We start from the raw sequence: 144179 nt of genomic DNA, 5'->3' as shown, positions 1-144179 counted from the left end.
CCATCTCCAAATCCAAAACGGGGGTGACCTTTACCTCTGCCACCTTGGCAGCAGCAGGGGTGCTGTTGGCTTTGGGGTTTTTCTGGGCATTACTTTTGCTATCTACCGGTTTCTGCACCTCTTAGATCCGGGTAGCCTGTTCAATGACCCAGTCTAAAGATCTTTTCTCGTGAAAATCCCTCATGAGCTGGGTCATGATATATTTGGGCAAGGCATGGAAAAACGTATTAATAAATTCTCTGCTATCCGTGCGCACCCTTCTTGTGGTCTGTGCAAAAGCACGCTTTAACTCCTGCACAAATTCTTGTGGGGCCTGATCCTCCCCACATTGCAAATTGTAGGCTGCCTTGCGAGCCTCTTGAGGATTTCTGTGAACAGAAAAATGTTTCAAAATGGCCGCCTTATAGGTGGACCATCTTAAATGATTTTGGTCCTCCAGCCCCGCAAAGAAACTGGAGTATTCCGGGGAGAAGGTCCACTTTACATATTGAATGCAGCTTTGGCCGTCCTTCAAATGGAAAGTCTCCATCATTTGCTCAAACAGCTCTAAGTGCTCCCAAACAGAATACTTAGCGTTCTTATGGTAAGGCGTGATGACGCTCCTGATTGCCTTAATCTGTTTTAAGGGGTCCTTACGCAAGGCCCTTTTTGCCTTATTGGCCTTTTTGGTTCGGGTAACCCTTGTCCATTCGTCCTCGGACTCAGAGGCACTGCTCCCAGAGGTTCCCGTCTGTTCTTCCAGGTTTTCCCGGATTCTGCGAGCCTGGAATGGCTGGCAGAATGTGGGGACCTGGTCTCCTGTGTCCTGCGCAGTTCAGAGGAGTCTTCAGATTCCTCCTTGCTGCCAGGATTTGATGGGTACCCCCTCCACTGACCTAACTGGGCAGAGGTTTTCAGGATGCCCTTAATGGGCCTACTCTCCTGGGGTTCCCCATTGAACTGTACTGTACTTGGGTGCCCATACCCGGATGCCCACCCCTCCATTCCTGAGTGGTACTGGCCTATGAGCCCCATACTTTTAGCTGGATAGTAATCTGCCATCCCTGTGGCCCTGTGCTCATGTGCACCAGGGGACATGGGGGTGGCAGAGTCCAGGGACTGATAGGTATGAGGGCCTCTGGTACTGGGGCTCCTGAGGTTATGCTCCTGAGTTTCCATTTCCCAGCGAACCTCATCTCTATCCGCCCCTGCTCCCTGTTGCAATGCAAGAGCCTGCATTTGTGCCTTCAGTTCCTCAGTTAAGGCCTTACTAGACTCTATCAGTCTCTCCTGCATCGCTACCTGTTGTTGGAGTCTATCATTGCGCTGGCAGAGAGCCTCATTCTCTCTCTGTGTTTCCAGATTGGTCCTGGAGCACTGGGCCAGTCTTTGCTGCAGGAGGGTTACCTCCTGAGCTGTGTCCCTATTGGCCTGCTCCTTTCTTGCTAGAGCATCCTCCACCCTCCTGGTGTGCTCAAACAAGTTCTGGTGTTCTTTTGGGAGGTCACCCAGTCCCTGGTGGGCCAGGTGATTTTCTTCCATTTTCCTTTTTAAATGGCAGACTTCCTGGCCTAAGGCGTCTCTTTCCTGACTAAGAGCCTGCATTTGTGCCGCCAGGTCATCCCTCTGCCTTTGAAAGGCACCAGCTTTCTGGCGTTCTTCATCAAACTCTGCCTGGGTATCCAGGTCTTTCAAAATCAGCTTGTTGCTCTCTACCTTCACTCTATCTAGATGACTTTGCAGGGTGGCTACCTGCTCCGTGCATGCCCTGTTAAAGTCTAATTGTTGCTCCAGCTTTTTCTGGCTCTGCAGTAAGGAGTCCAAACTGTCTTGGTGCTCCTTCTGCAGGGACAGAAATCTAGTATCCTGGTCAGCCTTTTCCTGTTGCAGTATATCCATGTCCTCTTTTATTTTAATGATATACTGCCTACTATCATTTTCTGACTCCTGGCTCCTCTGCAGCCTCTGCTCAGAAGAGTCCAGATCAGATTGGGCCTTCTGTAATGCCATCTGTTGCCTATTTGCCAGATTTTGGCTTTCAGCACATCTATCCTGCATGTCTCCCATGTATAGGTACAGGTATGCTGCTATCCTGGCAATCTTATTGTGTTCCTCTTTGGCTTTAGGAGCCATATATAGTTCACTCAGGGCCACATGTAAGGGACCCTGATCTCTATATATATCTGACCCTGTTTCAGTGACCTGTTGTGTGATGGCCTGCAACCACGCATCCTGGCCCTGTTCGGTCCCTTCACCTCTCACAAATAGCTTATGCAAGAGGTGCTCTCTGGCTATTTTCATGTCTACTAAGGTCGTCATTCTAGAGATTGGTCTCTGTCCTGACTTACAGAAGTTTGTATTTTATTTTTGCAGAACAGAACTTTTCTTGGAGTGTCCCTTTTGAGGAGTGCTTTACAGCGTAACACAGCGTGGTGATCCGACCGGATATGTGTATCTGGTCAGCTGGCACGCTGTATTAATCTGCACAAATGGTAAATCTAACCCAAACGTCCGGCCCAAGCCCCCAATTTGTAAGAGGATTCAATTCAACACTACAGCTAAGTCAACGCCTAGTCTAGAATACTGAATGAAAACCCTTATTGATATACCTTTATGTCCAGTTCATGCGTTCTGGATGACTACCCCTATATAACACCCCTCTCTTGGAATCCTCCTGACCCCACTGAGCCAAGAAGTAGTTCTGTTTTGCAAGTTAAAAGTTTTATTTGATAATTTAAACAATAGATATATATATCACACTTTATAATAAATTAATAATTGAATAGCACACTTAATCTGATATGATAAAGATTAACAACGGAGAATCTGGCACCAACACGCTTCTCTATAATCAATAAGGAGTTGACATGAAATGGATAAGGTAGCACACAGGTGAATAGGAACAAAAGAAGAAGGTGGTACAGAATGCTTTATGTAAGCTCAGGTGGATGCAATATTCAATGAATGCAGTACAGAAAATACTCAATATGATTTCAACCAAACAATGTAATCACTTTTCTCTGGCTATTCACTCCCCCCCTCTTTATGCAATGCAAGGAAATGGGAGGAAAGCACACAGTTCTCAGAAATGCAATCAATGTAATTCAGTTCAATCCCCCCCAAGCACGCTTAAAGAAAACAGATAGGAGTTTTGAAAACACAGGCCCAAATGCTTTTATATGTGCTAGCAATTGATGAGAAATATGCTGGAAATGCTTTTAATTCCCTTTCAGAGGTTCAGGGTGAGTGGTATCTAGTTAATATTAGTCCAGGCTCACTCTTGATATGATTCAGGAATGATTAGCAGGTTAAACGAATTTCTGGCAAATGGAAGGCAAGCAGCAGCAGATTTTTTTACACGTGGAGAAATTTGCAAATCGCGGTAAAATTCACGAATGCGTCTGGTGCGATTACAGAGGAACTACAAGGACTATCACTATCGTAGGAAAGCCTAGGATCTCAGCTTCCAAATGAAAGTTACTGCAAGTCTCTTGCACAAACGGTTGCAGAGATATGAGCGATTGAATAAAGGTCGTTTTTCAGATTGAAATTTTAAAGTTCAAAAAGACAAGTGCAGCTTGCAACTAGAAAATGACAGGTGACAGCTTTGCAAATGACAGGTGACAGTTAGGAGGCAGTTCTACTTAGATTAAAATAGATTGAATTATATTATTTTAACTAGGAGATTGGTTCTGCACAGTTTTCTAGGTACTCACACTATATTCTTGAGTGAAATGGGCCTCGCCATGGATCTGGTCAGGTTTTAGACGGGACTCTGGTCTCTGCACTTCACAGTGATCTGGGTCTGCTCTCTCTCTGGATTCTGAAGATTGAGGGACTTAAAATCTGGATCTTTCTGCACAGCTTTCTCTGGAGATTGATGGAGGTAAAGTATGGATTTTCCCGGCAGAGCTTCCAGCTGCAAATGGATTTGAAGGTCTCCATCTGTCCTGTCTCTCTGCTTTTATGTGTTTTCAAAATGGGTGTGTGTGAGCAGCATCACTAGCCCCTACCCCTCTCCACTTGCCATTGGTCAAATTTCCATTTCTCACTTGATTGGGGAAGGAACTGTGAGTCAGAGCGATGTCATTTTATGGCTTGCAGAGAGGACACTCCCCTGCCAAATTGCACACAATCTATATATGATAAAAAGAGACATATTTGCACAGGTAAACATTTGTTTGAAATTACATGCACACATGAGGCATTACTGATGTTAGCCCCTGTTCTGACTCTGGCGTTTCTAGGAGCTTGCATCCAGAAATGGCAATATTTGCACCTTTTTAGTGGTTTTGCAACATCAGATATTACCCCAAATGTACACACATGTGCGCAAGGAGTATGGACATTAGTTGATGAAGTGTCAGATTTTTCACATGCACACATTTTGAGTAATATTCTCTTTTCCGCTAAAACCCCCCTGAACATTCCACCGGTTCGAAAACCTCTTAAAATGTGGGCAGAAAAATCACAAGAATTATGGTATCATTTAAATAATTTTCACAAGTCCGTACTATGAGTTATTCATCTTTTTCTAAAACCATATTCTGGCTATAGAGGTGTGTCTTTTCAGGTCACATGGTACAGAAACCAGTCTTTCCAGTTTCTGCCAAGCTCAGAGACCCTGCCACTCCCAGCTTCTGCCAAGAGGAAGCTGTTTTACGACATCTGCAATAAAACATTTGCCTGAGTCAGGACAGGGCTTTGTTCAGAGCTCCTGTATTCTGTGGGGCTCCCCTTAATTCAATTATCAGAGAGATGGCATATCCTTAGTGTGGCCAGCAAAAGGCAGATAGGCCTGGGAACACAACTGTGACTCAAGTTTCACTCCTGATGGGGGTAGTTGGTGGGCAGAATCCAATTCCTTAAGCCAGGTTTCAGATAAAATGTCACTTTTTGTTCCCCAGTTCCTGCATTCAAATAAAACTAAACATTTTTACATATGCAGCTAGAATGCTGATTCTAAGTTTAAAACTATGACATTTAAACAATTTCAACCTATGTGACACTCAAAAGTAGGTCACTCAGTCAATTTGAACATTTAGATTTGTAGTGTCTTTCAGTCCAAATTTACTTAAACTGCTGAAATCCACAGGTCAGCCAGTCTTGTTATACACCTTCAAGTCACTTCAGAATATAACTTTACATTGGATCCACCTCTCAGTAAGTCTTTCTTTGGCTTGCTTTGGGTTCATTTACTCAGTTTTCTACAAAATCTGGTGGTTTTAAAACGCCGGCTTTTGGATAGTGGTGAGTACTGGTACTGCACCCCTTTTTGGGATTTAAGAAAATGAATTCCCAACAGTTATGGGTTTGCTTTTGGCAATCAGCATTGCCATTCCCAATGGTTTCAGACTACTGTGTGGGTAGTCCAATGGTGGTTTTAGGCAGTGTCCTTCTGTGCCCCTAACATCGGCAAAAATGAGTGGCAGCCTATTCTTCATGCATTTCCCTGTGTATTTTCTGGGAAGCTCTGGCCATCATGATGTTTTCCATGTCAGTACTGCACAGTTTTGAGGTAGGGCTCGGATGCATGGGTAAATACATCCCACACAATAGAACTCCAGTGGCTATGTAATGCTGCAATAACAGATCTTTACAATTTCAGATCTTCATGGATAGTACTGCACAGCTTTAACAAGCTATTTACAGCAAAGTTCAATTTTCTGTTATTTTGAGCGATACTAGATGTCTCATGTGTACTGGAGTCTGCCTGGAGCGACTCACTGATGGGCCTTACCGAGTCCGGCAAGAGGTTAGGGCTTGCTGAAAGTCTGGTGTCCCCCAGTGAGGCAGTCATAGCTGGGCCCCCTAGTTCAATTTTTGATGCATCTAGAGCCAATGACAGCACCGTTTTAATTTGAGGCCCCTGGTTGGCGAGGCACGCAATAGTAGATGACTCCATCACCACATTTGCCTCTTGTTACCCAAGAATTGATGGTGCAGGGAAATCTTTACCAGAAGATGTTTCATGCCCTCCTCTATCCACAAGAGCTGAAGAATGATCCTGTAAGGCGTAACACAATTGTAAAATGGAATCATTATCAAGATCCAATGGACGGTAGCTAGTATTTACCTCCAGATTTTGCACAGGCAATTCCACAGGTTGTATGCCTGTATCTTGGTGCACTGATTTGGCTCTAGAAAATGCATCAAGGGGGCCTGTGGAAAGGTTTGCACTCCCATAGAGCTCACCCCCATTCTGGAGCTAGCGTCCTTATTTAGGGATGACACCTCTGGAGCAGAGTGCAAATTTGCTGATCAAAGCCCACATGGTTTCTTTCCATGGGTCACCCATTTACTACGATTTGCCGCTTTCCCCGGCATCAGGGTAAAGTAAGCCCAGGTTCCTGGAGGTGTAGTGAGCACTTCAAACACTGCTCAAAATTTGCACACATTGTTCAGATGCGAAGGCTGGTGGAGAGTTCAAAGGCTATAGCCCACAGTCACTCTCCAACGCAATATAAGTTAACTGAGCAGGTAAGTGAAATTTCTAATTATGTTTCAGACAGCCGGCTGATAGCAAAGTATCAGGAGCTCAATTTTAAGTTTCAGTTGGGCCAATACTATTAACACCAGACACCACCTGCAGATGCCAACTGGTAAAAGAAGTATGTTAACTATAAACTGTTAACTGTACAAGTCCTGCACCGCTTACCCCTTGCTTCAGGCGGAGGAGGTAAAATGCCAAAGGCGCCAGAGGCAAGGAGAAACAAATGAACTAAGCAGGCAGATAAATGAAGATAATGGAATCACTCACCCCCGTTCGGAGTTAGATGCCACCCGCAATTAAATCAATTCAGGCGGAACAGGCACAGCAGGTCCGGCCGGCAGGTAACAAACAGCTGGGCCTGCGGGTTCGGTCAATGCAACGAGTCAGATCACCGTGTTTGCTGAGGCTGCCAAATTTGCCGAGATCCTCTGCGCCACCGCACCTCCTGCGAGCACTCCTCGTGACCTCGCAGCAGAGGGAAGAACCTGGGGGCGTTGCACGTAACGCGCTTACAAAACAGGCTTGTCAAGCCGCACTGTGGGCGGTATGCTCACTAACGCACAGCCACTACCAAAAGCCGCTTCCGACAGATAGTATAGAATAATTATTATTAGCTCACAGTTTTAATTCACCAAACAGAAGGCACATACTAAGTCCATCAAGGTTAGGTGTGTCCTAATTGGCCCAGATTCATCCGCAGACACCGAACTAGGAAGTTAGTCTTGAACCAGACCGAGATATCAGTAATTTTGTTTGGCCTACTTTTTCATCATTTCTAAACAATCTACCAGAGAGATTAAGACCAAATTTGCAACAGCACAATTTCAGGACCAAGCCACCACTCCTCACATAAGTTTTGAGCAAATCCATCCAGCAGTTTGGGCTGTAGGCGTGAGCAAAACTCTTTTCCATTCATGTCTATCCGGATTTCAAATGTTTTGGGCATGCCCTATAATTGTTTCCCCCCTTGAGGAAATTGCATGAAACTTCGGAAGATAATTCTGAGGTGGATATATACTTTTTCATGCACATTGTTCAAACATCAACAAAGTTATAAGCCACCCAAAAACTGCTCTTCGTATGAGTTGGACAACTTAATCATGATTACAGAAACGCTGCTGCCGAACCTGTAATTACATCTCTACAAAACAATCTTTCATTTTCGTTTTTACTCTGTGTTTTTTCTACACTGTTTACAATCCTAATACAGGGCTGCCATGAGTCCACACCTAGCTCAGCACCCATCACTGTAACCCACCCCCCTAGGGGAAATCACAGAGTAAGTTAATGCCATTTCTAGCACTTCCAGCAACCATAGGGATGCAGGGAAAGCTACATCAGGAAAACATCTCTTTCGGAATCAGAAAACCGCATTATGTATATATCTGACCAGACAGTCTATAAAACATAATAGTAAAACATGATTTTAGATTGTTTCCCCCATTCTGAATGTAACTCTGCAATTACCAGCATGCAAAGTAAATAAATAATAAATAAATACAATCTAGGTTTTAAACGTACCATTATCACTGAATCAATCGTCATGTAATATAATAAAAGGCCAGATATATGTTTGTCCAATGCAGTCATGTGCAGTAGAGACGGCCCGCTTCGCCTTGGTTCCCTCTAGTCAACACTAGAGGGAACTGTAGCCTTAGAAAAATGTCAGGACAAAGACTGATATGCAAATGGATATTTCCCATCTGTGAAAGGCACAGTGAGTAAAAGCAGTGGCTGCAAACTCTCAAGTGGTTAATAACCACTGAACAGGTTATCATGTCTGTTCTTGCGAGAGAGGGGCGCCCGCTACCTTTGTAAAACTATTTTTTAAGGAACCTGGGATTGGTAACCCTAGGTCTCCTGGGGGCAACCAGACGTGGTCTCCCTCTCACTGTGCTTAGAGAGGCATCAGCTTCACCTCACTGATGATCCCCAACAAGGGTGAAACACGTGTATGGGGTTGCTGGTGGTACTCTCGTTCAGATTGGAGTTGCCATTGTATTTCGGTGCTGGACTGCCCCTGGGCAGGACAAAGACTGATATGCAAATGGATATTTCCCATCTGTGAAAGGCACAGTGAGTAAAAGCAGTGGCTGCGAACTCTCAAGTGGTTAATAACCACTGAACAGGTTATCATGTCTGTTCTTGCGAGAGAGGGGCGCCCGCTACCTTTGTAAAAATAGAAAAATGTAAGGCTGAAAATGTCTCCCCTCACGCACATTGGTCTGTGAACATGATTCAACTTGTTAATTTCTCTCTAGCAACAGAATCTATTCCTTGGCAAGGAGGCCTTATCAAAATCCTGGTTCTGTTTGAGACGCTGAAAGCTGGCAGAGTGACATAATATTTCAACATCAGTTATGGAAGAGTTCAATTATTCGCAGGCCTACATTCCATATACTGGAGGAGTTGTTCACCCAGTGAACAAATTAAATTATGTTTTAATGCAAAGACTGGTCATAGTTTGTATGCTAGTCTGTCGAGCATTGTGCGCCATGCAGCGCATGTAGCTCAAAAACCACCTCTCTGGGTCGCCTATGCTCTGCTGTAGTACGGTATATTTTTCCAAAATTGAATTTCCTCCTTTGGACCCAAAATAAGGGGGTTTGTCTGTGTGACCCTTTCAGAGTTAGTGGTTATGTTAACAATGGGGATGTCAATGTCAGACTAAGAGAGCACTGTAGAGGCATTGTACGAATGCAGTGGTGAGATGTGGCCTCACTTTTCCTGTTTTATGTGGACCAAGATAAATGTAGCCATTTTGAATTCTCCAGCTCAAAGTCCTTCATTAGTTCAGCAAATGAAGAACTGCAAATCCCAGAATGCCACGCGCTGTGAGCTTAAAGAAACAGGATCATTTGAATATATTCTCCCATCTGTCATTGGTCTGCTCCTGGGGTCAGGTGCACCTTGTTCAGCCTAGTTAGGGAAAAGCAGAGGAAGGGGATAGTGTATACTTGTTCTCACCCAATGACTTCTTGTTTAATCTCGCTTCCTCAAAACCTGTTTACAGTGTGGTCCCAGGGGTTGCAAACTTTGGCCGAATTAAGACAAATATATGCATTCATCCTAAACAAATTTCACATTTCTTGCAATTCACCTTATTCCACTATTGTCATAAGGAAACATCTGAAAGCAAATGGAGTGCACAGTTATTAAAGAAACTGATGATTAACATCTTCACCACCTTATTCCACTATTGTCATAAGGAAACATCTGAAAGCTGATAGAGTGCACAGTTATTAAGGAAACTAATGATTAACATCTTCACCACTGCACCAGGTGGATTAAATGTACTGTAATTTAGCATGAGAGGGTTTAGACGTGGCAGCAATGTCATTCGGGTCTAGCCAAATCACTGGCTCCGAATTGGCTTTTGCAACTCTCTGGCTGTCCCAAAAGGGGCTTGGTGGCCAAAGGGGTGCGCCAAAACGGCCGGCGCCAAAAGGCTTGTGCCTAAACGTGGCATACCTGCTTTCACACTAGTAGTGAAATGACGAAATGCACAATGTCATTTCCCACCATTCCCAAATCCTAGGGGAAAATAGCACTCCCAGTCACCCACTGTATTGTCAACCATCTCCTATTCATATGAACTTAGTGTGCATGATTCAAAACAAAGACGGAGCAGAGCTCTTCCAAAATCAGAAGTTCATCTACGGGGTTGATGACAGATAATCATTGTTGGTGCACTGTGTCATGGCTAAGGCGTGAAATGCTTGTTACCCTGGATTTGGAATCTAGGGAGAACATGTTTCCAGGGTCCTGAATTCAAGGACATCCAGCTCAAATTTAGCACTGGGGGATAGTGCAATCAAAAGTGACTTCACCGACATTGCATAACCCGGATAGGAACACTGATGCTTTGCCTCTGCATTACCATCTCATTTTACATTTCAAAACCGGAATCAGGAGTTGGGGGATTGAGTCAAGATGGTTGCTTTCAGTGATGGGCATATTTACCTTCCTACCCCTGACGCATCTTGCACCCTTGTGATTGGGAACAGGTCTCTCCATTCCTCTTACAACGGTGTAGACAACACACATATATGGAAGTGTGTGGAATGCATGTGCGCGTAAAGATGCCATGAAGGAGTGACATGAGTTACTTTGACAGCCCCTCTTGCAGTATCGAAGTGAAAAGTGGACTCAGGAGTCTTGCAAGCAGTTTTCATGTCACAACTTTGTGAATTGGCCCTTATATGTTTTGATAGCTTTTTGAAGCTTCTTGATATAGCGTTGTCTTTATGTACTGCACATTGTATTGCATTGCAATGATTGTTTTGTCTGGGTTTCTGCATTACACGTGCAACAATTGTTGTGAATGAGATTTTACTTTTAATTTAGAGTACACTTTCTTTGTGTGGGAATGCCTGTCATCCATTTGCTAGTTTTGCCCCATCAATTCATATTAGAATGATCACTAAGTACCGTTTTTCCACAACATCGTGCTAGCAGTGAGCAGCTTGCCTCTCCTGGGACAACATTACTGGCAATTGCAGTTTCTTCCTCGTGAAATACTTTTACAAGGAGACAGTGGGTCTGAAATAGGCATGCTCACCCATCTCCGCTCATTACACATGTAAAGTGTGCTTTTAAACATCGTTTCAAGTTTATTTGTTGTTTGTTTAACATTTCAGTACTTTACGATGTGCTAATTGGAGCATATATTGTTAAGGTTTAGGGAGACCTTTTTTACAAGTACTCTGGTCACTCAAAACACGTGGCTGAAAAAGAGACACGATTTGTATATAATGGAACACTCATTTATGGAAATAATTATTAATAGAACGTTTCCACTAATGCAATGATAACCAAATAAGGAGAAAAAAAAAGCTGAGGGCATTTCCAGATTTATTTTTTGTATGAAACATTGCTGGCGTTCATAGAGAAAAGACCATATTTCAGAGCGATTTTTGGAGGATCCATGAATATATTTCTAGGCATAAGTGTGCTTGAAAAACGATGTGATTTACAAATTATCGAGATAAGTTAAATCCTGTTTGTGTGTGCGTGCTTAATTGATATGTGGGCAATGTATTCATACATATGCCCATTGCGCACAGCAAGAATGTGGCCATCTTTGCTTAAGTGGACATTCTCACAGGAATGCTAAACAAACTAACACGCGAATAATCTCGTTTGAAGCGCAGCAGGAAACTGAGCAAACTGCAAAACAATTGAATATTTGGCAGAATGTGTACAGAATGTTGGATTCCATTAGTACATCTTTTTCAGACATCTACAGCTGTCCCTCATATGAACCTGCATTCCATCACACCCATATGTTCAAATGCCTGCTGATGGTTGAGACATTTACTTCCTTGCTCCAGGAGAATCGATGAGGGGATAGTTCATGACACGTTGTGCATATCATAATCCCTGACACAACTTCACTATCTCCTGGCCTGTGGCTGTGTGTCCTGGGTGGAAAGGAGTTGGAGGCATGTCGGAGAGGTTTGGCAGGTGAGAAGTATTCAATCTTGGCCTGTGTCTAGGTGCCTGTGTGAGAAGACTTTGACGCACGTGGGAGACACCAGGTTCGATTCCTTGAAAAAAAAAAAGACTTCTGTTCCCTGTCCTCTTCTCCTGACAAATGGCCACCCTATATACCAAAGGTCAACGGTCCTAGCCAGTGGTCGAAGTGTACGAAAAGAAGTAGTGGAGCTATGTTCCCTGCTGGTCTGCCCCAGCTCCCCACAAACTCCATCGCCACGTCCCCTCCCACACACAATACATCCGCCCAAACACTTGCACCTGCTGTTTAAGGGAATGTTCCATGCAGTGCACTGAAAGTGCAAGTTTCAACTTCTTCCTACACTTTTATTTTAAAACGAAACAATTCCGGAACGGTTTCTTTTTAAAATAAAAGTATAGGAGCTGTACAAGGTAATTAAAGAAAGTAGAGGAGCACCGCTCCCGCTCACTTTCACCACTGGTCCTAGCTGGCCACTGAGCATAGCGTGTGAGCAAGATGCAGTGAGGGTTCAGATGGCACACAGCCTGCCAACGTACACACACAGACAGTTGAAAGGAGTGCCCAGTGTCTTCATATCTCAAATAGCTGTTTCCCTGAACCAGTGGGTATTGCATCCTATAACACATAGCACCTAGTTAATGGTAATACGTGGAGTCTGAAAACTGCCCTATTCACAACTCTGCCATTTCCCAGGCATATAGGGAAAAAGTCATCTGCATGAAAGTGAAAGAGCAAAAGAGAGAGAGAGAAAGAGACAGGCAGGCAGACAGATGGACATACCGTTTCTGACAGTGATAATGTGAGAAGGTGAAATGGCACACTTACGCAAGAGATTAGAGGACAGAGCAGGAGGAGGAATCTAGCTTTTGCTACCGTTTCCAGAGGTTTCTATACCTTCTAATGCATTGTCATGATGCCCATGCCTTTTTTGCATGTTTTAATAAAGGACAACCCTTAACCAGACACATTGCTAGTCACCTTTCCATTAGTGCCATGTTATGATATATGTGGTTTAAGGTTTGTATACCCATTGAGGTATCTGCTTGCTTCATGCACTATATTCTATGTGCCAAAACCAATTATGCAACCCAACTTAGCCACCCACACATTGGCAATTGAACTATCACACAAAATACATTCAACATCAGAACACTATAACTGTATAACAACACGTACATATAACAAACCAACCTAATTCGTTTAGAACCATGGGCCCACAAGGCTCCCCTTCAGACACAAATGCCTCTATTCTTTTGAGACAGAGCACCTACACACCTGCCCTCACGCAGAGTTCAGATTACTTCCTGGCTGCATGCATCAACATAACAGAAAAGCATTCATGCATTTCCCCTCTCACCCCATTAACCTCATCTACCCCAATCTCGTTCAAATCTGCCAGAGTACCTGGAGAACAGGCATATGGTAGCAAAGCCTGGTAAAAGTCCCAATAACATAACATAATACTAATATTTGAGTGAGATATATTTGAGTGAGATATAAATATGTATGTTGACTTTGGTGGCTGACTGTTATCCTGTGCAGATAATGATACCAGATCAAATTCCATCCAAATTCATAACTTTGACCCTCTAGAAAGCTCAACATTATGTTCCAACAATAAAGGTAGTAGCTATTTTATTTTATTGTTTTTTTAATTTTTTTATTTGTGTTTTATTTGTGTTTGGTTGAAACAACCTTTCATACATAAATCACATATTACAAAGCGTCTTCTATTACAAAAAACACTTAAAAACGAAAAACAAAAAGAATAAAGAGAAATGAAAACAATCTAAAAATCTAAAATTCTATAAAATGTCCATATCAGATTGTCAAATAACATAAAAAAGTAAGACACCACTCTTTCTGACTCTCGCAAAAACACCAACAACAGTAAATGCAAAAATAATAAAAACCCAACACAGCCTGAAAAGAAAAGGGTCAATCAACAATATTACAACTAGCAAGCACCTGTACCTATGTGATTGTTAGGGATTTAGAGTCACCAGCAATTAATATCAGTCCCAGAACATCTATGGTAAAAGGTTCTCTCTACTCAGACGGAATCTTGCAAACAATCGGGATGTGGACTTCCAGGTTCCTTGAAATTCCTTTAAGAGGTGTCTCAACGTTTGATCCTTTGGATTAGAGCACCTACCACACGGGCTTATCGCTAGGTCACCCTTATTTCTCTGAGCCAAGACCTCACCCGTTCTTGCTATATTGAGCCTGAGTCTAAGGAAATTGTTCCTCATTTTCCAATCAGGGAATTTTACTAAGTATCTTGGGATATAGCCTAGTTTATCCCCCTCTACAATTAATTGGTTTGTGCTTCCTCTAGCTCGCATCCTTTCTATTGTTTCAATCCTATCCATTTCTTCCAGAGCTTTTTTGGCCTTACATGGGTTATGAATTAAAGTTTCCAGGTCTAGATAATTCGCTCAGAGCCCACCCTTCTAACTTTCCTAATATCTCAGAACCACCCATCCCGAGATGCGTTCTGATGTCGCCATACAGAGAATCTTCGTGTGCGCCAGTAATAAGTCTGAATAGGGAGCACAATTTCCAGCCCGCTGGGGCTTTTAAAGAGCTTAATAATAGTTTGAATCTAAGGGACCCCATCGATAGGCTCATGGGGAGATTGAGGACTTTCTTCCAGACCAATCCCTCCCATTGCTGCCAATCTGTGTGCCATAAATGAGCTTTTTTTCTCCAATCCGTAGAGTATTACCGGGATAACCTTTGCCTTGTAAAATCGAATCAGTGGTAGGATTGAAAACCTGCACTATTTTAATTACTTTTTTTTCAAATGTGCTGATAATTGTAGAATTTTGTTTTTCAGATCTTTCTCAACCCTGCACATAGCAGGGGAAGCAAAGATTTTAAAACCTCGATATATCAACTCCTCCACCCTCTGGATTTGCTGCCCCCCCATCTCCCAGTGAGGATATGGCACTATTTTGAGACTATGGGGTCATTCTGAGTTGGGCGGTAAGGGTTACCGGGCACAAATAAGGAGACCAGTGCCGGTAAACCCTTACCGCCCAATTCCTAGGTCCCATAGCAGGAACCACAAAGAATGTGTGGTCTGACCACACGTCCTTTACGGGTACTGCTAAGGGACCAGGGTGCTAATTACGGGCCTGCTATTCACGGGCCCATAATTAGCGCCTTCCCCATTCCCATTGAGCACTATGGGGGCTCAAATGGGAATGGGGAATGGTTGGTTGAATGGGGACCTACCAGGTCCGCACAGGTTGGAATGTCCCGGTATGTCCCCATTGAACCAGACCGGTGCCGGACCCGGTTTTGGAGGCAGCCATGGTGCAAATAGCGCCATGGCTACCTCCAAACTTGGAATGAGTCCCAATGTCTAAATAAAAGTATCTTTGATTTTTTTGGATTGAGAGCTAAGCCATTTTCTTTGGCATAACAATCCAACCTATTAAGCAATCTCACCAATCCTACAAGTGTACAATCTAACAGAACCACATCATCGGCGTAGGCCAGCCTTTGAATCCTAGATCCACTGATCACCGGACTGGCCAATGCAGAGGGTTTTAGATATTCTCCTGCATCCTCCAAGTACAAGTTAAAGAACAGAGGTGCACTCAGGCAACCCTGCCACACACCCTTTTGTACTCTGATAGTTTCTGACAGGTTCCCATCCTCATCGAGGCAAACTCTTATTGTATTGTCTTTGTGGAACTCAATCAACATGGCAAGCAAGTCCTCGGGTATACCCCAAGCTCTTAGCTTTGACCACAGTCGACTCCTGTCGACCTGGTCAAAAGCTCAGGAGAAATCCACCCAAGCCCCATACAGCGAATTTCCACCCTGCTTTCTAGTCTTCTCCGTCATGATGTTGAGGGCTACACTATTTAGGGCTGTTGAAAGACCCTTCCGGAAACCTGTTTGGTATTTGAAGAGAATCTTGGCCTCCTTTGCCCATTTTTCAACTTCCCACAAAAGAATTTTCATGAAGATCTTTCCATCATGTCCAGGAAGGCAATCGGCCGGTAATTTATTGGTACCAACCAATCACCCCCTTTGAAAAGAGGGATAATTATAGCAGACTTCCAGGAGGGTGGCAGCATTTTCCTAAGTAGAATCTCCCCAAATAACCAGAATAGCAATTTGGCCCATAATGTGGGATTGTTTTTTAACACTAGATACATTAACCCATTCGGGCACGCCGCTTTAGAGGATGAGCTCGTCCTAATCAGATCTTCCAAGATCTGCACATCTAGCGGGAGGTCCCACTTTACACTCTCCATAACTAAATGCGGAGATGTTGTGTGAGTACCGAAAGATAGTGAAACATATTACACCCAAACCTTGTCAGGAACCAGGTTACAAAGCACACTTTTTGAGCTTACCTCTAGTTGATTAATCACCTTCCAAAAATTGCCTGAGCCCTTATTTGCCACCAACTTCAGCATGAATTCACTATCCTGCTGAAGACATATGGCCTTCTTACCCACCGACCATTGTTTATACATCAAGCATAGGGCTTTGGATTTCATTCACAATTCATCCTTTCCAATTTTCAATTTCTTCAACAGCCTCAGCTTTTGATTTAGTTGTTTTTTCCTCAGTATGGATTCTTCATCAAAAGCATGATGATGTACTTTTGCCCCTACCCCCAAACTTGGTGGACAGGATGACCAGATAAATTTGGAAAAATTGTCCGGATTACAATTAATTTTTAATATGTAATCTGGGTTTTCGCTGAAGAAGTTATTCAGGGCCTTCCCATCCCGTTTATATTTTTGTAGGCGTACTCTGCCCTTTCTACTTTCTAACAGCTGCCTCTGTCTACATTGCCCATCAAAAACCATATCTAAGAAAGTGAGTATCAGCCTGGGTTGATCACCCCACCCCCATTTCGATATTTACATTTCATACGTATGGTTCAGATGAAAGGTTGCAATGCTGAATAAAAATATGTATGGTGATCTTCAACACATATACTTTTAAATGTGGTAGGAAGGAACAAGGGGGCAAAGGCACACACATTCCTGCAATTGAAATGCTGCATAGAGACACTTGAACTGGATACCCGAGCCCCTTTGATGAGTAGCAGTTACCCTGGAGATGAATGGAGATGCACATTTTATTCATACATCAATAATCAAAATGACTCAAGCAGTTTGACAAAAAGGAAAGCTGCTTAAATGTAAATTATCTACAACAGGAAGTACAACGAACATCAGATCTTGCTCGATCCTCTTACTCTAAGAATCTTACACAAAACTGAGGTTATATTTAGAAAAATCATCATCAGTGACATCTTGACCTGCGTCATTACCAACGTCATCCTCCGTGGCAAACTACAAAAACCTATTGAAGGAAGTGATAGGCGCTAAGTGAATTTCTAAGTATAAGTTCCATATCAGCATGGGACAGTGAATGAAAGTGATAGGGTACTTAACATCAGGTGGGGCAACTAAGCCCTCTCCTTAAATGGCCACTATGAATGTCACTAAATGTACGACGTCCCTTTGGCCCCACAAACAATAGGACCATTAATTATGCAGTCCTCTATAATTGGTTGGCTTCTAACCCCTGTCAGTACTTTTCCACCTATGTCTAGCAGCAGGCAGGCTGAACATCCAGGTGCTGGGAAGCTCATCTTAACACTAGCTTCCCACCAATTAGCAAATAAATCCATCATCACCTCACTCCATCATCACCTCAATGGTCTAGTGTCAATTAGTAGCTCGGCCTTGAGTTTGTACTATGCTCTGAGAAATTTAAGGAGTTTGGGCACACTCTGCTTTCGTGTGTAGGTGTGACCACCTCAATCTTCCAACTTCATTATTCCGCATGACTGGAGACCATGGAATCAAGCCTTTTGGTGCATTTAAAATACTATTTTCTAACAATCCTCTGAAGTCTTTTGTTTTGATCATGCCCTCTGTTCTTTCATACGATTTGCATCCAATTTCAGTTCACTCCAGTTTGATAAGACCTTGGCTTCTTGGCTCATCCAGACCACACATACTTTGCGGTTCCTGCTATGGGACCTAGGAATTGGGCATACCGGTGTAGGAAGGAAAATCCTTTAACAAGATGGCCACCATGGAAAGGGAAGGCGGGGCACCATACAGGGCCCCTCTTCACTTCACAACACATGTGGGCGGTCTTCGCAGCTACGTGTTTTCTACAGCATGTGTGCATGTTCAGATGAGGCGCGTGTGAGCTTGGATTCATGTAATTTCTGCGTGTTATTCTTCAATTCGTGTGCGTGGTCTTCTCAGCTATTTGTTATGTACAGTGCGTGTGCATGGTCTTCGAAGCTTCGTGTTATGTACAGCGTGTGTGCGTGGTCTTCGCAGCTACGTGTTATCTACACTGCCAGTGCGTGTGCGTGGTCTTTGCAGCTATGTGTTTTCTACAGCGGTGTCTTCACTAGTATGTGTTTTCCGTTAACTCCTGTACGCGGTTTTGTTCAACACGTGTGCATGTTCGGATAAGGTGCGTGTGAGCTCGGAAACACGTGTGCGTGGTCTTTGGAGCTGCGTGTTTTCTACAGCGTGTCTGCGCGGTCTTCACTGGTACGTGTTTTCCGTTAACTCCTGTGCGCGGATTTGTTCAACGCATGTGCGTGTCTTCTCAGCTACGTGTTATCTAGAGCGTGTGTGCGTATTCGGATAAGGCGCATGTGAGCTCGGAAACGCGTGTGCATGGTCTTTGTAGCTACTTGTTTTGTACAACGCGTGTGCATGCTCTCCGCAGCTACATGTTATCTACGGCGCCAGCGCATGTGCTTAGTCTTCGCAGCTACGTGTTGTCTACAGCGCATGTGGTGGTCTTCGTAGCTACATGTTATGTACATCGCGTGTGTGCAGTCTTTGCTGGTATGTGTTTTCTACAGCGCGTGTGTGCGGTTTTGACTGCTACGTGTTTTCCGTTAACTCCTGTGTGCGGTCATCATTTCTGCATGTTTTCTTCAAACATGTTCGGATGAGGTGCACATGCGAGTTTGAAAAAGAAAGTGTGCGCGCATTTTGACTGGCGCATTATATGTCAAGAGCGGGTGAAGTAGTTCTGCGCATGCGCTTTACTGCGTGAGCGTGGTCTACCCCGCTGCGTGCTTTCTTCGCGTTCAGATGTTGTTTAGTTAACACGTTTTTGTGCTTCTTGCAGCCATATTCCATCCCATCCTCATCACCCCTCACCTTCCCAAACATTATTTGATCAATTTGACGAGTGCAATGTTGTTTTTTTTAATAGGTTTTGCCGCGATGTCCGTGGACACCGGATGAGAATCCAAGATGGCGGGCGTCTCCAAAAATCTGACGCACTTCACGCTTCACCCAAGCCAATCAGTAAGCACGTCAAATGTCCGCGGACATCACACAAGCCGCTTGGCCAATCCGTGTCCTGTTCGCGAAGCGAACAGGGAAGTATGTCCGCGGAGCGGACATAGATATCACTAATTTTTGCGCCTTAGGTTTTGGTCATTTTAAAGAAAACTACTGGACGGATTTACACCATTATGTCTATGGGAAAAAAAGACGTTTTGGGACCCCCCTATAACTTTCCCCCCCCTGGACCAAACCCCACCAAACTTGGCAAAAAAATTCAGAGTGGCCCATATACTTTTTTGACGAATCGTCCAGGGGGAGCAGAGTTATAGGCTGCCCAAAAAGTGCTCTTCCTATGGAAACAGCAACTTAACCATAACTACACGGCCACTGCCGTGGCCGTGTAATATATTTATATATACATACATATATATATATTGGCACATGCCACAATCTATTCACTGTAAAGCTAGCATCATGATTACTTTGTCTGCTTGTGTTTCTCTTGCATCTGTACATGTATAAACTAACTCAATATCTTCCTCTGTTTCTATGGCATACGCTTCTTCACCTTGATCCCAATATGTCACTTATCCTTGGTACTTTCTTGATGCTTTATAGAATGTCTGTATTCTCTGGTCTCTGTATCTCTTTTGTACATGTCAGCTCAATTCTGTGTGATGTCACCATTCGTCTTTGCCATTTATCTTCTCTACTTCGTCTGGAATCTCATTCAAATGGCCATCATTTTTTCTTGTATGAAGGTACGGTTTTCTCAATGGGTATCTTGCCTCCCAGATTCTCTAAGTTATTGGTACTTTCCCTGGCACTGCACAGAGTCCATAATCTGCTCTTTGTCTGTTCACCTGCTCTGTGTATATCTCATACCCTAGTTTCCAACAGACAGGTAATATGGGCGTGGCAGTTGGAGTAGGGGTACTTGGCTCCTCCTGTACACTCCCCCCTCTGGGCGATTAATTGACCACCCTCTCATCATCCTTCACATCCAGGCATCCTTTTCTGAAAAAGAGCTTTTTAGGAACTCATATCTTTATGACTCCCTTCAGGCATCCTGCTGACTTCACATGTTTATCGTTGTTCCATGTCATGACCATGCATTGTCCACTTGGACTGCAATAGATCCATCTTCCCACATACTTCTTATGGTTCTTTGGAAAGAGGAACTTTGTTACCTCAGGTGCATGGATACTAGCCTTCACAAAACCTCTGATTTCTTCATTTGTCAGGTCTTTGGGCTTCCATCCTGTTTCGACATCAATCATGATCTTCCTCCCTATGGCTTCCTTTGCTGTCTTCTTACACTGCAACTTTATTATCTTGATTACATTGAATCCAAGCAATATCATCACTATCAGGGCTCCAAGAAACTTGAACATGTCTGCCATCCATTGTGGAACCCAAGAGAAGAGTGATCCAAACCAGCAATCATCAGTAATGTCTTCAACTTCGTCTATCATCTGGCCTGGAGTTTCATCAGCATGTCTATGGCCTCTGTCAAGGTTCCATTCTCATCATCATCAGAAGGTGTAAATGTGCAATATGATTCTCCAATTTGTTTGTGCACAAACACCTCCATCCATAGCTGTGATCATGTCCAAGATGTATCTGTTCTGGTGAGTCATAAATCTTATGGCTCTCATCTCTTCTCTGTTTGCATTGAATCCCTTTATGGTAGTGTTAATTGTCTACAGCAATTCCCACCTGGTTATCTGTAACCACTTGGTGTTTGCTCCAACCTGGATTCTTGACATGAAGACCAACGTGAATACTTAAGAAGTCTGACTGAACAGTCTGTGCTCATACAGAATAGAGTCAAAATATTCTATTGACTTGGCTGAGAAATAGTTCTCTCACTTCATTCTCTTTATCAGCTCGACAGATCTCTTCTTCCTCAGGTGAGCATCTGCTTTTGGAAAACTGTTGAGATTCAGATTACTCCTTGGAATCACTACTGCTGGAACATGGACATTCACCAGTGTGCATATTCCTCCCCAGTCTTCAGGTAACTTCATGTATGCCTTGGATCCACAAGCCCAATAATGATCCATGATCACTGCTGTTCCAATGTTCATTCCTGGTGCTTCAAATATTCGACCACATTTCTGGTTCCCTCCCATTTGTCGTGTGCCATTGTTAGGCACTATCTGCAAGGGTCCTTCTCTGTCTTCGACCTGTGTCAGTAGCCTAGCAAGTTTTGACCATAAAGGCTTACACAACAATAGTGCATTTTCATTCATGGGCTGTTAGTGACCCTTTATTACCCAGTCTCTGCAGATCACTGACCCTTCATCCCAGCCATCTGGTGATAGGACAGTTACCCAAATCTGCATCTGGCCTCTGTTCTTCCATCTACAAATGTCTTCTGCAGACTTCCCTGTAACTTGCAGTTTATTATTTACTTCCCATCTGATTCCAGCTCCTTTTACTCCAGGCATCTCATATCTGATCACATCATTCTTAGTATGAACTCTGTTTCTTGTCTTTGTGTCTTGAATACAGTTGTCTTCATCTGGATCTGTCCATTCAGTTGCCCATTTGCGGTAGGCTGTTCGACCCATGAACTGGCCTCTAGAATGCTAGATGCAATATGCAGTGTGCAGTCGGGACATCTATTTCAATAGCTATAAAGATTTTAGACTTCCCCATGCTGTATGGCAGGAGTGCACATACACAACATTCCTCCTTTGAAGTTCTTCTTCAAACTTCCTTCATGTGTTGATACCAGATGTTATTTCTCAAGTGAGCTGTGCTTTCCAGGTAATCATTTAATTAATAATTATCATCCTGGGTGCTTCTTTTAGGCCTCATTCTTTTCATCTGAGCTTCTATGACCATGTGCCTCATTACAAGCATGGCGGTCCGGGGACTATGGTACCGGTAAACATGCTGATACCGTAGTTCCCGGACCACCATACTACGTGCTCTGCTCACGGTGCCATTTCACCTGCCAGGTCTTTCCTGGCGGGTGTAACGGCACCCGCGAGCAGAGCACGTCAGATGCACCGGCACAACTCTGCATGTGCCGGTGCATCCGACCTCCCCATTCCCATTCAGCCCTATGGGGCAGAGTGGGGATTGGGAGCCCCTTGATTCCAGCACCCGCAAGTGGGCAATTACCGGGTCCGCCGAGCTCGGCATGACCCGGTTCTTGCCCATTTGCAGGTGCCAGAAAAAATGCAACGCTGGTGGCAGCTGTGCCCTTAATAAGGACACGGCTACCGCCAGAGTTGTAATGAGGCCCCATGTCATGAACGGTACCAGCATAGCCTCTTCCAGCTGGCCTAATTACAGGAACATCTATCAGTGCTCCCTGTGTAGGAGATGTTTCAGCAAGTTTAATTCTCTCAGCATATCTTTTAGGCATAAAAATGTCTCCCAAAATCTCCATTTCTGACTGTCTTTTAGGGATCATCTTTGAATCATTTATCACAGGACCAGGTGTGTTTGCATGCATTACTTGTGTAGGCTCACCATCTAACAACCTCTTGTCCTGTCTGTCTTGCCAATCCTGTTTGTCTAAACAGAATTTCTACAAAACTGTTTGCATGCAAATGATTGTTAATGGCACTTATCTCAGGCAATTTGTCATCTTTCATTGGGACAGGAATGACAACATAGGGTCTGGGCTGCCTAGCAGCTGGCTTAGCTCCATCTGCACCAATGTAGTAGGATGTGTGTACAGTCAGTGAAAGCAGTATGATGATGAACACAATGCAAGCATAAATAACACAGAGGTATGTTACTTTACATCTACTTTGTCGACATCATGGACGTCTCTCTACATTTGGCATTATTATGCTACTATTGATGCTACCCATCTTTATTGCCTAAGGAAGGAAAAACTCAAACTTTAATGTTGCAACATTATGTACTACTTTTTGAAACTGTAGACTTGAATAAGCAATTCATCCTAGCTTATCGATTTTCTTGCATCAGTCTTTTATCGGATAAAATACAAATGTCTCCTCTTAAGAAAGAAAATCACTTCACCAAATGTTCTCTAGAAGTTCTTCTCCAGAAAGTCTCCTTTTATAATGTTCTCATCTACTTCAACTGTCTAGACAATTTCGATGACATATATCAGCTCCCAGGCTATGCCTCGAATCTGCTTCAGCCCTGATGACATGTCCAATTTCTTTCTGCATGAAACAAGAGTCTTTCCTTATCAGCAACCTCTCAATCTGTCCCTCGAAGGAAATACTATTTTCTAATAGTCCTCTGATGTCTTTTGTTGGGGGTAAAAACAGCCAATAAATGCCAATTTCTGGCACAATCAATGCACAATGAATGCATGGTCATACCGCCGATGGTAATTGCAGTGAAAATTCCACATTGATGGACCCAATGAGGAATGGGGCATAACAGCTAGCACACAACCTGTGATCCGGAGGTAATACCGCCTGACAGGTGGGCACTAACACAAATAAAGTTGGCCGGTATCCGAGCCGGGTTACCGCCTAACTCGTGATGAGGCCCACTGTCTATTTCTTGCTTTTTCTTTTTCTGCCTGTTCATTTAGGTCATCGCTCTCATCTGAGGTTTCTTTACATCTTCTTCTTCTTGCTCTATATCTTCTGACAGCTGGATCTCACCACAGTACCATTTCACATCACTAAGGTGTATCCATTCACTTTTTACCTTAACATTCACTGCTGAGGGCACTGCTGCTTCTACTGTATATAGCCCATCAAATCCCAGCTTTTGCCACTTTCTAGTAAAGTTATGACAAAAAACCTGGTCTCCAAGGTATAAAGGGGGAGGTTGTAATAAGCTAGCTGGATCAAAATGTCCATTAACATTTTTGGTGATTCTTGGTGGCCCCCGCTGTCTTGTCTGTACTTGTTGGGAGAGACATTTCAGAGATTTACTCATAGCCATCAAATATTCATGCATCTCATTACCATGCACTGTTGCTGAACTCTCAGCATCCGTTCAAACACATGTGAGAGGAGCAATTGGGGCATTCATCCATCGGTTTGTCACCAGCTCATGGGGTGACAGGTGATGGTGAGAGCCTGGCTGATTGCATCAGGCAAAAAGAGCCAAGGGAGGTAATGCAATCATTTTGTATGCAACATCTTGTTTATTTTTGCAATGCATTCCTTCAAGATGCCAATTAGGCACTAGCAAATTTCATTTGCTTGAGGATGATAAGCTGATGAAAATGCTTATCATCGCTATTAAAAATGTAATCTGCTCAAACACTTCCTTTACAAAATGGGCTCCATCAGACTCCCCATCTGGGAAATACCTCTCGTACAAGGAATTTTGCTGTTGATATGGCATGCGGATGTGTGCATTGTCCTGCTACTATCCAATGGGAAAAAGGACAGACTACCACAATCATATATTGGTAGCCATTACAATTTTGGCCAATACAAATGCAAAAATGGTCAAATTGGACGGGGTATTGCACCTCTCACCATTTTTAATGTATGAAAGGTAGTAAACCTTTGGCACATCATGTAATTGACAATGGAATTGGCCACATGCTCCTAGAAATTTGAAAAGAACCAATTATCCTAAAGTGTTGCTACAAGACACTCCCTTGTGGTGTGTGCTGGATAATGTAACTGGTTCAGAGCTACTGTGAGCAACTCAATATGCATGACAGCTTTCCCTGTGTTAGCATGTCACCAAATCAATTCTGTGGGATAATGAGCACCCCCTTTTCTTCCACAAATCCTGGTTTCTGACAGTGTATCAAAACATTCTTTCATCACCATATTATTTGTGTATTTATTTTTGGCAAATGCAATGTGTGATGTCTTAGGTAAATATACTGCCCTTTTCACTTGCCACTGTCACAAGAAATCATGTCTGCACCTCTTGTGTGCGCTGGGCACTTCTCAATGGCAACTGCTGAGGGACATTCAAGTACTTCTAGCAATCTCTCTAACAATGGTGCATGCTGTACTGGTATGTCATTTGCACACTAGAAGCCCCTCCATCTCCATTGTGATAGGCCTGAATATACTGTTGTCGTCACCTAGGCAGAGTCGCAATACTTTGTTTCCGCCTCATCCTGATGCGCTTCAAGTGCTAAAATCATGGCAACCAATTCTGCTGCTTGCGCTGAAAAATGTGCGGCAATCTTGCACTTTCCACCACCTCAAACCCTCCATCTTATTTTGCCTTTACTACTCCTGTCCCACTATTTCATAATCCAGAGCTTTGATCTATCATCAAAGAACCATCAATGAAAACAAATACACCCTCTCCTCTGGCATTTAACTTTACATGGGGTACATTGTCATAATAATCAGTGTAGGTAGTTGTTTTGCTTTTCAGAAAGTGCACAGATGTATTTCTATACTCTCCTCAGTACACTGAATGAACGCTTTGAATACTGGGATGCAATTATATGTGTATGTGGTGTTGCCACATGGAAGAAGCCATCCTGTCAGAAGTCTAACATGGTTTAAATGACTAGCTGCTACAACTGTATGATTACAAATCATAGGGCCTCATTACGAGGTTGGCGGTAAGTACCAGTCATTACCGGCATGGAGCAACTACCATGTCCGTGCTGGTAATAGACCGCTAAAAGCGGTCTATTACGACTTCGCGGGCGCAAGCTTTGCGCCATGCCGGTAATGACCCCACGCCATGCCATAAAAGGGTGAAAAACCTCCCTTACCGGCATAGAATGAAGCGCAAATAGCTCCACCGCCATCGGCATTAGCGCTGTCCGCTATTAGCGGTCACTGCTAATAAGCGGAACCGGAAATAGCGTCATCGCACAGGAACAGGAAAGAGCACGGCGGCCATCTTTAAAAACACATTATCCTCCACAACCAGGAGCCATCTGACCACCACACCTCTACCACACCTCCACCACTACCTGCTGCATTGTACCATGCCCAAAGCACTCAAAAAAAAGCAAAGAGTGCTTGCACAAGGAGCGCTTTTCCCAAGAGGAGTTGACCATGCTGGCCGAGACGCTGCAAGAACATGCGGATGTTGTCTTCTCCTCCGACATGTCCCGCCCTGTAGTGCAGCGGAAGAAGTAGATATGGGCGGAGGTTGCGCAGAAAGTAAGTGCCGTTGGCACCACACCCCGCACTCCTAAAGATGTCCGGAAGCGCTGGGACGATCTGCGTTTACGCGTGCATAGCATCCTCTCTGCCAACCACAAGCTGGGGATGGTGACAGGCGGAGGTGAGGACTCCCCCATCAAGTTGCAGCCCTGGGAGGAGATCTGCGCAAGCACCATAGGGATGGAGGCAATTGAGGGAGTGGGGGACATGGAGCGAGGAGCCCCGTCATCGGCTGATGCAGGTAGGTGTCCCAAATGAAACAATGCAAATACCAACACGATGATGTCCATCTGAACTGACAGTGCAATGAAGTAGAGCAGGGTCCACCAGACACATATATACAAGACTGCCTACAGGCAGTGCACAGCACCATCATGTACACATGCATGATGCACCCCATTTATGTTTCAACCCAGACGCTTCCATGCATCACCCACCCAAAAGCCAAGCAACCCGTATGTCACTACCCCAATGTCAATCAACTGCTATTCCATATGAATGCAGCTACCCCAATGCATGCCTGATGCCTATAGACCCATCACTAACCCTCTCCCTCTATTGGTCCCCAACAGGGATGCATTCAGACATCCATGACCATGACACTAGGGAGGATGATGCGACACCACAAAAGAAGGCCAGGGGCATGGAGGGAGAACACCGCCCCTCAACATCAAGGGGAAGAGGCGAACCTGCACTACTGCGGAAGGGCAAGAAAACCCCAGAGGCCACAGCACCAATGTGCACTATGGCCCCCACCACAGCACCCACACCAGCCACCAGCACACAGGAGCCAGTGGCAGAAGGCACTGCATCGGCTGCCAGCAGCACAGTGGTGGAGACAGCTGCTACAGCAGCCGTGTCGGACAATGAGGCAGATGTTCTGCCGCATGGCGCAACTACTGCCACAGGCCCCTTGCATTCATCACAACTCTCCCCATGCAGCTTGCACAACAGCTGCATGCATGGTCTGTCTCCTGGGGATTCAAGGCCCGGCAGTTTCACCCCCACGCCAAGTGTGCATGAGGAAGAAGCCATGTTGGAAACCCCTCACACATCCATCACTGTCCCGACCAGCCAAGAGGGGATCAGGGCAATTCAGAAGCGGCAGGAGGAGCTGACAGGGCTGTTGACACAGCACATCAAGGAATGTGGCCATGCAAGGGATGACATAAGGGAATGTGCTGCATCCCTCAAAATAGCAATTGAGACCACCTCAAAGGACATTTGCGGCGAATTGGCAGCAGTGCGGCAGGTCCTCTCACAAATGGTGGCAGCAATGGAGGCCATGCGTCCGGCACAGGTGGCAGAACAACCTGGGACATCTTCCAATGCAAGCTCAACTAAGTCCAGCACCGTGCGTAGGTCTGGCCGGAACCTCCACAGATCGGACAGGGGTGTACCTGGTGCTGGAAGCGAGGGAGAGCTGTAGGTTTAGCCAGGCATACTGGTCCCATGTGGATTTATGGTGCATGCCAGTGCACACCATGTGTGGGGGAGTTGAGGGGGGAGTGGGAAAAGGGAGAGGGTGTGTGAGGAAGTTGAGGGGGAGGTGGAGGGGGAGAGGGTGTGTGGGGAAGTTGAGGGGGGGAGAGGGTATGTGGGGAAGTTGAGGGGGGAGGGGGATTGGGAAGTGGGTGTGTTGGGTGGAGGGCTTGTGCACTTGTTAGTTACATATTCTGAATACACTTGTTATGCAATCTGATTTCACATGTGAGGACATTGCTTATTGTGTACGTGTGCTTTATTGGTGAACAGTCTATAGTGTCCATGTCCCTGACACACCCAGTGCCCTGAGTTCCACCTCCATGTCACACTCCCCATCCATGTGTGCTAGAAACATTGGTCAATCAGAGTCTGACGCATGGCACCTCCCTCCTGTGCATCGCTGCCTCCCTGAAGTGCAGCCCCATCTCGACCCTCCTCATCCTCATCGTCAGGTGGTTGCAGTTCAGTGTCAGGGGGCAGGGGCACATTCCGTCTGATGCACATATTGTGTAGCATGACACATGCCATGACGATCTTGCCCACCTTCTCATGGCCGTACAGGAGTGCACCACCAGACCTGCTGAGGCAGCGAAACTGTGCCTTCAAGAGGCCAAAGGTCTGCTCAATCAACACACGAGTACGTGTATGGGCATGATTATAGCCCTCCTCGTGCCTGTTCTGCGGGTTCTGGACTGTGGTAAGGAGCCACCTCTTCAAGGGATAGCCTGCATCACCTGCATGTGGGAAACAATGATTATGTGTAAGTCCTCACAGCACATGGGACCTGTATCAATGACACCATAGCAAGCATTCATTTCCTGTATGCACCCACAGATCCATGCATGAGTAGAGACACATGAAGTGACTGCTATGTGTGTATTCCACTTATATGCAGGTGTGCGTGCCATCGTCAATTGGGCACAGGGGGGGCAAATTCCTTGTGGTTGCTCATGCACTGTGGTAGTCCACAATGGTTGTTCCCATGATCTGGGTGATGTGCAGTGATATGTATGCTACCATCCTGTCAACGTTGATGGCAGCGTCATAATGATCTCAATTTGCACGACCAATGGTGACATGCTATTTTGGTGGACCTCTGTGTAGGTGTAGGGGTGCGTTCTTGTATCTTGCCCTCATGTGGCTCCTTTGTACGCAGTAATGGAGACCTGTACTTTTAGTTGATGGTATTTGGCGCTGTGCATTGGCCATCATCATTGCTTGTTTCTGCATTGTGCTGTCGGGTCTACGGTCTGCTTATGTGCAGTGTACATGTTGATGGCTATGTAATGGTTGTTGCACTGCATCATTTTCGTGGTAGTGCAGCTTATGTCTTGCATTTAGTGGTAAGGTGTCGGGTCAAGTCTGGCCTGCTTTGGGGTATGAGCATGGTACATCCTCTCAGGTGCTGTCAGCCAGGTTAAGTATGCATCTCTCCACCCAATCACCTACCCGCATCGCATTTCCATGAGCCTAACATGCAACTCACTGAGAAGCCAGGATCTGTGATCTGCATGTCGCTCCATGTAGCATGGTATCGTGGAGTTCCGCATGACCATTGAATCATGGTTTGATCTGGGGAATCGGGCACAACAATGTGTGATGATCTTGTTCAAGTCACATACCATTTGCACGTTGATGGAGTGGTATAACTTTCGGTTGCGGTACATTACCTCCATGGCATGTGTGGCCACCAATTCAACATGCGTGCAGTCGATGGTGCCACTGCAACCAGGGATGCCGGCCAGTGAATGGAAGCCAACTTTGGTGTTGGAGATCTCCTGGGCTGCCTGTGGTAGGAAAATGTGGTCATCTGTGTGCTTCAAGAGGGCATCAAGCACTTGGTTCAGCGTACGTGAGAATAATGGTTGTGATATGCCATGCATGTGCCTCACTGTGGGCTGGTAGGTGCCTGTGGCCAGGAAGTGGAGCACAGACACTACCTTCAGTAGAGGTGGGATGGCGGTGCGTATTTCAGTCAGGCTGACAATGTCGACATGTATCATGTCCACAATGGTGGTTGTGGTGTCCCGGGCCAGACGGACTGCCTCACCCTCATTCTCCTCCTGCATATCCTCTGTGGTGCCTGTTGTTGTTGCTGTTGTTGTTGCTGGAGTTCCACTGCAATCATGTCCTCCAGCCCCAGCATTGCTAGTAGTATGGGAATCATGTTGGTGTGTGACTGGGTGTGGGAAGGGGTGGGGTGTGCTCCTTTTGTGCTGGCCCAGTCCATATTGCCTCCACCTGTGCTGATTGTGTGCACCTGTGGCAGTTGGGAACACTGCACATGGCCATTTACGGGTGGTCCCCGATGCCGGTATTTACTCCATGCCAGTAAGGTACTTTTCGGGCTTCAGTAGGCCGTTATTTGCATGTCCGTCTGACTTGTGATGTCCTCCTGTTTACGCCATGCTGGTATTGCTGCCATGAATGGTTGCGTGCGCGCCCATGCTGCTATTAGAGGCACCGTTATTCACGGTGCCGCTAATAGCGGGTTGGCAGGTCATAATCGCCCGTAGCGGCAAGCGATGCCGGTGGTCCTTTGGCACCTGCCTCCTGTGCATCGCTGCCTCCCTGAAGTGCAGCCCCATCTCCACCCTCCTCATCCTCATCGTCAGTTCTTTTCTTTCGTTATGTTCAGCTGTTGACATTTGCCATCCTCTTTTAGGCACAGGTCATATTATAGCAAACGTCGCCTTGGCTCACATTGGGCCTCATTACGACCCAGGCGGACTTCGCGGTGCTAAATGCACCGCGAAGCATGGCGGAAAGCCGCCGATAGCGCCATGGGGGTTGGCGGATTTACCGCCCCATTCCGACCTCGGCGGAGCGGTAAATCCCCAATCCCCATTCTGCCCTTCCCCATTCCCATTTTTGCCCCATAGGGTATAATGGGAGTGGGGAAGGAGTTAATTACGCCACCGTAAAATACGGTGGCGTAATTAACAACGAGGTCCCGTAGCGCCATGGTTTTCTCCGGCTGGTAAAACCAGGCGGAGAAAACCTCCATGGCGCTACGGGAACTCGTAGTATGGCGGAGAGGTACGCCATGCACTACGCTGGCGTAATACCCTCTCCGCCAGGGTCCTAATGAGGCCCATTGTATTTAACTATCTGAATAAGGTTTGTCCACTTTTGATTTGTCTCTTGGCAAAACCTACAATATTTGTAAACAGAGAAAGATTGCCGCACATCGAATTCCTCCACTAAAGAATGATTGTGCCAAACTCCAAAAAGCTGTCCCAAAAACTAGACATGTGGTCAGCAAGTTAACTGCATTGCACACATCATTCAAACAGAAATGCAAAATGTTCAGAACCTTCTGTGCAAGATATGTCCACATGTTCTCTGTTTGGGCAATCATCAGTGAATACCACTGCCATGATATCCCCTGCCCAGCCGGCGACATGGTTTATTGAGCTTGTACCTTGAATATTCTCAATGCTTTACAAATTCTATCATTATGCCTTTTGTGGCTGGGGTGTTGGCAGCGGCATCGGGCGCCCTCTGCACCTCATTTCTCATCATCATACGATTCACATTGGTCAGCGGCGCAGATACAACACCTTGCTGTAGTGTGCCGCTTAACCCTGCAGAACAGAGTCCATTTAGTATCACAATTAGACCAGCCAGGCACAGGTTCCACAAACTAAACCCCAGAAAAGACATTTCATTGTTGATTGTCATTCTCTTATATAGCATTTGTCTGCTGGTGCATAGTCACATTTCTCTTTGCCAGGCTACATTATCAAAACTACTTGGTCCTTGCCTGATGCTATGACATCTGTGGGTACAGGTGGGACACTTGGTTTTTGTTCCCACACCTTTGCACCCGGTACCATGCTGTTTGATGAGCCAAAACCACGATCCCTAAAAGTAGTTAACATCATAGGGGCTCCCCTTTCTGATCATGGACAATTTAACAGGTATGACAATCACTTGGGCTATCCTACCTCCCTTATGAATAGGTAATACTTGGTCTCCCCTTTTCATTAAATTGACTTTAATTTCACCTGGGTAATCAGCATCTATTTCTCCTCCCAGTACTTGGATGCCCTTTAATGCTAATCCAGCTCTAGGGGCAATCGGTCCCATGTGTTCTGGTGGAATTTGTACTCTAATTCCAGTTGTACTCACTATTATACCTCTTGGTTCTAACCTGATCTCTTAATTAGAATGCAAGTCTACCGCTGCTGTTTCTGGTGTTGCACGGTATGGAGCTAAAGCACCTGGCGATATCTCCCATTTTAACAAAGTCTCTTCAGCTGAATTAGGTTGCATCTGCAATGCAGGCGTTACCACTAGCATTAATAGTGTTTCATTTTCGGTCAATGGTCTATTATTCAAAATGTGCACAGCATCAACTTCAGGATCATGCCAGCCTGCCAGTCATGATTTATGCAATTGTTTTTTCAACAAACCATTCATTCGCTCAATGAAACCTGCTGCTTCGAGGTGATATGGTACATGCTAGAGGGACTCAATGGACCTCATTACAAGGTTGACGGTAACCATGCCTGTAATAACCTGATCTCTTAATTAGAATGCAAGTCTACCGCTGCTGTTTCTGGTGTTGCACGGTATGGAGCTAAAGCACCTGGCGATATCTCCCATTTTAACAAAGTCTCTTCAGCTGAATTAGGTTGCATCTGCAATGCAGGCGTTACCACTAGCATTAATAGTGTTTCATTTTCGGTCAATGGTCTATTATTCAAAATGTGCACAGCATCAAATTCAGGATCATGCCAGCCTGCCAGGCATGATTTATGCAATTGTTTTTTCAACAAACCATTCATTCGCTCAATGAAACCTGCTGCTTCGAGGTGATATGGTACATGCTAGAGGGACTCAATGGACCTCATTACAAGGTTGGCGGTAACCATGCCTGTAATACAGGCACGGCTGATGCCGGTATTCATTTTTTTTCCAGTGCCCAGAAATGGGCAATTACCAGGTTATTATGGCCTCGCCGGACTTGGTATCTGCCCATTCCTGTGCACCGGAAAAAATTCTTCCCCAGTCCCATTTGAGCCCTATAGGACTCAATGGGAATGGGGAGGTCAGATGCACCGGCACCGTTTATAGGGGTGCTGGTGCTTCTGACATGCTGTCCCCGCGGGTACCTTTCATTCCACCAGGTCAGACCTGCCAGAATGAAAGGCACCCGCGAGCACAACTCGGAGATTGCCGGTCCACATACAACGGTACCGGCATGCTTACCGGTACCGCTGTATCTGGACCGGCAAGCTCGTAATTAGGCCTAATGTTCTTTTCCTGACAATGTTCCTGAATCAACTTGCCTTTAAAGCGCAACCCATTATTGCTCTGAATTTGCAAGGGCATGCCATAATACAACGTAATCCGATCTAATAATTTAATGGTCTTCAGTTGTGTGGCTCTCTTGCATGGCAGTACCATCAAATATCCAGAAAATGTTCCCACAATCGAACATACATACTGACAACCTCTACTGATTGGAAATGTGCCGATATAATTGATTTGCCAGATTTGACCTGCAGCTTACCCCTTCGTAAAGTGCCCTGGACAATATGAGGAATTGGTCTGTGCTGCTGATGTTGGCACACAGGACATTGCAGAATTATTGTTTTCACTACCTCTAAAGGGATATTTATCCCCCGAGCTTGTGCCCATCAGCAAGTAGCCTTCTCTCCCATGTGTCCACATTTTTGGTGAGCCCTCTTGGACAAATCCTCCAAATCGCCCTCCTTAGTCTCTGTGTTCACAGATCTTGGTGTGTTTGTCTGCAACAGAATTGAACCAGCTTTCTAATGAGTCAGTAGTACAATGCGCATCTACATGATACACTGTTACTTCACTTTGTGATAGCATTTCCCAGATATCTTGCCACATTTATTTTTCCAGTTATCTTTGGAATTCATTTTCCATTTATTCTTCTGCCATGTTGGCAGTCATGTAGCTAGCCCATTAGCCACTGACTGTGAATCTGTGTACAAGCAATGTATTTCTTGTTTCAAAATTGATATGCTGCATAACGTTCTGCAAACTGGCTGCTCTTTCCTTTACCTGATGTGGTTAGGATCTTTTTTGTCTTGAGATCGCATGACACAACTTTCCAATAATGCTTAGTTACATCATAATGAGCTGAGCTGTCTGTGAACCAGGCATGTTCTGTCTGTTCCACCATCAAATTCCCATAAGGTACTCCCCATTTAACTGGAGACACATGCACTCTGTTCACTTCCTGTGGTATTTACTCTACAGGTGGTACACTAGCCACTTGCTCATGTAGTTTGGCAACCTCAATTTTTCATGATTTTGTTCTTTCTTGGATATACCATTTCCACATGATTATACTGGCTTCTTGGGCATGTCCTATAATCTGTGTTTTTGGAGAACTCAAAACCAACTGCATAATCAGGATTTCGGGCCTGATCAATACATCATGACCCACTGTAATTTGCTTGGTATCAACAAGAACCCAATAGCATGCTAACAATGTGTTTCTCAAATGGACTGCCTCATGTAATGTGCAAATCCAAAATCCCAAGGGAACCTGTTTTCTGTCTTGCTTTTACCACAAGTTCCCGTTAGCATAATTTACTTGTACTGACAAATTCAACTCCACGTCTCCTGACTTTAAAGGCCACAAATCAAGCACACACTGCACAGTGTCTTTTGCCTAATCAAACATTCATTTTTGTTCCTCTCCCCACTCAATCTTATACTTCTTTCACGTCACTTTGTAGAGTGTAGCTAATATTTTCCCTAAATGTCATATACGCTGTCTTCAAAACATAAACAGCACTATGAACTGCTAAACTTGTTTCTTATTCACATGCTTGGTAAATACAAGTATCTTTTGTCAGTATTTCGACACCATCTCTCAATGCCTATTATGCCACTGAATTCCTAGGAATACCACTGTCTCAGCTTGCCCTTGAATTCTTTTAGGGTTACTCTCCAACCCGTCCTTCTTCAACCCATCAATGAATACTTCTCACTGATTTTGCACACTTCGCTCATCTTTACAATGAATCAAAATGGCATCAATGTAATGCAAAATCTGTATATCAGGTTTGCATGGTATTTTGTCCAAATGTTCTGCCACCAGCTGGTGACAAACCTTTGAGCTGTGCAAGTACCCCATAGGCAGCCTCGTGAAGGTGTACTGACACCCATTCCAAGAAAATGAAAATTGCTATTGGCACTACTCAGCAATGGGAACAGAGAAAAATGCATTTGCTACATCTAATCCAGCATACCAGGATCCCTCAAACATGTGTACGTTCCCAAGCAAGGTGATAGCATTTGGGACTGCCACCACTGAAGGGGAGTGCATGTCTTCAATTCTCTATAATCCACTGTCTTTGTCCAGCTCCCATCCCACCTTTTCACAGGCCAAACTGGATTATCCCAACCAATAATAACAGGGCGTTATACTCCTGCTTCTACATAATTCCTTAATGGTGTCTGAAAGTTCCTTATGTGCCCTGGGAATGCGGTATTGCTTCATAGATACACACTTTGTCCAAAGGTGCGTGCACTGGAGGGATTTATAATTTGTCTACATTGACTGGTGTCCAAGTCAATGTGTTTACTCCAAATTGATATGTTTTACCTCCTAGTCCAAAAGTCAATTCCTCCAAAATGTCAAAACCAATTATATACTCAGGTATTGGGACAATCAATCAACACTGATATTTATGCTTTGACAAATTGCCTATCTTCATCCCCTCTCCTGTTTGTACTGCAGGTGTTTTCTCACCCACCCAGCCCAGTAATGGTAAAGTGTTGACCTTTAAATCTTGAAGGATTTCCATGAATCAATAAGGCCTCTGACCCAGTATCTATCAAAGCTTGGAACTCTTGTGTGTTTCCAGGCTTCCATAATATAGTAACATTAACAAGGGGTTGTCTATCAACTTTTTTATGAGCAGATGCTGCCGGCGCTTGGCCATAATTCAAGTCAAATTTGGAATGAGGGTATCCAGACTCGGACTCTAACATTGCACTCAACACTTTTCTCAAATCAGCATATGTTGGCTGGTACAGGGAAGGGGTCCCCATTGACCCTTCTTCCTGATCTTCCTCAGGAGGATCTGAAGGTGAGGTGTTCCTTTTTGGCTTGGTCATCATCTGCCTCGTAACTTGTTCATAGCACTCATTCCCAGCAAGCCATCTCTTTCAATACCATCAATCTCCTCCAATGGTACCCAATCTTTTACTAATGTCCAAAACATGTCCTTTCTTGTCACCCATGAGTATCTACTATCCTGTATCCTTCCATTTGCTCTTTTGATATGATATGATATTACATTTATAATGTGCCTATATACAAGTTTTTCAAGGCACGACGAGGCAAGGGAGGGGGAACACTGTGCCCCTCTCTCCCTTTCTCTCTCTCTCTCTCTCTCTCTCTCTCTCTCTCTCTCTCTCTCTCTCTCTCTCTCTCTCTCTCTCTCTCTCTCTCTCTCTTTCTCTCTCTCTCAGTCTATCCTCACCTTTGCCCCATTCACCAAGGTCTGACAGTGCTGAATCGCATCAACCACCTCATCAGTTGGTTTTCCAGTCATACCTACTAACAAAGTGATAAAGACACTTTTATATGTGGTTGGGGCAGTTTGTATAACAATATTTCTGGTTGACAATGACAGTGGCACCCCCCCACATGTACCAGTTTGTCTACATGAATTGTTTACTTCATGACATGCTCTCTGATTTTCTGAATCGCCTCATTCAACGTGTACCACGTCCTTTCCTCATTGGGCCAGTCAGTTTTGATAAGATACTTAGGGTTACATCCCTGGGCTGCTAGGTGCAACAGAAACACCTATGAATCTTCGCCGTTTTCATCTGGAGAAGGCCCTGCACTCAATAACTCTTGTATATGTATATCATTGGTGTCACAGGGGAATCTGTGGAGTCTACCAACAGGCCCCTGCACCCCATCAAACAATTACACCATCCATGTAAGCAAGGGCTCATCCTATCTCTGCCTCCACTGAGAAATAATCTCCCCAACCTCTTGTTGTGTGTAATATTCTAATGCAGTCAAATCCACAACTAACCCTCCTGGGTTATAGAGATGGGGGCCTTTTGTTTGTAATTGCTGCATTAGTGAGATGTGCTTATTAGCTCTGAACGCAAAATATCTTCATTCAGCTCAACATTTCTCTGGTGCATTTTTCTGTAAGCATGCAAAAGAATCTGCCCCGGTTCCCTAGCATGGCAAATTCCTTGCCCCTTTCTACTGAAAGACATGACATCTGTGGGTCCTGCCTCCCCTAAACTTGAATCTCACTGTTTACTCAACCCGGTGCCACAAGCCCATTCCTGGGCCAGTTTATCATATGGGCTCTTTGCCCACAATGGGATCATGACACCAAGGTAGTCTCTGCCAATGGAGGATCCTTTATATTTTTTCTTAAACAAGTGCTAATGTCCAATTATGATGCAACAAAATTTAAACTTCTCAGGGACGATCGGAGATTGACTCTCAAAGCCTTGCTACAAATTCTTCATACCTTGAGGACGGTAGGTTTCCACAAAGGAGAGGTCAACTAACAGTGTACTTTAGGTGTTTTCCATGCAACAAAACTCATAATACGTACCTGTGATTCAAATTGAATCAGATCCACACCAAAGAGAAGATCAATCACTGATCACTCCATCTGATGAGTCTGGCTTGCTGTTTTAGTAATTCTACAACAGTCATTGAAACTTTAAGACACTGGATTTTGGATTGGTGTGCTCTGACTTCAATCAGAACTATTTCCTTTTCTAAAGAATTGGATAGTTTTACATCTGACTATTCAAAGGAATTGTTATGATTGAGATTTATGTGTGGTGAGAACATATCTTTAATAATTGCACTTGTTTGTTTTTTTTTGCATGAAATTTATTTTATTCTGTAATTTGTATGAATTCCGTTTGACAACTTAGGTTTGCTTTTCTAAATTTGTGCAAGGTTTTATGCAAACCAAATCACAATAAAACCAATTAAAAAAAGTGTTCATATGCACAATACATTTTAATATTCTATCTACAATTACGTATTCACTGCAACCTTAATGCAGTCACGCAAAACACACACACAGAACACTTATTAACACAGCCTGACTACCACTGCAAAGGAAAGAAAAATACTCACTTTCACTATAACTCTTGCCCAATAGCGTTCAAGAATAATAAGTAAATAAATGTATACAAGTAATCTAGATAAAATGCATCACCATTGAAACAGCTGCAAAGCACACCCTCATCTGGCCATAATTTCACTAAAAAGCTCCCAAACAGGCAGGCAGAGCGATCTTGGCATCAACGGGCCTGAAGCGATGTGTGCATCCTCCAGTGAAGCTTTCTGTCTGGCTGCTCTCATGTCCCTCATTTTAAGCCATCTGCAAATGCGTGATGGCATTGAACCTTCTGGCTTTCAGTCTCAACCTGTTGACAGTTCTCATGGGCCCCCGGTCGGAGTGACCCTTGGTAACCCCAAAGAGGCAAAACTCTTTGCTTTCTCAAGAAAGCAGCAAAAAACAACTACATGCATTCTCTTTGGCTTTAGCAAATTCCATAACAACATGATCAGGTACAAGCTGGCACCGGTTCATTCTAGCCTTCATTCTGCAAAATAACATAAGCAATAGGCAGCGCTGAAAACATATTTACCAGTGGAATAATACTAGAAGAGTTCATATCAAGTGCAGCTTCCACTGAGGCCTGGAGAAAATGTGCAGATTTCACTGCGGCCAAAATAAAATCATCCATTATGGCTCTGGGAGTACCCAAAATGAACTGTACACAGGCACCATGTTTTAGTCAAATGCATTACAGTACTGCAATCATTTATATCATCTCTGTCCTGCACTGCCTCTGCTATACATGTTTCAGGGTTCACTATATGGCACATAACAATTTTAATTGATGGATTTGAAATTATAACAAACATCATAACCAAATGTTCTCTGGCTAGTCAATGTGCTCTTGGGCTTTTCAAGAATGGCAAAAAAGTATGTTCAACCTATAAAGTAACTGAACAGCCCATTGTTATGTTAGATGATTTCTCAATGGCAAAGGTTGCTGCAGCCAGTGCCTGCTAACATGAATAATGTCCTCTCATTATTGGACACAAAGGAAAAGCACCTCAAGATTGACTACCCCTCTCTTTGTCGCCTATTGTACAACAGGACAAGGGCACGTTTTTCTACTTATTTTCCATCAAGTAGGAAGACCGAATCTCTGTGAAAGTTAAATTCTTAAAGAAAATATATCATTTTGTTAATAAATAGTAAAACATCTAAAAACAAATAATCAAACACATGATAAAATATTTTAACATAAATGGGAGAGTATGGTTAGTAAGTGACATTAGTTTGTCAGCTCCATTTTTACCCGTACATACTGATGGAGACACAGTTAGGGAACAATTGTTATCAGATTTCCTGATTTATCAATTAGTGATCTTAAATCGGATATATGTCACATGAGATTGTTGGTGTGGTGTTTATTGAGGCCATCTTCAGGATGAATTACTTTAAATCAAGAACTCAATTCTATCCCAAATGATCAGGTGGTCATTTGAACTCTGTAGAGCAAAACATTGTTCTATGACTTGAGCTTGGTTGTAGCCGACTTGTTTACTGAAGTCTGTCTCCTCAGGGGCCCAGTGGCTACCTGTTGCTTTTTTTTCAAATACACAGTGTGGTGTTTTCCTTATTTCTTTATGATTACTTCACACAGCATTCTTTTCTACAAGTGCCTTCTTGATTTGGTAACAGTATTCAAAATGTGTCCCTCAAACCCAATTAGAGCTGAGCCTTCTTTCTCCACTTCCCAGGGCTGAGCCTTCTTCCTCCATTTCCCAGGGCTGAGCCTTTTTCCTCTACTTCCCAGGGCTGAGCCTTCTTCCTCCACTTCCCAGGGCTGATTTTTTTCTTCCTCCACATCCCTGTGAGCCTGTTTGGGAGGGTCTCAATTATATTTCCCACTGTAAAATGCCATGGATTTGTGTCTAATGGATGTTGTCTGTGTGAGAACAGCCGTCATCACAACTCCATTTGAATAGGAGAACAGGAATACATTGTTAACATCATTTTGGATCCCCAACATGGGAGCTGTAAATATTGCTTGTTTGAATTCATTAAAGTCCTCTGTCAACTCGCCTGTCCAAGTCATTTCATGTTTTTCTGTCTGTGCTTCTTTCAGACCCTCTAAAAGGAGCCAGAGATATGTGCTGTAGTCAAAGACCCATACCCAAAAATAGTTGCAAAGTCCTAAACACTGCTGTAGCTCTTTTACCATATTTGGCTACGGTGTCATGGTAATAGTTTCTGCTCTTTCAGCTGTCACCTACCTCCCCTCCTTTGATATTAACTGGCCCAAGTACAATACGTCTTCCTGACAATATGCCAGTTTCTCTATGTCCACCTTGTACCATTTTCCAGCCAGTATTATCAATAATGTCACTTCTGCAATCTAGCATGTCATCAACAAACTGTATGATCATGCTATGAGTTTGTATATTGCCAACATATGTCTGCAAGACTCTATTAAACACACTGAGGGACTCACAGTACCCCTGTGGGAGGTGACTTTGCTGCAATCCAATTCCGCAATAGGTAAATGAGGTCAAATATTGTGAATCTTCATGCAGGGGAATGTACAAATAAGCATTTTTCAAATCCTTCACTGTAAAGTGTTAGGCTGTAGGCACTATGTAACATAATATCGTGACTGGATTTGGCACCAATGGGAATTCTGCTTCAACAATGTTGTTCAAAGGGCATACATCTTGTTTGAATCTCCAAGACCCTCCTTGCACCTTTTTTATTGGGCATGCCACCATATTCCATGGTTATTCTGAAGGCACCAATATACCCTGTCGCACAAAGGTAGCAATAGTTTCCAAGATACACTGGTCAGTTTCTTTGGACAGGGGATACATACTGATTTACGCATCATAGAATAACACCTTCCTTTCATTTTATTTGTACTGCTTCTACTCCTTTTAATAAATTAACATCACATTTATCACTGGTCCAGAATGAATTCTGCACGTTTGCCAAATGTTCATCCAAAAATGATGGTGTCTTCCTCTCCCACAATATCATCTGGGGAACTTCCCTATGCTCTATTTGCTGATATGGAGTACACATATGAAACATCACCTCATTGTCTGAATAGTCATCTTGAAACAGTTTGTCATCAGTCAAGTCAGAAGATCTAATTGCTGAATATAGCACTATTACTGTGAGCCAATGTACTCCTTCATCATCAGTTCCATGCAAAATCACTCTGTCCTCTCTCACTAATGCTGCATCTAATTCAATTGTAATAATTTTGCCTTCTGCCACATCCATGAGCACCTCTGGTCTAAACACGAAATATGTTTGTAATCTTAACAATGTATCCTGTATTCTTGGAAGCATTGTCAAAAGTACCTACACTCCACAAAGAAATATCTCAGGGTTTAGCGGCACCCCTCTTTGTGCCATCTAACCATAAAATACTCTCACAAACTCAAGGGCATTCACATAATGAATATCTGCTGTTGGACATATTATTACTTCTTCAGACCCTCGTTTTTTCTTGATGGTATGGGGTTATAGATATAAATGAACACACCAATTCCCTCTGTCAGCTGTCCCATTATGTATACATGTTCAGTCCTGTTCCAGTATAGGGATTGCCTCCCACTACTCTCCCACCACCCACCCTAGGTGTCGTTGCCTGTGCAAATATGTTTGTGTCCCATTGTGCCACTGTAGTTTGAGGTACTGGTGTTGCTACCAGTGTTTGTACATGCATGTGTTGTATCTGAGGCATTACTGTGTGTTGTGTTTGCAATATTTGCTGCACCTGTGTCTGACTTTTTCCAGAACCTTCTGGCTTTCAGTCTCTATCTGTTGACAGTTCTGGTGGGACCCCGGTCTGGGTTGGTTGATGCAGTGGGTATTCTTGGGTGTTGTACTCTTACTGTGCAGCGATCTGTGGTACTGGATAACCATATGCCCCTCTCGGACCAAATTGTTGCCAATTTTGTTGAATCCCTCCCCTCCCCTACAACTGCAAATCCATGCAATGTGTCTGGGTTTTCCACAAGTCCAGCTCTGTGGTCCAAATCACCCAAATTGTGGTTGTTCACCATTGTACCCCCCTGGCTGTGGTGGTTGAAATCCAAATCGTCTTTATCTTCATGCAAACCCACTGCTCACTGCCCCAGGGGTAATAGTTGAATTCTCCTCTTCCCTTAACATTTCCATTCATGCCTTGCCGTGTTTGTTGTGGTTCCTGTGCACTATTGTCCTCCAACGTACTTGTTGTTACTGCTCCTTCTGCTGCCAATTTTGACATTTATTTCTGTACTAGTTACACTTCCTCCACCTGTATTTCCTTAACTTTCTTTCTGTCTTTCTCTTGTTTTAACCTACAATAATGGACAATGTTCAGTTGTATCTCAGGCCATGGTTTTACCTCAACCTACATAATTTTCCTTAACTGTTGTTGTACCTCTTCAGGGAGTGCCTGACATAAAATGTGATAGAAAAGTGCTATATTTTTGTCCGAACATTCCCTTGTTTCTAACCACCATTTCTCTTTTATTTCTCGTATGTAGGGCTTCTCTCTGGAAGAAATTGATATCTAATGGGCTCTTTGGCTCTTCCTCCCAATTCCATACAATGTATCTCTCTCCCTGTAGGTGTGCCTATACAAGGTGCTTGTGTGGATTCCACCTCCCCACTCTCCTCATCATCTTCCATTCTGACTGTCCTTTCTCTTCTTCCTCATCCTCATCCATTGCATCAAACTCTAATATTCCAAGGGGCTCTCCCACATATGTTCCACTCTCTATCTTCTGCAATACATTCCTACCCATAGCTTGAGGATACTTTCCCCAATTCTCTCTTCTGCTTGTGCTATCCTTTCTACTCCTATTTAAGCTGTCATTGGTTCTTCTTATAACACCTTCCCTTTCGCTGTCCGTTAATGTATATATGCTAATTATGTCATCAACTTCCTTTCAGCATCTCACATCTTTCCTTTTTCCTCTTGTTTCCTCTCCCTTTCTCTCTCTTTCTTTCATGTTCTCTCCTTTTCTCTCTCTTCATGCAACCTCTTCTCTTCTCAGCCTCCTGCCTGTTTCCATCTCCTAACTACTTCTCTTAAAGATACGCTATGCCCTTTCTATCAAGTTTAAGTATTATTGGTCCTCCTATCCATTCATCTGACATAATTCTTGTCTCATCCCTTTCTCACAGCATTTCATTCTTTGACTTCCTCCAAACTGTGATGCATGTCATATTCAACCTGTAATGACAATGGTCTTTTTTCACCTTTTCTCCCCTTATATTGTCGTCATCACTATATGATGGGGATGAATATCTGGGGTTGCTATCCCCTGCAGAAGCCTTCAGAGAGTATATTCCCTGTACATTCGATGGCGGAACACTGGTTAGGAGAGAAGGGGGAGGAGTCCTGGGCAATATGTGCCCTTAGTGATGCTGGTTAAGCATACGCTCCTTCTTCCTTAGTTTCACTATCTGTCCCTCAAACATTTTCGACAATGTGTGTATACTTAATCTGTTCCATAAATGTTTTCCCTTATGTGTGGCATACAAATATGTGCACATGTGTTGCATCACCTCTCAAATGAGTACCATCTTGAGGCCACTGCATAAACATTTTTCAGGGACTATCTTTAACCCACTGAATGCGGTACTTCATTAACTTGTCTATATTTCTAGGTAGTGACTTACACAAATGGACAATAGGGGTTTCCGATATGATAATATGAAACACAATCTACCAATAGCCAATAAGCACTTTTTCAACACACACTCGCCTGTTCTCTGCTTTTCACACCCCTCCCCAATGTTAACTCACTCACTCCTTCTCCCAAAGCTCACATCCCACATGCCACAAAATGGTTCTCCTAACAATACACAATCACAATTTGAATCACATTCTACTATCAACAACACCAATTCCCTTTTCTACCAACACAAAAACACTGTCAATCTCCTATGTTCCACCCTAACAAAAAATATACATATGATGCCAACACTCATTGACTCAATTCAAAATACAGCTGTCTTCCCATTATATACGGGATATCCTTCTCTTTGTCTCTCTGCCCCTAAAAGGGGCTTACCATTCCCAACCCTTGTTGGAAGTTTTCAACCTCTCAATATCTCAAATATCTCACAAATCAAAAATATGCAAAACCACAAATCCCCTGTTTTTCTGTGCACAGTTTATACTCAGATCCAATGATCCACTGAGGGTCTTAAGCATCAAGCCTCCTTTATCTGCCTGCTCCACTCTCTGCGGCCAGTTGGGTGGCCTACGAGACTGGCCAGGACTTTGCATTAACGGGGGCTCTTGCTGACCTCTCGTCTCAGGTGCAGGCTTTTCCGCTCTCCCCGGGCCACCTTGGCCATTCAAGCAGATGCAGTGAGGAATCCTCAACAGTCTGCAAAATTCCTCGGGAACCATCCTATGCTACAAAATGTAAAGTGGGACCCAATATGAGAGAGAGAGAGAGAGACATAGTGGTGGAAACAAGTCAATGTGCTGCCATAAAACTCCTCCTTGTCATTCCCAGGTGGTGAGGCCTTCCCTTCTCTTTGTACATGGCCTTGTGTATCATCTTGAATCTGTGTGCTAGGGAGTTTGGCAGGTGTCTTATCTATTCTTGTCGCTTGTCTTGTAATAAATAGCCACTGCGCTACTGCGCTTAGAGCCTTGGTCACGTGTTAGAGGACTGTCTTGGAGAATTCATGTCTTCTTATTCATTGGGCTTTTCATCTAATTCTAGCTTATTTGTATTTCTTGTCACCACTTGGGGCACTGTTCGTCTAGTCTCTATAACATATTTTGGCATACTATATTCATGCACCTGTACATGAATGGCTGTCTGTGTTATTATGAATTTAATTACATCGGGAGGCTGTCGTTTTGTATCCTGAGCACTGTTATCTTCTCCCTCGGTTCTGCTACTACCTTTGTGGAATTCCGACCTTGGTGCTCGCTGTGAACTACTGTTTGTTCAACTTCAGAAGCTTCTCAAATTAATGTGTTGTTGAGAATTCAGCATCTCAGATTCTAATATTGTTACTAATTCCTGGGCCTGCTGTGGCCTCCATATTAAGAAAATGACTGTACTTTTGCACTTTTGCCTCCATGTTGGTTATTTATCTTGATGTTAGTCTGTTTCACATTAGCCTTGTACACCTGTCATACATTGGTTTCCCTGCCAGTATAAACTGTGCCCTTCTCTACCTATAATATAATCTGCTGTACCAATGCAGTGAGTCCATCACTTGGTAAGCAGAAAGCTATGCTATTTTCATCTTATTACCTACATATTCTTCAGCCTATGTTAATTCCCTACTTGTGTCATTCAGCTAAACAAATTCTTTATGATAGATGCATGTGCATTTAATGGGTTGACTGTTTTATAGACACTGCCTCAGCTTCTATCATTTCTCACCCTTAGCTTCATCGGGTGGCTGGGCCTGTTTATACTCTTTCTCATTTTTAGATTAACGTGGAGGGTGAGGGGCAGATAGTGATATCGACACATTTATCTGCACCATTACACTGAGCAGTGGCCCATTACATGTCACTCACATTGTAATGCTCAATGCAAGGGGAAAGGGTGTTCCTTTGACCCAAATTTAACCTTAAATGGGAAAGAAAGAAATAAAAAAACAAGTATTCCCAAATCGAATAGTGTTGACGTTAATAGTTGTGTTGCATTATACATTTAGCATGGGGGAAGGAATGAGGAATGGCAGCACAGGGAGGAAGAAATGACAGCATGGGAGGGAATTAATGGCAACACCAGGGAATTAAATGCCAGCATCAGGGAGAATACAAAAAATCCTATAGATGAAATCCAGACCAGCGACAGTACACAGGAGCGTTGCACAACCTTTGAAGGAGGGAATTACAGCACAAAGTGGGGAAAGGAATGACGTGCAAGGTGGATGAATGACAGTGAAAGGGGGTGTTATAAAGTGCAAGGAGGGAAGGAATGACAGCACAAGAGGAAGAAATCACAAGACAAGGAGAGCAAGAATGACAGCCTAGTGTGGAAGGAATGATGGCACACAGGGGAAGGAATGACAGAGCAAAGGGCAAGGAATGACATCCCAAGATGCGAAGGAAAAACAGCACAAGGTCGGATAATGCATTTGAATGCTGTCTTTGGCCAAATAATTGTTTTTCAGACCTGTATGTTACACAATAACAGAGTCGATGACTAAACTGCTAAAAGTCACAAATATCGATATTAGGCTACTTTCTCAGACATGTGTTACAATCACTATAGGAAATGAACATCATAATTGTGTCCATGTTCATTGCAGTGAGATTTTTTAACATGTACTTCACACAATGTGAACTGAATCTCACTGGGCGCTGAGAGTGAATTAAAAAGGAGTTCAGTAGATCAAATACAACATGTTACCAATCAACCAGAAAGTATTGACTGGCACTTGAACTTCAAGAGTAGAGCCAAATCAGAAAGAGCGACAGGCAAACAGGATGACCCACTGGGTAGAACTGATTAAAATAAAGATCTATAATGTCATGTGTCTGTGATTGTTGAACACATTTCGAGTGCCTTGTCTGCCATTAATAAAGATTGCCAACGCTATCAGCTAAGGGAAGTCTTCATTCTATTAAAGACAAGGAGGCGAGCATTATGCTTTTCTTTCTTTTAATTCTGCCATAACAGCACTTCAACTTAACTTTAACTTTTTTTTTTTTACCAGAAAAAACTAAAGAATCAAATAAAGTTGCAAGCTTCGTTTCCTTGAACAACTTGAAATGAGTTCCAGAACTACAACTCCCATCCCTTTGAGGTCTTCTCTAGTCCTGACCTCTGACCTTGCACCAATCAGTGTCCAGCTCAGGGTATAAACTACCTCACCCCTAGGTGCTCTCCTCTTTCTTTTGCCATGATCACTCAATCCCATAAGCATCCAGAAAGTATCCAAACTGTTCCATGAACTGTGTTTTGATCCGGATCTGGCTTAACTGCACGGCTCAATGGGGACAACTTGCAACGAATCACTGACGCATTTCCCAACTTTGCTCATGACGTCTTCTGCTCGTCTCCTGTGAGAACAGAGAATATCACGTGAGGGTGGGAAACAAATATCAATACCACAACTGCATCACAAATATTAGTCAATTTTAGCAGTAATGGGGGGGGATATAATGCTCGCCTCCTTGTCTTTAATAGAATGAAGACTTTCCTTAGCTGATAGGGTTGGCAATCTTTATTCTATGACAAGAAAGGAGGCTCGCATTATGCTTGTTCAAAGCTTGTCAAGACTCTGTTTGGTATATCAGAAATCGGTTTGAAATAAAAAGTCTTAAAGGTGCTTTCAGAGGACCAATCTGCAGACTTCATAATATCTTGCAATGAGACGCCTGTCACAAAAGCTCTAGAAGCCATTGCCCCTCTAGTGGAATGGGCCCCAAACAAGGATAAATCTATACCTGCCCATTGCATGACTTCCCTCACCCATCTTGCAATGGTTGCTGTCGCTACTGCATGATGAGGCTTCCTACGTGCTACAAGCAATTGGGTCACGCTGCGCGGTCTAAATTGCGCTGTTGCTGTTTCATAATCTTTTATACACTGTGCAACGCATAACTTCTTATTCTCAGTAAAGTATGGGTAGGAAGTTACTGTGGAATCTGTTTTAGTCCTTTTAGCGATATTAAACGCCACTCCGTCTGGATATAAGATTTTTCTATCAATCTCCAACGCTTTCACGTCTGAGACTCTCCGACATGCTATCAAGCATAAAAGCATCGCTAATTTGCCCGACAACTGCGAACGGGACAGGGCGTCATTCTCTGGCCACCTGAGAAACAATTGAAAGATGTCACTGACTTCCCATAAGACTGCGTATTTCGGCTCTGGCGGCCTCCTCAACTTTATACCTTTAAGGAGACGCAGTACTGCTGGGTGCTCACCTACCGGCTTCCCTTCCACTGCGCTGTGTCCCGCCGAAATGGTGGATCTGTAGACTCCGATAGTTCTATAGGCACCCCCATCCTGAAATTTCGAAGCTAAAAAAATGTAGGATGTACACTAGAGGCGCTGAAATGGGATCCAAACTGCGTTCTGTACACCATTTCGCCCAACCGTTCCAAGCTGTGTTATAGCTCCTGACGGTGGAAGGCGCCCAGGAATCTCGGATACAATCTGCAGCGAGTTCCGAAATTCCTGGCAGGTTCCATCTCCTCCTGAAACCCTGCAGGCAATCAGCTGCAGGGAGCCCGCTTCTATCAGCGGGTGGGTCCTGCCGACGGGTCGAGTAGAAGGTCCGGGGTGTTCGGAACTATCCTCGGAAAATCCGTAGAAAGTTCCATCGCTACTGGAAACCAAGCCTGCGTCCTCCAGCAGGGTAGTACTATCACCACCTCTGCTTTGTCTCTGCGGACTTTCGCCAGTGCTCTCGCGATCATTGCAAATGGCGGGAAGGCATAGTGCACTGCTCCTTGCCACGGGTGCAGGAAGGCATCTGTACCCACTGCTCCCGGGTCTATCCTCCAACTGAAGTAGTTCTGTGTCTGCGCATTCAGCCTGGACGCGAATAGATCTATGTCTAGGGGTCCCCAAGTCTGCTGGATGCGCTGAAATATCAGAGGGTGCAGTCTCCAGTCGCTGGAGTCTACAAGATATCGAGAATTCCAGTCTGCGATGCAGTTCTGGCTCCCTGGGAGGTATTCTGCGGTCTCTGTAACGTTGTTTTGAAGGCAAAAATGCCAGAAGTCTTTTGCAAGTTCTGCTAGCATTCTGGATTTTGTTCCACCTAACTTGTTGATATAGCGGACCGCTGGGATGTTGTCCATCTTGAGCAGAACACAGCATCTTACTTTGTCTTTCGTGAAGGCCTGAACTGTGAAGGAGCCTGCTAGAAGCTCGAGGCAGTTTATATGGAGACGTAATTCCTCGTCGGACCATTTCCCTCCTGTCTGAATGTGTTTGCATCTCGCCCCCCAGCCTGACCTGCTTGCGTCCGATTCTATGACTAGTTCCGGGACATCTCCGAAGATCGCTCGACCGTTCCAGGCCTCCATGTTCTCTAGCCACCAATGTAGCTCTGACATGGCTTCTTGATCTAAATCGACTTGCTGATGATACTGCAAGCCTCCTTGAAGATGTTTGATCTTCAGTCTCTGTAAAGCGCGGTAGTGCAAAGGACCGGGGAAAATAGCCTGAATGGAAGCTGCTAACAGGCCCACTATCCTGGCTAGATTCCGAAGCGAAATAGAACGTTTCGCTATCACTGCCCTGAGTTCCTTCTTTATGGCTCTCACTTTGTGTCCTGGGAGCTCTAGAATTGCTTTCACTGTGTCCACCGTGAAGCCTAAAAACTCTAACCTCTGCACCGGAGCTAAATGGGACTTCTCTAAATTCACTAAAAATCCCAGAGATGATAGGAGCTTGAATACCCACTGAACTTCTCTCGTGAGATTGTCTTTGCTGGACCCCATTACTAGAATATCGTCCAGATAGATAATCATCCGAATACCTCTCTCCCTGATAGCTGCAGTTACCGGCTTCATCACCTTCGTGAAGGCCCATGGTGCTGAGGCCAGCCCGAATGGCAGGCACGTAAACCGCCAGATCTCTCCTTTCCAGCGGAACTGCAGATATTTCCGAAAGGCTGTTGCTATCGGAATCGCTAGGTATGCGTCTTTGAGGTCTAATCGCGCTAACCAATCTCCTGCGCACAATAGGTCTCGGAGGAGGTGTATACCCTCCATCTTGAAGTGGTTGTATTCCAACCAGCCGTTCAACTCTTTTAGGTTTATTACTGGGCAAATCTTTTCCCCCCTGTGCACAAGAAACATGTTGCTGATGAAAACTTGTCCCTCTGTGACCTCTCGCTCTATAGCATTTTTCTCCACTAATTTGCTTCATTCGCTGTGCAATAGTACCTCTTCGTCCTGCGACATGTAAATGGGGACTGGCACTGCGTTCTGCTTCGGTACGCCTATGAAATCTAGGGTAAGACCCGCTATTGCTCTCAAAACCCAAGCATCGCTTGACAAATCTTGCCACGCTTTTAGAAAATGGAGGGTTCTGCCTCCGATAGGAATTTTTGGTGTACTCACTACCTGCTGTACTGGGCTGACGGAATGAACCTCTTCCTCTGCGGCCCCTTGTGTGTCTTCCTCTGGCTGGGGAAAAGGAGTCTTGTTGACGGCCTTCCCAATATTGCGCGCGCGGACCTTGAGGTCGTCTTTGATAGTTAGAGCGACCGGACGAGCGACCTCTGAAGCGTCCGGTCCCCGCAAAAACACGTCCAGGGAAGATTTTTCTTATAGAACTCTGGGCTTTTTCAAGTGCTGTATATGTACCAACAAATTGGGCCATCTCTTTCACGAAGGCTTCTCCGAAAAGAAGGCCCTTGGCGCCCTCCCCGGCCTCAACTTGGCTAGGTCACTAAGCTTCTTGTCAATTTTAAGGAGGACACCCCTTCTTCTCTCTGAGGAGAGGGCGCAGTTAACGTTACCCAGAAGGCAAATCGCCCTTTGCGCCCAGTTCGCTAGTGCTTGATTATCAACTGGAACACCAGTGTCTTTTGACTTCTCAACCAAGTCCATTATTTTGGCTAGTGGGCCTGCGAGGTCTAGAAGTTTGTCCTGGCATCCCTTCCAGGCACGATCGACTCCTTTCCGGATGTCATTTGCAGACTTGGTTACAAAGGTGACCATCGTCGGGTCTAATTCTGGGGTGTCCGTTAGTTTGCCCGGCAGCTCGGGTCTTGGACATTCAGCGCGCATGCGGGATCTAACATCCCTGTCCAGTGGTTTCCGGATATGCTGCGCCATGTACAGTGCTACTCTGGGGGAGGGCACCCATTCGGAAGACTTCGGGTGCCTGATGGTCTCCGGATCAAACATATCTAGAATATTGTCTTCCTCCTCGGGAGCTTCTTGTGGGAAGTGTTGAATGGGCTGAAGAATTCCTTCTTCTTCGTCTTTGCCACCTTCATCGTCGGGGGCATATCCCTCTTCATACTCCCCTGAATTATTCACCCCTGGGGCAGGGGGTCTCTTGTGGCTGTCCGCCAATTTAGTTGGAAAGGCTTCTTTCAATCTGGCGACAGGGTCGCTCAGGCCTTGGGGAACGGTGTTACCCCTCTCAATTGAGCCCGCGGGGGTCAAAGAGTCTGCGCTCTTACGGGCCTTTTTACACCCCTGATCTTCAACCTTCTTCTGAGGGTGTCCAGCTGATGTCCCTTCCCCAGGGCTGTCTGCCCGTCTTTTCCTTGCTGTGAGCTGCTCTCTGCTCGACCATGTATGCTACCAGCAACTCTAACCTCTGTGCTAGAGGCTGCACCCCCTGACAGACCGCCTAAGACAGCGAATCCCCCAGCACCTTCTTGAAACTGAGGGATAAGTCTGTATCTTGCCAGGTGAGCCCCTCTTCCCACTCTTGTTCGGTCCACTTTGGAGAAGTGAATTGAGAATCCACAGGGTGCGATGAATGAGCCATGAAGACTGTGTCAGCAGAGCTGACTTTCTGGGAATCAGCTTAAAGGAGGCTTCTGCAGAGATCAACACTCTGTGTGCTTTCTAGCTCCTGCGACTGTTTTTTTTTGTATCCTGTATCCCTAACAGGTCGTCGCTTTTTATATATAGCAGAGCGTTTATTATTTTTTTCAACTGTCCCACAAGTGTCCGCACATCCCGTTGCTTCGTTTCGCTGAATTTTAATGCGAAAACGAGCATTGGGAGCCGTGCATGCTGGGAAGACTCCGCGGCACTGCTGGGTCTCACCGCTTACCGAATTCGGAGGCGCGAGATGTCCTTGCGCATGCGCGTCGGGACGGGCGCCGGTGCCTGAGAAAAAAACGGCGTGAGACGCTCACTTGAGGAGAACGGGGCGGCTGCCTAGAGCGAGCGGCTTTGCCCGCGGCTCCGCCACGCCTCAACTCCTTGAACGGCGAAGAGATGCTAACGCGTGCGCGCTCGCTGATAACAGTGCTACAGAAAATGTACAATTATAAACAATATCTATCCTATCTATGCACTCGTTTGGGCTTTCTACATTCCCAAAATATACACATAATCAAACAGCACTTATCTGTCGTATGGCAGTCAAAAGAAAGAGCGAAGCACCTAGGGGTGAGGTAGTTTATACCCCGAGCTGGACACTGATTGGTGCAAGGTCAGAGGTCAGAACTACAGAAGACCTCAAAGGGATGGGAGTTGTAGTTCTGGAACTCATTTCAAGTTGTTCAAGGAAACGAAGCTTGTAACTTTATTTGATTCTTTTGTTTTTTCTGGTAAAAAAAAAAAAAAATAGTTAAGTTGAAGTGCTGGTATGGCAGAATTAAAAGAAAGAAAAGCATAATGCGAGCCTCCTGTCTTGTCATAGAATGGTAAAAGACTGTGATGTTTCCATACAGCTCAGCGGGTCAATGCATTTTTAGATGTGTAAAACTATCTTGTTCAGGATAAGCTGCAATTACAGCATAGAAGACTAAGCCTTTCACCCTCAACTTTGTAGCAAGACTGATGTGTGATATGATTGCTTATTAACATGGTACTATGGCAATACGCATACACTAAAATAAATTATTACTATCCAGCTATTTTTCCAGATTTGTTCATCACTCCAAGTGCTCTGTAAATGTGTTTGTTGTTTGTGCTTGGCAAGCCAGAAAAAGGTTTCCCCAGAGATTGTAGTGCAGGTTGAGAGTCAATCTCAGTGAGGCCAACACTCCGATATCAACGTTATAAAGTGCAAGTTTGTTTAGGTTATCAAAAAGAGGAGAGCATGGTTTACTATGTCAGATTTTTGCATAGTTGAGCAGCAGAGCAGCACAAAAAATGACCAATTGCTGCATGCCTGATTAGGATGCATGCATACATTATGCTGTAGTCATATATTTAGTGTGCCATAACTGGTGTTTCTTTACTTTGTGTCCTGCTTTATATTCTGCTGCCCTCATTCACTTGCACACAAAAAAAACAACTGTCACACACAGAAAATAGTCCATGGGAGCCCTCCTACATGAACAAGCAGTTAAACGACCTGTTCTTTAGGAAGGGACCCACTGGAGAGTCTGAAGCCACACTTACTTTAGCTCACTGTGCCTTTTACAGAAGAGAAATATCAATTTGCATAAGTCTTTGTCCCGCCCACATGGGCAGCCCAGCACTGAAATGCTATGGCAATTTTCTTTTGAACAAGATTAGAAACAGCAACACCAGACGCGTGTTTTAGCCTTGTTTGGCCTCATCAGTGAGGTGGAGCTGTGCAACTCTGAGCACAGTGGGAAAGGGGTCAATATCTGGATGACCCTAGGAAACTTAGGGTGACTAGACCCAAGTCCCTTAAACAATCAGAAAATAGTTCATAGGCACCCCTCACGAACACGCCTAAATGACCTTTTCTTTGGGAAGGTACCCACTGGAGAGTCCACAGCCACACTTTAGCTCACTGTACCTTTCACAGAAGGGAAATACACATTTGCATATCAGACTTTGTCCCGCCCACATGGGCAGTGAAGCACTGAAATGCTATGGCAATTCTCTTCCCAACAAGAGTATCAACAGCAACCCCATACACGTGTTTCAGCCTTGTAGGGCCTCATCAGTGAGGTGGAGCTGTGCCTCTCTGAGCACAGTGAGCAAGGGGTCCACGTCTGGATGTCCCTAGGAAACTTCGGGTGACTAAACTGTCACACACACACATTTCAGTACTACCACAAACACACACACAGGTTTTGCACACTTCCTTGAGATGATGGGCTGCCGCTCTAGGCGTCAGGATTACTCAACCCACCGCCCCCCTCCATTTCTTGTCACCTTAAAGAACTGGTCATTCAACAATTTACCCGAGGGACTTTGGTGGGCAGATTTTTTCCAGTTTGTTTGTTGTGTGTTGTTTTTAATTTTCCAGCCAGTCACTGCTTTGAGCAAGGCTTTGAATGGCTATTTATTTCCTGGACCCCTGTGGAGCTTACTTCCAGGTTTCAGTGCATATCATGTGAGGAAGAAGTGGGCGATGCTCTTTTATGACATTATATGCATGCCCCATCTTCCCTGCAGCCTCCCTCTCCATCATGCTCTGACATGCATGGGAGATGGAGCGCTATCAGATTGCAAAAATCCGGGCAGTTGAGCTCCAGCCATTTTACCAGGTAAGTGACTCACCGTTGGGTGAGAAAATAAAATAGTGTCCAGACTGGTCATAATCAACACAAAACTGTTGACTTTATACGTGCTTGTGTTTTTCAGGAATTCCGTGCAAAGAATAGATATAAAATCATGTGGATGAAGGGACACTTTGGAAAGGCATTGTTTTACACAAGCATCTTCAACAGCTTCAGTTAAGCCATTATCTCTTAGCATAGTGCTTCGAAACAACACTGGATGGTCAATGTTTGTTGTTAGTGTATGATAGATCTAGCTCAAAGAGATCACTGGAGAATGTGTTTTTGGAGGGCAGGGTCAAGTAGTTGGTGGTAATGTCCATAGACAGTCAACGGGTGGGCAAACCACCAAAAAAACACTTACATATGCGTCCAATTTCTCATCACATTTACTCCTAGCTGCACTCCAATATCTTTTGTTTTGTAGGTGACACTCGACCAAACCTATAATACAGATAATATCTACGTACCAGGTTGGATTAAAAACCATCACCTCCTATATATTTTGTTTCTTAGGTATGTCACAGACCTCACACTTAACAAAAGTCCCACATACATTACGTTCAGGGTTTGTCACTGCCGCTGCGAGTGCCTTGACCTTCCATTATGCAAGCTACTGCACTGGTAAAAGATTCAACTCCTTACCTCTCTTCCACCATAAAGAACTGCAACGGTGGAAGAATACATCTCAAGACCGAGCAGGATTACAGCGCCTTCACCATCAAGGCAACAGAATCGGTTTCATAAGGGATTTCTTTTTCTTCCTCCATATAGTACATGCCACAGCTGCTATCCAGATATGATCTAAAGGATTGTGGGTAAGGCTAGTTCCTTCTGATGCGAAATTCCTTTGTTGGGAGTTTGTTCACTGACAACTAGCTCCACTGCTCTACTTTCAAGGATCGGCGCGTGTTATGGCCTGTGACTGCTTTGCTAAATTAGAAGCATAAAGCTAAAAACACATTAAAAAATGCCCAACGTAAAGAGCTGTACGTGAAAAAAACCCACATAAAGCATTACACAATGGGACAAACTGAATAGAACCCGACCCACATACATGGGAAGTGGGTAACATTGAACAAAAGAAAATGCACACCTATTTTTAAACTGACCACATGCAGGTCCATAAGGCTACACAAAGCAGCGTTATGAGAAACAGGTAGCTTTGCTGGCGATGTGGCAGGAACTCTATTCAAGCAAAACTCTCTTTTATCTGCAGAAATGGTGTTCGTGTTATTGTGATGATTTGCACCACCAAAATGTGCCAAAACAAACAATGTGGCCCACACGTGTCAATAAAAACTCATGTTTTAAAAAAGAAAATAATCTGTTGTAATAAAACATCAGGACTATTTCTAGAAAGGGCACAACAAAGGCACTTGATGTAAAGGGTATCTGAACAGTGTACTTGTATCCATGGATGGACTACTTGAAATGATTAAAAATGGTTGCTCAGACGATGGCAGCATTCTCTCTGCTACAAACCCATGTGGCAAACCCCTGCCACAAACAAACACATTTATTGTCCCTATTAGGTGAACAATAGGAGTAGCTTAATTCCATTTGTCAATGGAAGAGGTGTTGAACACAGGCTGGATGGCTAATAGTAGTTAAAATATTGGTCCAACACCATCTTTCTCTGCTTTTTGCATTATGGGACTTGTAACAAATAAAAAGCGAATTGTTGGTATTGTGTTTGTAAAGATAAAACATGTTTTGCCAAGGGGCTGAAAACCTTCTCACTCTTATAAATGGAAGGACTACATCCAGCTGTAAAGTGAGTGCCTGGAACCCCTCATCCAACAAGCCATTAGGGTTAGAGCTGTCCCAATTTGTTCGCGCTACTTGTGAAACAAAAAGAGTAATTCAAAAACCATAATCTAAAGAAGTGAACCATGCACCCTTGTGATAGTATCTCCTAACAACTGCAGGTCAAATATGCCATGACTAGCATCCCCACAGAAGTGTTCTTAAGCTGAAACAAATATAGGAACATCTTAATATGCCACTTTTCAGAAGCACTGCCCAGGGGACGATGTTTCCAGATCGAGCCGGACAGTGGAGAGAGTGGAGACGTGCTGTTAGTTAATCTCTAGGCGTATTTGGAATAGAGAAAAAAAAAAACAACTAAATTCACGCGTGGTCACTAACCAAAACAAAGGTATCATATTGGGGGCTGAAGGATCATTGTATGTTAATGACAAGTGATCTGCAAAGAATCCAACTGCCCAGGTGATGGATAAGTTGTGTTTGCTACATCCAATGATGCTCCTGGAGTTTCTAGACCACACAGTGGCTTACTATGCACCTTACGTCACCGCCAAGACTCGTACTAATCAAAGTAGTGGTATCGGCAAGACTCGTACTAATCAAAGTAGTGGTATCGGCAAGACTCGTACTAATCAAAGTAGTGGTATCGGCATTATATTCCTCCTTTTTCTCTGATATATTATCCTGAATATACATTGGCAGCTTCAGATCTGTTTATTCTTATCATGACTTGCTGTGTGCCTCCCGTGCCTCAAGCCTCCGTCCTCTCAGTGAGGGAACTTAATAGATATGGGAAGCCAATGGGGATGGCCTGAAATGTGGATGGACAATAAATGACCCGTCGCATCGTGCTGTGGCCACCATTTAAGAATACTCGCCCCTTCCTTGCCGCAAGTTGCAACCTAAATCTGAGATTCTATTATACAGTTATTCATCTTCATTCTTAGGTTCTATTACTGCTGTCCCCAATCTATTAGATTAGCTACTAAATGGAGTCAGATATTGAAAAAGTAATGCAATCTTCATAATAATATAACACATATAGCACAACATGCAGTATTTCTTACATTTCCAAGCACTGTAATACAATATTGATTGTAGTTCTTATAAAGTGCTTTGTGCTGAACTGCTCAATCTTCTAAGAGCTATACTCGCAGGTGATATTAGTAGTCCATTTTATGCTGCACAATGTATTGATCTCAGAATCTGAAAGACTGGGTCTGCTCTGTCATGGAATGTTAACTTGCAAAGTGCCGGTTGACCCCATGTGATAGCCAAGCACTTTACTCATGAGCTACCCTCCTGGGCTAATTGGTGTTATTATTATTAATTAATTGAAGGGTACCCAATTCATCAAACTTCGAAAAACAAAAGGTTGAGTGGGCATTCCTGGAACTTGTGAAGTGCAAGCTGCAAGTTCTTAACTCTTTATGTTTCCAGTAAGCAGTCTTGTATTTGATGTTCTTGTTCTTTTCAGGCTGGATGGTGACACTTCTCGTATTTTCGTCTCTTCTCTCTACCTTGATCCCACTGAAGTTTGTTCTAAACTTGGATTCTCATCTGGTGATTGTGCATACGAGCATAATCATGCCTCTCCCTTGACTTTAGAATTGAGCCTTTAGTGCTTTAAGCTTTTTGCCGAGGGATTACAACAGAATCCATGTTCATACTAAGCATTCATTATTTGAAGCATGCTGGGAATTCAGAGATATTCTATTTACGTTCAAAACCTAGAGAATTGACTTCTTGTTGAATTATCGGCAGTCATTATGAGTAATGTGGGATCTGTAATAACAGGCCATATTTTTAATATTGGATTTTATCGATCCATCATACTCTTTAATATTCCGGTATTTACCGTACTAGGTATATGATAAATATACCTAAGATGTTAACATCCCTGCTGAAATGTATGTAATGTGTGTGTTAGGAAAGATTTCATCAACGTGCAATTTCCACTCCACTTGTGGACCCCCCAACCTTTTTGCTTTTATTTGGCTATCCTTTCCTGACTTTTGCCAGTGCAGCACAGCCTTCAGCTGTGCTCCTCTGGGCTTTTACTCATCTGTTATGGGGAAACTGACATGTGCTTCAGACTGTCAGTACTGGTAAACTATGTTTCCCTTAGTCTTTCAACTATGTTGCCATTTCTTGGTAACTTTTTAACAGTGCACAATGTACCATCCAGTACCGTGTGCTAGGGCTCTTTTTGTTTTATGGCCCTAGACACCCTCAAAAGATATTTGGTTGATTGTACAAGTGTACCTAGGACAAACTGGAGGCAGCAGTTACTTTTTATAAGTGTTTTACTTCTTTTTACAGATCACCTTGCGTCTATCGCGTTTCGTTCAAGACTGTGGCCAGGTCCAAAAAAGCTGAGTAACAAAGTATTTTGTTCTGTCTTTTGCCCATTTAGTCTCTTGCCTTCTCCCAGGATGGGTGACCCGGATTTTCCTTATTTTGACGTACAGCTTTCCTCGAAAACCGATCCCTCAGGGTTGTGCATGTCACATGTGTGTGCGCAGGAAGCAGGTTGGGACTGTCTGGTCCCAGACTACACTAATGGTGCAAGGATTTCTGGAGTGCCTGAATGACTGAGACCACCGTGGTCCGTGATTGGTCCACGACTGGGATGCCTGCATGAGAGCAGATCTTCGATTGGAATTCCTTGATTTTGCCGCGAAACTAATCTTGGATAGGAAAAAGGGCTCTGCATCAATTCTAGGTCAATCACCTGAGTTCTCTCCGGACTATAGAAGGAGCCAAGTATCCTGTACTGAAGAAACAGAATTGTGGAACCGCCTGATACACTTTGGAAGGTTTGGCACCCTTTGCCATCTGTTGTCCCATTGGACCCCAAATGTCTTCATCGATCAAGGAGGCGTGCAAGGGCACTTTTCCCATTTTTAGTAGTGGGAACAACTACACTCGGTGCCCCCTGCTTATCCACCAAACAAGCCTCTTCAGAAGTGTTCCTTGGCCATACAGTGAACTGTCTAGCTCTACCGCAGGGTATGCCGAAGAACCGCCACCATCTCAAGTTGAAAACCAAGACTTGTGATATTGCTTGCTTGTGGTCCCAAATCCTCTCCCACCGAATTTCCTGGGACTAGCTCATCTGGGTCCCAAATTAGGAAAGTTCATATTGCCACACACATCTGTGATTCCCGCGTCACTACCTGTTGGTGACGGTCACTGTAGGTGTCTTCCTGACCTGCTCTCCTGTACCCAGAAGCCTGCTGCACCATAATGTTCTTTGTATCTCCTTCAGAAGCTGAGAAAAGGCAACTGTCCCACCATGGACAATCGTTCTATCCTGAAGCACCACAAAACTGCAGTACTCAAACCTACTAGCTTCCTCGACTAAACGGGTAAAGTTTGTGGTCTGTACTGTGCCGAGGGTCGGTGAGTACTTGCATGACTTATCGGTGGCCCCCTGGTACAATCAATCTCTTTTATACATGAATATCACTCGAAAGATAATTGCTTTTGCTGGGATAGCCTGTGCTCCCTAGCTATTCTCAACTTTTGAAAACTGATCTGCCTCCAAGGGCAGGCCCTACTCGAATAGTGGGAACTAATTCTTCATTGCCTCAAGCCCCTTCCTGACTTGCTACAGCCCTCCCAAGAAGACTCACTTTTTGTAACATCTGCGCGATCGTGCATTTTTATGCACAGCTGTATTGTTGAACACAAGGCTCCCCACTTCTTAGGGCTGGACTGAGTTAGGAAATGACTCAAAAGAATTGTCTAATGCTCCTAGTGTGTTAACTCACCCTTCTCTTTACATGTTGTGGATGTGTTTTAGTCCTTTGTCATATTAGAAAACGTATTGTAATGGGGGCGCTTTTGAGCAGCCAACAAATATGGCTGCTTAGCCCTGGAGCTCCGTTCCACGGTGGAATACAATGCAGAACGGTGATGGCTCTGTTATACTGTTTGAGCAGAAATTAATGCTGGAGGTGGCTGAGTAACTTGAGCGACCAGAGACGAAGTTCCAAAGCCCAACTGAACGTGAACACTGAGATATCCCTGCTCGATGCCAGACCGAACAGCCACCCAAGGGGCCTGACGAGGGGAGGAGCGCAAGCCATTCCTTTCCTGCTAACCAGACCCGACGAGGGACCCCCCTGCTCTGAGGACACCATGGAAATCTTCCTCAGATCCAGACACGCCAGGCGGTCCCTCCAAGGCCCCTGACGATCCCTGTTCCGGAAGGTGTGTACCATCGCCTCCCCCTGCCCCCTCCTACAAGCACTTCGGCTTATAACACCTTGTCCCTGCCACCATATAAAAATTCCGAGGAGGATTCAGTGAGCCTGCTGGCGAAGCTGGGCCATTACCAACACTTTCCTGGCAATGTGGCCATCGCAGCCAGAGCTAATAAGACCCACGCAGGCCAACAGAAGGACTAAGCGGGAAGATCCGGAGAGAACAGTAGCCACGTATACCTTGGCTACCGTGCAGAACTGAGGTCAACAGTAGGCAGAACTGAGGTGAGCCTCCCCCACCTGGGTCACTACCCATCCACCGGTTGAGGTTAACGGCCCATAGCTACAACATACCTGCGAGGGTTGTAATCAGAGGAGCGGGTGCCTACCAGCTGGGAGAATTCCACCAGACTTACTGCCCGGGGCGGTGACCTGCGCAGCCCCAGGGTGAGAGATCATTGCGATCCCACAGAAAAGATACGGTGGGGGCAGAGGCGATAAATAAAGTCTGGCTCATCTCGCTCCACAAACGGCCCACGTGACAGGCCCCAGCCCCCACGAATTTGGCCAAACACTGCATCACAGACTGCCTGCATCACAGGGACAATTAGACACCATTGGGGCACACATCTTGACTTGCGACCACGCAACAGGCCCTAGCGGTGTGGCCTTGGCTGGCAACATTTTGCAGATATCGGTATGACCAACCCTGGAACTCCATCTAAGTTTGTATGGAACATAAACAACCCATACCCAAGCTGTGCCTGCTGGCCAACCCCGGCCCACCCGCTTAAGCATTGCCCAGTCCCTAGACAACTACCGCCACAGGCAACAAACGGGGACTCAGCGAGATAACATTGGTAGTGAACCTACAGGCTAAGATACTTCAGATAGAGCAACCAACAACAAATAAGTGTTGAAGGGGATACTCCTAGATGCAAACAGTCGAGGCCCGCGACCGAGGAGGCGCATCCCCACTCTGTCTGCCACTTGACACTCTGCCACTGTCTGCTGAGTATATGCTGCACTGCCACACTGGTGCTCCCGCCCAGCCAGATCATAACCTGGAGCCCTGACCACAGTTGCCAATAGAGGGCATTATTGTTATTCGCTAACTAACCATCCTAGCTGGCCCAGAGCCAGCTGAACTCAAACTGCTATAGACTACTCAAACGTTCCCACCCCCCCAGCTGCCCTGCAGAAACTGCTATGACCAAAGGATCTGGCAGCAACAAAAAGTCAGGCGCAATGGACACATTTGCAAAAGCTACACTGGGCAATGAAGCGACTCAGCAGCGACTTCCCACACCAGAACCCTCCACCTCACCCTTAGATCCCTCCCCTGTTCTAGATCTGTCCGGCCTTATGGAGGCAATTTGCAGCCATAAATGAGAAGCTCGACGACATCAATGCCAACTGGGCCATGAGGGAGCCAGGATAACGGACGCAGAAGCGAGAATCATCACCAACGAGGACAATATCTGAGCACTACAAGAGATGGTGGACACCCTCTCGAAAGATATGAAGCTAACCAAAAACAAATGCCTATAATTGCTAAAATGTTAAGTTACCACGACAAGGATGCGATTCTTCACCTCGCCCGGGTGAAGAGAGAGATCTGCCTGGGATCCCAGACTGTACGCATATTCCCTGACTTCTCTATTCCAGTTCAACTAGAGTGCCACCAATTCATTTGGGTCAAAAGAATGCTTTGCGAAAGGAACATACAATATGCCATATTGTTCCCTGCATGGCTGAAATTGCAATTCAACTGCCAACTTTACTTTTTCACTGTCCCTGATGAAGCAGTTACATTTATCGAAGCGCAGATCCCAATGGAGGGAGAACAATGACTCTAAGTATTGTATGAAATGTGGTTCCGATCCTAAATCTCATGACAGGTATGTATTGATAGTAACACTTGATAGCTGCCTGCCTTGACACTAGCTATAGCCGGGGAGCACAACCCCCTGGCCGTGGCGAATGCCAGACAGCAACAGGGCTCCCGCTTGCAGTTGCTGGTGTGCGGATTTCAGTTTGATACTCCCACTGCCCAGTTGGTGTACAGGGAAGTTTGTGGGAAGGGAAGGGTTGGATGCACACACTGCTGTGTTGGTGGTGGCAGTGAGGGTGGGGGGAGGGTAAGAGGTCACGTTGTCCTCATCTGCTCGCTGTTATGCAATCATTGGACCTACGTGATGTATGGAGGTCCATATACCCCTCCTTCAGAGAATGTACCTACTACTCCTCGGCGCATGATATGTCCTCCCAAATTGACCTCTTCTTAATCTCCAGCTCATCAGTGGGGAAAACACTTAAGGTGGATGTAGGACCCCATACACTCTCGGATCATTCTCTGATCCTGTTAACCCTGAAATATAAAGACGATCCTGAGATACTCACATGTAGATTCAAATCTGAGGTGCTACGGGACATAGTGTTCTTTGTGGACCTATAAAAAAACATAGACACCTTTCTAGAGACAAATAGGCCAGATGCCACCTCCCACGATGCTAGGTGGCAATCCTTTAAGGTATATATGCGAGGTATGTCAATATCAAGCGAAGCAGGGGTGCTCAAAGCTATGAAAAGAGACCTTGATCACACTGAAAGGGAACTTAAAGGCCTTCAACAGGAACACTCCAGGACCTCAGATCCTGCATTGTTAGCCCGAATCCACGACAAGCTAGAAAATGTTTACACCAACGCCACCAGGCAAACCCTCTTCTTTACCAGTCTGGCAGCTGCTAGGAGATACAGTAAGGGAGACAGGCCAGACAGAACCCTGGTGAGAGTGGTCCATTCCGAGCTTAGCTGTAAACTGGTGGAATGTATACTTGACACACAGGCAAACAATAGACTGACACTGAGGTGGTAACAGTATTCAGTGATTTTTTTATCATAAACTATGTTCAGCCCTCCCCCAAGTGCAAACCAGAAATGCATGCCTTCCTTCAGAGAATCTCACTGCCCTCATTGAACTCTCAATCCAGGTATAGGCTTGAGCTCCCAATTATGATTGAGGAGATAATGAAAGTCATATCCATGCTGCCCAAGGGCAAAGCCACTGGCCCAGATGGCCTGACAACCAAATGTTACCAGGAATATGCATCAACACTGGTGCTGATTCTCCTGCAGTTATGGGAGGAATCCTGACGACATCACATCCTCCCAGAATCCCTAAGAGAAGCCGTAATTATGGTATTGTTGAAACCAGTTAAGCCTAAAAATGAGTGTGGCTCCTACAGACTCCTCTCCTTTTTAAACTGCGTTACCAAAATATTCCTCATGGTCCTACCTAATAGGCTTCTCCCCCTAATTCCCCATCTAGTAAAACTTGACCAGGCTGGTTTTGTTCCTGGCAGGTCTACTGCACTCAGTATCAGGTGTCTGTTTAATATTATCATCAGATTGAACCACAACATCAATGCAGTAGCGGTCACGATTGATGCCCAGAAGGCTTTTGATATGGTAGCTTGGGACTACATGTTCTTAACACTGGAGGCGATGGGAATTGACCTCAAGATGGGACAATATACAAAATTATTATACACACAACCCTTAGCCAGGATGCAGGCTAACTCGCACACCTCCTCCCCCTTCCAACTAGAAAGAAGAACCCGTCAGGGCTGCCCATTTTCCCCCATCCTCTTTGCACTGGCCTTCGAAACCAATGGCAGAATATATTAGGGAAATCCATGGACACAGGGGTCGCCACCTGCCGGGAAGTCCTGAAATTATCTCGCTATACGAAGATGACATCATGCTCTTCATAAAAAACCCACTGAATAACCTAACCCCGGTATTGCAAGACATCACAAACATCGGGGTACTCTTGGGCTTCACTTTAAATGCTTCGAAATCAGAGATATTCCCCCTTACCGATAGCATGCCCAACTGCCAGGAGCTATTCTCCCTGATTACATAAAATACCTGGGGTGTCATGATTTCAAGATCCCATGATTCACTTGTAAAAGATAACTACGCTACACTGGGGGACTACTCAGAATCCAAATGAAACAGTTGGGTATCGCTTCTGCTGTCCCCCGCTGCCAAACTGTCACTGACCAAAACGATCTTGCTCCCCAAGATGTACGTATATGCCAATGTCCCTGCCTGGCCTGGGAAAGAATACTTTGCACAAATACATGGTAGACTTGCACAGTTCCTCTGACACTCAGGACAACCCGTGTTGTTCTCCTGTTTCCCCCATCCCCGCTCATGTTCTGTGTTGTTCTCCTGTTTCCCCCCACCCCTATGATGCCCCTTGTTGTTCTCCTGTTCATCCCACCCCTTAGGATGCCCTGTGTTGTCTCCTTGTACCTTCACCCACCTCAGAATCCCCATGTTCTCTCAGTATCCCCTCCTCCTTTACCCTGTGCTGTCTCTTTGTGTCCCCCACCCACTTGCAGTCAATGGGCCTCATTACACGGATGGCGGTAAGGATTTACCGGTACCAGTAAAATACCGGTACCGGTAAATCCTTACCGCCTTACTACGAGGTCCCTTTGCGGGTTGGGGGATTTAACGCCTGCTTTTTGCAGGCGTTAAAATCCAACCCACTAAGGGACCTCGGAGCTAATTACGGCACCGCAAAATTGCGGTGCCGTAATTAGCGCCTTCCCCATTCCCATAGAGCCCTATGGAGCAGAAATGGGAATGGGGAAGGGCAATGGCGGAAAGGGGATTTACCGCCCCTCCAACCTTGGAATGGGGCGGTAAATCCCTTTTCCGCCAAGGCGGTGCCGGTATTTTACCGGCATGAGCCATGGCGCTAATAGCGCCATGGCTCACCGCCTACCGTGTAATGAGGCCCAATATAGTCTTGTGTCTGTGCCCTCGGACCCACCCCTCATTGTTTTGTTGGCTCCGTTCCCTTATGTCCATCTTGTTTGCCCCCCACTGCCTCTTGCGTCTTTTCATGTGTTCCCCCCTTTTGCCCCTGCATTCACTGTTGCTTGTCCCCCCCGCCACATGTTCATCTTTGTTCCCCCATGTATCCCTCTGATTGCCCCGCTGGCTCATCTTCCTTTTTTTCCTCCCCTTTCCCCTTTCTTCCTCCTGCTCCCTCATCCTTGCCTTTGCCTCCTCTTGTCTCCCTCTCCCCCCTCACCCTTCCCTTCCTTCTTCCCCCTCCGCCCCCCCCTCTGTTTATTCTCCGGCACTACCCCCAATTGCCATCAGGCATATTAGGTGTAGCGCCTGCTTTCTGCTTCCATCCTCCCTTCTTCCATTTTTCCTTCTATTTTACAAGCACTTACTCTCATCACTGTCCTTGACTTCTGATAAGGAGCTTGCCTGTTTCCCCCTCCTCCTTCTTGTTTTCTCCTCCCCTCCCCCTAGCACTACCTTGATTGTTCATTGACCCTCAAGATAGTTCACCCGTTTGTTCCTCTACCCTCCCACTCCATCCCCTCCCCCGCCTCCTCCCCTCCTCCCCCGTCCTTTTGTCATTTTTGCACTGAAACAATTGCCGTCAGGCATAGTAACGCTACTGCTTGTATTATCTCCTTTTTTCCTCCCTCAATGCTCCGTTATTTGTTCCATGCACTTATTCTATCAGCTATGATATGATAGTTATTTCTCACATTCTGATTTGCTTCAAGGACCTGTAAGAATGTATTGTATTTTCCCTTGTTTCCCTCGCTCCTTGAAGCGCTTTGAAACACATTGTGTATAGGCGCTATGCAAATAAACAATCAATGAATCAAAAAAAGAAGTGGGTGGACATGACGCTCCCATAAGAGAAAGGTGGAAACAATTTTCCAAATCTGGAACAGTACTGGGTAGCAGCCCAAGCCCAGTTTGCATCACACTGGTACCCCACAACAACCCCTCCTCCACACCTCAAACTAGAGGCATAAAAGCGCACGTACTTAACCATCAATACCAAGGTTAATGCCCATTTGATCCGGTAAAGTCCACTCTAAGAGCATGGACAATTTTGTTGTACCTCGTTGGCTACCCCTTTGGAAATTCCTTGAATTCAAACCTACATGGGATAAGTCAATCCAGTTGCAATGGGGCAAACTAGACTATAAATACCTGGCTGACGTCTTCTCAGAAGGAAGATTTATCACTCCTGATACCTCGAAACTGGGTCACACCAACACTAGCGGGAACCAGCTCCAATACTACAGGATACACTCTGCCATCTCAACAAGATTGCCAGCCTACCGAAATGAGCCCTCAGAAACTCCATGCTTAACCTGCATAGCAAACTCGAGAGACTGCAAACATATTCTTTCCACACTATGGGGCTGATTCATGGAATTATTTGCGCCGAAAAACGGGGATTTGTGCGCCATTCTGCCCGCAAATCCCCATTTGTTAAACAGGGATTTGTGGACAGAATGGCGCACAAATCCCCGTTTTTCAGTGCAAATAATTCCATGAATCAACCCCTATATCAGAAGGCCCAGAGCTCTCCTCAAATCCTGAACTCGAGAGCAAGAACGGGGTGGGCCCGGGAACTAGACCATGAATTCACAGAAGAGAAGTGGACACATATATGCTCCCAAACTAGAAAAACGTCCTTCAACTTTAGATTCAAATTTATACAATTTAAAATCCTGAACAGGTTTTATTACACACCAGCCAGACTATACAAAATGCAAACCTCGCAACCCCTCGGCTGACCTAGATGTAGATAGGATTTAGCAGACCATGTACACATGTGCTGGTTGTGCCCCAGTCTGGGAGAATTCTGGTCCCATCTACTTGAAAAAATACCTGAAATAATATGAACCCCACTGGAATTTTACCCAATGTTACCACTCTTTGGTATATGGCCGATGAGCCGCAATAAGGACCTTCATACTTTTGCAAACATTGCCTGTATGATAGCCAAGAGAACCATTCTGTTACACTGGAAAGACAAATCCCCCCCCCCCCCCATACGAAGAAATGGGTAGCAGCATTAACCTGGGCCCAAGAATGTGAAGACTTGTACAAAACCACTCTCCCTCTAGATACTAAACCTCACGATATGTGGATGCAGTTTCGCTCCTACCTGGACAACAGAAATGCACTGTAAATGCTTATGACACTTAATTATACTTCGCAGCTGGAACCAATTGTCAAATTGTTATGTACTATGGTTTTCTTTTTATAAGCAAATTAACAAGGGGGTCGTGGGAGTCCCTCTGCCAGACATTGGTCCTGGTTACGAAAGACTTACCCAGAGTCTTTAGCTCACTATCTTTCACAGAGAAGAAATATCCCAAACATATCAGTCTTTGTCCTGCCCTGGGGCAGTCCAGCACCGAAATGCTAGGCAATTCTCCTCTAAACAAGAGTACCAACAGAAACCCCAGACACGTGTTTCTGTCTGGTTGGACCTCATCAGTAGGGTGGATCTGTGCCTCTCTAAGAATAGTGAGCAAGGGGTCCACGTCTGGATTCCCCTAGTAACTTAGGGTGAGACCCAAAGTTACTTAAATATGCAAATTAACAAGGGGGTCCTGCGAGTCCCTCTGCCAGGCATTAGTCCTAGTTACAAGAGACTTACCCAGAGTCTTTAGCTCACTATCTTTCACAGAGAAGAAATATCCCAAACATATCAGTCTTTGTCCTGCCCTGGGGCAGTCCAGCACCGAAATGCTAGGCAATTCTCCTCTGAACAAGAGTACCAACAGGTTGGACCTCATCAGTAGGGTGGATCTGTGCCTCTCTAAGAATAGGTTAAAAAAAAGAAAACTTATTGTACATATATTATCTAGTATAGTATTTTGTGTGGTAACTGTTTTTATACAACTTTTGTCAATTGGTCCGGCCGACAATAAATGTATAGATTTTCCCTATACACTCACTATAAACTGTGAATCAGTCCCAAAGTCTCCAAATATCCAAAAAATACAACAATCTCAAATGCCTTAAGCTACAAATAATAGAATAATCACTGCAGACCAATTAATTTTTATGATACAGTGCAAGATTAGGATTCTATGGCAGAAGTCAAGGAAATTGTGTAAATGCAGCGTTAGCTAAATTACGGCTTGCCCGAACATAACTTAATACTTTTTAAATAGTAAGCTGAATTTCTCTTTTCTTATTTTTCTGGATCCAACACAGCCGGGCCTGTCGGATCTATTTGGCCATCCAATACACTGCTTCAAGTTCATTAGTGGACTTGCAGCATCTCAGTGCAACAGCAGTTCCACGAATGGCCGAATGATAAAATATTGGTTTTAAATAGGATCTCCTCAGGTCCTGAAGTACATCACAAATCAACAGAAAATGTAGTACATTTTCCTCAGTACTTCCACACAGCTGACACACTCCTGTGGTTGATTCACCCAAAGACTTTGTGCAAGAAGCAACCGTTAGGGTGCCCAATCTGAATTCTAAGAAAAGAGTATGCTCAAAAGATGGCAAGATCATATTTAAATGGACTTCAAACCTGAAGTCAGACTTGTTCTCGATGTGACCCTACCTTAACGTAGCTTCAAAGTTAACTCCTCCATTCTTTTTCTCAACAGTTGCAGGGCTGCGTTTTCAGCTTTTCAGAAAACATTGAGTGGGAACAAAATAACATATTTACCATGCGGTAACCAGCAAAGTCCCAAATGTAGGGAAAGAAAAACAATTTTCATACATTGACCAGCAGGAAACCACTGAAACACACTGTCAACAACAGATGTCCTACCTTCTCACGTTTCCACAGGTGTCCCAACAAAAATGGTTCCTCACATGTGTCGGTGCAATTACCTGGCCCAAAGGGAAAAGGCTAAACCACTGGTACATCAAATGCCCTGTCGAAGACTGGATTTGGCTTTGTGGATAACCCAAAGATTTAGGCCTGGGGTGTCGCAGCCACCAAAGAAAACAGGGAACCCCATCCATTTCTGATAAGAAGCCACCAAGTGAGAATGAAAAGAGGTCTGACTTGCGCAAATTTCCCAAAGTTGTATTACACACAAGGCGCAGCAAATTCCAAAATGTAGGGAAAAAACAAAATGTTCAGATATTTGCCACCAGGAACCCACCCACAAACACAGGCAACAACACCTGCCCTACCTTCCCACATTCCCACAGATGTCCCAAAGAAACTGGTACCTCACATGTGTTGGTGCACTTACCTGGGTGCAAAGTGAAAAGGCTAAATAACCAGTACACTAAAGGCCCTGTGAAGACCAAAATATTACTGTATTTGGTCTTGAGGACAACCCACAAATCTGTGACTGGGGTTGTTGATGTCACCAAGGAAAGCAGGCAACCCAAGGCCGGGGACATCACGCCAAACGTCCTGGAGCTCAAGCTAGGCTGCGTTGCAGATCTTCCTTCCGAGGAGGGATGGGGTCCCTGCTGTGGCTCCCTTGGATTGCCGCTGAGCTTGGGGATGTCGACCAACATGAGAGACAAGCGCCCAAGGTCAGGGATATCACACCAGACAATCCTAGAGCTCTCGCTGGTCTGCGTAACATCTTTCCCTCCGGGAATGGATGCAGACACTTAGGGGCTCCCTTTGCCGCCGCTGGACTTGGGGACGGTCGAACCACATGGGAGACAGGTGCCCAAGGCCAGGGGCAGTACCACCGGCCATCCTGGAGCTATGGCCATGCTGTGATACAGCTTATCCCTCTTTCCCTCTGGGGAGGGATGGGGACCCTGCTGGTGCTCCCTAGGTCTGCTGCTGGACGTGGGGACAGTCGACCCACATGGGAGATAGGCGCCCAAGGACGGGGACAGCATCCCCGGCTGTCCCAGAGCTCTGGCCTTGCCATGTTACAGCTTTTCCCTTTGAGGAAGAATGGGGATCCTGCTCAGGCTTCCTCGGACCTCCGCTGAACTTGGGGATGGTCAACCAACAGTGGAGACAGCCGCCCAAGTCTGGGGACATCACACCTTACCATTCTAGAGCTCTGGCTGGGCTGTATTACAGCTTTTCCCTCTGGGGATGAATGGGGACCTGGCCGGGGCATGCTGGGACTTTAGCTGGACTCTCAGATGGTCGATCCATATGGGGGACAGGTGCCCAATGCCAGGGGCAGTAGTTGTCATGGCCATAGAACTAAGGGCCAGTCCTCCCTCATCCCCAGGGTACAAATGGACTCAGTCTTGGTGCCTCTGGTGCCAGGCTCATGTAAAAGTGTGCCTAGCACACTCTCTGCCAAAGGCACGTGCAGCAGGGACGGGCATGGCCATAGAACAACATTGGAAGGCACGTGCAGGAGTCCCTGGGTGGGGCAAGGTGGAGCCACTAGGCCGGGGCTAAAGGGAGGAGCCAGGGCCAGCCTATATAAGACCAACCCATCCACATGCCTCTGCTTCACGTTGATCTGCTTTTGCAGCGTAACGCTTACCGCTGTTCTTATCTGCGCATCCACTTGATCCCAGCTGCTTCATCTCTGAAGACATCTTACCAGATTCCAGCCAGTCCATCGCTGTAGGTGCCTCTTTCCTGATTCTAGCTACTCCATCGCTGTGTGTGCCTCTTACCTGCTCCCAGCCGCTCCATCGCTGTGTGCGTCTCTTACCTGCATCCCATCTCAACCAGAGTTGGGGCCTTCTTCTCACCGGATCCAGGCGTCCAGCTAACCGGAGCTCCACTTCATTCCTTTTCTTCTCGACATCTTCACCCTGCAACTGCAGAGCTGCATCGAGCATCCGGACTTCGTTCTTCACCGTCGGCCTTCTGCTGCAAGAGAAAAGAGAGAACAACAGGTTAGAATTCATAACAATAACGAACGCGTGGCCGCCATACCAGTGCCTAGAGTTCCTTTTGAAAGGCCAACTTACCAGTTCCATCAGGCTCAAGGAACTCCACGACTCCAATCTGCTTCTTCATACCTATAGGGATGAGAATAGACATTGCAAGAATTATTATTGAACAAGACAAAGACATTATAATAAACAAACTATAATCACAACCAAAAGACTTACCTTCTAAGTGGATTGGTCGCAGCCGATCTGGATCAACGCTTCCACAGACCAGTGAAGCAACTCAGTCCACTCTATGCGCCCCTGCTACGATAAGCAGGACGGATAGCTCAACGTTACAACACAACAGGTGAGCTTGCGTGGGAAAACGCTTGCATACTTCATTTTGGCACGAGAGGGTCAAGGGAAGTCACAACACCTCCACGCATTCTCATTAGCTCTCATCTTCTCTCAGGGGCAATACCAGCATCCAGAACAGCAGGCTCTGTAACAACCGGGAGAGGGAGGTGATTTAGAGGAGCCAAGTCGAGGGAGTGCTCCAACCGTGCCCCAACGTCACCGCAGAGATCAGGTGAGCGTAACAGTAGCCCCAGCCGTCCCAGAGCTCTGACCATGCCGCATTACAGCTTTCCTATTTGAGGAAGGATGAGTATCCCACTGGGGCTCCCTGTGACTGCAGTTGGAGACTTGGGACAGTCAACCCACATGGCAGACAGGTGCCCAAGACTGAGGACATCACCCCTGACCATCCTGGAGCTCTTGCTGGTCTGCTTACAGCTTTTCCCTCTGGGACGGGATGGGAACCCTGCCAGGGCTACCTGGGACTGCCGTTGGACTTGGGGATTGTCGGCCCACATGGGAGACAGGTGCCTAAGGCCAGGAGCTGCAGCCTCAACCATCCTGGAGCTATGGCTGGGTGGCACACTACCAGGGCTGCCTGGGAACACTGCTAAACTTGGGGATGGTCAAACAACAAGGGAGACTGGCACCCAAGGCCGGGCATATCACCCCCAGCCTTCCTGGAGCCCTGGCCACGCAGATTTACAGCTTTTCTCTCTCTGGAGGGATTGGCACACTACCGTGGCTCCCTCGGACCACTGCTGGAATTGGGGTCAGTGGAACCACACAGGAGACAGGTGCCCAAGGCCATGGACATCACCCCCAACTGTCCTGGACCTCTGGCTGGCCTGCATTACAGCTTTTCCTCCGGGATGGAGTGGAGACCATGCCGGGATTCCCTCGGACTGCCACTGGACTTCGGGATAGTCGACCCACATGGGAGACAAGAACCCAAGGGAGGAGGCAGCACCACCTGCCATCATGGAGCTCTGGCCTTCCTGCGTTACAGCTTTTCCTTCTGGGGAGGGATGGGGTCCTGGCTGGTGCTCCCTGTGACTGCCACCGTTCTTAGGTGTGGTCGACCAACAATGGAGACAGGCTCCCAAGGCTGGCGCCATTAGCCCGACCATCCTAGAGCTGTGGCTGGTCTGCGTTACTGCTATTCCCTCTGAGAAGGAATGGGGACCCTGCCAGGGCTCCCTGGGACTTCTGCTGGAATTGAGGATAGTCATCCTACATGGGAGACAGGCACCCAAGTCCGGAGGCAGCACCAACGGCCGTCCTGGAGCTCTGTCAGTGCCACGATACAGATTTTCCCTCCGGGGACAGTTGTAGAGCCTTTTCCAGACTCTTTTGGACTGCCCCTAGACTTACGGAAGGTCGACCCACATGAGAGACAGGTGCCCAAGGCATCAGCCTCGAATGTCCTGGTGCTCTGGCTGGGTGGTTACAGCTTTGCCCTTTGTGGAGGGTTGGGGACCTCACCGGGGCTCCCCAGTACCATTACTGAGTTTGGGGATGGTCAACCAACATGGGAGACAGACGACACGGTTCGAGGCCAGAACCCCTGGCCATTCTGAAGCTCTGGCTGGAACGTGTTACAGATTTTCCCTGCAGGGAGGAATGGGGAACCTACTGGGGCTCCCTGGGACTGCCACTGGACTTAGGAACGGTCGAACCACAAGGCACCCAAGACTGGGAACATCATCCCGACCATCCTGGAGTGCTGGCTGACCTGCCTTACAGCTTTTCCCTCTGGGAAAGGACAGGGAACCTGCTGGCGCTCTCTGGGACTGCTCTGGACATGGGGCGGTAGACCCACATAGAAGACAGGTGCCCAAGGTCCAGGGCCAGCACCCCCTGCCATCATAGAGTTCTGGCTGGGGTGCGTTACAGATTTCCTTTCCGGGGAGGGATTGGAACACTGCCAGGGCTGTCTGGCACCACAGCTGGACTTGGGGATGGTCCACCCCAATGAGAGAAAGGCGCCCAAGGCCAGCGGCAGCAGCCCCAGTGTTCCTGGAGTTCTGGCTGTGCCATGCTACAGCTTTTTGCTCTGGGAAGGGATGGGGACCCTGCCGGGGCACCGTGGGAATGCGCTGGACTTGGGGATGCTGGACCCACCTTGGAAGCAGGTGCCCAAGTCCAGGGGCAGTAGCCCGAGCCGTCCTGGAGTTCTGGCTGTGCCGCGTTCCTTCTTTTCGCTCCAGGGAGGGATTGACACTGTCATGACTTCAGGTCTGCATAGATTAGGGCATACTTCCGTCCCCAAGTACTGAACAAAGAGATATAAACAACTTGCTGTTCAATAATTGGGGCCACAGGTGGCAGGACAAGAACACTGGGTCCCCAGGAGGCTGCAATGGAAGGAAGTTTGGTTAAACAAGTACAATGCTGGAATACCAGCTCTAAACAATGGCTGTAAAGGATAACCAATGGACACCTACCAGTTGGGGAGCAGGAGAAGGACTGGAGGGAGGAAATAACAGGATCCCTGTTAAAGGTGTCCCCCCAGGAAGGTGTGTGATGTTCCCTCAGTGAGTAAGGTGGCAGCAGCAGAGCCAGCACAGGTGTGTCAGGGCGGCAGCAGAGACTCACTGAGTCGCTCCTGTGTATGAGGCGAAGGCTCGGTACAAACATTCACCCAGATGGCAAGTCCGGCGTGATTACAGAGAAGGCAGATCCAAAGGAAGTCCAGGAAATGTGATCCGAGGTCTGTAGAATCCAGATAGACAAAATGCGATGTGCCGTATTAGGGAAAGTGCCAGAAACAGTCTGACAAGCGGGAGCCGAGGTCAAAGCAGTTCAAGTAGCAGTTCAGATGAGTGTCATAACAAAGGGTAATGCGAGAGGCAGTCCAGTAACAGAAGGCCGAAGTCAGATCCAGAAGGTAAAACACAGCTGAGAAGATGAAACGCCAAATGCTGGGAATGCACAGCTGAGAAGCGTCACGTAGCATGTTCAGCATCTTTTTACACCTTTGCCATGGCGCCCGAGTCACATGAGCGGAGTTGCCATGTCACGTGATGCACAAGGGGCCGATGCGCTATGCAGACTGGCAGCATAGTTGGGCGCGTGCTAAGTCTGTCATTGCGTCCGATGCTGCCCCGTGTATTATATTCCAAACGGCGCACTGAGCCATGACAGCGGGACTCTCCGGCGATGTACTGACAGTGCGTGGCTCCGCTGCTGTGGTATGTGTGCACTGACCCTGTTATTGGATGTGCCTTAGGGTGTTTGGTGCAGGGCAGAAGGTGGCAAAACAGGTGAATGCATGACAGAGCCCCCCCAAAGGCGGATTGCCTCGATGGAAACGGGAATCCAGAAGCAGGGCATGGACCTCACTGGCGGGCTCCCAGGACCTCTCCTCAGGGCCCAAATCCAACCGATCAAGCAGATAATACAACTGCCCCCTGCTAATGTGGGAACCCAGTATGGCGGTAACCTCATATTCATCAGAAGAATCCTGCAGGACAGGAGCAGGCGGCAAAATCACACGAGAGGAGGCAGGGCACAGTTTAAGAAGAGAGGTGTGGAAAACAGGGTGTATGCACCAGGCAGAGGGCAGGGAGAGACGATAGGCCATGAGGTTGACAATCTTGACGATGCTATAGGGGCCAACAAAACAGGGTAGCAGCTTGCGCCAACCAGACAGGCACAGGTGATGGGTAGAAAGCCCTACCATATCTCCGAGGGCATAGCAAGGAGCTTGGGAACGCCTCCTGTCCGCAGCATGACTCATCAGTGCCTGGGAGTCACAGAGGTGAGTCAGGGTCTAGGCATGGACATGGGACAAGTCCCAGATACAAGGAGTAGCAGCGGGTGTTCGGGAAGAAGCCAGGTCAGGGAAGGGAAGAGTACATGGATGCTGGCCATATCAGGAGTAAAAGGGGGAGAAACCTGTGGAGAAGTGAGGGGCATTTTTATATGCAAACTCCGCAATGTGCAGCACCTGATACCATGAATGTTGGTTCTGCAAAGACAGGCAGCACAGGTACTGCACCATTGTTTGGTTGACACGTTCGCTTTGTCCATCTGTTCCAGGGTGGTATGAGGAGGAGAACCGAGCATCAATGCCAAGTAACATAGTGAGAGCCCACCAAAACCTGGAAGTGAACTGGGAACCCTGGTCAGAAATGAGAACCGATGGTAAGCCAAAGAGACAGAAAACTGAGCGAAAGAACAACCCAACCAATGTGGGAGCCGAGGGTATACCCGAGCAGGGTATGAAGCAGGCCATTGTGGTGAACGAGTCAATGACCACCCAGACTGTATCATAACCCTGTACTCTAGGTATATCCATCACAAAGTCCATAGTGATCATGTGCCAAGGCCTAGGCGTGATGGGTAAGGGTAGGAGCAAGCCTAGAGGATGTCCTTTATGGGGCTTACACTGGGCGCATATCGAGCAGTTGTTCACATAGGTATAGACGCCCCTATGCATAGAAGGCCACCAACACCACCTCTGGAGTAAGGACAAGGTGCATTTTTGGCCTGGGTGTCCATTAACGAGGGTGAATGGGACCATTCCAGGGCTAGAAAACGTGTGTCTGGTGTGGGCAGGAACAATCTGTCCTGTACAAAGGGTAGACCCTCGTATATTACTGGATCCCAATCAGAAAAGTTGCAGGGCTGTCCATTGAGGGACAGAGGTCATTAAGCATTTTGGGGGAGTGCATAAACAGAATATGTGTTTCCTGTCTAATAGTGTTTCTGGGAAGACAGGAAGGGAGACCCCACCCGGCAAGCGATACAAGGCATCTGCTTTCTCATGTGTGACCCCTGGCCGATATTTGATCACAAAATCATGAGCAGAAAAGAACAAATGCCATCATACCTGATGGCTGTTGGCGCACTTCAGGGTGGCTAGATCTTGCAGATTAGGATGGTCAGTTTAGACCGTTATTTGATGTTTGGCCCTCAGGAGTTGGTGTCTCCATACTTGGAAGGCGTCCTTGACAGCCAGGAGTTCCTTTTCTGTGACAGTGTATTGGGCCTCGGTTGGCGTGAATTTGCGTGACTGATAGGCCACTGGGTGCAAGAGGCCGGTGGCTGGGCATGTCTGCGAAAGAACGGCTCCTAAAGCATAGGATGAGGCGTCATCCTCGACTAGGAACGGGGGGTCTTGGTTGGGGTGGTGCAATATGGGTACAGAGGTGAATGCCTTTTTCAGCATCTCAAAAGCTTCCTGCTGAACAGGTGACCAAATAAACGGGTTTTGAGGACTGGTGAGTTTGGTGAGAGGGGCTGTAATGGAAGAGAAACCAGATATGAATCGCCTATAGAAGTTGACAAAGCCAAGAAACGATTGGAGGGCTTTGATGGTAGTCGGAACAGGCCAATCCAGAACTGTACAGACCTTGGATGTGTTCACGGACAGACCATTAGGCATGATGTGGAAACCTAGGAAGTCAACTTTGTGAACATGGAACAGGCACTTTTCTGGTTTCTCAAAAAGAGGGCATGCATTTTCAGCCGATAAAGCACCTCACGCACATGGAATGGGATTGCGGTTCTTGATTGTTATGATATTTAGTCGTCTGTAATCAATACAAGGATGAGGTCCCCCTCCATTTTGGGGATGAAAAGATAGGATTGGCAGCAGGTGACTTGGAAGGCTGTATGTGACCCAAGCAGATGGAGGTCTGCAGGTACTCCTTCAGGGCCTGATCTTTTGAGGGGGACAATGAATAGATACAACCAAAAGGCACATCTGAACCAGGAATGAGACCAATAGAGCAGTCATACAGCCTCTGTGGTGGGAGATGTTCTGCACACCCCTTATCGAACACTTTCGAGAAGTCCTGATACTCAATGGGGATGCTAGACCCAACGGCACCTACTACATGCTGGGGAGGATCGAGATCCATTGCATTGGACAATAACAGGGCCTGCAAAATCATTGGCTTTGTGTGTCCTAAGGGAGACAAGGTTACCGAGGGGTTTGTGTATTGACTCATCCGTGCCCCCAGTTCTAGAGACGAGCCTTGTGAAAACCTGATGGCTTAGGTTTGGGGCGCCTTGGGCATTCCTTGACATAATGTCCGTTTAGGCCACAGTAGAAACATGCGTTGGCTGCTCTCCGGCGTTCTCTTACTGTGGCAGTGATCGGACTGCGAATCCCTCCAATTTGCATAGGCTCCCCAGGGGTATCAGTGGAAGGGGAAAAAAAACGGGAAGATGCCTGACCGGACTCGGTTTTTCTTTCCGCCCACCGCGCATCCACCTGCAGTGCCAAAACCACAAGGTCAACATACTGTATGGGCAAAGCTGGGAACATGGGCAGAGCGTCTTTCATGGTATCGTTTAGCCCCCTATAAAAGCCCACAGTCTTTTTGTTTTCTGGCCAAGCCGTTTCTACTGACAATTGATTGAAGTGTGTGATGTAGTCAATTAGTATGCTTTTGCCTTGGGATAAATCAAGCAATTCAAGGTTGCGTGACTGTGCCTTGTGGCGTGTGTCAAACACCCTGGTCATTTGCGTCACTAAGAGGTTGAAGTCATACAGGACAGGGCTATTCATATCTAACAATGGAGTGGCCCAGGTAGCTACTATACCGCCCAAGTGCAAAAGGGTAAACGCTGCCTTGGTACTGCAGTCTGGGAATGCTTGGGGGTGGCACAGGAAGTGCAGTTTGAACTGATTCAAGAAGGTGCAGAACATTTTGGGGGTTGCCTTGGAACTTTTCGGGGGCAGCCAGGGGAAATGGAGCGGGAACATAGACTGGGGCTGGGGCGCACTGTTGCCGGAGGCACCAGGTGGTGTAGGGGGATCACCAAACTCTGCTTCCGCAGGAACGGCATGGCGCTCACTCTGTATGGTATCTAATCGTTGATGGATGACATCGGTGGCAGCTGCCATGTCGGCCCGCAATACCCTGATAGCCTGGACCAAAGTGGCCACTGGGTCCCTGGCGGAGGTATCCATAACACAGGCAGAAAAGGCTTCTCAGTCTGTCAAGACTTAAGGTCTGAGAGGGTGTGGCCAGCTGCGGTGCGATGCGGACGTGAGTCCCTGAAGCTCCCGGGACCGCCGCACAAATCCTGTTCAAACAGCCTGCTATCTGTGGTGTTACTGCCGCAAAATAATCCTGCTGAGAGCCATACATCTAGTGACCAGACAAACTGAAAACAAAGCCCGGAGCTTTCCACGTAACTGAGTTAAATTGCCGAGAAAGTTTTGTAGCGGTGTCGGCGAGCGAAAAGCAAGATGGCCGCGGTCCACGTCCGGAGCTGGCTATGCTGTGTGTGGGGGAGACGTGCCGCATGAGGCGCCTGTGACACAGCCTCTAAAGTACCGGAGAAGGCTACAAGAAAGAACCTCCACGGGTGATCGTGCTGCCCGTTGCCTGTCTTCGCCCATGTGATACCCTGTACACATCTGTGCCACTAGCGGGTGTTCGGCGACGGCGAACTGGGCCTTGGTGGTGGGTGCATGCAACCTGATTGAGGTAACACTGGAAAGGAGCTGCGCCGCCAACATCGTAGTGCCCGCACTGCCTGGGGTACAGCGCAGACCTGCGACTGACTCTGGCCGCGAGATCCGGTGGCGCTGCAGTCCGGGGAGGCGCGGCGGGGCAAGCCCCATCCAGAGAACACACGGTAAAGATCAGTCGGCCGTGGCTGGGTGTGGCCTACACTTGCTGTGGAGCAACATTCACTGTGGCAACAACCTGCTGCACACAGCGAAAACGACCCTCCACATTGACTGGTATCAGCCGAGCGCATCATGGGCAAAGACAAAGCCAGAAAGACAGTTACCCAAAGCAGAATCGATCAATACACTACAACACCAGCGGCCTCCTCCTCGGACCAAGAGCAGCTGCACAACATGACGGAGGCTGAAAGCTCCAAATCCCTTAAGGATAGCATGGCTGCAATAGCCAAATCGCGGGCATCAATGGAGCAAAAAATTGATGGAATTAACATGGACGTCTCCCTTCACTGGCATGACGTGCAAAAATTGACATCACACACAGGGGAAGCTGAACAGTACATTTCTGGAGCAGAAGACGGGCTACGAAACATGGAACAGCATATGACCCAGGCCATGTCACGCATCAAAACATTGGAGGAGCGAGTCGATGAGGGAGCGGGTCGATCTAGGCACAACAAAATCCACATACTGGCCCTGCCAGAAAAAGCGGAAGGGCCGTGCATGGAACTATTCTTCGAACAATGGCTCTCTGACCTGTTCGAACCCAACTCATTCTCTAAATTTTTCCCCATTGAACGGGCCCACCGCATGCCATCTGGACCACCTACACCAGGCTTACCACCGTGTACGGTGATTCCAAAACAGTTTAATTACAGGGATCGTGACGCATTACTGCAAATGGCCCGCATGAAGGGAACATTCACACACAACAGTTCTTGCATCGCCTTCTTTCTGGACTACACTAGGGAGGTCCAGAGGGCACGTCAATCCTTTGACCAACTCAAGAAACACCTCCAAACCAACAACGTGAAATATGGCACTCTCTTCCCAGTGCAGCTTAAAATATACCACCAAGGCACTACAGTGCATTTTACAGATCCAAAGGACGCATGGAGATGGGCAGAACAACACATTGAAGGTGACTGGGGGGTAGCGAGATTGAGAAACAACCGGAGGCCCAGACCACCGCCTGAGCGTGGATTGCCTGCCCTGCCACCAAAAGAACGAGATCCGGACCCACCGCCGCCACCGGTTGAAGACCACTGAAGGCACAAAACAGAAAAAGGTACCATCCTAATCTGACGGGAACACATTTATAACATTCTGTTGGCTCAACAAAAGACACATCACACGGCTCTGAGCCCCACGTATAGACTTAAGTTCGAGTGGTCCAGGGGATAGGGAAAGTTCCCCCCGGCACCCGTCCTCCAGACACATAGATGTTCCAGTCTATTGTAAGTTTATGTTTTAGAGTGAGCAGGTTGTCAATTTGACAGCGGCTAAATGTTGTTCGGGCGACAGATACTTCAAGTTGGGTGGAGTGTAGGGTGGGGGGTATGTTGGGTTTTCTTTTTTGGTTCTTTTATTGATGGGTCTACCGATCAAGGCACAACTCCTCAAAGGGGAGAAAACACACAAAGACAACACAAACATGGACCCACTGGGGATAACATATCCTGTAAGTGAACCCCCTGCTCCCTCATGTTTGCACAGTCAACAGCAGTAGCCAGATGGCACAAATCACTCACGGTACGTGTTATGATGTGTGACACTCCCACCCCAAGTTGTCATGGCCTCACATAGCAACACAACTAGAACGTTCCGGTTCATGACATGAAATTTCAATGGGCTAGGTAACGATATAAAGAGACATTTGGGCACGCAATTCCTAAACAGACACAAGCCAGATGCAGTATTCCTAACTAAAACACACTTATCGGGGACAGAATGCAATCTGTTTAAGCGCACAAATTATCAAACTGCAATACACTCCGGCTTCACTAGGGGTTCAAGGGGCGTGCTCATTCTAATACACAAAACTCTCCCGCTCCATTTATCCAGCGTTACTCAGGACACAGGTGGCAGATATGTATACATCACGGGGACGCTATGGGAACAATCAATTGCAATGCTGGCAATCTACGCACCACCGACCCTGCTAACCCCATTGCTCACTGATATCTCACCCCTGATCACCGGGGACACATCTGACATCATGATTATGGGAGGTGACTTTAACGAGGTCATGGACATCTAAATGAACCGCACACACGTGCGAGGCAGAAACCCCAGCATACGCACCAAGCTGGCCACCTTTGTCAATGCCTTGGGCCTACAGGATGTTTGGAGAGAGCTGTACCCCGATAGCAGGGAATACTCCTTCCACTCTGGAGCACATGCCTCGCTTTCGAGATTAGACTACTTTTTTCTCCCTCTGGTAGAAATACATAAGGCTAACAGGTCATGCCTACTCCCTAGGGGAGTCTCGGATCACTCCCCCCTGTCTCAATAACTACTACCTGGGCTTCCCGGATCTAGTGGAACGAATCCAAACAGCCACGAAATCCTACTTTGAAACAAACACAGGAACGGTAGAAGACCCAGGAGTGCTATGGGAAGCATACAAGCAGTGTTGAGAGGAGAAATCATCTCCTGGACCACTGCCCATAAAAAGGCACACCTTGCTATGCTACACGAGGCCGAGAGACAGGTAAAACATGCGGAAGAGGACCATCTGTCGCAGGATCGGCCCGAAACACAACAGGCACTCTTGCTCGCTCAGAAGCGTCTCCAAAATATAGCCCTAAATAATGCCAGACAAGCGCACAGAGCAATACGCGCTAGGGTTTATGAAACCGGAGACAAGGCCAGCAAGATGCTCGCCTGGTTGGAGTGGAGGGACGAGGGGCACAGTCAAATTAGACGGCTCAGCCCGGAAAACTCTCACCCTCTGCTAACAGATCAGGAAATAGCGGGTAGCTTTGCCACCTTGTACGCTGACCTCTACAAAACACCTGCCTCCCCTGCAGAGAATACGATTCTAGCGGAAGTCACTCTCCCCACCCTGAGCAACGAAGAATGAGAACACCTCAAAAAAGAGATCTCGGAAGAAGAAATCGTGGCAGCCATGTCGGGGCTTCAATCAGGGAAGACGCCAGGCCCAAACGGCTTCCCAGTGGAGCTAGCCCCACATATGTTATGCATGCACCAAAGTGCACGTGACCAGGGCTCTCTAGCTCCCGACCTTAGAGAAGCCACCATAATAGTGATTCCCAAAGCAGGCAAACCCCCCCACAAATGTACCTCCTACAGACCCATCTCTCTCATAAACAGCGAAACCAAGATTCTTGCGAAGGTGCTAGCTGATGGATTACAACAGGTCATCCCGTCTCTAATTCACCCAGATCAATGCGGCTTCATGCCGCAAAGATCAACCCGCATGAATATCCGTAGACTACACTCGGCCCTGGAGAGAATAGGCACCCTCCAGAGCCCCCTTGCCCTATTAGCCACTGACTTTGAAAAAGCATTCGACTCAGTCTATTGGGAGGCTATTTGGGAAATAATGCACTGCATGAGCTTTGGGCCTCACTTCACTAACTGAGTTAAACTCCTTTACAGACTTCCAGGGGCCACGGTGAGGATGAACGGCTGGAATTCAGACCCCTTTGTAATAGGCAGAGGAACCAGACAGGGCTGCCCATTGTCACCAATGATCTTTGCCCTAGCGATTGAACCTCTCGCAGTACTGCTGCGTACCACAGAGACATGGGGCCTCATTACACGGTAGGCGGTAAGGGTTTGCCGGTACCGGTAAGGGCACAGGTACCGGTAAACACTCACCGCCTTACTACAAGGTCCCTTTGCGGGACCCGACCTTAACGGCTGGTGTAGACCAGCCTTTAAAGTTGGGACCCGCAAAGGGACCTTGGTGCTAATTATGGTACCGCAATTTGCGGTACCGTAATTAGCTCCTTCCCCATTCCCATTGAGCCCTATGGGGCAAAAATGGGAATGGGGACGGGCCATGGAGAAAGGGGGAATTACCGCCCCACCAACCTTGGAATGGGGTGGTAATTCCCCTTTTCTCCATAGTGGCACCGGTATGGTACCGGCGGCAAACATGGTGCTAATAGCACCATGGTTTACCGCATAATGGGCCTCATTCCGAGTATGGCGGTAAGGGATAGCGGCCACCGCTAATGAGAGCGGTGGCGGTAATCCCTTACCGCCATACTCCGAGTTCCCTTTGCGCCATGGTGGTTTTAACACCTGCTTTTAGCAGGTGTTAAAAACCATGGCGCTAAGGGACCTTGATGTTAATAACGCCACCGTAATTTACGGTGGCGTAATTGATGCCTTCCCCACTCCCATTATGCCCTATGGGGCAAGAATGGGAATGGGGAAGGGTAAATGGGGATTGGGGAATTACCGCCCCGCCAACCTTGGAATGGGGCGGTAATTCCGCCATCCACCAAGGCGCTGCCGGTCCGGGTACGGCGTCAACCAAGGCGTTAATAGCGCCATTGGTTAGCGCCGTACTCCGAATGAGGCCCAATGTGTAATGAGGCCCACGGAGTGGCTTTCACTGGGCAGATGACTTGGAGGATAGAGTCTCATTGTATGCAGACTACCTGCTGATATATTTAAAAGACCCGATTAACTCCTGTGCCGTAGTGACACGCTTGTTAGAAAGATACGGTTCCTTTAGCGGACTACATGTTAACTGGACTAAGTTCATACTATTCCCACCGGGTAAGGTGAATGAAACAATACTAACAAACTGCCCTTACCATATTGAACTGACACAATTCAGATACCTGGGTATACAAATTACAAAAGCCCTTAGGGAATATACTCCCTACCATTCTCCCGACTTGGCAGAGCAGCCCTTTCCAAAATGATGGCCCTCCCGCGCTTCTTGTATATATTGCAAAATGGCCCACTACATGTCCCATGGCGAAAATTCCACAATATTGACTGTATCCTTCGAAAACTGCTATGGGGTGGAGGACACCCACGCATAGCACTTGCCACGCTCCAAAGATCAATATGGGAGAGTGGTATAGGCCTCCCCAGACTACAAACATACTACTGGGCCAGACAAATGGCGATTGTGAATGACATGCTGCACCGGGACACAACACTATCAAATATCAGGGTGATAATCACAAGCGACTCCTCCAAACCTCCCCTGGAACACTTATATCGAGAGGTGGGCCGAGCGACCCCTCCAACCATGCTAACACACATACCAAGAGTTTGGGCAGAAACATACAAATATATGGGCTGGGGGAACAAACTAACACCCATACAAACGCTGTGGAATAACAGGAACCTCCCAGAAGTAAGCAAACTCCCCAGATGGCCCAATTGGACACTGCATGGGATAGCAAAAATTGGAGATGTGATACGCGAGGGAGAAGTGATTCCATTTGAAACCTTGGTGTCCAGCTTCTCTCTCCCCCTCACAGAACAATACCACTATACACAGTTAAACCACGCGCTGTTAACCCACCTTCCTGCCATGTACGACATGCCTGAATACACACAGATGGAACGTAATGTAGTTTCCGAACGAATTCAACACAAGGTCGCCTCTGTCCTGTATAACGCCATCACCTCTTTCGCCACAACTGAACTGGCAAGTCTAAAGGCCAAATGGGAGTGGGGGTTGGGGTAATCTAGGCGGAGGAGTGGATAACTGCTCTAATGTACCCCCGGGAGATAGCGATCTCGTCTAGATTTAGACTCAGACAGCTTAAAATCCTCCATCGAGTCTACTACTCAAGAGTGACACTCTTCCGCTGGGGCAGGATTTCGGACTCAAATTGTCTGCGCTGCAAACGCGAAGAAGGTACCTTCTTCCATATTTTATGGGAGTGCCAGCATATTCAACGCTACTGGCAAGCAGGTTGCAATGAATTGTCAAAATTCTAGGAAAAACAGTCCACAGGGAACCAAAGCTTTTGCTGCTAGGGATAGAGGACAAAATTGAACTGACAAGATATGAAAAACTATTCATGTCAACTGCCACAGCAGTAATAAAGAGGAACATAGCACAATTATGGGGCTCAGAGTTGGCACCTACCCTCGAACAATGGCCCACGGATATAGACATTTGTATTGCAATGGAGTACGGAGTTTACGCTGCGAGAGGCTGCCCTGAAAAAACAAAGAGAATCTAGCAGAAATGGGAGGACTATCAATAACGTGTCCCCCTCCTACCAGATGACCTGACTCTGTGAATACGTGTCAACTGTGCAGAGAGTACTGTACCGATACACGCCATAGATGTTTGCTCTTGTTTTACAATGACCGTTTCTTTTTCTTTTCCCTCTCTTTGCGATTAGTTGTGAATGTTGTGTTTGGAGAGCTTCTTATACGGCTCTCCCAGTTGTTGTAATGTTTATTTAACCTTGTATGAAAATTCAATAAAATGTTTGATAAAAAAAAAAGACTTGAGGTCTGCATAGATTAGGTATACCTCCATCCTCAAGCACCGAACAGAGAGATAGAAACAACTTGCTGTTCAATAGTTGGGGTCACAGGTGGCAGGAACAAGAACACTGGGTCCCTAGCAGGCTGCAATGGAAGGAAGTCTGGTTAAACAAGTACACTACTAGAATACTAGAACTAAACAATGGCTGTAAAGGACAACCAAAGGACACCTACCAGTTGGGGAGCAGGAGAAGGACCGGAGGGAGGAAAAGAACAGGATCCCTGTTAATGGTGTTCCCCCAGAAAGGTGTGTGATGTTGCCTCAGTGAGTAAGGTGGCAGCAGCAGAGCCAGCACAGGTGTGTCAGGATGGCTGCAGAAACTCAGTGGGTCACCCCTGTGTATGAGGTGAAGGCTCGGCACACACCTTCACCCAGAGGGCAAGTCCGGCGTGATTGCAGAGAAGGCAGATCCCAAGGAAGTCCAGGAACCGTGATCCGAGTTCTGTAGAATCCAGATAGACAAAACGTGATGTGCCATATCAGGGAGAGTGCCAGAAACAGTCTGAAAAGTGTGAGCCGAGGTCAAAGCATTTCAAGTAACAGTTTTGATGAGCGTTGTAACAAAGATGTAAGGCGAAAGGCAGTCCAGTAACAGAAGGCCGGAATTCGGATCCAGAAGGTAAAACACAGCCGAGAAGACATAAATACCAAACACTGGGAATGCATAGCTGAGAAGCGCCATGTAGCACGTTCAGTGTCTTTTTACAACATTGCCGAGTCACGTGAGTGGAGTTACTGTGTCACGTGACACACAAGGGTCAGACGCGCTATGCGGGCTGACTGTCTTGTTGGGCGCGTGCTAAGTTGCCATGGTAACTGTCATTGCGACCGACCTGCCCTGTGTACTGTATTCCACATGGCAAACTGAGCCATGTCAGCATGACTCTCTGGTGATGTGCTTACAGCACGTTGCTCTGCTGCTTCGGTATGTGTGCTCGGACCCTGTGAGTGGATGTGCCTTGGAGTGTCTGGTGCAGGGCAGTAGGTGGCAAAGAAAGTGAATGCATGACAGGTACACTGCCGAGGCTCACTGTTACTGTTGCTGGACTTGTGGACAGTCGACCCACATGGGAGACAGGTGTCCAATGCCGGGGACATCAACCTCCCCAGCCCTGAACTTCTGGCTGGCCTGCATTACAGCCTTTCCGGAGTCCCAGACCTTATACTAGATGACCCTACCACTAATATGAACTAAAGTAGGCCAAAGAGTGTTTTTAATCTCTTAGTCATTTCCCTTTATGTCTTATTGGTTGTGGCTTTTGCTCAGCGATTTTATCTTGGTCCCTTGTATTGTCAATAGAACAAATGTGCCTGTTTGGAGGTTCTTATGCTCATCTTCTCTGACACCCTCCTGGGATTTTCCTCATGAGCTCTTGTAGCACATCCCAACTGTTCATTGGTTTTGTACTCTCTTTCTTGTTATGTTAATAACGACTTTCCTTGTGATATTGTCTCACTGTCTTTGCTTTGGCTCTTGTTTTATCACATACTTGACATCCAACCTTTCTTTGGTTTTGTATTACTTGATCCTTATTAGGAATATTCCTCTCCTGGATTCTCTCTCCTAGTTTTCTTGTGTCATTATTCAATTCACTTGGCAATCTCAATTTACATCCCTAATTACACTTTTGGTCTCTTCCACCCTGAGTTCATGTGGCCAATTCCCTCCTTCTCACGGTATTTGTTTCCACCATTCCTCAGATTCCCACTGTGCTTTGTTTTTCACGTTCTTTACTCATTCCTTGTACAACCATTCACTCTGGTTTACTGCTCAAATGTTTCCCTTATGGCTTTTACACTTTCTTCTCCTCACATTTATTTTATTACTTCACTTCTCCTCAGTATTTATTTTATTTATTTATTTATTTACATTTATATAGCGCACAAGCAGCCCAGGGGCATTGAGGCGCTGTTACTTGCAATGACTTAGTTACATGGTACAGGTAAGATAGCGGTTGTTGACACATTGTAAATGTTGCAGGATGACATACTGTTGTTACAGATATTGCTTTTGATCATATGATACAATATACATAGGGTAATCGTGCTAGTATGTCTAGCCTTATGTGAACAGGGTAGTCTTCAGCGTTTTGCGGAAGGTGGTGAGGGAGGCCTCTCCACGGATACTGTGTGGTAGGGCATTCCAGTGCGAGGGCGCAAGGTAAGGGAAGCTGGATCCGCCCGCTTTTAATTTTTTTACTAGAGGCACTGAGAGCATGTTGGTGTAGGGTGATCTGGTTGGCCTGGTGGTGGAGACAGGGTGTATCCTTTGTGAGAGGTATGCAGGCGCAGAGAGGTGGATGCACTTGTGGGTCAATGTCAGGGCTTTGAATAATATCCTTTCTTTTATTGGGAGCCAGTGGGCTAGTTTTCTGGCCTCAGAGATGTGTTCTCTTTTTGCAATACCTTGGGCTGCCCGGAGCGCGTTGTTCTGTATTACTTGTAGTCTCTCTAGGTTTTTTTTAGAGGTTCCTAGAAAGAGTACGTTACAGTAGTCTAGCCTAGAGCCGGTGATGGCTCTGGCTATGTTAGTGCAGTTCTCTTTGGAGAGAAAGGGTCTGACTGCATTGATAAGTTTGGCATGATATGCCGCTGCATAGGCAATTGCATTGATTTGTCTGTCCATGGATAGGCTAGAATCCAGATAAACTCCCAGGGTTTTGACAGAGTCGGAGACTGGAATTTTAATGGAATCAATGGTGAAGTGACTGAATTGGGCATCTAGATTCTTTAGGGTGTCGGGAGAGCCTACCAGGAGGAGTTCCGTCTTGTCAGAGTTGAGGCATAGACCGTTGTCTGCCATCCAGGCTTGGATGGTATTGTAAAGGTTGTTGAGGGCCAGGGAGTCAGTGTTGTAGTTACCTGTGAGAGTGATGAGGATTTGTGTGTCGTCGGCGTAGTTGGTGTATGAGATGCCCATGGCGTCGAGGATGAGGAAGAGGGGGCGTGTAAAAATGTTGTATAGCGTGGGGGAGAGGCAGGAGCCTTGGGGCACCCCACAGAGTATAATGGTTGGTGATGCGGCGGCTAAGTCAGAGAATACTTGCATGGTTCTGTCTTGTAAGAAGGAGGTGATCCACGCTGTGGCTTCAGGGGAGAATTTGGCCGTGGTGGAGAGGTGGTGGCATAGGACGCCATGATCCACAAGGTCGAAGGCCGCTGAGAGGTCTAGGAGTAGGAGAAGTGCAGGTTTGCCCAAGTCTCTCGCATCGTCCATCTGGTTTTTCAAGTCAAGTAGGGCTGTTTCTGTTCCGTGCCAGATTGGCGGAGACCAAGGAGTTTGTTCTCTTCAATGAAGTGTTGAACCTGCAGGTAGACTGCTTTGTCCAATATTTTGAGGAGGAAAGGGACAGTGGTGAGTAGCCTCCTACTTCTCCCGTTCACCCCTGTACCTGCATCTGTCCAGTGTGACTTGCGGGGCACGGCCCTTGCATAGGTAACCTGCTTTGCTTGGTCCCTTCTCAGTATTAACCTTCTTTCACTTCCCATTCCTGGCGTCTGCGCTGGCTGCTTTGATCGACGGACGCTGTCAGATGGAAGCTGTCAGTACTTCCAGCTGCCATGGTCTCAGTATTGTTCAACGAGGGCCTAGACCACCACGGTAAGGTTGTGGTCACGCCACCACTCTGGACAGATTTTCTTTCCCCATCCTCAATATGGCTTCTCTTTACTTTGTTTTGCTACTCCTCTGATTTCCTGAGCTTGTGTTCTTCAGTTTTCTAATCATGGTGGATTCCACGCTTCCTTCAGTTCTGCCCTTCCACAGCGTGATTATATCAGGGGGATTCCATGTGCACTGTACTCTCTCTCCTCCTGTGATCCACTGACCCCAGTTATATACACATCTCTTCTTAAAGAGATATTCTTCTTTTCTTGGAATGATTTGTTTAACTCAATGTTGTCTGAAGCCGAATAGAAGGAGGACATAGTATTCTTCATGGAAGGCAGTCCCATACATGCAGATATGGTGGATGGTCTAGATATTTTTTTGTGGGAATGAAAGTCTGTGTCCCCTAAGGTAGAGTCACTCCCAGTGGGGTCCCACTTGCCTAGACCCTCTGGGAATTTCTTGTGGAGCGGGCTCACCTCCCTAACCTCAAAGGGGGTGGCTCCCTGGGGAGAAGAGAGAACATCTTCGATTCATCACAGAAGTGGGAATCCAATCCCCCCAAAAATGTCACACCATTTTTATAAAATCTGGTTGTGAACGTGGCCAACTTTTTAAAATTGTTCATCACTAAAATTAACAATTTCCTTTTTAGGTGAAAATCCTTTGTAAAGATCCCCTCAAATTACATTTTCTGCAAGAAGCACTTTAACACATGAGCACAATCTAATTTCACACTTTTCTAAAGATTAGAGAGCACTCGAAAGTGAAACATTTTCTGTGCACATAATTTATTGTGTCTCTTAAATGTAAAGCACTAATCGTTCTTTCATTTTTTTAACTATCTCCCATTTCTTCACGCACTGTAATGATGTTGATACACTCTTTCTATTAACAGTCTTACTTGGAATCTGAATGGTTCCACTCGGATCAGTCGTTGACATGGCTTCTCTCCCAAATTGTACATTTTCCCATCCTTGCTCTTTAGCGTACGTCACTAAGTTACTCTCATTACAGATTTGTATAGAACATGAAACATCAGCCTCAACATTTTCAGATGTAGAAACTTTACTTCCGATTTCTCTGAAGGAATTCTTAATTTATACTACAGGAAAAAAAGAACATAATTAATATTTAAACTTCAAGACCAATGACACATAGATATGAAGCATACAATATACAATAAATGTAATATATACAGTCATAAACTGTAAATAACCAACACAATCTATTCTAGGTATTACTAATTGAATATAGTATACAAGCTACTAGATCTTAGATATGGTTACTACAAAATACTATACTTCTAAAATAAAAACATAACTTTATAAATTGATATCTAGTTGTCACTCTCTCTACAGTTAAGTCATTATTTAATGCCAACTGTAGATCACAGATAATCTCCACAGTTATGAGGCAGATATTATATAAAAAGGGATACATAGCTAAGGCATACTATGGGAGTCATTCCGAGGTTGGTGCTAAGGGAAAAACGATGCCGGTAAAGGAACACCGGCATCGATTATCGCTACAGGATATTCTGACCTACCAGACCACTATTAATGGCATCGTAAAGTACGGAGCCGTTAATAACGGTCTGGGCGCGTGCACGTGACCCACCATGCCGGCATTAGCGGCATGCCGTAAACTGCAGTAGATCCCAAGTGAGACGGAGATGCAAATAACGGCCTCATGAAGTCGGAAAAAGTGCTTACCGGCATGCCGTAAATACCGGCATCGCCAACCTACAGTTCAATGCCCTGAGTAGTGTTCCCAACTGCCACAGGTGCACACAATCAGTACAGGTGGAAGCAATGGAGTCTGGCCCAGTACAAAAGGAGCACACCCACACACCACACCCCCTCCCACACCAAGATGATTCCAATAGTAGTAGCATTACTGGAGCTGGAGGACTTGCTTGCATTGCCACAACATCAACAACAACAACAACAGCCGCCACCATAGAGGAGATGCAGGAGGAGAAGGAGCGTGAGACAGGCCCAGCATGCCCCACCAGTGCAGCCACCGTTACCACGCCGGCAGCCCCCAATCCCTCGCATCAGAGCCGGTCCTTTCAACCTAACCCCAGAGCAGATCCTCACCCTCTACCGTCTGGACCGGGACACAATCACCACCATAGTGGACCTGATAAACGACGACATAGTGAACCTCATTGAAATACGCACCGCCATCCCCCCTCTACTGAAGGTAGTGTCCGCGCGCCACTTCCTTGCAACAGGCACCTACCAGCACACAGTGGGGCACATGCATGGCATATCTCAACCCTTTTTTTCCCGGATACTGAACCAAGTGCTGAACCAAGTGCTGGATGCCCTCCTCAAGCACACAAGGGACTACATATCCCTACCACGGACTCCCCAGGAGATATTTCATACAAAAGTTGCCTTCCATGCACTGGCAGGCATGCCAAATTGTGTAGGTGCCCTCGACTGCACCCACGTGGAGTTGGTGTACCCGCATGCCATGGAGGTGGTGTACCAAAACCACAAGCAATATCCCTCCATCAATGTTCATATGGTATGCGACACCAGCAAGATCATCACACATTGTTGTGCCCAATATCCAGGATCGACTCATTGGTCCTGCGGAACTCCACACTACCACGCTTCATGGAGCGACATGCTAGACGACGTGCCTGGCTGCTTGGTAAGTAGCAGGACTGGCACGTGAGATTGAAAAGGGGGGAGAGATGCACACACCACCATGCTGCCAATTTTAATGTGACTGCACGCTGTGCACATCACCAAACATTTTGCCGAAAACATCACAAACCATACAAGACACTTAAATCCCATATGAATGAAGTAAGGTCGACACCTACCATGACATGACTAACAGGAAACCACCCCACATCCCACAACACATCAACACATGCACCACCCATCAGCGATCCTCATCCTCCGTAACGCCATCCTGCACCATGCAGTGCATATGCACCATGTTGCAGTCTCCAGCATATCACCACACAGGACAAGCATCCCTGGGAGTGCATCAAACTGAACCTAATAGGGAATCCACTGTCCGGCACAGGGCCGGCACACTCACAGGAGTGATGCATGTGACCATGAGAATGATCAATGCTAATTGCCCAATATTGCACAGACTACTGCAGACGCTCCCCCTAAGTAAATCTCATAGGACACACACCTCACTAATTTGACGCAAACACAGCTGTATGCATACACGATACATGTGCAACAAGATGGCAGTGCACACCATGTATCATCTTGAAGATGCAACCCACACCATTAGACCATGGCACAGGACACATGGAGGGACAGAAAATGGCATCAATGCATCCAGGGACATGTGCATGTGGGCAACAATAACCTGCTGGCATGTGTGTCTAGTACAGCTGTCCCTCATGATTCCCCTGATATTTACCTTCATTTTCCTCTCATAAAGGTGATAGTGGCTATCCCTTGAAGCCGTGGCTCCTCACCCCTGTCGGAAACCCACAGATCAGGCACGAGGAGGACTACAATCGTTCCCATACTGTTACGTGGTACATTTCTGATTCTGCACTTTCTTTTGGTTCGAGATACATCACATCTGAAGCAGGAACACTGGCCTAATGATTTGACATAAGGACTGGCCTAAACATCTAACAGCCATGAAAGCAGATGTCGCAGAGAACCACCAGAGCACAACCAGCCCAGCTAGCTGTGGAATGCCGCAGGCCTCGCAGAGACGGGCATGAACAGCCCTCCCTTCGAGAATGTACACAGTTCGGATGCTGCTGGCTCAAGTCCCAAGGTTGATAAGAGCCTGACTTGCAAAGACAATCTGAAGTTACGAAATGTACTTGATTGCCTTTTCTTCGGCGAAATGAACTATTGTTATGAATACGTACGGCTAATGGGAGGAGATTAATATGTAGCTTTGCATTGTACATAAGTATGAGCCAGGCCTGGGAGGGGGCAGAGTCGATGCAGCCCTCCAGAGCCTGGTGTGTGTGTTAACATTACAGCACTTTTACAACCCCACTTCTGGCTTTGTGGGTTATTTGTGTCCGAGTGCCAAGTGCGTGGAATGCCTGAGACGGTGCGAGGGAGCTGGATTTGCACTAGTATCGGGGAGAGCAGGACGAACGATTGTAACATATGGTGCCGAAACCCGGGAGCTCTTCTGTTCATCAAGTGCACAGAGATAACAGCAATACAACGGGTAAGTGAAAACATTTTCGCGGACCCTGTTGCATGTTGCGGTAGTGGAATTTGGGGAATTTGGAGTCTTCAGGGACTCTAGGAATAATACAAAGATAGGGCAGAGCATTCTTAGGCACCTGTAATACAGTCAGAGCACCGGGGCGTGGAGAGTGGGTGTAGGGTCGATGCTGTAGAGGGCACAGAGTGGGAGGTCTGTCTGAAGGTTGAGTAAAAGAGGAATAAAAAGAGGAATAAAAGAGGAATAAAAGAGATTAAAGAATACAGATTACAGAATACAGTTTCAGTGGCAACATGGCAGATGCCGGTCCACTGACAAGGCAAGAGGCGGGTGAAGATCTGTCATATAAGTCGGGGGCAAGGGCTGTGCTGGAAAGGCTGAAGAGCATGTTGCACAATTGGGATGTGATCCCCCAGTCGGTACAAAGGAAGAAGGAGTTTGGGGCTGCCCACGAACATCAGTTACAAAGGGTGGTTGAAGGGAATGTGGAGGAAAGGTTAAGATCCGCCAAGGGGTGGGCAGACATTCTGAATGCAGCTGATGACGCATGGCTGAAAATGAAAAAAACAGTGTTAGTAAAGGAGGGGGAGGAGAGAGGACACAAAGAGGGGCAGGAATGTGAGGTGCCAGCACCAGTGCCTTTGGGGGTTGGGGTGGATGACGCACAACGCTGTGGGGATGGCTCTATGTATTTCCGAGAAAGGGAAGGAAGTGGGGGAAGATACCGGAGGGAGGACATTTTGGAAGAGAGAGATGCAATCACTTATTTGGCAAACGGGGTCCTGACAAAATGGGGGAAGGCATGTCCAGACAAAGGGGCAATAAATAAACTGAATTTCAGAAGGACAGGTGACTGTGCAGTGTGCACCTTAGACAAGGAATTGAACAAGATGATAGTGAAAGGTGTAGTGTCAAGCGAATACATGCCAGAGAATGTCAAATCACAACAAGAGGCTTTCAGGGCATGTGCACCAGAGAAGCACATTGACAGGCCCACATATGAAGTTGGTGGTCAGTGTCAGCGTCACTTAATAGTGTTTGGGGGGGAAAGAGCAAAGCATGGTGAAGCACAATCAGTGGTGCTGCATCTGGGAAGAAAGATGGTAACTGCATCTGAGCGAGAGTGGCCCGTGGCACCTGACAATGATCCACAGCCAGAGCTAATGGCATCCATAGAAGATAAGGAGTGTCATTTGATGGAGGGGCCACAGCTTGAAGTGGTGGAGATTATCTTACAGAAGAGCAAGAAGCAGGATCAAAGGAAATGTGAGCGCCTCCTGGGTATTTGGAAAGCAGAGGATGAACTAATGATTAAGCTTCTCAATGCAGAGAAAGGGCAAGACAATGCATTTCAGTGCCCGACAGAGAGGGCCTGGGGGCCCACAGCAAAAGATGAGTGGCAGGAGCACATGGACATTTGTGTGGCTCAATGGAAGAACAAACAGAAAGAGGTGCCCAAGAAGGAGCAGTTCAAACAGATGGATGAGAAAGACACACAGTGGCAAGACTGGCTGTCATTTGTTCTCCATGGACTGCTGAGAGAGTTTTCAGCGACCAGGTATTCACCATGGAAGATGCTACTTGGGAAAAATATGACAAGCACTGACAAGTGGCTGCTGACACTGACTGCGGGTGCACCTAGGGAATGGGAGGTACTAGAGGGTTACTATCTATTGGAAAGTAAGGGAGAGTTTGACTTGGACAGTGCAAACAAACATGACAGGCACATGTATGTGGTGTTGCTGAATGTGAGAGTGACAGGGATGCTCAGAGGGATGCTCAGAGCTGGAAAGGGCGGGACATGTAGTTATGTTTGTTTTAGATGCACTGTAGATTATGGCTGAGGTTAATAGGTGGCAGTGTTTATGCAATACAGTACAGTGAAGGGCTTTAGATGAGTAAAGACATAAATAAGCTGTCTTAGTTTGGTAATGTTTTTTGTTATTTTTCTGCTTCTTTATTGAGTAAGAATAGTTTTATTACAATGTGCTTATGTAGAAGTAGTGCAAGGGTTTTCGTTAGTGATTGATAGATAAAATAAGAAGAGATGAAAAAAAAGTGGGCACATGTTACGTGGTACATTTCTGATTCTGCACTTTCTTTTGGTTCGAGATACATCACATCTGAAGCAGGAACACTGGCCTAATGATTTGACATAAGGACTGGCCTAAACATCTAACAGCCATGAAAGCAGATGTCGCAGAGAACCACCAGAGCACAACCAGCCCAGCTAGCTGTGGAATGCCGCAGGCCTCGCAGAGACGGGCATGAACAGCCCTCCCTTCGAGAATGTACACAGTTCGGATGCTGCTGGCTCAAGTCCCAAGGTTGATAAGAGCCTGACTTGCAAAGACAATCTGAAGTTACGAAATGTACTTGATTGCCTTTTCTTCGGCGAAATGAACTATTGTTATGAATACGTACGGCTAATGGGAGGAGATTAATATGTAGCTTTGCATTGTACATAAGTATGAGCCAGGCCTGGGAGGGGGCAGAGTCGATGCAGCCCTCCAGAGCCTGGTGTGTGTGTTAACATTACAGCACTTTTACAACCCCACTTCTGGCTTTGTGGGTTATTTGTGTCCGAGTGCCAAGTGCGTGGAATGCCTGAGACGGTGCGAGGGAGCTGGATTTGCACTAGTATCGGGGAGAGCAGGACGAACGATTGTAACACATACCCGTACCCGTGTGGTCATCGAGCAGACTTTTGTCCTGTTGAAGGCACTATTTCATGCCTCAGCCAGTCGGGTGGGGCACTCCTCTACAGGCATGAGAGGGTGGCCAAGATAATCATGGCATGTTTAATGCTGCACAATATGTGTATCCGCCGGAATGTGCCCCTGCCCCCTGACATTGAACTGCTACCACCTGATGAAGATGAAGGGGAATATGAAGATGTGGCAGGACATCATCACAGTGCCGATGCACAGGAGAGACGTGGTGTGCGCCAGTCAGTGATTGCACAATATTTCTGACACACATGTCAGCAGAGGGTGACATGATGGTTGGACAGAGGGCACTGGGTGTGTGGGTACATGTACACTATGCACTGTGAATGATTAAATGACACATGTGCATTGATGAATGTCCACTTAGGTCTTCTTTTTCAAACAACCGGTGTATTGAATGTAACAATATAAACGTAAGTGACAAAACCCTCCACCACCCTCACCCACCTCCCCCTCCCCCCACAACTCCCCCACACAGCCTCACCCCTTCCCTCTCCCCCCACAACTCCCCCACACACCCCCACCCACCCTCCCCCTCCGCCCACAACTCCCCCACACAAGTCCCATTGAGTTCCTGAAGCCTACACTTGGCTGCCATAACATTCACTCGGCACTCCCTGAGCCGGGGGGTGGCATGTCCCGTCGGCGCTGTGCACGGACCGACCTGCAGAGCGGGCTCGTTTGGGTGGAACTGCAGAACGATGGTGTGGCCTCTTGCTGAGGTTGTGGTGAGGGATGACCTGCCTCCAAGGCATCCGCGATGCGCCCTAGCACTTGCCTGAGGGCCAAGACCTCCTCGCAGAGGTGGCTGCTGTTGTACGAAATGGACCAGCCTAGTGCAGCTAACTCTGTACGCCACTCCTCTCTGGCCTGTTGGTTGTCCTGTACAAACTCACAAACGAGTGCAGTGAGCAGGTCAGTCCGCTGCGGCCCTGCGGGTGCACCTGTGGATGTGCTGGGAACCTGGCTGTCATGCCCAGCCTGCTCATCCTCCCCAACACTGAAAACTGGACTGAGATGTCCCTGGGTGTGTCATGGCCGGACAGCTCTGGGTTGGTAGCGTTCCCGGAATCGATCGATGATACTTGGGGGGATGCAATTTGGGTTGGGGTATGGACCACATCCATAATATCGTCCTCCATGGTGCCCCAGATGTCCTCCTGGCTCTCATCCACCGGTGCTGTGGCTGCCACCTCCCCAGCCACACTAGACTCCTCTGAATGGGGTGTCTCACAGGTGTCTCCAGGCAGGACAGTGGGTGGGGGTGGTGGTGGTTCTGTGCCCTCCACAGGCCTTGGTGGTACAGGTGCAATGTGTACCTGCGGTGGCTTGGTTGCTGGGACACAGCGCCCACTGGCTTGTCCCCTGGAGGTTGACAGCTGGTTGCTGTCCTCCTGGGACCTCTTCCTGGGTGTGGCCTGTGCCGAGGTGGCGTCCTGCTCATCGCTGTCATGGTCACTGCCTGTGCGGGTGGAAGACAGGGGCGGCATGAGTGATGTTTTGATAGGCATCATACATACATTGGGACAATTGCTCATCCACCCAATTGTGGGTAATAGGCATTTGTGTTGGGAAGGGCACGTCATTTCATACATGGGCGGTTAATGCAGACATATATCAGTGTCAATCATGTTGGCCAGGAACAGTGCTGTCTGACATGCATAATATTTTGGTCATGCACACTGTGTGCCTCGTGGAATTTCCTACTTTGTGTGGTATGTGTCATGTACAATATTGCCTTGCAGCAGGCATCAGCATGTGTCTCTGATGCTTCGGCCTACTTTACAGGGAGTGTGTGTGTGTGGCCGACCATGGCGTGACTCTTTGTACTGACATTGGCGTTGACTTTCATCAGATTTGGCATAGTAGTGTTTACTTTGGACACTCACCTCCATCGCCAGATGCAGTGGCGCCACACTCCATTTCGCCTACGCCTTCGATGGATTCCGTCCCAATCATGCTTGCGCATGTGTCCTCCCACGGGGTGAGCTTTATGGGTGAACTAGGTTCTCCTCCAGTTTCCATGGCCTGGTTGTGATTGACGGATATGTGGCGCATCCTTAGGCGCAGGTCGTCCCATCGCTTACGGCAGTCTTTCACTGTGCAGGGTGTGTTGCCCACTGCACTAACCTTCTGGACAACAAGTGCCCAGATCTCTTTTTTTTAAGTAGCACTGCCTCTCTCCTCATGTTGCTGGAGAAGACTGTGCCTGCATGCTTGTGTAAAGTGTCCACAAGCATCTGGAGCTCGTCCTGATTAAATCTTTCCTTTCTGAGGTAGGCAGATCCCTTCTCCAGGGCCTTCGGGATTCTTGTCTTGTAGGAGGACGTTTTCTGATGATCAGCAGTGTCCCAGGGGTCTTGTGTGCTGAAGATGGCAATGGATTGTGTTTTTAAAGATGGCCGCCGTGCTCCTTCCCGTTCCTGTGCGATGACGCTATTTCCAGTTCAGCTTATTAGCGGTGACTGTAAATAGCAGTGTCTGCTAATTACGGTCACCGATATTTATGGTCACCGCTAATGACTCATTGAACTATGTCAGTAGTGTTATCTGCGCTTAGCTTGATGCCGGTAAGGGCTTTTTGGAAGATTTTGCAGCATGGCGCTAGGTACCTTACCGGCATGGCGCAAAGCTTGTGCCCGCAAAGTCGTAAAAGTCCTCTATTAGCGGACTGGTGCCAGCACAGATGCGCTATACGTGCCATGCCGGTAAGGGATGTTACTTACCTCAAAACTCGGAATGAGGGCCTATGTGTTTATATATGTACCCCTTCATACTTCAGACTAACCACTGTACCCATTCACATCCACTAACTACCACCACCCATTCAAAATACAGCTTCATGGTAAGTCTTCTCACTAAATGCTTCTTTCCTTAAACAAGATATATTGTGCTTATTGTTCCCACTCTAATATTTATTTTTCTAAGTAAAATGTAACAAAGTGAGTAGGTGTTGATACACACAAATAAACAGTTGCCTGGGGTTGCGTGGCTACAGAGCCATGTAGGAGGACGTGTTTCGGAGGAGGCTCCTGATGATCCTGAATTGATCCGAGAAAAAGTGACACATTGTAACCATCCTGGCCTGAACACATCGTTTGCCCGAGTGCATGAACTATTACTGCCCAATCGGAGCCGTAGTTGGTGAGCACTACGATGATAGCAAAATCAGCTGAAAGAACGTTGCGGCGGTGCGCTCATGAGGAATCCAAAATGCCGATCCGTCAACAACAAAGGGATGTGAAGTGAAGCAGACTCGCGAGCAGCCCTTTGTTGGAGAGCGAGCGTTCTGCCAGGAGGGGCCACGAGCAGAGCAGAGCTGTGAGGATCCCTTGTCACGGCGCGAGACCTGGGGAAGAAGCCCGACTTGGGAACAAAACAAAAACGAACAGTGCCGTGACCGGAAAGTGCATGCCCGGTGCGCAACGAAACAGGAGCGGAATTCCGAATTGTCTTGCATGTGTGCGAGACTGCGAGGCTGCTCACTCACTAATAAGGGTCACGCAATGTGCACTGCCACACTCGGCGGTGTACGTGTGACACATACGTGGCACCGGCATGCCCATAAACTGAAGCGAAGTGACGGCATGTGAGCCCCCCGAGCATCACGGGTGGCTTCGCTTACAGCCGCAAGTGGAAGCTTGGCCACCAGACAGGCTTGCGACGGGGCAGCCTCTCGGATCATACTCAGACCAAAGATAATGCAACAACACAGAGGCACAGGGCCAGCTGAGTACTCGGAGTGCTTGAAACGGACGCAATCAGATCTCACTGGCAACAAAGCTGAGCACAGCCTAAGGGTTGCCTGAGATCGGACAAAGGCACATCTGGGGGCCCTGACTAGACGGGATAGCAGCTCCTAATAAATGGATGTCAGTTTTTTCAGCTGATGATAAGCTGAAATGTCCAGGACATAATAAACCCAGCGCCGCACCGGGAGACGAAGAGGCACAGGCACACACCTGCAATGCAACTCCACTAAATCACCATGTGGAGGCTAGTAAACACAATAGAAGAATGCTGACCCAGCCACCTGAGGAGCACAGACAAGCCTAGGAAGGAACATAGGGGCTTGCAGCCGCCTGAAGTGGGCATAAGAGACGCACACTATGCGCCTAAGGTGGCTGCAGGGCGTTATTGCAGACGATGGTGTGCGGGGCCGCCCCATGAAAGTGGAGACCGCAAGAGAGGCCACCGTAGCCCGCGGAGCTACTTCAGTGCCGGGCAGACAGCCCAGGGAGCCAGATCGACTGGGGCAGGGTCCTTAGTCCTGTGAAGGAGGAATGAACCCACATTGGTACGTGGGAGGACACAGTCCATTCTGGAAATAGAGGATGTCACTGGAGGTCACCCCTGAAGCGATCAGGCTGGGCCTAGACATTTTGGGCAACTCAGCACATTCTAGAAGAAGACAGCACGTATTGGGGCTGACTCACTTCACCCTGACATAACAAGATGTCCAATAAATCCATCAGACCGAAAGGCAAGCAGCCCACGCTGGACGATTTTGCTAAAACATCACCAGGCGCCGAAGGGGCCAGGCAAAAAGACAGGACCCCTGCTGGGTGGCCAGACATTATGGGCAATCAGGAGGTACTTGCGGCTATTGCTGACCTGAAAGTGGCCTTGGAAACCGAACTGAGCATGGCAATCACTGAATTGAAAGCTGCATTTGAGCTCAAAGTTGGAGCAGTGCAGGAGGATGTAAATCTTCTCCGGCAAGATGTACGATTGTTGGCTGAGCGCACGGAAGACCTAGAAAAAGAGGTGGCCCCGAACACGGCGGCCTGTGCTGCCCACACATCTGAACTCCACGCCTTGGTACAACGTGTGGGCAATCTGGAGAGCAGGGCTGTAGAGGCGGAGGGACGCGCCCGAAGGAACATTTTTCGCATTGTCGGACTGCCGGAAGGAGCTGAGGGAACTAACCCTACAGAATACATTGAGTCTATGCTATTGCAGGAGATAACCGGAGGAGCCCTGTCCCAGGGATTTGCTGTAGAGAGGGCGCACAGGGCCCTGATGAGGAAGCCACCGCCGGGGAACCCCCCCCCCCAGGCCGGTGATAGCGAAAATCCTAAACTACTGAGACCGAGAAAAAATCCTTGAACACTTTCGGAAGGGTGGCACGATACATAGAGGTGCTGCCAATGTAACGGCGTACCTGACCTGGATTATACTTTGCAAGTAAAGCGCAGCCGCATGAACTTTGGGTCAGTGAAAAGAAGACTGCGGGAGGCTGGCCATAGGTACATGCTGCTTTATCCAGCTAAACTGAAGGTGTTCTACAAGAGCAGAACCTTGTTTTTCGACACACCAGAGGACGCCATGGGATGGTTAGATGCGCAGAGCTGTCCCCACGAACCGGACATCCAGGGAGCAGAAGGTGGAGATAAGTAACATGCGTCAGTGGGCGCCCTCGGTACTGCAACTCATGACAGTGGGACTTGAATATAGCATTGCATATACCAGCAGAGGAGTGTGTTTAGAGCCACAGTTATAAATATGATACGGTGGCACTGGAAACCTTGACATAGATATAGGAGCTAAACGGAGCATGACCTCACACCCCCATAGTGAATAGTTTAGTTAGGTCACTGATAGTTCAGTGATACCCTGCTGGGTTCTGGGCTGGGGCCTCTTAAGGCAGAACCAAAGGCAGGGGGGGCTGAGATCCAGGGATGGAGCTGGGCACTTGTTGGGGTTGGGGTAGACAGAGGGAGGGGAGGTGGGAGGGTGAGAAGGGTGTGCAGTGGGTTGAAGTTGGGGAATGGGGAGTTGGGGAGGCGGTTGCGGGGAGGTTTGGTGGGAGGGAATGGATATTGAGCCGAAATGGGAACTTTAACAGGCGGGATAAAAGGCGGGGCAGGAGCACTGGATATCATGGAGATGGCACCAGGGTGCCTTAGAGTGGTTACCTGGAATGTCAGGTGATGATGTATCTGAAAAGGATGAGGACCGACATAGCATTATTGCAAGAGACCCACCTCACTAGAGAGAAATTGGAGGTGGTTAGGAAGAAGTGGAGGGGGTGCCTGGTGGGATCCATATATTCGGCCTTCGCTAGGGGAGTCATCATCTGGTGGCGCCGCAGGTGCCATTTCAGCTGCTTCAGGTCACAGGTGACCCAGATGGTAGATTGATAGTTGTGAAGGGTATACTGGACAGCCGGGAAGTGTGTATTGTAAATTTATATGCCCCCAACCAGGATACAGCGGCTTACTTTAGGACCCTGTACGGTAAAGTCGGCCCTCTGCTGGGTGGCAGGATTATTTGGGGAGGTGACTTTAACTGTGTACTTAACCCTAAGGTTGATAGATCGGATAGTAAGATAGACAAACCAACCCCAGCAGCAAAGGTGCTACAGGCCCTCCTGAGGGACTTCGACCTAGTAAATGTCTGGAGGCAGTTGCATCCATTGGATAGGCAATATTCGCATTATACGCCCTTCATACAAGATTAGACTATGTGTTTACCTCCATGGAGTTGGCAGGAGAGATGGAAGGTGCGGAATACAAAGTTAGGGTGCTTTCGGACCACTCCCCCCTGGTCCTGGAATGGCGGCATCAACCTCCTAGGGCGTGGATTCCAAATTGGAAACTCAGAGCCGAGGCTCTGCAGGACCCAGGATTCAGGGAGGATTTAAGGGAGGCGATCACTGAGTATTTTGAGATAAATAATGGCAGTGTAAGCTCCATGGGGACTGTTTGGGAGGCGTTTAAGGTAGTTTTGTGGGGGGGCGCCATCTCCAAGTCTAGGCGGCTCCAGGGGGGCATAGAGCAGGAGTTGAAGGGCATTGAGGAGGAATTGGAGTGTAGGATGCGTATGGAAGGCACTGCTGATGAGGATTGAGACAAGATAAGGCAATTACAACAGGCCATTGGGGAATGCTGGGACAGGTTATGTAAATTAAGCTATAAGAAATACGTAGAGAAAGAGCATGCAGGGAGAGATAAGCCTGGCAGGTTGCTAGCTTGGTTATACAAGAGTGAGGCGCCGCGAACGGTGATTAGGGAAATTAAAGGCAAGGGCGGGAGGACTCAGAACACCCAGGAGGGGGTGAATGAGGAGTTCCTAAAATAGGAAAAATAAATAAATAAATAAACAGTTGCCTTCACCTATGCTTTAATGCATTCCACTTACACCACAGATCACATTCAAACTTTGGAAGTGTTGGGGGATATGCAAATATGGGAGATTACAACTACATTGGAGAGTACATCCAGTGTCCCAATTGTGTATGAAAATACAAGCTACGAAAGTACTTAAAAGTCTGAGTAGACATGCTTTAGTGAACCATAGTGTAGTCACCCCATAGCCAAACATAACCCTGTGCCATAATGAACACAGCTACATTTAACATTAGTTATGGAAATATACTATGAATTAACAAACTAATGTGTATTGTGTCGAAACGCAGCATAGCAATGGCATGGAACTCGAGTACAGGGCCATCAGTGGAAAGGTTGTGGACAGACCTGAAAAATTGGACAATAGCAGAAACATCAGTGCGGACCACAGCGGCGCAGAGGGGTGAGGGGGAGAGTGGGGCTACACTACTTGCATGGAACTCTCTCATACAGGATCTGTTTCACAGCACAGAAGGGGAAGACATGACAGGCCCTAGTGGGCCAGAGGAGGATTGAATTCCCGGTGACACTGTGAGGAGAGGAACTCAGAGGGGTTGTGAACAAAGCCACGTGGGGCAAAACGCGGGAGCCAGGGATGATCAACATTGAACACGATGGACATACAAGGAGAGAGCCATGCCAATGCGCCAAGGAGATGGAGGATACAGTGCGGATTCCAACAGAGAGTGTCAGTTGTGTAATGTTTGTTGGTGTTGTTGAATTTGTTGTTAAGTGTTGGAAATTAATAAAGAGTTAAAAACATTATGAATGACAGTAGTCCTTTACACTAAACTAAGCACACAGTGCATATAGACCTCAAAATCCAGTTGGCCATCTCACAAGTATGAAAAACCTCACCCTCACAGTAGAAACTATTAATCAAACCTTTACAAGGGAGCATACAAACATCTGAACTGTAACCTTCCAGAGAACATAATAAAATGCTGCACAGTGATTTTCTAAGGCTAGTTAGGCAAAGCCATTCCCAGGCTTGAGATGCTGTAGTGAAGTCATAATAAGAGCAAAAGAGAAGTAGCAGACCCCAGTGCAAAAAGGAGAGAACACTGCATACTTATAGTTCAAAATATATGGGTCTAGTTGAGTTCCCAAGCAAGCCTTCGAAAGACATTTAACAAATTATGTTCCTGAACAGTTTGTCAAAAGGTAACACAATAAAGGTCATAAACCTGTAAGAGGAGAGCAATCATTACTGGAAGTTATGTCTGTTATGACATAGAGAATAAGGCACAACACTGCTGTCTGCAGGATAACATGCACCACTAAGGCTCCATTTGTTAAGGAAGAAGTCATGCAGAATGCCATTACACATGAAGTTTGATTGATTAGGAATTATGCACTTGTTTCCTAGAAGCTCACACATAACCCTCACCAAATATACATAATAAAAATAGAGACAATTTTATAAAGGCACACACATATCCTTGTCACTATAAGAGAATGAAGTTCACAAACAGCTATACAACACATCATGAAAGGTCAAAGACAGAAAATACAAAATCATGAGAAACGTAAGCTAGGCCAGCACTGTTTCCAATGACGAGTTGCAAAGTGGGTCAGGGATAAATGGTTCACAATAATGAGAACAATGAGATGGTGCCAAACTGCTTAGGTCAATGGGAAAGGATATCAGGATACAATTTCAATGCTATACTGTTTCGCCTCCCATAGGGATTGGTTGAAATGTACGTAATCGTTCACTCCACTCATACTTCTTGTGAAGCAACCAAATGCATGTTGCGTTAACAATAGAGCCATGGAACAACACAGCGTGCAAACGGAGATGAACTCATTGCTAATGAGTTAACCCTTTCTAGTCATGTGGTTAGAGCAAACAATGGAGTTAGGAAATGTATGGAAATGCTTATAGTTTAAATGATGCAGGAGAATCAGAAGTCTGGAACATGAAAGTGATTCTAACATTTGTTGTCTTTTCCTTTCTGTAATACACTATAAATCTGGCAATTTTTCAGAATACGTTTGAATGTCTTTTTAGTTGTGTCCCTGCCTATACAGTTATAATACACTTTTGTTCTTCTCATATCTTGTGCATTCATTTGTTGGCTCTTTTGGATTGATTTTTGGTAATTGGATCGGGACTTACCCAACAGTATGAAAGAATATCAGAATATCTGCTCACGGGGAATACCATTCCTACAGACAACATAAATGCCCTGAAACCTACAGCTTTCAATATGTTGTGACACACAACTCCTATTATCCCTTAACATTCACTGTAGCATCTTAAGCAGATTTCAATTGGACAACAAAACATATGAGAACACCAGATTACAGAATCCCAATGTCGTTTTTTTTTTATTGTTGCAATCCATTCCTATTGTATAGCATTGGAGCAACCTTTGCCTTATATTATGAAGGCCTCAGGATGTAGTAACAGCAATTTGTCTTTTCACAAGATAAAATGTGCTAACGATACTAACCTACCATTAATAGTAAGAAAGCAATAGGAATGTTGCCAGCTTTCGTTTTTTTAGTATACATTCAGAATGCATTTTTCAGTTACTGCTATAGTGATATAAAGTGGCAATTAATGAGATCTGACCTAGCAGTTCGGGCTGGACAGCCACTTTTGGGGTGGGACCAAGCCTGATTTGCATATGGTCTTTCCCCTTCTGTAATGGCTTGGCAGGTGAAGAACAATGGTTTTGAGGATTGCCCAGAGCAATACCAGAGGTTAATATTTATTTAAACATTCCAGCCATCACCTCTTTGTTTTTGCTTTGTCACCCTGAATAGGACGGGTATGCCCAGACATGAGTCCCGTGCCTGCTGGGCCTAGAGACCCAAGCCACTCCTCACTGATGAGACCCAACAAGGCTGAAACATGTTTGGGGATGCTTGTGGTCTCGTGCAGAAGGGATGTGACCTAGCAGTTCGGGCTGGACTGCCCATTTTGGGGTGGGACCTAGCCTGATTTGCATATGGTCTTTCCCCTTCTGTAATGGCTTGGCAGATGAAGAACGATGGTCTGGAGGGTTTCCCAGAGCAATACCAGAGGTTAAGATTTATTCTAAACCTTTCAGCCATCGCCTCTTTTTTTTTGCATTAATGTTAGCACCTGCAGAATGGTCCAAGTTACTGGGAATATAATAAAAGTAGCTAGAACATTTCTTATAGTTCTACATTTTCTAAAACTATTATCTTTGCCAATGTTTTTTTTTACTGTATACTGCATTTAAAAATCCCAATACCCCCACCTACTTAATGCAACAGGATTAAGCATGAACCTCCATAGCAATCCATTCAACATGCTCCATGCCATTCAATCATGACAGAAAATGTGCACATGTACATGACCTGCTGATTTAACCTCCAGTGCAAATTTTAAAATGTGGCCAGATGAACTTAAGAAATACTCACTATTATAATTAAACCTTCCCTAAGAAGGTTTCCATGCTACACAGGGTATAATTTGATGTGGGAACTTTGGTACCATGTGCATAGACTAAGAACTGTTCAAAATTATAAATACATTTTTGCTAATATGCATTCATGTCTCTTATGGTTACATTTGTATTGTCAGAACTATTTACCAAGCGCGCCAAACAGAGTGCAGAATAAAGCAATACGATAGCTATCACATCAGCATACGAGCTAGCATTAACTCAGTTCACACTATAAAATGCAAACATGAAAATTAACCCATAGTGCACATGCACATAAACCGACTTTTGACCTCCTGATTTAACCCCCACAATGCAAATTCTAAAAAATGTGGCAACACACACTTTAGAAATACGCACCATAAACATATCAGGTCCCCACTTATAATTTTCACTCTAGAACATCCATAAGCAATGCTCCATTGCATTCCAGTTATGACAGAGCTCACCAGCAATCATTTCTATTGCAAAGAGGAGAAATCAAACACTACTTCCATTTTCACTGCTCCTTTCTTCTGTGCTGCACAAATGATCCAGCAGGTGCTGAAATGCATTAGCATTGTTACCCACAATTTAAAGGCAAGTTTCAGCTTTTCATATGTTCTAAACTACAACACCCACAAGCACTCACCATTCAACAGAGCAGCTGAAGCTCTTAGAAATTGTACACAAAAACATCTATTGGAACATGCTTGCAAAACCCTAAACAACTTCATTAGATTGCTGTAATGCATTCCAATTACATACACTTCGAGTGACCCGCACCTTATGTTATAAAAGCCTCAGCACCTACTAACACCACTTACTCTTTTCAAATCATATGTGTGCTAATAATAGTAACCTAGCACCAACAGAAAGGAAGCATTGCAAATTCCACCACTTTTCAGTTATCAATAGCCATGGCAAATGTATTTCTCTTATATTGCCATGCAAACACAACAGGGAATGGGAACAATTTTAATTAAACCTTCCCTAAGAAGGTTTCCATTGTGTGCAGAGGATAATTTCATGTGGGAACTTTGCTTACCAAGCGCACATACTAACAACTGTTAAACATTACAAATACTTATTTCCCAATATGCAATCATGTCTCTAACGGTTACTTTTGTATTGTGAGTGTTGTTTAGCATATAAGCATGCCAAGCAATGTTCAGAATGAATAAATAACCTAGATATCACATTAGCATTCCAGCTAGCATTTACTCAGTTTACACTATAGAATGCAAATGTGAACATGAACCTATAGTGCACAAAGTACATACATTGGTCGTTGAACTGTGACGGCTGCACTATAATTATTTGGGGAAATAAATGCTACAAAAGACTTAAGGTTAAACCAACACAAACTTAAGGTCTACAAACATTAGAAATAATAATGTTGAGTTAACAACTTGATTTAAATATGATTGCTACATTTATAAAAAACAAATATATTACAATCATTATCATGGTCACCTAAACTCACTCTGTTTTTGTTTAGCAATATTTTGGTTTGATTACACAATGTTTTACAGTGACAGTGAAGTGATTTGTTTTATGAATATTTGTTTATGATACTTACAAATGTAAAATTGTTTTTATAGATGTAAGGCCCACATTTGTTAAGTAAGATAAGAGTTGTAAATCCAATTTACAACAACAATGAATCATAACTTGCGTGCAGGTAAATTACACAAATCTACAATAAGGACTTACAACAAAAACACAAAGAGGCCGAAGTAAAAAAAAAGGCACACGTCATTGTGGATCTTCCAACAATCCAAATTCACTTCAAAATTGAATATGATGCATAAAAATACATAGCACAGCCAACACAATCCCATAAAATAAACAACTACCATAATCATCACAAAGCCAAACAATATGATTATGGACTCCCAGAAGCCAACACATATCCCGTACCACACCACACAACACATCAAACACACCTACTACACCATCATACGTGGATGCCATACACACACAGCTGCAGAACATTCCAAACAAACAAGGACAAACCAACCCGATGATGCACATCTCCACACCTCCCATCACAAATGCACACAGCACAACTGCGCGCCTTCCATCACAGGAAACATATCCCTGCATCCTGGTGATAGTGCTCTATGTGCACATGTGGGCATGCCAACTGTAGGGGAGGCATGGTATCACAGGTAGAGGCTGACACAAAGGAAATATGTTTTCAAAACCTTTATTTAATATTTGTGGGGTTGAAAAACTCCTAACTTGCCCTAATACTAAGTTGGAAGTAGTCTCTACCATTACAATAAAGAAAACACAGTCCTACTTAGTCTTTTAGTCGAAATAAATATGGCCTATACTAAAAAACCTAACGCCTGCCCTTCCACTTATAGAATAACTGTGAAAAAGGGATATGTATGTAAAAAGGAGAAATAGTGTTAAAAAAATAGATAAGCAACTTCTCGTCCCCACATTTACATAGCACGGGGTAAGGTGGCACACTCTAGCTGGGTGACACGCTTTGGCTCTGGGTGCAAGGATTTTGTTCTCAATGTGGATCAAGGGCAGTCTTCCAAATTAGTGTTCTTTGTTCTACAGTTCAAACACAAATCAAATTCTTCTCGTTTGACACAGTTCAACAAACAACCCAATATCAAGGTTCACATTACAATTCTTGGTAGGTCTCCCTCCTTTGGGCTCAGACCTCTCAACCACAATGCTTAGGGGCTCCCTTCCCCAAGCTTGTATCATTAACAAAAGTTTCTATACACTTTGTTTCCTGTCAAAGACCTTTGAATGTGCAAAGCTTTGTCAAACACCTCTGCAGGACCACTTCGACTTTCATTCCATTTTTATTTTTAGCTCCTCTCCCAATGCTTCTTAGTACCTGTAGTTTCAAAACTAAAAGTTCCATTCCATCTTGTACTCTTTTGGGTTCCCATTGTTAGGATCACTTCAATTTAGTGTTACAAAGTTAATTTCACATACCTCACGTTTCTTTCACCCACTTTGATGCATTCATGACATCAAGACACCTCATGGAGACTTACGACTGGGAAATCTTTGACTGCCTGACCACTACGTTCCTCTGTATCCCTCTTTTCCCAACTGGACTACAAATCCCATAATGCCTTGTTCTTGCCTCTTTATCTTTGGTGCCTTTCACCAAACTGACTCTTGTCGTGTTGAGAATTTCCACTTCATCCATCTGTCAAGGGCAAGGCCTTCAGCATCAGTCTCTCTGCGTCTCTCCAACACTTTTGTTTACCCAAGTTGAGAATGGGCCATTTCCTGACAGAAAAAAAGGATGCTATCTCCAGCTCCATGGCCCAGGTCACAAACCTTTCTAGTCTCTCGTAAGCATGGTTCTCCCACCTGGCTTTCATTTGCTTTGTTTGCAGCTGAACAGCCCCTCGGCCTTCCCTGCTTTGCTGCTCCTTCTCGTGTCAAGCCTTGCCCCTTGAGTGCTTGAGATTTGGGTATGGATCCTCTGCCGGTCTCAGCATTTCAGCCTCCCTTCTCTCTTCCCAAAAGCAACTGACTCCCCTGCAGGCTCCTTCTAAACACCTGTGAGATGTTAATGTGCTGCAGGTGTGTGGTCAGGTTTGGGCCTGTTTGACCTTACCTGTCCTCGTTTACCGGATAACCTGTTGTCAAAATGGGAGAGTCTGTATTCTGTGTCTTAGTGTGTTGTTTCTCAGTACTCTTCATCCTTTCAGTCCCTCTCCTCCTCGCCCCAGTGTTTGTGTAAAAAGGGGGGGGGGGTTGAGAAGTCAGAGTATCCTAGAAAATAGGATGCGGTGCGGTGTTGAAAAGGGGAGAATACCATGTCTCGCCATTGAGTGTTCCACACCCATTCCCTGAGGTCCCCTCAGCCAGGCGATACTCCCGCACTGGTCCACCCCCAGGGACTGGTTCCAGGGGTGATGGCCATGACCTGGCCACTTAGGCAAGAAATCCTCAGGGACTTGACGGTGAGACACCCTCTTATTGCTCACACAACACATAGGAAAAATGCACTCCTGAATACCCACAGCCTCACGAAGCATGAAAAAGCAATGGCCACATTGAAATCAACCATACTATGGCACCAATGAACAGCACATCAACACAAATCTATCCACTATGAGTAAGGAGGAAGTGGGGAACAACACCAGTATAATATCAAAAACTGTGAAACCAGGATATGGCAGAGGCTAGCCAGTATTTTCTATTACCTGGAAAACATTTTTTTGACAATATACAAAAGGAACGTCTTGGATACTTAGGTGAGGGTTTTTCCTTTTGTATATTGTTGAACAACAGCAGGTCCATTAAAAAATCAGCACTCAAACAACTGTGTAAACCTCTGCACAATTGAAATCCCCATCAGTGCCCATACAGGCACCCACACCACCGCACATGCGGGCACAAGGCACGTCACACATTACCAATTGTCTGTGTGCCGTACTTACACCAAAGACCAATGGTGTGTGATCCTACTGAGGCCATTCACTCACCTGCACTCTAAGAAAGATGACACACTTGCAGACTAACAATTCAACAATTGCTGGCCTGACATGCTGATAGTCATGCAGAGATTATTCCATTCCCTGGTGGAACACCTTCACCTCTTCCTTTGGCATCAAACAGGAAATGGCAAGAAAGCACAACCCCATACAAAGCACATGACACTTGCACTGCAGGGGCAGAGGTATAAAATGACAAATCTGAGAGCGCCCATGGGGACAATATGCAGTCATATGTTGCATGATGTGGTAACATTATGCACGGGCCTGGCCTTACCCACAACTACATCACATGCACGCAAGGCCAACAATAGGCAAACACATGGGGTCTGAACAGGCAGGATAACATGTCCAATAGGACCAGGATTCGCAAAGTGCCCCCATGGATGACTAGAACACACATCCCACAACCCAAAACTGTCCTATGTATGGCTACAACACTAGGGATGGTTGGACTTTGGGATGCACACATGATGGACCACGGCCTGGGGAAGTGACACCAAGCATTGAACGAGGTACACTGGTCCCAACTACTACAAAACTGAGTGCAGGGGGAGTGCACACGGGTGAGCCGAGTGTGGATCTCAAAGTGAAATTACCAAGGAAAGTAAAGATTGTGATCGACACTTGCAAACAAGCCTCACTTACCATGCATACAACAGGGCACAAAAACATAGACAACAATGGAGAGCATGGGTAAACATGACCGGCTCACTGACAGGGCCATCATCAGGTGAAACAGGAAACATTATGGACAAAAATCTTGGGGATGCACTTATGAAAAAAGGTCCTATAACTGCGGTCTCCCGGAAGCAGAACATCAGTAAGTGTCAACTAATTCAAGCACACAGATCACTCAACTCATGAAGTCACAACGTTGCTGGCATTGAGGGCACTGATACTGTGAGCAGGTGGTGAATTCAAAATGCTGATGCACACGGCATATATGCACTGCCTGACATGAGACATTAGGCAGACAGTGCACTATGTTGAAAAACATTGGCACACCTGAACGGTTCAACCACACAATGGCAACAACTCCACTTCTCCAACACGAGGAATTACAGAACCACACCCACCAACTGCGGACATCTTTCCCCTAAATGTGAGCCTCCCTCATCCATCTACCCTACATGACAGCCCATGCCTAACCCTGCACACATCTGAACATGAGTGAAACATGATTACCTGATGTACGACAACGCCACGGTTGACCACTCGGAAAACATCACAACGGTTTGATCAGTAGACTGCAGTAGGACCCCTACATGATCCACAAGGATTGTCACACCTCCCCACAATGGCCCTTGCACACAACAACCCTGCATCCACGCACATGAAAACTGTCATCATTCCACAAGGGCACCAGAATCAGCAGCAATGACCATGTATGACACACAGGCATTTTCATGGTGCCTGTGGCAACTGTAAATTACACCACAAATTGCACAGGTAGCCTCACAGAGGTAGCGCAGGTGAAATGGCCATGGTGCATAGCATAGCATGCAGGCATATCAGTCCGTACACGTCACTATGCATGATCAACAGTGAATGACGATCAAATCAAGGAAAAATCAATTTTCTGGGACAAATGTCCTGCACCTTCTGCAAACACCAACAATGTATCTAGGGAGAAGGAGATGGAAGGCAGAATCGGAACCCAAAATGCGACGTGATGCCCCATCATCCCTTCCCACATCTTGCACAAACAAACATATATGTAGTCATGCCTCTTATATCAAATGAAGAGGTCATGAATGATCACTCATGATGACATACTTGCCTTGAGTATGGGTCTTACGCTGAGCCTGCTCACAATTCACACACCTCTGCACACCATCGTCCATCATGACATGGATAGTATAGATCAGTGGCAATGCGCTCGTCTTGGAAGCATGACGATGCAGAGCAACACGGATTTGAATCCTGTGTCTGCACGTAGAAACCTCTTCGGTATTAAGCGCGTTATAAATAACAAATTATAATTGTAATGGGGCACACTGGTACACACATACTTGCAACCTTCCAACCTGTTTTCTAATAATATCCTCGAGTGGAGAAGCTGGATGTCCAAGGAACACCCCTACCACACCCTTTCTGTCTACAATACTGACAGGACAGAACATGGCACCCATGTTCATAGTCATCCGCCGAATAACATATGCCCCCCACACAAATGCTAACAAGGAATCCACTGTCCAACTCTCTATTCACTAGTCAGTTGAAGTAGGCCACAGTAAACAGTGTGCCTTTAACTTTTTCAGATGAGCCTTTCAACCCGCAACCCACAACCCAGAAGGTTGCTAGAACCAAGGTCCCAATCACCTTATCGACATAGCAGGAAAGTCCAAGTCCAGGGTGTAGGCAGGCCATTGCAGCTGTGAAGATAAATGAATGGCACCTAAGACCCTCCTGACCACCCCCCCTCACCCCCCTACTGGAATACCACGTGTGTTGCTCATCCACATGGAAATGTGTTGTTGCAGCACGTACCTGTTTGGACGTGAGGCAAGATGATGTGGAATAGATATATTAATCTATTCATGGGCAGATCTCCTCCATTACTGCAAATTACAGTTCCAGCAGCTGATGTGCACATTACTAATGCAGTGGGCACACTGAATCCATCACATGACTACTCACTTCATACACATGTGCATTGTGACACAATCACACAGACAAGCCATGGAGCAATGAGCATACATGGCAAATGTGTGAAGGCCTTAAAATGCCATGCCAAAGGATACAGGTGCCTTGACCATATGCAGGGTCATAGGCCAACAATGTCCCACCTACCAAAACCTACATAAGTAAAAAGTACACACACATAAACAAGTGAGACATGATTCATGAATAGCCCATGAACAAATGCATTGCAACGTGCATCATGGCGCTCAAAGCAATGAGGGGAAAGGTGCACAGGAACATGGCCAGGCACATCAATGAAAGGGTGAGTACCTATAAATGAAACAGAGAGAATGAAGATAGTATCCGCGGAGGGAGTCACAGAGACAAGTGGACAAAAGAAATGTGAACAAAATAAAGAATATGCAGTATGCAATTTGCAGAGAGAGTGAAATGGGATGGACAAAATACAGTAAATAAAACAACATCACGGGTCACCCTGGGCCCCTCAGAATCACTGTCTAACACCTCAAACTCCTCTTCCTTCACCTCGCCATGCAGGGACCACTGGCTTGGCGGGATGGAGGAGAATGACAAGGAGGTGCCCGCTGTGTGTCCCCGCTGGCCATCCCTGGGCCTAGGAGGAGTGAAAGTGGCCAAGAGCCCAGGGGACATGTGAGGCAAAGGGGCTGTCTGTGTCATCCAACATCTGTCACTAATACAGGCAGCATCTTTGAATCCCCTCAATTCCTCTCTGTCTGCCCTCAGCTCAACTCTTAGCCCTGCTACCTCTTCCCTCAAAGCCCTCTCTTCTTGCAATTATCAACCCCTGCTTCCCTCACCTCCCTTTCCAATTCATACAGGACCCCCAGCAACTGTTGGCTTAAGTCCACATTTGCACCTCCAGTTGTGAGGAGCATAGCCATGGTAACATTCAGCTGGATCCCTGAAGGTGCAATTGCAGCGGTCGCTGAAGTGGGCACTTTTTCCTCCATGGGTGTGTACTTGAGGTTGTCTCCAAACTCTCCAGTAAAAATTACAAAAGTCGTCTAAAAAGGAGAGTTCACCAGGCAAGAAGTAACCCACTTTTGTATGGGCCCAGGCACCGCTGGGAAAGTGATATTTAAACAGAATGATGAAAAGAAATGCATGAAAAGTGCTGTCAAAAGTAAGCCACAAAAACAAAAGCTTTTATAATCTCATAAACTAATTAGCATCAACTCACATTGCAGCATTAGGACATTCACCCGAGGGAGGCTCATTGTGTCATTCCCCTATAGAGGGACATACATTATCTTAGAATGATTGGGTCCCACAAACCTTACCACACCACCCTTGTCTACCCTTGTGTTGTCACAGTCCAACCACAATTCCGACATCATAATGCCAATTCATTGAAACATTTGAGATGACTAACAGATCTTTATTCTTCTGCCACAGGTCATATCCATCTACTTCTCATGGGAACGCATTCGATCATGACACTGCCAGAGCCTTGAACCACAAACAAGTTACCGTTTTAATGTTGCACGTTAGGCACTCTACGAACTTCTTCCCAGGCTGAAATGGACTAATGGGCAATTTGAAACAGACATGGCCATTTTTAGACCGTCAGTAGACCAACTTCATAAACTAATATGCCGAATTATAAAATGGTTGGGAATTCACTGTTTTTCCAAGGGAATCTTAAGCTCTGCTTTCTGACCTCGAAAGTAAAAAAGGCTGCTTCCTACCATATAATCCTGGGAACATGTAATTAGCAAAGGGCTGCCAGCATTTGCGGCCAGTAAGTAAGTTAATGAAATGTGAACATGTTTTCTTAAAAAGCATGCTTTGAGGCCTGTTCACAGTGTCTCGTTCTAACATTAAACTTTGCATACTTACCAACATTATAGCTATGTTTTATTAGCTTAAAACACAATTAATACAGGCATTCTCCAGCCTAGTGCATCTAACATGTGGCTATCAATGAAACCCTCTTTCCTTTTAGTAGGTAAATTTGCACCTTTTTACCAAACTGAACATGCATTTTTACCACAGTTGGACCAGCTGCGACCTTCACAGATAGTACAGGAAATGCAATGGGCAGTGTGGGCCCCTCTCCTGCAAGTGTTGCAAGACACATATGTGCCCAATGCAGGGCAGCCTGAGGGGTACACTCCCTGCACACCCGTGCTGGCCCAAGCTCTAAAATGTTTGCAGGTGTCACAGCGAAACGAGGGCATGAAACAGTCTAGGAGGGGAAGCTGGCCTCATGCAGCAGGTTGGGGGACTCACGAGTGGTGGCAGACAGGTGGAGCAGGAGGAGGCACTTGAGCTGCAGCAGACAGAGCTACAGTAGTACCTTGGGGGATACATTTCCCTGCGTACCCTTTGGGCTGCCGCTCATGTGCCACCTCATACCTCACCTGGGCCTCCACCTTTGATAACTCCAGTCTCCCCCATGTCTGCTCCTGTGGGTGGGTTCTTGCTATGACACATGCCCATCATCCTGGGTCATGAGCTCACTGGCAGCAGAGACTGCAAGAGAAATGAAAGAGACACATTAGACCATGCACACACCAAGCTAAGTACAGCACAAACATGTGGGCACACACATTACGTCTGCACAGGCAACATACATGAGACACATTAGCACATGCACACACCAAGCCAAAGCTATCCTGCGTTGTGGGTGCAGTGAGCATGCATGTGGCACACACATTGGGGGAAAATAGGCATGACATGAGTATATTTGACATGCCATAGTGGATGTTAAGTCAGAGAACACCTACCAGGCATATGCAGGGCCCTGACTATGCCCACAGCCCTCTGGTAGTGTTCTGTACAAATCCAGCGTAGGACCATGAGTTCAAGGGGGCTGGTGCAGGCCTGCAGCAAGGACCAGGATAGATCTTCTGGCCCACCTCCAGCAGATTCTGTTCCTTTATGGCAGTGACCCAACTAAAACAGTTCCTGTACTTTTCATATGCTTCATTGGATTATGTTCTAATTAAGAAAAAATATATATATAATGAAAGAAAAAACATGCTAAGAAATTCTAAAAGCAAATGATTAATTAATCACTATAGCTCCATTTGGAGCCAACTGAGAGCACCAGATCTAATGAGGTGGTTTCACTTTATTTAGTTTGCTATAAGTTGCCCAACTAAGGTCATTCGGGAGTTTTGTGCCCTACTTTGCTGTGTGCTGGTATACACCAAGCACGCTGAAGGGGCACACAACCTTGGCCCAGGACTTGAACCGTTCTGCCACCTTGGTATGCACTTCCTGTTGTGTTAAGTTGGGGTTTCGCAACTCAGGAAGTTGAGAGGAGGAGTCATCCACGGGAGTTGGAGAGTCATCCTGCAATGTGAAGCAGATCAAAGTGGAAGGTGCTGACTGTATGGTGGGAGCAGTTATGGCTGTGGGTGAGGCAGGAGAGACCTCCCCATGGGGGGATGCAGAGTTAACACTCCTGCCCACACTCCTCACCCAGAGTCAAGGGAGGACACGTATAGCAGTGCACACAATGTCCTCGGCAGGGGCAGTGGGGATGTTGTGCTCAGGAGTATGCAGCAGTGTTAGTGGGTCTGCTAGTATCCTGCTAGCCTGTGGTGCACCCTCCTCATTGACGCCTCTGGGGGTTGAGGTGCCTGCATCCTCAGCGGTGGCTTGCCTGCACCTGCTTTATGTGGTCTGCCTGCACAGACCAGAGTGTCCCACCTGTGGATCTGTCTCATCCCTGCCTACACTGCATGTCCTGCTCCCTTTCATGTTAGCTTGCAATCATGTGCACTGGCACAATCAACCTTTATATGATGAGTGAGGCCTCTGGTTTCTAGGCACGCTCAATGCTTGTATGATGCCAGAGTGAGCCAGAAGTTATGCCATAGGATGGCGGGCAACTCACATCAGCCTGGGTGCATGCACAACTTCCACATGTGTAGCAGGAGTGGTGCATGCAGGGAGTTTGGGCTGTCCCACACACGGACTGTGGTGTTCACACACCTACAGATGCTGATACCCAAAGGCATACGAAACAGCGTTGGCATATTCATGTGCCATCTGTGTGTGCCATTTCTACTTGAAACAGTGGTTTGTGTTGCCAGCATTGAACTGGCAGTACAGTGCCATATACTGGGTGGCCTGTGCACATGCTGGAGTCTGATTGATCCTCTAAGTCAGGAATGTGATGCCGTCTTCATACATGGGCACTTGTGTCATGCATCATAACTTGCATTGATTTGTGGGCTACTGACATGTATCTGCATGTGCTATGGGTACTTAGGAGTCTTGACATCGAGCGTCACCTGCCCTTGATGAATGTTGTGCAGCAGACATGGTCCACTGGTGTCTATTCCTGCAATGATTGGCATCACATCCACTCAGGTGTCTGACTCTTAGTAGTGGCTGTGTGTGTTGGTTCTGCCTGCGACTGTCATGTACATGATTCCGATGAGACACAGGCAGGATAATGTATGTTTAGAATCTTGACATTTCCACTGAGTGAGAACAAGTGTTGAAGGGTTTGCTGACACCTGGACTGCTGACTGTCTGTAAGTCCGGTCTGCACAACTTGTGGCCCTGGATCTGTGTGCTTGAAACATGTCTGTGTGACTTTGTTGCTATATGTATCAGATGTGTATGTTGTCATTATGGCAGGACCTGCATCTCCATGTATGAACTTGTGTCATGCACCTGACGCAGCCGAGTGGGTCACATGTAAAATGTGCCTGTTGACTGTATGTTGTGCAACCTTGCATGCAGCACTGTGGCATGTTGTGAATGGCGACACTGTTTTTGTCAATCTTGCTTGTGGCCTTGTACTTGTTCAGCCTATTTGCATAAGCCAATGTGTTTGTAATTGGGTGATAGGTGCACTGATGTCGCTGCCCACGTTGCTGGGACTGGAATACTGCACAGTATTTGATGCCACATGACTGATGCATGGGTAAGATGAATCTAAGCATGCCAATGGAACGAAGGAGAGGAAGGAGATGAGTGCGAGGTTGGGGTCTGGGGCCTCTTCCTTGGCCTCCCATGTCACCAATTGGCCTGCAATTCAGGCTGAGATGATTGTAAAGCCAGGGATGCCATGGAGGCCACGCTGACCTACTCCCCAAAGGCTTAGCTGCCTCCAGGCTGAGTGGCACTTCTGTGAGGGATTGACCTGTTGGCAGGCTGTGGCACATCATTCGGGGTGCCAGTCACCAGCATGACCCAGTCTACAGTGTTGGATTTCTCCACCTGGGCGCCGTGCCTCACTATCATTGCTTCCAGTTGACACTTCCAGGTGTGTCTTTGTTGATTTCTCCAGGCTGGTGCCCAGCCCGAAGACATGTATTTAATTGCCAATATTATTTAGGCATCAAGGTGTGTGGAGATGGCAGCGAGTTCCTGGTTAATGTTGTGCCCTAGCTGGGCCAATGTCTCGACCATTCGCTGCTGCTGCTGAAGGAATTTGTGGAGCCATTCAGGCCTGATGGTCTCACAGGCTGCAATAGTGGTCGTATGAGAGTGGGGTCTGCCGGCAGCGGAGACTCTGGCCAAGGTACTTGGGCGCTCCATGTGTGAGACACTGTGTTGGGCATGATGGTGCAACGATTCTCTGCTGTTCTGTACTCCTTGAATTCCTCAACCTGTGCAAGGGGCATGCTGTCTGGCAGGGCAAGTCAGAGTCCCAAACACCTGTGTCCTGATGGCAAATCAGCACAGTGGTCCTCCTGAGTTGGTGAGATGTGTTCCCCACAGTTCTCCACCTCCTGGGGCACCTCAGTGGGTACGCACTGGACTGGCAGGTGTTGCTCTCTCTCCTCACTGCTATCAAAGCATTCCTCAGAGGCCCCTTTTTCCATAGACAAAGTTGTGAAAATAGAAAGAAAATACGATGTGTCAGTCTGTGACATTCTAACAATGTGGAAAAATAAGTGACAATACTGTAGAAACATTTAGCTATATCTTGACATACATGTAGCACTCATTCATCTTCCAGATGCACCGTCAAACCACTGTTGTCATCAATGTATGATTGACACTCATAGATGTGCTGGTTCTGGCATTGAAGATGAGTGGTGCATGTGAAGGCAAGGTGGTGATGTGTCAGGTGTTTTTTTTATGTTGGTATGGTGGCAGCCCCACGATTCCTTGCATGGCTATATTTGAGGCTGAATGTGCATTGCATGTGGTTGCCATGTCTGCTGTGTTCATGTGGCTTGACGTCTGACATTATTCAACGTATTGGGCATGGGTCATGTGTGGCATGTCTTGATAGGTGTTGGTGATGTGGCTCATGTAGGGATGTGGTGGGAAATGTCAATTGTTGGGAGTGCACACATGGCAAATGTGGAATGCTCCCTTTGGGTGTATCTGAGACTATAATACTAGGTTTTGTGTCTTCTTTGTGGAGTCAGTGATGCATGTACCTGTGGTGGTGTCATCTTCCATAAGGGATGCCGACTTCTGTGTGGAATGGGTATGGGTGTTCTGTGGGCATATACAACTATGTCTGTATGCGGCATTCATGCTGTTGTGTGTCCTTCATACCGTAGGAAGATGTGTGTACTTGCAATGGTTATGAGTCATGGCCTTTGTGCAATATGTGAGTGGTTGCACAAACGTGTGCTTACCATGGAAGTCCATGCCTGTTACTGTGCCTCAAAAGGCAGTGCAGATCTTCTCTGGGATCAGGGCCATGGTCTTCTCTTCCCTTGGCATCTGTCACAATCTGGATCTTAGTGGTTCTACTGTGAGATCTTGGGCTATGTGAAACTGGTGTATTTGAGTTAGACTCGCTGCTTCTCGACTAACCACTTTTTCTTGAATTCCCTCCAGGTGCATTGCTCGATGCCCGGGCATTGAAGTCTTTCGTGAGTATAACTCTGTGTGTGTGCCACTCGCTCTGCATGGTGCCGTGTCCAGGCATCCGGAGCTTGATGGTCGAGTGGCTGTAGATGAACTCCAACATCAAACATGTCCACCTCTCCTTTGGCGAATTTCATATTGTACATGACCTGCTTAGCAGATTCTTTCTGTGATATATTTCAGAAATGGGTGCATGCAACTTGGGCGTGCTAGCACAAATGAAAACACATTTAAAAAATGTATATATTGATAGAAGAAGTATGACACACAAATAAGTATGTATGTATTAAACTTTATAAATATATAATGTATGTTATATATTACAATATGTTAAAAGAAAATATTAACTAAATGAAAATATTGTAATGACTTGTATTACTTTCACATAAGAACATTTCCCAAAATGTGCAAAGGTAAGACAAATCAAAAATTACCAAAAAGGTAAATAAGAGGTTACACTATACATTGTTTTTTAAATATTCTGAAGTACAAACATTATTTAAAATGTTTACATATTTACAGAATGCTCTATAGTATGTTAAATGTTGTAAGCATGTTAAAATTGGTGATACTTTAATTTTTGCAGATGAGTAGCAGAATTTCTTTCTCCTACTGCAACAATAGTTCCACATTTGACACATGTTAAAAACAATAAAGATACTCAGCATCAATCGCTGGTAAATTTTGGAGTATGTTTTTATGAATGTTTGAAGTTAGAGGTGTAGTAGATGTTTGTACTAATTGATTTTCTACGTGTTTCCTTTTTCTAGTAGGTATTTCAGTTGTGGTGACTACAGTTAAACTGTGGTTTTTACTTTTACTGCCTTTCTTTGTTTTATTTTCTTGAACATTCTTAAAATATATGCGCTCCTCCCTATTACACATACCTTACATCATTGAAGAATTTCCCAAATTATATTTTTGTAGAATCCCTCTTTTTAAATGTGATTTGCAGATGGTGCAGATGACTCCAGCCACATTTCAGAAATCATCAGGGTGAAGAGTCTCGAAGTAGTCCTAAACCCAAGATCTTAGTTTTCCAAATGGCATTGTAAAGAGGTTGGTATATTTGTTTTTGTTTCATGTTATTGTCGTAATGGACACACTTAAAATATATATATATATATATTCTATTCTGGTGGAGACATTTAATGTTGATGTTATTTCTGCGGGTGAAGGTTGAACTGTACAAACTGAAGAACTGGTAATTGGTAATTTGTCCACTTGCTTTTTGTGGACAACAGCTGTGTTAATGTTGAATAGTTTTAGTTTAAGGTAAGTTGTTGCACTTAGAATAGTATGTTATTTCTTCTTTTCAGGAGAGTACTTGGCACCCTTGAAGTTGTTCTAGTAGTAGTGGTAGTAGGTACAACATTTGTGTTTGTACTTTGTGATATTAAAGTTTGCGCATTTGACATACTACTAGTAACAGTACTAGGGCAGGTATTTGTTTTGTTTTCTAGAATAGTTGGACTTCATACAATTGGAATATTTCTATCAGGTGATTTTTGGTTTTCATGTTCTTGCGCTACAGCACTGTTCCCTATTATAGCATTTGTACAGGTAGAAATAAGCAATGTAGTAACAGGCAATGCAAGTTCTTTTGTTATTAGTATAGGTAACCTTTAATTGTGGTAAAATTGGGTAATTTAAAGTCACTACTGTTTAGTCATTTTAACATGTTTACTTTGGGTATTTTTTAAAACATTTTAAAACAAAAATGTTAAGAAAATAAGCATATTGTGCCCAAAGAACAGACTTCACATGATGGAAGTACAAAGACAAGAAACTTTATTAGCAAAATTAATCAATAGACAAGATCAGGTATTTAATTACATTCTTAATACTAGTTGTAAAAGAAAAATTAAATGGGTCCTTCGTCAAGAGGACAATTGGGAAAGATTGTGTCTAAATAATGGACTAAGGCCGCCCACATTTCCAAGTCGGGGTTGTTAGTTATGTGGCACCAAATTTCGTCCATTGACATATAATTGAAACTGGTCAAATGGCATTTCTTAAAGTGAGTTATCCTTTGATCAACTAACATTGGACAATATAAAATGCAATGGTGTAAGGTTTCTCTTTGTGTCTTATTTAAACAGAAACGGCAAAAGTTCAGTTATTTCCGAATCAGGTTTCATCTAGCCAAGACCTCAGTTGTGGGCCAGAGATTCAATCGAAACCTAAGAAATTGCTGTATGATGTAAGGACATGGACATCTTAACAGATATGGAGCTGTTACATACAATGCTTTGTTACCAAAAACTTGAGAGTCAAAATATTTGTATTTTAGACATAACCTTCGGTTTTCTATCCTATCATAAAGAAAAGGTTTTTGCTTCGCACAAACTGGATTGACTAGGATCAAATCTAGCGAAATTGATGCATCAGATAGGGTGTCCAGAACTAAGTTGCACCAGGTCTTGGTAAAACCATGGTCCAGAGCCAGAAGATGTTGAGCCAAAATGCTCAACAATCCTCCGGAAGCAATGCCCAAAATTGATTTTCTAAGTAAGGTGCACATCCTCTAATTGATTTGGGATTCTAAGGATGTGATTCCCAATTCAAATCGTATTAATGGTAGAGGCGTGCTCTTGGGCAGGTGTAGCAATTGTTTCCAAAAACTAGCTTCCAAGACTGACCACCAATTTGATTTTTTTGGAAGCATAGTTTCAAAGCCATAGCTTATAGTGGGGATCACTTTCTGTTGATAGAATAATAAAATGTGTTTGAGGGTGAATTTTCCATATTTCTTTTTAAGAATTTTGGCTTGCGTAATTAACGAACGAAGTTTAAGCTGAATGTCATCATCCGACACCTGAAATAAAGTAGAGGCCTGGATGAAGATGCCTAAGTATTTACAGTTCTGGGTTTGCGACATAGCCTCATTTAGTAGATCCAACCAACTATGAGACTTTACTCTCGTGTTTCCATGAGGTTTACATATCATGGTTTGTGTTTTTTCTGTATTAACTATGAGATTGTTGGCAGATACATATGAAGCCAAACTATTCAATAGATTTTGTAGGCCAGAAGGTGTCATCCGCATAAAGAAGATGACTTATGGTATAAGATCCAAGTTTCGGAGAATCACCCTTAGTAGCCCGCAGAATGATCCCCCAAATCAAAAAGAAAAAAATGTAAAATGGAAGATGCCAAGATACCGCCTTGTTTAAGGCCTCTAGCAGTCTTGATGATGGAGGAAAGTTTGTCTGCTAATGAAAGTCTAATTTGAATAGTTGTAAGGGTATGTAGTAACATAACTAATGTGAGAAGAGAGGGTGGGCAATTATGTTGCATTAATTTAGAATGAAGAATGGACCCGTCAATCGAATCAAACGCGGGCTTTGAAGTCAATGTATGCTAAGTATAACATTTGGTTCTTTACCGCATATTTTATTTCAATATGTTTAAGGTCATGAGATTAGGACAGGTACCAAGACCTGCAACAAAACCTGTCTGGAAGGGGTCCCTTAAATTGTTTTGGGATGTCCATAGATTAAAGTCCCATATAATGATCCTCACAAAGATTTTTCCCGGCACATCTAGTAACGCTATGGGTCTATACCTGGCCGGCGAGGAACGATCACCTTTTTTATAAATCGGGACTATAATTGAGTGAGTCCAGGTGGCAGGCAAACACTGTTCGAAGTTGATGGTGTTAAAGAGCTTATGTAAAATATCAGCCCAAAGGTCAGGATGTTTTTTAAACATTCAGTTGGAGAGTCCATCCGGGCCGCATGCACCGGAGTTACTAATTCTGTTAATATAATATCTGATATCATCCATATCAAAAGAAAGATGAAAAGAGTTATGTACAAAAGGTAGTATGCTATGTGAATATTTGGGTGAGCGTAGAGATTCTGAAAGTGATTAATCCACGTTAATTCGCTTACACAATTGGCTTGCGAGACAGATTGTGGGTAACGCAAGGCCCTATTTAATAGTAACTACATGCCTGCAACATTTTTAGATCGAATGGACCACAACATTGCTTCTCCATCGAGCTGAAACATATTTATTCGAAGAGCCTTAAAAGCATTTTTGTGTCTAGTTTTAATAGTCTTCAGAAGGGAAGCTCTAGATACTGCCGGAACATTCAGGACCTGTCGCTTTAGGTCTCGAGTATGAGCTTTCAATTTTTGAACCTCCAAGCTAAAGACATGAAGTTTAGGAACAGTCACCTGAGAGCTTGCACCAAAGTTAGGCGCTTTAGAGAACTGAAAATACTGCATCAAATCTGGATAATGCATGATTTGATCCCAGTGATAACTCTCTAACGCTCCATTCAATTCAAGTAAGGATCGTGGGGACCATCATAGGCGATTGCCTCCATTGTTCAAAATTAGATTTTCATGGAAGGAATTCATAGCACAAGAGATACCAGAGCTTTGGCTCGTCCACACAACAACTAACTGATTGTGGTCACTATTGTGATTATCCATTATATGAAAGTCGGCAGCATATCTGATGGAAAAGATTCATTGAGCATAACTAGATCATAATTGGAGGCCAAAGCCAACCATTTAGATAATTTTGTATTAGTGGTGGTTTGAGAAGTGAAACAGTTACAATTGAGATCTCCTACAATGATAATGTTGGATGTATCAAGGGCGACCAAATTGAGTAGGTCTGTTAAAGCCTTAAGAAAACATCCATCAGATATACCGACCGAGTTCCAATACACATTGATCAAGGCATAACCAACTCCATGGATGCCTAATTTGACCATCTGTAAGTACTTATTCGAGCAACACCATTCTTGAGCGATCATTCCTACGCCCATTTTAATGGCAATCAGTAAACCTGAGGTAGGTCTGCCACAAATACCACGCTGGGCCGGATCGAGGAAGACATCGTAATTGTCCCACACCGGGACCGAAGTCATCTAGGTTTCCTGGAGCATAAGTATGTTATAAGATGCAAGCAGGTTGTTATCATTGTTGATCAAATGAGAAAAGCCTCTGGTATTCCAACTAATGAAAGTGATGGTCTGAGCGTTAATTTGGCCGACTAGCTAATTTGACTGAGGGACTACATGGCAGTGGTATTCTGTTGAAGATGCAACCTGAGGATTCTGATAGCTTCTCGGGATTTCACCACTATTAGTTTGCACAGGCTCTTGTTAGTTAAGTGCCGCTACGTTAAAAGTATCTATTGCTAGAACAAAACCCAAAGAGGCAAGTTCCCTCTTGGCCATCCATATAACATTCTGAAGAACTCTAGAGTTGATGGAAGAGGCATTTTGCTGTATTGGGAATTCTTTAAGGGCAATATCTGTCGTGTCAATATCTTCAAGTGATCGAATTTCAGAGAAGATGGACAAGAGGGAGCTTCTATTCAAATTATATTCGATCGAAGGACTTGGTATGCAAGTTAATAGCAACGACAAATTTGCTGGGGGTTTATTGATAGACTTCTTGAATGCAGAATTTGACTGGACAAGGGGAGCATTGGAGTGCTTCAAGGGGAAATTCATAGATTGAGTTTTGGGATTGATGACTAACTGGAGCAACTCCACCATTTCTGGGGTAATTTGTGCAAATATTGCATAAGGATCATTTGCTGATGACAAATGAGAATTATCAGGAAGGGTTCGAGTTCTAACATTTTTGTCTCTTGAGTGTGGCAAATCAGGAAGCTTAGTGGGAGGGGCATCAAGAGGCCTAGAATAGAGCACAGCTGCAGATGATACACATTTTAGGTCATCATTAGTAAAAGTTTTTTGTGGTAAACTGCTCATATAGGCGTCCACCTCCTTCCTGATCTCGTTCCGATGTGTATCGGCAACTGTAATTGCAGGAACAGGAATAGTTGCAATTTGAGAGCTGGCCACCTCAGCAGTGACTAACGTGGGGCAGGGCGCTTTACCAGCCTCAAATCGAGTTTGTACTGTGCGGCCTCAACCTATTGATCTAGGGGTGCATATGGCACAGGAGGATTGGTGGTGGGGGGCAGCTTGTTTGTCACTTTATTCTGTTTTAGGTGAAAGTATTTCTTTGAAACTGAGCGGGCAGCATTAATCTCCCTTTTATTGGTCAAATTCAAGTTCTTAATGAATAATTTCGATCTTGCAGTATTGATTCTTTTATTACCAGAAATGTTTTTGGACAACTTGGGTTGATTAGAAGAACCAGAATTTTTTGGGGAGCAGATCGTATAAATCTCTTCATTGTTTGAGCTCATTTGTGTTTGAGAATAAATCAGACTTGTGGCGCACTGAGGCAAGTTTGGCACGGATTCAGCTGTGGGGACGCTTGGAGGAGTCGTCGACTTCTTCCGCCGTTTAACAGGCCGCACATTGTGGGCCTTTTCAGACTGGACCTGTACTATTTGCGGGCCACTATGCCCACTCAGAGCCTCACAAGAGACAGTATTTCAACCCGTGTCAGGACACACAGTTCAACATTCTCATCTACCGATCGTATAGTTTTATCACGCACCGGCAGACAATGGTCCATAAAATCTCAAGCAGAAGTCTATGAGGCTACTGCAAACAGAACTAGAGCCTTGTCTCCTGTCAATGGCGTCATGCAGTGGAAACAGAAGTTGGTAGAGTGTTGGGGCCATGTTGCACCGTTTTATTGGCATGATCTGCTTGCCATGTAAGAATTGTTTCCAATAGGGCCGTTTGAGAGAGCAATCTCGCATCTAGAGTATCATATAATTTCATTAACGTTGACAAAGACAATTGTAGGGCATTCAAGGCAATTTGAGTTAATGGTGGATTATTCTCATTTGTCCACGCCTGCTTGGAAGCAGGACTATTATTTTGTCTTTTGGTCGGACACTTAGGATCATGAGCTAGGTCATGGCTAATGCTCGTGGATGGAATAGAGATGACATTCACGTTTTCGTGGGGACCACCGGTCTGCAAGGAGTAGGAGCACAAAAAGAGACGTTAGAAATGGAAGAACAACTGCTCGAGAACATGATGGGAGATTTAGATAAATTGTCTGACATTAGCTGTGGAGAAAAGCAAGAGTTAGAGAGGTTGAGATCAATAACAGCAACATCAGAAGCCTGGGCCACTGCATGATCATGATTAAATACAAGCTCTGCAGTGGAAGGGACATTCTCTAGAATGCTAGTATCAGTGATCACGTTCAGCTCACCAGGATATCTTATGCGCGAATCACCAGATGAAATGGGCTCATCACCACCTTCAGCAGTGAATTGATGGACATAAGTTTTCTGTGGTGTGCTCATAGGATGAAAGGAAGCCTAGCAAGGCTGAATGTTCATTTTTTGGAGTAACAATACACCGGGAGGAGCATTGTTGGGAGGCGTGGGAAGCTCAGCTGCCAAAACATCAGGAAGTTGAACTAAAGATTCTTTATAGAACTTCCGAATGTCCGTATGCAGGGTTTACTAAGAGTTAAATTTATGTCTCTTCTGAAGAGCGGGACTTTTGGTGTGGAGGTGGAATTCACAACACTCCCTTTTAAGTCTCTTGAAGCCATGACTCTGGCTTCTAATTGCAGGCCCTTAGGAATTCCGGTTTTCAGAGTTGGGAACATGTAAATATGAGGGAAAAACAAACTGCAAAGTTAGTATATGAGCAAGCAGACTCTCAAGACTCTCTTGCTGCTAGCCGCGTCGTTTCGGCAAAGCGGCAAAGCAGGACTTGTGAGGACTTGCTTGGGTGCGCGCGCAAGCCAGATTTCGGGGTTCACCTTCTGGTAGAAGAAGTCCTTCAAAGCACTGAGGTGTAAAATGCGAGGAAAAGCATGTCCCGCTGCAACAGCGGCAAAGCGGGACTTGTGTGGACTTGCTTGGGTATTTCAGATGAAGAATCTTTACATATTTTACAAGAGTTGTGGAGACTGAAGAAAAGACTGCAACATGTTGTGCAGATTATTTGAATTTCCACACAGTTATAAACTAAAAGCTGCTATTTCTATGGGAAAGTCAATTTGACCATAACTATGGTTTCCCGCAGACTCTGTAGTATATGAATTGTGTATTAGATCTCAACAAAACAGTCTGTTTTATTTTATTTGTAGCTGTTCTTCTTTACTTTTAAAAGCCTAACACTTGACGGCCATGACTCTGCACCTAGATCAGTAGCAGCTGCTCTAACCCACATCCCAGAGAAAAAGCCACCTCCCAGAGAAAATAACAAAGTATGTTATTCTCATCTCCAGCACTACCCAATGACCACAGGAGTGCAGGGGCAGTTGCACCAGGAACACATTCATTTGTGAATCATACTACTGCTCAGTGTTGCAGGAATCACCCCCCACTGCACAGTTACTCCCTGCAAATACTAAATGCTTCAGTGATCAGAGCACGCTAAACACTTTACATGGCAAAATTCTCCTAGCAATAAACAGAATTGTCAAATAAAACAATATGGACTTTTTTCAGAAACCATTAAAGTCTAAATGTACGATAACATAAATGAATGCCAATGATCAGTTTGAGTTGAGACATGAGTGAAACGAACTACCAGAATCACAGCCGGCAAGTACATGACATGCATCAGTTATAATATCATGTGTGACAGGGAGCTGACAAATGCACTCTGTAATAATCCACCTATACTCACATCCAAATTAGGATGAAGTTCCTCATAATAAGTATGAAGACATCTGGTTCTGATGTTACTGCTTGATAATGTCCCTGTCTGTGATTAGACGATCAGCAACATCATACTTGATGAAAATGCACCTGCACACTCAGGTCACTAAAAGGCATTCTCTTTGCAACAAGATACTGTATATTCTGTTTTGCAATTGCATAATGCAAAAGGGCATTGCCACTGTCATATTTCTATTTGTTACTTTATTTCATTTGTTATCTGAAAACAAACAAAGGCTCTGTTGTCCAAGTTGGCTTCAAAAATGCTTGTGGACTTAAAGATACACATGCCATAGAAACCCACTTAGAAAAGTCCCTAAGGGGCCAAGCAGGATGAAATGTAAAAAAAAATGGAAAATATATTTCGAACGCTGCAAATGGGGTGCCAAATGCATACAGATATGTAGTTCATGATGTCATTGCTGCGCTAAGTTCGCTTGTCTCATTGTGATAATCAAAACATGTCCATAAAACCACACATGAAACAAGCTAAACATGTTTACGGATTAAATACCAGTTTTTTTCTAAACCTTTTAGCTAAACCAACGCTTGAAACACAATTTACTTGATATATAAGCACCATACAAATGCACAATAAATAAATAAATAAAAGTGCAACATTGGAAAATATTTCCATAGGTGTTCCTATCAGATAATCGCTGAACGTCAGATGCAAAAGATAGTGACAACATTCAAAATGTTTGTTCACAGAGCTAATGACAGAAACAATGTCATTGAATTTTATAGATTAGCACTATGGCTGTGAAATTCATAAATGTCATATTGCAGCGATAGTGCAATGTCATTAATTACTCAATATTTACTTGAAACCATGTCTCCATGAGGCTTGGGAGGATAGCTCAGGGGCAACATGCTCGACTTGGTATTAAGCGCGTTATAAATAACCTATCATATCATTGACTATCTACAACTAGATAACAATAATGCATGTTTACCAATGCCCAAATCATCTCATCTGCAATATTCTTTCCATTTAAAAATATCATTCCAACCCTGTAAAAATGCATTAGATGACAGAGAGGCAAAATGCAGTTAGAAATATCCAAGCATGAAAATAATAATCAATAATTGTTTCAATTTAACAGATTAATGCACATTCAAGAGATACATTTTCTTGTCAATGAGATGTCAGGATCTGTACCATCGTTAAAGTGTGGCGTGAATAGCTTTAGTAAGCCTATTTCCCTCACTATTTTGGCATGAGTAAGAAAAGAAAAACAGAGCAATACACACATTTTATATAATACTAGCTGGGGTACCCGCCGATGACCGTGTCCTGATCCAGCGATGTCTCATGTGCCCTGGACGATGTTGCTCTTGTCTTCTTGTTGGCAAGTCTTGCTTCAGTTTGTTCTGGTGTCTCATGCTCCTCGGAGGATGTTTCTCTGGTCCTCATGTGAGCAAGCCTTGCTTCAGTTTGTGAGGGCATCTCATTTTCCCTGGAGAAACTTGCTCTTCTCCTCTGGTTGGCAAGTCATGCTGCTGTTTATTGTTGTGTTTCAGAGACTCTTGATATTGATTTTCGCTTTGCATCAGATGGAGCTTTTCCAAGTTATGTCTGTTTATTGTGCTTCATGTTTCATTCTTGGAATGGCTTCAGCACATTAGAGAAAATGTCCAAGAAAGATTGATTGATTGTGCTCTCTTCTTCTGTAAGGGAGGAATGGTCTCCCAGGACCCCCTTCATTCCTATTGAAGATGCACAATATGCTCATTCCGCGGTTGACAACGCACCCCTGGCCAAGGTGTGGGGTATCCATTGAATGACACATAACTTAGCATGGCCTACAAGCCACAAGACTCCATTTTGTTTAGTTACTGACTCCATTTTGTATTAGGCTGCATGTAAACGGTGAATGCAGGCCTGCACCTCTCCCCTTCATTGTCTGCGCACAGCCAAGCCAACCCCCAACCTCCTCCCCAATGTTGTCTCCGCAAATTTACTGTTTTCACGGAAGCTTTGGCGCAAAAAGTAACAAGCTAAACACTGTATCTCTTGTCTTCCTTTTACATCACTGCCCTGTGTGTGGCCGGGCCAGAGCCTGTTCCTGGAAAAAACATCTGTCGCCACAAATCTGCCTCTGCACTAGCAAACCCCGTCTAAAGAATTATAGACCACAAGCCCCCTAACCCCACACCTCTTTTGATGTAACAGCTGTTAGCCACTCCAGTTTACCCCCTATCACTAATCCCATGTGGCCATATATTCTTCTCATACTAACAAACAGTAAAATACCCTCAATAGATCTAAGGAGACACTTGATAAATGAACTACTGAAATAATGTGTTAGATAAGACACCTGGACCCAAGTACCCTTACTTTTTATTGTTCAGGTCAAAAGTATAATTTATATATACATTCAGTAAAAAAATCTTTGTTACAGGGACATTATGGTTAAGTTGCGCTACTAAAAACCTATGAAATTCACCAAAAAAAACTTTGTTAACAGGACGTTATGGTTCGAAGTAAAACCGAAAAACCCTTGAAATTCACCAGTTATGGTAAACTAAGCAACCATAACTCGTGCCACCACTGTTCACTGCTAAGACTAACACCCAGGACATCAAAGATGACATCACACATGTCATTGATGACATCACTGATGACATCACATGTCTGGCTCCCCCTTTTTTCCTTTACTGACATATCTAGGCCACATGGTTTTCAGACAAGTGCCATAGTGGGGGGGAGGGGGTGTCACAGGCCACGCAGTCACGCTGCCTGCACCAGGTGTTGGCCATCATGACTGCACGCCCATCAGTCCGCAGGCACATATACCTGCCCAGAAAACCTGCAGAAAGGCAGGCTGTCATCCAGGATTTTTAAGGGGTGGCACACTTCCCCAAAGTGCTAGGTGCCATTGACTGCACCCTTGTGGCTCTACGTCCTCCCAGGACATCTGAGCACATCTACAGAAACTGCAAGCACTGGCATTCCATCAACGTGCAGGTAGTATGTGATGCCAAGGGAATCATCACCTCAGTATATGCCAACTGTCCAGGGTCCACCCATGACAGTTTCATTTACAGAATGTCAACCCTAAACCGGGACGTAGAAGCTGGGCGACATGGTGATACATGGCTACTTGGTGAGTATAAATGCCCCTGGACATGCATGCATGTCAGATACTGAGTAATGTCACAACCCCACTAATGATACCCATCATCACCTCCCCAGGGGACAGTGCCTACCCTCTGATCACCTACATGATGACGCCGATTCGGAACCCCACCACACCACCCGAGGTAAGATACAACACAGCCCATATTGCAACCCGGGGCATAGTGGAGCGCACATTCGGAGTGCTCAAGTCACGCTTTTGATCCCTTGACCGCTCTGGTGGGCAGCTGCTATACGCGCCCCCAGTAGTGTGCAGGGTCATAGTGGCAGCATGTGTCCTGCACAACGTTGCAACACGCCGGGGCCTGCCGGTGGACATGGTGGTGCCCCCACATCCCCAACCACATGCAGAGCCGCTGCGCATGGGAGGGGAAAGGGCACATGGTGAGGTAGCCCGTAAGCAGTTGGTGGCTAATTACTTCACCTAAAATCACACCCCTGTGGAGTGCACACAGCCCTGGCACATATCAGCTGACAATCAATGATGATGACATATGGGACAGTCAACTGTCACAACCATACCAGCCTGAGATTGGTCACCTGGAAGTGTTACATTGTGTACATCCCTACCTACCCAAAGACAACCAATGCGGTGTCACAAAAAGACACACATTTATGGTGCATGAATGACTACCCACTTGCAAAATACAACATGAAAATAGTGCCATGTCACCCAACCCCTCCCCATCTCCGCCACCCAAAACACTATAGCATGTCCTGCAATGTGAAAGCAAACAAAGGAATGCACAACACATTAAACAAGTGTCAAAAAGTGCACTGTCCCAAATGGAAACAGGCCACAGACAATATGCTCCCAGTAATCAATAACAAACAGCACACATGACAAAATACTTACCAGCAACACAATACAGCAACACAGCATGAAACATTGCCAAAATATGACAGTACAAACTCAAAGTAATGTAAGTCATACAACCTCAATAAGCCAGCACATCGACCCCTTCCAACTCCAGAGTGTTGCTGTCAGGCAAATGTGTCAATGTACTGCATACAACATGAACTGCATTTGCAAAGTAGATGGCCTTGTGAAGACATGAAGAAGGTACCTGCGGATAAGGAGGAAGACATGGATGCACAAGCACATATCAATACACCATGCAGTGTTCAATACAAAAATAAACCCCACTAGGGATGTCCACACAGTTTTGACTACAAACAGCCCACACAGCTCATAGGAGCCCATTGTCACTGTGTAAGTCACTATCACTTGGTCACACCCTTTGCAAGCCCATGGAAACGGGAAGCAGGAGGGGTGTGTGTGTCAGGAACCCAAGCATCTAACCCAAACACAGGACAAGCCTGCATGTGCCCAGCCGGAATACACAATGGATGCCCAGGGGAGCCACTCAAGGAAACACACTGTAAAAAATAAAAAAAATAAAATAATAAATGCCATGTTGGGGCAGGGGTGGGTAGGCCACCCAGGAGGTCCGAGAACAGGGTGCACACCAACACCCACCTGTGTAGATGTTGCGAAAAAAAACACCTCCATGGGCTCATGGCCTGCACGGCTACGCTACTATGGGTGAAGTGCTGCTGTCACTCTCATCACCCTCTGCTGCTCCATCAGGAGGTGGTGGTGCTATGGGAGGCAGCCCACGCAAAGCCCTGGTATGGTCCTCCATGGCAGCAAGCATGCGGGTGTGGAAGGTCTCGTTCTGGTGGATGATAGTACGGAGATCCCCATGCAGCACCTGACGGGTTGCCTGCATTTCTGCATGCATGGCCTCCCATGATGCCCGGATCTCCTCCCGAGTTGCCTGCATCTCAGCTGAGAGCGAATGTGTGAGCCGCTCCAGCTGCTGTTCTGTCCTCAAATTTGTGGAAGCCTCAAGTTCAACAAGGGTCTCCCTGAGGTTATGGAGTACTACCCTCAGGGCTTCCCTGTGGCCTTGTGACTCTATAGAAATGGCTTCCCGCAGAGTCTCCAGTGCCACCCGTCGGTCCCTTTTGGATGCCAACATGTCTTCCCTGTGTGATTGGCACATGGAGTCTGTTGCCTGCTGTTGTTGCTCCATCTGCCTGTCAGGGGGGATAATGGAAGTGGCCACCCTCTCCTTTGCCTGAGCCATCATTTCAACTGATGCTGCCTGTTGGGTTGCCATACCGTACATGGAGTTTTCCCATACAGTATTGCCTGGTGGCGTTCGGCCACCGTGTCGGCAGGCACCACACCTGTTCGGGGCAAGGTGATATGAACCTTGCTGTGCTGGCACTGCCTGAGGCTGCAGGACTGCATTCCCCCTCTGATCTGCTGGCCCAGGAACAGGATCAGATGTTGTGGAGTGTGACCCTGCATCCGTGACCACCAAAGGCGGACTTACCAACACTGACATCCCCATAGAGGGTTCTACCCCTGGTGCAGGTGGGTTGGACAGAACAGAATCCCTGCCAGAAACACTCACCTGCGGCGGCACATAAGTCTAATCATCCAATTCAGCACCTGAATAGAGGTTTGGGGAGGTGCACCCAGAGACACCCTGGACAGTATGGTCTGCAGTAAGATTGGGTTTTCACCCACCACCACACCACGTCCCCCACTGGTGCCCTGTCATGCCTGAGATTCCTCCTGGGTCTGGACCATCTCCTCAACCTCAAAAGCAGTGTGTCATCACCTGCAAAAACATGAAAGACAAAAAATGGATACAGGCATTAGCACCATAGCACACACATAGGCCTGACAAGCCAGAGATCCAGTACATGATTTACACATGTCCCACATGACTACAACCTTAGCATGCATGCACTGACACTGAGTTGGAAGGGGAGGCAAAAAGTAGACACTGATGACACCAAGATGGAAAAGCAACACATTTGCTGCATGCTGGGTAGCACTGGCATCACACATTAGCCTGTGAGTGGCATGTCCAATACACATACATGACACATGCCAGCACACAGATGGCATGTAGCATAGCCATGGTACATTTGACAAGTACAGCCATATGTCAGTGAATGAGTACTGTCAGCCATACATGTGAGATGGACATGATGAGATGAAAAATGCTACATAGTGTGACAAAATATGCATGTGCCACTCATTGCAACACATCCAGTGTACAAGAATACAGTGATTGCAGGCAGATGTCCACATCAATGGTTGGTCACTTAAACTTGACAGGAAACAACTATCATTTACCACATACAAACAGGCACCAAAAATCAATGTGAGCAGGCCAATACTCAATCAGTCAATCAGCCTGAATGGTCTAATCATTCACATAACAAGGTAACAAATGTGGGCCAATGTGGGGTGTAATCAATGACAGAAGCATGTCACATATGTGACAATAGGGCTGAAAAATGAGTTGCAAAAGTGGGAGAATTGAAACAATCAGCCTGAATGAACACTGAACTGGAAAATCCTGAACAATGTTGTTGCAAGATGACAGTTCAAGGGCAACTGCAGTAATGTGGTGCGAAATGGCTACTGTGGGCAGAAGGGATACTGTCATACCCAAATCCAAGGCCGGTGAATGTTTTGGGGGAAGCAAATGGGTGACCCATACCACTCAGGTGCACACACCCTCACCTGGCACTCAATCAGAACCCGTCACCCACACAACAGACACATGGATTACACAAACATGCATGGGCACACACCGGACAATGCGTCGTAATCTGGTAGGTCTCCAATGCCTTGGATCTGTTCCTCTGTGATGAAGGTTCCAGCAACAAACTCATGTTCAGTGAGTTGGTTGTCCTCTTGTGGAGACCCACCGCCAGTCACCAGAGTAGAAGCATGATTTGAGGCCAGCTTGTTCTTTGCTCTGCGTTTCAGGTCATTCCACCGCTTGTAGCAATCATCAGCTGAGCGCCTCACAAATCCAAGGGCACTAATGATGTCTTTGATGGTCTGCCAGTGTGCCTTACGTTGACCAGGTTTGGTCATGCACACTGCAGTACCACCATTTCGCGGCTGTGTGCCGACACATAGGCCACTAGTGCATCAAGTTCGGCGTCATTAAAGCTAGGCTTCCTTGACGTGCCGGAGTGTGTAGCCGTGTCTGGGGTCTCAGCCTGTATTGCCAGAGCACCCTTATTCCTCTTTTTCAAATGTGGTGCGGATCCTGAGTGGCTTATGCCGCTCTGTTCAGTAGGGGCAGAAGCGCCAGTGGGCTGGGTACTAGGAGTGTGCGAATGCACAATGACCATAGATCTTGGTGCAGGCATTGGCTGCAGGGTGATGTTGGCAGGGGCAACGTCTGTTTGATGGGCCAGGACCGAAACTGTCCCAGCTGGGAGACTCAGAGCTGGGGTGGCTCGAGCTGCAGCTGCCCCTGCAGCCTCCCCACCCTGCCTACTTGGGGCAGCAGATGACATAGCGGCCCCATATCCATGTGGCCTGGTGACACCAACTTGCACCTCCACACGTGGCATAGACTCGCTGACCTGGAAGTCAGCCTGGGAGTCATCCTGTGGCAGTTCAGGTGCCACAATGGGCTGGTCCAACAAGGGCTGAGCTGGGATGGTGTCAACTACGTTTCCCACAACCATGGGGGGGGCATGGTTGTCCCTGATTGCTCCTCCACACATGGGGGTTTAGGGGCACCCTGCAAATCCTGGCCACGTCCCCCCAACTGCACCCACCACACCCACCTTTTGGAGGTCAGCCACCTTTGCCTCCATTACCGTTTGGTTGCCTTCCAACCATGGCACTGATGTTGTTGTGCATATGAGAGTAGCAGTAAATGATTTTCCTGGGCAATTGGGGGCGAAAGGGGTAGGGTACTAGATGGAATTCGTATCTTAGTGCTCTAGCAAGGCAAGGCTGTCTGTGACCCCTGGTGGAAGATGACGGGTCACGCAACGCACAGGCACCCCAAAAACAAAAAATAAAGTGCATGCAACCCCTCGTAGACCACGTGTGTGGAAAAATGAATCCGCACTCACCTGTGGCTCACAGAAACACAAAAATAAGCGTACGCGTGTTACACGCAGCCTACAATGACCTCTGAAGGGGTACGTGACACACGGGGCAAGCACAGTTTGTAAATACGTGCGCGACTCAACGTCTGTCTGGAAAAAGAACGTGAAAAAGACGAGCGTGTGCGTGTTGGCAACACCCCCGCCAAAAGAAGAATTGTACGCTGTCTGAGGAGACAGGACAAAAGAAGAAGTGAACGCTGTTTGAGGAAACAGGCCCAACAAAAACAATTAATGCTGTCAGAGGTAACAGGGAGTACGAACTTGAAACGCTGTGAAGTAATCGCGTGTTAACCGACATGAAGTACACAATTCACCCACTCGTTCTCCATGAAAAGCACGTACAGGGAAATGGCGTCCTACACGTACCTTTTAAACCGGCCCACACGTACAACGTCACTTACGCGTGTACGCGCTAAGGCCCTTTCCTCCAATTACACGAGCTGACACTCAGATGTGCAGTTTTTGCACATGTATGATGAACATGCAAACGTGTTGAGGGAAACGCCCTTGCGCATCACGTCACAGACGCGTAGGCCCTTTCCTCGGATTACACGCATTCACACGTGGATGTGCAGTTTTTTCACGCGCCCTGAACCACTATGCCCAAGTCACATGGGAAACGCCCGCGCGCCTAACGTCACAGACGCGCTTACGCAACTTGCAAGATTTTCACGTGCCAAATCACTCCGTATCAAGCTGGCCACTCAACAACACATGGAAGACCACGCTCCTGCCCAGAAGGACGAATTACTGCCCCCCAGATCCCCGAGCATGCTCCCACCTGCCATCTGCTGCCTGCCTGCCGCCCACGTGCCCTGCTATTTGCTGCCTGCACATCATCCATCTGCAGGGGTGCAGTTGTTGGGACCACCCCTGCTGGAACTGAAGACTACCCAATGGGATACCATCGCTCCACAGCCCTGCCCCAGGACCCAGTTTCCCACCCACACCTGCCGCTGGGTTTGCTATGTCGGGCACACCACCATCTGGCACCACTGGCAACCCCCAGCCAGAGAGGCAGAGGGCCACCAGCTTTAGTGCCAGGGAAGTTGGTGTCCTGGTGGAGCAAGTCCTGGGGCAGTATGATGCCCTCTTTGGAAGTGCTTGTGCCGACTATGAAGGACGGACCATGATCTGGATGGACATCGTGACTGCCATCAACGAGGAGGGGGTGGCAGTCTGCGACATCAAACATGTCAAGAAGCGCTGAGAGGACTTCAGGTCCAAGCCCCTCGACAAGGCCCGGCACCTCTTGAAGGCAGCGGATGCCAAGGGGCGCCGGGGCCACCTGTCCGACCACCAAATGAGGGTCCTGGAACGCATATGCCCAGCGCTCCACGTCCAGGTCCTTGAGAGGCAGACCCATCTGGAGTCGAGCGGTAAGTGTACATGCATACTGATTGGACGCTGTGCGTGTCGTGGTGTGCCAGTAGTGTGCAGGTTGCACATGTGTTTCTGTAGGGCCATTTATGGATGTGTATCTACAAGGGTGTGAGGCTGACACATGCAAGTCCTCTCATGTGTGAGACACATGGATGGTGTATGTGTGGGTAAGCATGCAGGCCAAATGCAGATGTGGGAGCACACATGTTTGAATTATTGTGTATGTACGTTGGCATGGTTGTGTTGTCACACATGGATGTTGGTTCCAGCTGCATGTATCTGCAATGTGTACATGTGCATGTGTGTGTATGTGACAAGTGTGCAACTGTGATGCAACATGGATGCATGTGACACTGATATGTAGAAGGCTGAATGCCAGATGTGACATGGATGGCGATCTCATCACTGAGACATGCATGTAAGTGTGGTGGCATGTGTGCATGTCTTGTGCACTCCCAGCGTTTCATGTGATGTCAGGCTCACCTTCGGCTGCTCATGCTGCTGTATGTGTATGGATGGTGCTGCCTGGTGCGATATTTCTGTGGAATTGCTCATGTGTGTGAGTTGAAATGACATGTGTGTTGGGGATTGTGATGCCATGTCTGAATTTTGACACTGCCACTCATGTGCAACTGTCATGTGTGTATCAGTCCATTGTACAGTGCCCTAATGCCTGTGTCCTATCTCTCCCTGTCTGCAGCGTCAACTGATGAAGAGGGAGGAGAGGGTGCTGTGGAGCAAGGCGGCAGGGATTGCACCGCCAGCCTGAGACGCAAGGCCCGACTCCCCTCCCAGGTTGTCATCGCATCAGGGGGTGAGGAGTCCGGTGCCACGTCCCAGGCCACAGCTGCCGAAGGTAGGTCCAAGAGGCGGATGTCGGAGTTGGACTCCTCGGCAGCAGAAGGGGCAGCTGACAACCCACAGGGTCCGACGGAGGAAGATGGCATGGATTCATCCAGGTTGGTGGGGGGTTTGGTGGAGGAGGAGGCCGTTGAAGGGACAGACACGGGGTCTGGAGGTGGGGATTTCACTGGTGCTAGTGGTGCTGGGGCAGGGACAGGAGGCAGCACAGGCTGCCACAGAGGTTCCTGTGTGTAATCCTGTCCCCGATCCTGTGACTGCATCATCCTGCACCAGCAGGGATGCCTACGTCCAGACCTGTTTTCAGGGAGGGGATCTGCTTACAACAACTGGCCTTCCGCTCCCTGTGGACGTTTCTATTCGGGACTGGGTTGAGCCTGTCCTGAGTGGGATGGCGTTGCGTCAACGGGGCATGTGAGGTGACCTGCAGTGTTTTCATGAGGACACTGCACGTCATCTCGAATGCCTCGTTGACTGCGTTGACCTACTGGGACGGGTCACCAGGGCTGGATTCCTCCGTTTGCTGGACTTTGTTCCAACGCCCTCCTCACCTGAACCCCCTATGCGCCAGTCGTCCTCCATGCCATCTTCCCACCCATGTATCACCTGGGTACCCTCTGGAGCTGCCTCTGACCCTGCGGCCAGGCTGGTGGAGGACACATCCCTGCCACAGTCAGGAGTCGGACATCCAGCAGGGGTGGCCACCTCAAAAACTGCACCCCAGCCGGAGGAGGACGTGCAGGCAGCAAGATCCAGGGCACAGGCACAGGCACAGCAGCAGCAGCAACAAGGTGGGAGCCATGATGGCTCGGGGCCTTCAACATCGGAGCGGCAGGCATCGGCCAGAGGGCAGGAGGACCCAGGATTAGAAGTGTCTTCCGTGTGGCAGCGTTTGGGCCAGGCCATAGATGCGGAGCGGCAGCAGGCGGAAGAGGAACGGCTCACAATGGTCAGGGCGGAGAACTCCATGCGGAGGGCTCTGAGGCGGGCCAAGTGCCTCGAGGCAATTCGCAGGGAGTTGGAGGTCCACCTGTCATCGTCCCTGAGAACCCTCAGGCCATGGAAGAGGACTGCCTCCGGGACATCGAGCAGGAGTTCAATGATGCCCGGGACATCCAAAAGTGAGCCGTCAGACTAGCCTGCTGCCATTGTAAATAGTTTAGTTAGGTTTCCTTTTCTTTTTCCTTTGATTTGTGGTGAATGGACTATGCCACACTCATTTTTATATAGTTTTTTTATTAGGTAGTTTCTAAGGTAGGTTTCATTTCTTTTGTTGGGCTCATGGACCCTTGACAATGGATTGTACATAGTTGGACAATGGATTTATTTGAACTTTTTATTTGATTGTGAACATGGAGTAATGGATTTTTCTTTTGTACAATGGATTGAACATAGTTGGACAATGGATTATTTTGAACTTTTTCTTTTGATTTCACCATGGATCAATGGATATTTCTTTATACGTTTCCTTTGGATTTGTGTTGGTGGAGGGAGAGTTTGGACTATTTTTCTTTCGGATTTCTTTGGATTGGATATACTTTTCATTTACTCATCTTTTGCACATGCTTTTCATTTGATGTTTGCTATTGTGTTATGCTTTCATTTCACTGCTTTATTTTTGTACATGATACATTTTCATATTTTAGTTCCACGTGTGGGATTCTCTCATTGGGTTAATGCATGTGAAAATGTGGGTTTACACAATCAATGTCGACCAGTGTGTGTGTGTGTGACGGACATGTGTTGTTGTACATAGTTGACTTTTGGTTTGTGTCTTGAGATAGGCATGTCAGTGTGGGGTGGATTGGGAAATCATTGCGTCTCAAGAATGGGGTGGCGTGCTGTGGTATTTTGGTGTAGAAGTGGGCCATTATTGTGTATCTTTATTTCATGTAGGGGGGAGACATGAGTGGGGGCCTGCTGGCAGGTGCCCCTCACTGCTGGGGGGTGGGGATGCTGGGGGACATGAGTGGGGGCCTGCTGGCAGGTGACCCTCACTGCTAGGGGTGGGGGTACTGGGGCATGAGTGGGGGCCTGCTGGCAGGTGACCCTCACTGCTGGGGGGTGGGGCTGCTAGGGGACATGAGTGGGGGCCTGCTGGCAGGTGCCCCTAACTGCTGGGGGGTGGGGGTGCTGGGGGAAATGAGTGGGGGCCTGCTGGTAGGTGCCCCTCACTGCTGGGGAGTGGGGGTGCTGAGGGACATGATTGGGGACCTTCTTGCAGGTGCCCCTCACTGCTGGGGGGTGGGCGTGCTGGGGGACATGAGTGGGGGCCTGCTGGCAGGTACCCCTCACTGCTGGGGGGTGAGGGTGCTGGGGGACATGAGTGGGGGCCTGCTGGCAGGTACCCCTCACTGCTGGGGGGTGGGGGTGCTGGGGGACATGAGTGGGACATGAGTGGGGGCCTGCCGGCAGGTGCCCCTCACTGCTGGGGGGTGGGGGTGCTGGGGGACATGAGTGGGGGCCTGCTGGCAGGTGCACCTCACTGCTGGGGGTTGGGGGTGATGGGGGACATGAGTGGGGGCCTGCTGGCAGGTGCCCCTCACTGCTGGGAGTTAGGGGTTCTGGGGGACATGAGTGGGGGCCTGCTGGCAGGTGCCCCTCACTGCTGGGGGGTGGGGGTGCTGGGGGACATGAGTGGGACATGAGTGGGGGCCTGCTGGCAGGTGCCCCTCACTGCTGGGGTTGGGGTGCTGGGGGACATGAGTTGGTGATTATATTGCAATGTGACATGTGGCTTGGCTGGGGGGCATGCCCAAGGTGGATGGGCTGCCTGCGGGACATGATCAGGGGTGCAGGGTAGTCCCCTGTGGTGTGGGCTGCCTGCAGGGGACGTGGAGGGGGTAGAGGGGACACCTGGGAGGACCCACACTGCCAATTCACATGTAGGACTCCCTGTGCACCACACTGGATACACGTACCCCGCTCTGACAGCGAAATCGTGTGTGAAACTTCACGCGCACCCCCGAAATACACATAGCCCGCTCTGACAGCAGAATCACATGCGAAACTTCACGCGCACCCCCGAAATACACGTACCCCACTCTGACATCAAAATCGCGTGTGAAACTTTACGCGCACCCCCAAAATACACGTACCCCGCTCGCACATGGCCAATCGCGTGTGAAACCTCTGCGTACCCCAGTAATACACATACCCCGCTCGCACATGGCCAATCGCGTGTGAAAGTTCCTGTGAACCCCAGTAATACATGTACCCTGCTCGCACAGGGCCAATCGCGTGAGAAACTTCCCGCGAACCCCAGTAATACACGTACCCCACTCGCACAGGGCCAATCACGTGTGAAACTTCCCGCGAACCCCAGTAATACACGTGCCCCGCTCGCACAGGGCCAATTTCGTGTGAAACTTCCCGCGAACCCCAGTAATACACATACCCCACTCGCACAGGGCCAATCGCGTGTGAAACTTCCCGCGAACCCCAGTAATACACGTACCCCACTCTCACAGGGCCACTCGCGTGTGAGACAACCCGCGCAGCAGGGTACGTGTATTCAGAGGGGTTCGCAGGGAGTTTTACAGGCGTTTTCGAGGTTGTGAGCCTGTGCGCCATGTACAGGATTTGTGCGCATGGGGAAGGGTTGGGGGCGTAACTGGTGCTGCTGCAGGGTCGATGCCCCACTCTGCGCCTTGGCTGGTTTTTGATGTTAAAATCAATGAATACGCTGTGCGCGGAAATGGATTTGGCTGGCAGAATTCTATGAATTACCCCCTTTGTGTTTGTCTATAATAATGCAATTATGTAGTAAGTGGGTTTTATTATCTACTTATCACATGTTTCACAGTACGCAAAACTCTAATAAGAAAACAGTTATAATTTCCCAAGTCTACATGGCAAGCTTATGAATATTGCACCTCCATCATGTATGCGCCACACAATGCTATGTTTCTACATGAGTACCTTAGTATACTGGATAGAACTTCATAATAGAATGGTATTTATATCAGCGCGTTGCTTAATGCACTATTTAGCACTTGATATTTATTCCAATGATCCATGACACTTTTTGGTCAACATTATAATAAGAATACCTTCTACAGAGTTTTCATGAAAAGTAAATGTACATGTGATGTCAACAGTGATGTAATCAATGACATTTGTGATGTCATCTTTGATGTCCTGGGTGTTAGTCTTAGCAGTGCACAGTGGTGGTGCGAATTATGGTTGCTTAGCTTACCATAACTGGCGAATTTCAAGGGTTTTTCGGTTTTACTTCGAACCATAACGTCCCATTACCAACGTTTTATTTAGTGAATTTCATAGGTTTTTAGTAGCGCGACTTAACCATAACTTCCCTTTAGCAAAGTTTTTTTTTACTGAAGTCATAGGTTTCTAGGAGTGGCACGTAACCATAATGTGAACTAACATCTGACTTCATTGCACACCTTCCAGAGAATGCCACATGACCATATGCTGGCGCACCGCACGGTGACATGTCCGAGAATCCGTTAACACTTACCAATAAGATCTATGCCTCGTGGACAGTGTGGAAGTACATTTTTTACTGATGTAGGAACTTGCAACTTAAACATTTCCCTTGCACAGCTCCAACACCTATTCATACTCAGCCATTAACAATGTAGTACACAGTACATACTTTTAGCAAAAGTACTAATAATCTGAAAACAACATAAGCTAAGGCCATCCCTCCTCCCCAAGAAACAGCACCACTGCTGTAATGAAGGAGCATGAGAAACACTGCCCCTACCTTACAAATAACACAAGCACAACATTTTCCCCCGTCTACCTACCCCTCCATATTACTGTTTGGTGCCTCTTTGCTCATTTCCGTCTTACTTTCCTTCTTAGCTGTCCTTCCAAAAAAAAGCCATCCGTAAACAAATTAAATGTTCCTTTAAGAACCACTGTTCACAGTTTAAAAAAATAATTACAAAAAAATCGCATAGACTCCATCTACTTTATATTTCTCAGTAAAGTACATAGACACAATAAGATTTTCCAACATTTCCATTTGCAGTTTATGGTATGCTAATGGGAATATTGTAGCGTTCGTCCTCCGTTCCAGGGACTGGAACGGTGAATAAAGGGGCAGCAGGCCAAGTTATCAGCCCAATCGAAGCGAGAGTGCATAACGCAATCTCTGGATCATTACCCCCCTTGAACCCCTAAAATGGGGGATGAATGCCATTAACAATCTAGATTTCCAAAGCAGTAACCCGTGCTACTAAAAAAGAGGATTTTTCGTCCTAATGGCCTGTGGCGTTGCAGATTAGAAAACAAAATCCTTTTCCAATATGGCCACGATAGAAAGGGAAGGCGTTTGGTCCATACAGGGCCCCTCTTCGCTTTCCATGGC

Source organism: Ambystoma mexicanum, chromosome 1q (assembly GCF_040938575.1).
Source record: "Ambystoma mexicanum isolate Mex_15411 chromosome 1q, UKY_AmexF1_1, whole genome shotgun sequence".
Classification (NCBI taxonomy): Eukaryota; Metazoa; Chordata; class Amphibia; order Caudata; family Ambystomatidae; genus Ambystoma; species Ambystoma mexicanum.
Note: the sequence above shows the minus strand (reverse complement) of the source record.